Consider the following 144,179-nt stretch of genomic DNA (forward strand, 5'->3'; position numbering starts at 1 on the left):
CCGATCCCTGCGGTACCACACTAGTCACTGCCTGCCACTCAGAAAAAGACCCATTTATTCCAACTCTTTGCTTCCTGTCTGCCAACCAGTTCTTTATCCAAGTCAATACCTTACCCCCAATCCCATGTGCCTTAACTTTGCACGCTAGTCTCTTATGCGGGACTTTATTGAAAGCCTTCTGAAAGTCCAAATACACCACATCCACTGGTTCTCCCTTATCTATTTTACCAGTTACATCCTCAAAAAATTCCAGTAGATTAGTCAAGCACGATTTACCTTTTGTAAATCCATGTTGACTTTGTCCGATCCTGTCACTGTTTTCGAAGTGCTCTGCTATTACATCTTTTATAATGGACTCTAGCATTTTCCCCACTACCGATGTCAGGCTTACCGATCTATAATTCCCTGTTTTCTCTCTACCACATTTTTTGAATAGTGGGGTAACATTAGCTACCCTCCAATCCATGGGAACTGTTCCAGAGTCTATAGAATTTTGGAAGATGACCAGCAATGCACCTACTATTTCTAGGGCCACTTCCTTAAGCACCCTAGGATGTAGATTATCAGGCCCATGGGATTTATCGGCCTTCAATCCCATCAATTTCCCTATCACCATTTCCCTACAAATACTGATTTCTTTCAGTTCCTCCCTCTCATTAGACCCTATGCTCCCTGACATCTCTGGGAGGTTATTTGTGTCCTCCTTTTTGAAGACAGAACCAAAGTATGTATTTAATTGGTCTGCCTTTTCTTTGTTCCCCATTATAAATTCCCCTGATTCTGACTGCAAGGGGCCTACTCTTGACTTCACCAATCTTTTTCTCTTCACATATCTATAGAAGCTTTTACAGTCAGTTTGTATGTTCCCTGCAAGCTTACTCTCATACTCTATTTCCCTCCTCTCAATTAATCCCTTTGTCCTCCTTTGTTGAATCCTAAACTGCTCCCAATCCTCAGGTTTACTGCTTTTTCTGGCCAATTTATATGTCCTCTCCTTGGATCTTATGCTATCCCTAATTTCCCTTGTTAGCCATGGTTGATTCACCTTTTTTGTTTTATTTTTATGCCAAACTGGGATGAACAAATCCTGTTGTTCATCCATGCGATCTTTAAATGTTTGTCATTGCCTATCCACCGTCAACCCTTTGAGTAACATTCCACAATCAATCCTACCCAATTTGCATCTCATACCATCATAGTTTCCTTTATTTAAATTCAGGACCCTAGTCTCTGAGTCAAATACTTCACTCTCCATCTTAATGAAGAATTCTATCATATTATAATTGCTCTGCCCCAAGGGGCCTCGCACAAGATTGCTAATTAATCCTTTCTCATTACATAATACCCAGTCTAAGATGGCCTGATCTCTAGTTGGTTCCTCGACATATTGGTCCAGGAAACCATCCCATATACACTCCAGGAATTCCTCCTCCACAGTATTGTTACTAATTTGGTTAGCTCAATCTATATGTAGATTAAAGTCATCCATAACTGCTGTGCCCTTATTGCACGCATCTCTAATTTCCTGTTTAATGCCATCCCCAACCTCTGCATTACTGTTTGCGGGTCTGTATACAACTCCCACTAATGTTTTCTGTCCCTTGGTGTTTCTCAGCTCTACCCATACAGATTCCACATCATCAGAGCTAATATCCTTCCTTACAATTGTGTTAATCTCCTCTTTAACCAGCAATGCTACCCCACCTCCTTTTCCTTTTTGCCTGTCTTTCCTGAATATTGAATACCCCTGGATGTTGAGTACCCAGCCCTGGTCACCCTGGAGCCATGTTTCCATAATCCCAATCATATCATATCCGTTTACATCTACTTGCGCAGCTAATTCATCCACCTTATTATGAATGCTCCTCGCATTAAGACACAAAGCCTTCAGGCTTGTTTTTTAACACTCTTAGACCTTTTAGAATTATTATTTACTGTGGCCATGTTTGATTTAAACCCTTGATTACTCTGACTGCCACTTTTGCTTTTCTCCTTCCTGTCTTTTGCTTCTATCCTTGTTTCCCTTTCCTCTGTCTCCCTGCACAGGTTCCCAACCCCCTGCCATTTTAGTTTAAACCATCCCCCACAGCACTAGCAAACACTCCCCCTAGGACATCGGTCCCAGTCCTGCCCAGGTGCAAACCGTCCATTTTGTATTGGTCCCACCTCCCCCAGAACCAGTTCCAATGTCCCAGGAATTTGAATCCCTCCCCCTTGCACCATTCCTCCAGCCACGTATTCATCTGAAATATCCTTCTATTTCTACTCTGACTAGCACGTGGCACTGGTAGCAATCCTGAGATTACTACCTTTGAGGTCCTATTTTTTAAATTTACCTCCTAACACTCTATATTCAGCTTTTAGGACCTCATCCCGGTTTTTACCTATATCGTTGGTACCTATATGCACCACAACAACTGGCTGTTCACCCTCCCCTTCCAAAATGCTCTGTAGCCACACCGAGACATCCTTGACCCTTGCACCAGGGAGGCAACATACCATCCTGGAGTCTCATTTGCGGCCGCAGAAACGCCTATCTATTCCCCTTACAATAGAATCCCCTGTCACTATAGCTCTCCCACTCTTTTTCCTCCCATCCTGTGCAGCAGAACCACCAACGGTGCCAGGAAGTTGGCTGCTGCTGCCTTCCCCTGATAAGCCATCTCCCTCACCAATATCCAAAGCGGTATATTTGTTTGAGAGGGGGATGGTCACAGGGGACCCCTGCACTACCTACCTGCACCTACTACTCTGCCTGGTGGTCACCCATTCTCTTCCTGCCTGCGCAGCCTGTACCTGCGGTGTGAGCAACTCCCTAAACGTGTTATCCACGACGTCCTCAGCATCGTGACTGCTCCAGTATGTATCCACTCGCAGCTCCAGCACTGCAATGCTGAATGGCCTACTCCTGTTCCTATTTCTTATGTTCCAAGACACATATTGACATATGCTGACATCACCAAACATTAATAACACATGACATTAAGTTAGCATGCACAGCAGAGCACCTTGTTTGGGTGCACAGCTATGCCTGAAAATAGTCTGCACTAACAGAATGTAACATTAAAAAAAATTAAACGCGTAACATTTTTGCAGTCAGAAAAAATATTTAAAACGCAAATCAGAAGGTCAGAAGTAGGGATGTTTGCTGATGATTGCACAGTGTTCAGTTCCATTCACAACTCCCCAGATAATGAAGCAGTCTATGCCCACAAGCAGACCTGGACAACATTCAGGCTTGGGCTGATAAGTGGCGAGTAACATTCGTGTCACACAAGTGCCAGACAATGACTATCTCCAACAAGAGAGTCTAACCACCACCCCTTGACATTCAACGGCATTAGCATCGCTGAATCCCCCACCACCAACATCCTGGGGGGTCACCACTGACTAGAAATTTAACTGGACCAGCCACATATATACTGTGGCTATAAGAGCAGTTCAGAGACTGGGTATTCTGCGGCGAGTGTCTCACCTCCTGACCCCACTAAAGCCTTTCCACCATCTATAAGGCACAAGTAAGGAGTGTGATGGAATACTCTCCACTTGCCTGAATGAGTGCACCTCCAACAACACCCAAGAAGCTCGACACCATCCAGGACAAAGCAGCCCACTTGATTGGCACCCCATCCACCATCTTAAACATTCACTCCTTCCACCACTGGCGCACCATGGCTGCAGTGTGTACCACCTTCTCCAACATGCACTGCAGCAACTCGCCAAGGCTTCTTTGACAGCACCTCCTAAACCCGTGACCTGTACCACCTAGAAGGGCAAGGGCAGCAGCACATGGGAACACCATCACCTGCAATTTCCCCTCCAAGTTCCAAACCATCCTGATTTGGAAATATATCGCGTTTGTTCATCGTCGCTGAGTCAAAATCCTGGAACTCCCTACCTAACAGCACTCTGGGAGTACATTCACCAAACAGACTGCAGCGGTTCAAGAAGGAGGCTCACCACCACCTTCCATCTTCTCAAGGGCAATTAGGGATGGCCAATAAATGCTGGCCTTGCCAGCAACGCCCACATCCCAGGAACAAGTTAAAAAAAGTGATATCCTCATATTTTTATACAAGGTTCTGCCCATTAATTTTTTCTGTGTATTTCTTTTGTGTTCATCAATGTGAAGGGTGTTAGTGGTGGGGAATGGAGCACATTTTATTTCAAGTGCTCAGTGTTAGCATCAAGCACCTCTAGATCAGGTACAGCGTGGGTAGGTATAGAGTACGGTTCTCTCTATGCTGCGCTTCCTTAGAAGAGCAGTGAGACATTTTTTCCATTTCCCATACGAAGGCCTCTCTAAGTGAGTTTGTTAAATTAAGGATAGTTTTGTGCCAAGGATCCATGCCCACTGGTACCTTGAGATTGCCCATAGTCATTTCAAGTAGGACTTTTGGCTGGATTTGAAGTCAGATCAAAGAGGTAAAAGGTCAGCATCTAACTCACTCTGCTTCCAGTCCCTCGTAGTGCTCGTAATTCATATGTCTATATATTTTATTCACTTATCTCCAGCTATAATCTTTCACAATACAATTTATCATAACAGAGGACTTTATATTTTCTTCTTATACCTTTCATTTTTCTGATAAAATATTGCTCTTACTCATTAACATGCATTTATGTTCATTTATACTGAGAGATTTCCACTATTGCCATTTTGTATTTTAATGTCTGAGCCAAATACAGAAAAAATATTCTAACGTGTAGGTACATAAGTGCTTCTCCATGAGAATATTTCTCACAGATGGACTCCACAAGGTCATTTTCAATAAAGCAATTTCATGTGGCATCAGAAGTCAGCAGAAGCCTTCACAATAGAGTATAACATAGATGTCCAATCTCTGGCTATGTTTGACATAAATGCACTTGCTCATTGGTTGATTCAGTCCCAAAATATTTTAAATGAATTACAAATGTTATCCCAGAAAGGCCTCAAGTTCAATCCCTAGTCTGTGCTGATTTTAATGGATCTTTGTCAGGGTGGCAGATGATCTCGGTGCCCCGGGGTAGGGATTGGTAAAAGCAGCCAATCCTTTAGTTCCTGATCACGATGTGGGGAATTTTCAAGGAAAGTGCTTGCTCATATGTCAGGTGAAGCAGGATCAAGATCAGATCTAGATTTGTACAAGGGGAATGTCTGCTTGGGAGGGAGCTGTCAGCACCTATGGAGCAACAAACTAGCATAAGTCACTTCCTCAAATCAGGAAAGGAGAGTTCAGAGGAAGGAATTGGTGGAGGAGGATAGGGCAGAAATTTGAATTAATAAATATAAAATGAACAGAATAGCTACAGAGTAGAATGCAGAAGACTTCAGTTGTGAGATAAATCTCAGTATTACCACATGCCTATAACACCCAGGAGTAACTACACAGGAGACAGTCCGCAGACTTTTACTGCACCCTTTATCCTTAATTCATATACGTATTTCACAATTCACCTTCTCCCATGAACACTCAGTACAAATTTATTTACATAGTTTAGAGGTATCTTACACATATATTGCACGTCAATATTGGTAACATCACTATTTAATTATAATATATCATTATACATGTATGTATGTTTTTAACTAAAAGCTCACATAAGCTATAGCAAACAAGTAACCAGCTTTCCTTTACACACTTGGCCTGTGAAAGAGCATCTTGCAACATGTCTTTCCTGTTTCCTTGCATAATGTTCAGTAAAACAACATTCACTGCCAGTAAAGATTACATATCACTTATGCACCATGAATACGAACTTACTGTAAAACGTTAAGTGCATAAGACTGCTCCATTGTTGATCATAACAAAGGTAAGAGATGTTTATCTATTGATTTGTGCATATTGAAATCCTTTTGGAGAGCGATAGTGGATAGTCTGGTTAGTGGATTGACAATGCAGAGGAAAATTTGGTCCCTTAGATCTGGTGCACCACATTATCAGCACCAATTAATACATCTGATTTGATTTAATTGAATTGATTCATCCTTATCTGCTGTTTACACTACATATCATGCAGAGTGAGCTTTTAACTTAGTGGTAGTATTCCTGTCTCTAAGTCAGAAGGTTCCAGACCGTCCTGGTATGTGGAGATTGGAGCTCCGGCTCTGAGTTCTGGTTTGACATCCAGCGGGAATACTTGTGTCTGGTGGGTGTCGGTGTGCCCCCCCCACCCACTCCATCGTATGGGTTGTGGGAGCCCTTAAAACCTTCTCGTCGTATAGGACTAAGCCACCCTATTGGCTGGTATCATAGTGGCATATCTGTTAATCAGCCTGCAAATCCGTCCACTACTTCACATCAAGGGAAGAGTGTGAAGATACAAGAATGGCAACTATTGCATCTTATCTGGGAAGCCTAACGTGGGATCAAAGTTCGAATCTGTGGTGTCGTTCCAATTATATTGCATAATCTCAACAAGGCATCCCTACAACAATTTCTTTAGGTACAAGTGCAAACAATTAAAAAAGTACAATAGTTAAAATAACTCCCTTTTAGCTCAGTGGGAAAGTGCACTGAATGGTGCAATGCTGAACTACAGACCAGGAAATTCCCAGATTCAATCCCTGGTCTGTGCTGAGTTAGCTGATCTCAGCCAAGGTAGTTATAGGAGCACTGCAATTGGGTAGTATCTCATGACTAAAGAGGAACAAAACAAAAATCAGCCAGGCCTTCTGATCCCAATTGTTATTCACCTGTAGGAAGCATGTTTGAATTGGCATAGCATAAGCCCAGCCACTAGATGGACCTTGTTTGCCTACAAAGCAGTGACTGCATTTCAAAAAGCAATCCCTCATGTGAACTGCTTTGAGATATTTGATCCTGGTAAGATTTTATATAAATCTAAGCATTATTATTTTAAGTTTGCACTTGAGAACTTGAAATGCATAAATTAACCAAAATATACTATGGGCCAGTAATTCCGGTCCCAACGCGTGAGTATGGACGGGGTACTCACGCGTGGGCCCATTGGAAGTGCCAGATTTCAGCATGCACAGCGCATGCACGGGAAACCGGCATTTCCTGTCCTCTGAACCAAGGGGTTCAGAGGACGAACGCGTGCACGCAGGAGTCTGCGCGTGCGCGCTGAAATTCCTTTTTTTCCACAGGTTTGCGCGTGTGTAAGGGCCTCTCCTTTTTACAAATGTAAAAAGGAGACGTAAGGACTTCATTCTTTAAGGTAAGTGGTCTATTACTTAAAATTATAACATTTTTTCCACAGCTTTATTGTTTTTAAGGACTTTACAGTAAGGTAAGTGTAGTTTTAGACCCGATTTAAAAAAAATATATTTTTTTCAAAAATTTGATTAATTGTTTAAAATAGTTTTTAAAGTTATTTATAGTTTATTTAATTATTGGGATTTTTAAAAATTTTTATTTAAAGTTAAACTAGTCTTTTGGGCGCCCGTACTTTTCATGAGTTTGACAGTTCTTACTATCAAACTCATGAATGAAGTTTCCCCTCCCCGGATTGGCTGCACAGTGCTCACCTGATCCCAGTCGGCACATCGAACTAACTACGCCGCTGGATCAGGTAAGCACAGCGCGCCAACATCTGGACCGGGCCAGTGACAGGAATTCCAAGCAGGCCCAGGCTTCAGATGTCGGTGCGCCGGGTGAGTGCACATCGGGGGCTTGCACGCGCGGCAAGCCCCCGAACCTAATTTCTGGGCCTATGTTTCCAAACTGAAGCACAATATGTTCGTAGCACAAAGCATGTGTTAAGGGCATAGTTTAATCCATGTGCCAAGGTGCTCCAGGCTGGAAATGAGAAAGGATCTGAATCAGACAGCTTTTAATCTGAATGGACGTTGGCACATTTTAATTTGATTTATTTAGTTGGCACTTTTTAATTCAGAACTAACCCAAGTCTTCATGTGTAGTTTATATATAGCCCATAATAAGCTTACTAACCTGACTGTGAACTTGAAAACAAAATATCAACAGTATAATTTTATAACTGAGCCAAGCCATAAATAGTGAAGTGGTCTAGTCCTCTACACTGCTCAGTTTCTGGTTTATACCCAGTGTCTGAGATTCACTGGAATTCATGTTATAGAAAACATATATATTCCAAGAACTGAAATACAGCATTTATAGTGTTAGTGGCTGCATGGTATTTGAATATATCATCTTACAATCTTGGAGTTTTGTCTCCAAGCTAGCACTCTTAATTCTTGCTTATACAAACACTATAGGATCTCTTTTTAAATTTTGTACAGTGAACCTGACTCTATAATGCGACATTTCCTTTGGTTTTGTTATATTGCTAACTGAAGCATATGAAGTCCAAACCTGATGCATGAACTGTATCTTTAGTACATTTAAACAAGCTATAGTATGCTTTCTTTACTGAATGCTCAAATGTCCTTTAAATGGAAAGGCAATTAAAAATGTAGCTGTTGTCAGGGGTTTACTTTAGAAATTATGTTCATAATGGTATCCAAATGCTTGGGACACCTGTAAGCTACTAAGCCCCCCTTATTGGCCCATCTGTCTACCCCTGTGGCCCCATTTACTGGTGTATTATAGATCAGCTCAGGAAGTTCATCCAAATTACCATCTTTTCTTCTTTTCAAGCATTCTCTAAAGTCTACCATACCTCCTCCCAAGGACCTCAATATAGCATGAGGCGCACAGCAGTCCCATTTGAAAGTGGTGTCCTCAGACAAAAGATAGACACTGACAAAGCCTTGCACAGCACAGAGGCTCTTGTAGCCAGCGCCAGCTGCATAGTACAACCGCAGCATGGATAACGCCGTCTTGATGCTTTCATTTTCACTCGTACTAATGACAGCTGACAAATTGTCTCCAGGTTGCAGGTCTTCGTCCTGCCTTAGATCTTCACACTGATCATCAGCTGGTTGAGAAGTAGCATTTACATCCTGATTTTGCAGTGAACATATGTTGACATCTTTATAAGAAAGCCCCCAGAAATACTGTCCTCTCCATCTGAGAAGAAAAACAATAACATTAAATGAAGATTTGTTAATTTGACTCATTTATATGGAAAAAGTATATAGGAATAGGAGAAGTAGGACATTCAGCCCCCTGAGCCTGTTCCGCCATTCAATTATATCATGTCTGATCTGTATCTTAACTCAACTTACCTGCCTTGGTTCCACATCTTACCTAACAAAAATAGTCGTACAATTGTCCAAAATTACAAGATGAAGTAGTTGTTTTGAATTCATTAATGTTCTTTATATTTGTTTCTGCAACTACATACATTATATACATTTTCAAAAGAATTCCAGTCTGTATAACATGTTAAATTTTCTGTGGGGAAGAGACCAGACACCCATTATTTCCACTGCAATAACACACACTATTGATTTCACAACCTCATCTAATGATGCAGGTTCACACAAATTGCATCATCATCTCATAATATTTGGCAAACAAGAAGTGATATTTAGCACTTTTCAGTCGGGTGGGTGTTCCTTTACTGAGCTTACAACAACAACAATTTGCATTTATGTAACACTTTTAACGTAGGACAACATCCCAAGTTGCATAACAGAGGCATAATCAAAACAAGTTTGGGCAGTTTGCGAGAGGCCGGGAAGGAGATCATTGCAAAGTCGAGTCTGTACGTGACAAGGCATGGATGAGGCTTTCAGCTGCAGATGAGCTGAGGTAGGGCAGGGACGGGGTGACGTTAGAGAATGAGCTGCCGCTTCATTATCGGCTGTTTCATGCTACCATAAAAGACCAATTTCACCCCCTTTGATCGCATCCCACCTCAATCCTTTTTACACTAAAATTAAGTTTAATTCTGTGACTTTTTTTCATTATTTAAAACCCCAAGTCCCAAATTCTTGCCACCCGTCTCAGAACCCTCTACATTGTCCTCTTAAAAATAAGGTACTGTGGCGGAGCCACTAAAGGACTCAGATCGTTTGTATATAATTCCCTTTAACAACATGTTAGCTACAGCCTGAGTCTATCTTTATTTATACTGTTTACTTGTACAGAGCGTGATTATTTTAACAGCGCGGGTAAACGTGATGACATCATGACGTCAACCACGGGACCAGCCAGCAGTCCTCGTGGAGCCTCCGAACTGAATAGACCTACACTCGATGTTCTCCTGCAGTTACTTGTTTAAACCTGTTAGTTTCCATTAAACTTCATTTTGTTTAAGCGCCTGAGTGGACCTCAGTCTTTGGATAGGAACTAGACATTCCTACAGTACGAAGTATTCCACATTTGGCTTCACCAATGATCTGTACAAGATTGCAATAATTTGTTTTGAATTATATTCAATTGCTCCTGAGTTGTAGTTCCATACTTTGATTAGCTTGGTTAATGACAGCTTCACTTTGATTGGATACTTTCAATAAACTGCTAGTAATCACATCTAAGCCCTCTTCCTTTTCTACCTCTGCGAATTGAGGTCCCTTCATGTTATATATAGCTGTTTTGTGTTTCAATATGCATTACCACATTATCTGCATTAAATGATCCCTCAAATTTTTGTGGTTCTATAGAGGGAGTTACTTGAAGATTACCCCACCAGAACTGGGCTCACCACCTAACAGTCAGTGCAAATCAGTACATTTACATCTATGTTAAAATCCATCTACTATTTATTTAATTGTTCCAGACGCATTCGGATATGGGACGCTCCCTGTTGGCCATGTCACCATAACAGCCTAATAAAAGGAAAAAAGAAAGATTTGCATTTATATAGCACCTTTCACGACCTCTAGAGGTCCCAAAGCGCTTTACAGTCAATGAAGTACTTTTTGAAGTGTAGTCACTGTTGTAATGTAGGAAACACAGCAGCACAGCAAGCTCCCACAAACAGCAACGTGATTATAACCAGATAATCTGTTTTATTGAACTGATGATTGAGGGATAAGCAATGGCCAAGGCAACAGGGATAACTCCCCTGCTCTTCTTTGAAATAGTGCCATGGAATCTTTTACATCCACCTGAGAGAAAGGGCCTTGTTTTAATGTCTCATCCGAAAGATGACACTGCCGACAATGCAACACTGAAGTATCAGCCTAGATTTTTGTACTCGAGTCTCTGGAGTGGGACTTGAACCCACAACCTTCGTGACTCAGAGGCAAGGGTGCTACCAACTGAGCCACTGGCTGACACTAAGTAGGGAGACCAAATTTGAGTGTCTTCATGTGGGCAATCAAACTTACACAAAGCATCAAATAAGATTTTTGTGGATATGTTGTTTTTTTGTACAATGGGGGAATACCTTGAAGAACTAGTAACTCCTTCCTAGACTTTCATAACTCTTTAATAGTTTTAAGTCATAAAGTAAACAAATCTGGCTATTTACAACAGTATTGCATAAAGGACTTGAAAATAACAATGGTAAATTCAAATTTCAAATATGTTATGAAGCATAGAGCATTTTTATTTTGTATTTGTGCATATAAGATTTCACAATATAGTCCCTGCATTTAAGCACTCAGGAGCTCAGTACATGTGCTTTTGTTCTAGACTTGTGTTGACATGATCTAGATCATTTGGTACAAATGGTACATTAATGCCAAGGTAATTGTATTTATTTCCAGTGGTAAGACAAATGAAGCATTGGCTCTTTTCCTCTGATTTACCTATCCCTGGGTACAGAAGAGGAAGAGTGCCCTCAGAGGTGGAGGAGGAGTCAGAATTCAGTCATCCTATGACTCTCTCATGCAATAACTGGTATTGTCATTATACAGTAGCACTGACAGAGGCCAGAGTGCAGTCCTCCACCAATTATCATGGGTGGGCAGTTGCATCGGAGGAGGAAAAATCAAGAACATTAAAAAAATATTGTGATGTTACCTACCCAAAAACACCACTTGTTAAATATTAGTATTGGTTTTAGAAACACACTTGGGCCCATTATGAATAACATGAGTGAGTGTGTGGAGGGGGGGGGGGGTGTGGTGGGGGGGCGTGTATGTGTGGGTGTACATGTGTGTATTGTTGACAGCCTAACTTAAGGATGAGTCCCAACACTTCTTCTCATGTAGTTTAAGCTTTAGGAGCAGCAATGGAGTCAGATGTTCAACTTGCTAAAAATAACATGAAGGAAATGCAAACTGCTGTACCTAGCACTGACCTTCTAATGTAGGTGCCACTGTTGGAGTCAGTTATTATGACTGCTCAGTTCACCTATAAAGACGGGTTATGCAGTAGACAAAGCCTAATTATTTTACAAGAGCCCCATCTACAGTCCTTAGGTCCACAGAACAGGCTGGCATCATATCTTAAATTTGGATTTATTCTGTCACATACACCTCTTAAGTATTACACATTTCATGGAGTGCTCAACACTCCTTGTGAGAATTTCACTTTTTTCTCACAACTACACCTTGGCACTGAATATTCCACATTGTCTCCATTTGTCTACTTTTTAATTTTTTTTCTACTTCTAATGGAGCCAACATATTTAAGGAGGCTTTTAAAGGCAGAGTGAAAAGTAGAAAGAGGGAAGGATTTAGGGAGGACGTTCCAGAGTGTAGGACTGAGGCAGCGGAAGGTTCTCCAATGAATAGTGGTGTGAAGAGAGGGGGAGATGCATAAAAGCCAGAATCAGACGATTGGAGAGCACAGAAGAGGACATAAGGCTGAAAGAGGTGGTGGTAGGATGGAGCGAGGACTCGGAGGAATTTGTAGATAAGGATAAGGATCTTAAATTTAATAGGTCAGTGAGGGGGTTGATGAGAGAGTGGAACTTAGTGCAAAAAGGTGTGGGTGGTGGAGTTGTGGACAAGTTGGAGTTTATGGAGGGTGGAGGTCAGAATGCTGGTGAGGGAAGCATTTGAGAAATGTATCGGTTTTCCCAATCTTCATTTTGAGGAAATTCCACGACTGAATATCAGGCAGGCAGTCCAGTGTGGTCACGGGGATGAGGGCAATGGTGGAGAGGTAAATCTGGGTGCTGTCAGCACACACAGGAGTGCTGACCCTATGCAGAGGTCAGCATGTAAATAAGGAAGAGGAGGAAGGCAAGATCGGATCATTGTGGAAAATTGGCGGTGATGATGCATGGGTAGGGGAAGTCATTTTTGGAGATGTGCTGGCTGCGTTAGATTATAAAAGAGTGAGCAGGCCGAATTTTTGAAAAGTGGGGTGATGGTGGCAGTTTTGAAAGAGAGAAGGGCAGTGCCAAATGGAGCTGTTAATGATATCAGCAAACGTGAGGCCAGGAATGCTAATTTAGAGGTCCAAAGTTGGATAGGGAATGAATTACGGGAACAGGATTTGAGTTTCATGGAAGAGAGGAGCTTAGAGAAGGCAGAGGGAAAGATGGAAGAAAACGGTGGAGTGGCAGGGGGAGCAGGCTTGCGTGAGTGAGGGGCTGGAGGGTTGTCAGGGCAAGGGAAGGGCTGGTCACGGCTGAGGTAACCGCACTGACGATCTCAATCTTTGAGCTGAGATTCATCTCCTCACACTTGGTGTTGGAAGTGAGAGTGGAGGTGGTGAAAGAAGGGGGTTGAAGGAGGTATAAAGGAACAGTAGATTTTCCTTACCCTCTAGGATGATACTGGATTTAGCTGTGGAGAGGGAAACAGAGTAATGATTGATGTGGTCAAGCCCAGCACAGTACATTACACAGTTAATATATAATAGTATACACTCCATCTATTGTCTTTTTTACCTGAGACTATCTGGGTCGCGGGTTACAAATGGCTGGTTGATGACACCCATTATGGGTAGCCCAGAACTTCTGTTGTACACTCCAATCAGAATGGTTACACACTGAAGGCCTTTGGAGTAAATTCCATCTTTAGGCTTCTCGTCAGCATATCCTTTTATGTACTGGAATGTTGAGTCTGAAGAGACAAGAACATTTGTGTAAAAGAAACAAGAAACTTTCTCTCTCTTCATACATACTGGAAAGTAAAACTGACAGTGAAAGCTGGTCTACTGTATAAGGAAAATATGAGATACAGTACTTAACAACTAATGTATTGTTCTTAAAATTTGGTCTTTATGAGTAGTATTTACATAGAATTTTCCTTCAGGCAGGAGATGATTGTACTTGGACTGAATGGCCTTTTCTCATTCCATGCTTTCTTATGAAATTGAATGCCCCTTTGCACTTGGCCATGGAGTGGCAGGTTCACAATCATAATTTCCTACCTGGAAAATTCCTTTTTGTCAGGAGGATAAGACAACAGGTGGAGGTGAAGCACTTCTACACTGAAAGGGAGGAGAAGTCAAAGGCTGGTTAACTCCAGGCCCTTAATTGCAGCCCTGTACCACTGTATCACCCACAGAATATATATTAAAGGACGAGTGAAGGGGGGAGGGGGGGGAACACAGATAAAAACAGAAATTAAATTGCTAAAAATATGCACATTTTGTTTGATTTTTTGATTTATCGTTCTGTTTCCCTGTTTCTGTTGCTGTCAGGATGTGTACTGTCCTCCTTTAGATTTTGTCGCTGGGACTATTTAAGCCAAGGACTTTTCCATGATCAATGTCATCTGCACTTCAAATAATCTAAGCAGAGATGTGCACAGCAGGTTTCCTGTACTGAATTTTCCTTCCCGCAGGCTAAAATGCTCTCATGCTATGATACACTTTATCTGACAGCTCAGCTGAATGCAAGCAAATTTGCCCATTTGGGATTGCAGAGTTCAAATATCAACTGAGGCCAGAATTCAAACAGTCTGCCACAGACACGGTCGAGCCATTTACCACTTATACTGCTGGGCTAACAATTTTGCATATGAGGTTTTATTGTACATTCAGTTTCACAAGGTCCTAAGTATGGTGCTTAGAAGCATATGGTTACCTTTACAGGGTCAGTGATGATCAATATAATCAGCATTTTTATCTCAATTAAAGCGTTCACTGGTGCAAATCTACATTTAGGTTTGAACAAACTGCACTCCTGGAAGTATAAGGCTGGATTTGCTACTGTTAGCTTTCGTATTCGCTTTCCATTAGAACTTAATGATTAACTAGAACATTGAGGGTCCACTGAGAGCATCTACAACAGTGCTACCAGCTGAGGAAATGGTTATGCCAGAAGCATGTTTCTGCTTGCTTTTTGGCTCTCTTAATTTGCATATTTTGTGCCATTTAACAAAATTCTCCTAGTTAGCTTTCCCTGTGCCACATTACCTCCATATAAACTCTCTGACCCATATTCACAGCCACCTCTTAATCTTGTCATCTCATGCGGCATTGCTACACCCATTCTCTTGATCACAGACAGGGCCATCTCTGAACACTTCCGTGTACTCCTCACCACCCACATCTCCCTACACCTTCCAACCCCACTTGCTTTTTTAGTTGCTCCAGAAAAACTCTCCCAAATCACTTGCAGTGGCACTTTCAAACTCCCAACTGTCGAGCCTCTGGCCCTCTATTCCAATAGTTCTCAAACTGGGGTCCGTTGTATTCCACATTACAACAGCAACTCCACTTCAAAAGTACTTCATTGACTGTAAAGCGCTTTGAGACGTCTGGTGGTCATGAAAGGCACTATATAAATGCAAGTCTTTCTTTCTTTTTCTTTTTCCAGGGGGTCCGCAAAACATTGATCAATTGTTCTTCTATCTCCCTCCCTACTTTAAATGGTTAGTGCAAAGTGGCATGCCTGACATCGGTAGTATGGGAAAATGCTAGAGTCCATTATAAAAGATGTAATAGCAGAGCACTTGGAAAACAGTGACAGGATCGGACAGAGTCAACATGGATTTACAAAAGGTAAATCATGCTTGACTAATCTACTGGAATTTTTTGAGGATGTAACTGGTAGAATAGATAAGTGAGAACCAGTGGATCTGGTGTATTTGGACTTTCAGAAGACTTTCGATAAGGTCCCGCATAAGAGATTAGCGTGCAAAGTTAAAGCACATGGGATTGGGGGTAAGGTACTGTCTTGGATAGAGAACTGGTTGGCAGACAGAAAGCAAAGAGTTGGAATAAACGGCTCTTTTTCCGAGTGGCAGGCAGTGACTGGTGGGGTACTGCAGGGATTGATCGGTGCTAGGACCCCAGCTATTCACAATATATATTAATGATCTAGATGAGGGAACTAGATGTAATATCTCCAAATTTGCAGACGACACAAAGCTAGGTGGGTGTGTGTGCTGTGAGGAAGATGCAGAGAAACTCCAGTATGATTTGGACTGGTTGGGTGATTGGGCAGATGCAGTATAATGTGGATAAATGCGAGGTTATCCACTTTGGTGGCAAAAACAGGAAGGCAGATTATTATCTGAACGGCAATAGATTGGGAAAAGGGGAAGTGCAACGAGACCTGGGTGTCCTTGTGCACCAGTCGCTAAAGGTAAGCATGCAGGTGCAGCAGGCGGTTAAGAAGGCGAATGGTATGTTGGCCTTCATAGCGAGAGGATTCGAGTGCAGGAGCAAGGATGTCTTGCTGCAGTTGTACAGGGCCTTGGTGAGGCCACACCTTGAGTATTGTGTGCAGTTTTGGTCGCCTTATCTGAGGAAGGATGTTCTTGCCATGGAGGGAGTGCACCGAAGATTCACCAGACTGATACCTGGGATGGCAGGAATGACGTATGAAGAGAGATTGGGTCGATTAGGCTTATATTCGCTAGAGTTTAGAAGAATGAGAGGGGATCTCATTGAAACTTATAAAATTCTAACAGGACTAGACAGACTAAATGCAGGAAGGATGTTCCCGATGGCGGGGAAGTCCAGAATCAGGGGGTCACAGTCCAAGGATAAGGGGTAAGCCATTTAGGACTGAGATGAGGAGGAATTTCTTCACCCAGAGAGTGGTGAACCTGTGGATTTCTCTACCACAGAAGGCAGTAGAAGCCAATTCATTAAATATATTCAAGAAGGAGTTGGATATATTTCTTAAGGCTAAAGGGATCAAGGGATATGGGGAGAAAGCAGGGACAGGGTACTGAATTTGGATGATCAGCCATGATCTCATTAAATGGCAGAACAGGCTCGAGGGGCCGAATGGCCTACTCCTGCTCCTATCTTCTATGTTTCTATGTTAGAGACTGCATACCAGTTTGGCTTCTGAAAGCAAACACTCTGCTCTGTGGTTGGGTTTAAGTATTTTTACCCCTCCACTTACCGATTGAGGCATTTACTGTTGACGCCAACCTAACTTTATAAATGGAAATTCCCTGATGTCGGGGCTGATTGACGGTTCTGTTATCCAATCAGCATCTTTGTCGATAGTTTGTTTGGAATGTTACTAACGGATATCATCCAATCGGCGCATGGCGAAGGTGGGACTTTCTCCCGTGTGAAGGTAGGTTGAGGCAGAGTAGATTTGCGCAAGTGCGTAGATCATCTTATATACACACACAATACACTCGTACTGTGTAATGTGTGGTCTTAAACTCGGCTGGTAAATGAAGCATGGATCAGCCTTCAGATCGCATTAAATAAAATTTGGATCATCCTGAGCATCCAAACGTGAGTCTGAACCAACCCGCCTCACTGAGTCCTGGATGAAATTGACATAATTAATTTTAATCCATTGAGTAGCAGCCTGCTCAAATTGGCGAATCAGCTATTTCCATTTCAAGTTGTGCAAGCAGAAATAAACAAACCATTGAATGAAATTTTATGTATGTGAATTGATATTTCCAATTTGCTGGAATGGCTTTTTTCAGAAATTAAACTATTTTTGGGGGTTTGGGTGAATCCAATCATTTATAAATGAGTGTGGGGATCTAGCTAAAGAGGGACCAAGCTAAATCGAACCAAAAGGAATGATCATAGGGGTCTTAGGGAAAGGAGTCACAAATGAACAAATCTTTCTAATGCGACAGAGAGTCAAAAATGGGGGCCACTGAAATGAAACATGAAAGTTTTCACCTAATTTTCACCCTTCCTGACCTGAAGCTACCAAGTCTTGATATAGGTGCTGCCTGTCCTGTGGTACCTTGTTCATGTGTCCATAAGAACATAAGAAATAGGAGCAGGAGTAGGCCATTTGGCCCCTCGAGCCTTCTCCGCCATTCAGTAAGATCATGGCTGATCTTCTACCTCAACTCCACTTTCCTGCACTATCCCCATATCCTTCGATTCCCTTAATATCAAAAAACCTATCGATCTCTGTCTTGAATATACTCAATGACAGCCTCCACAGCCCTCTGGGGTAGAGACCAAAAATTCAACACCCTCTGAGTGAAGAAATTTCTCCTCATCTCAGTCCTAAATGGCCAACCCCTTATTCCATTTTTCGTGTGAACCTGGATACTAAGTATTGGCATGTTATGACAGCTGAGCTATTGTTGTTCTCATCAGTGCCCACACAAGTACACTTCCAGCAGGAGTCTTTGGATAATAATCACGATTGAGAAATTTGGCCCCTTTTAGTTTTCTCTTCTTAGGGTAGGGTGCTGTAGTGATCCTCTGCACTCTTTGACACCAGCCAAGTCATTGAAGACTAGGGATCTAATCTGAGACCTTCTATGAAGAGTGTCACACTTGTGAGTGTATTTAACCATGGAGTAATTGGAGGAGCTCAATGACATCTGGCATACTGGAGGGTTCGTGAAAGGAGGCATTACACCAAGGATAGACAGACTCTGCAGTGAGAAGCAGGCACACACATCTCACTGATGTCTGTAAGTAAATACCTGTTATCGTAAAAGCATTATTTAAATGCAGCACTGATATTATGAGTATTATAATTTAGATTGGAGATCAATGATTACTAATCGATTTGAAAAGGGGTCCATCAACCAGAAAAATTAGAGAACCACTGCTCTATTCACCCCCAAAACCTCTGCAGCTGTCGATCTGCTCAACCACTCCCTCAACTCCACCTATCGTGCTCTTGCGCCAGTAAAACCCCTACTCTCTCACACCCTGGTTGTTCCCTCTGGTATAGCCCCCATTTCTGCTCTCTCAAGTTCAAGATATGCAGACTTGAGAGCGTACCTGGTGCACAACTGCTTCAACCATCCATCACCAGATCTGACTGGACTACATCAAGTGCTATCAGGCCCATACCATACTCATCTAAAGCTTGTCCTCTGTTGTCCAGCTCAGTGGGACTGCTCTCACTTGATTCCAGTCTTACCTATCTGCTTGTAGCCAGAATATCTCCAGCAATGACTGGAGACCCCCAAAGATGTACGCTTGGCCTCCTCCTCTACCTCAACTACATGTTTGCCGACATCATTTGAAGATATGGGGCTGGATTTTCATTGAGGAGGCGGGACTACAACTTTCGGGGTTGTAGTCCCGCCTCCATTGAGTTCTAGCCAACCCATGCGATTTTGACTTGATTGACCTTGTTGAGCCCGCCCAGCGGGCTCAGCAGGCCAATTAAGGGCCACCCAGCAACAGGTGACGTCACAGATTGATATTTCATCTGTCAAGACCTTTTGACAGATGAAATATCAGCGTTTCACAGCTGTTTGAAGCTGTCAAACACTGAAAATCTGTACTCTAAGTTAATTCCTTCCTCTCAGGATGATTTAGAGATCTCCCCGGAACAGAAAGCTGAATGCTGCAATTTTTGACAGATCATGGCCATTCTGCTTTCTGTTCCGGTGAGATGAGGAACTCCCGAGACCTGAAGGAAGGCTGGCTGTAAAGGTAAGTAAAACTTCTTTAAACACTTTAAACACACCAAACACACTTACCTCTTCACTCATGCACCCATCACTCACCTGAACACCGGACATTTCGAACCCTCCAAGCCCTTCAGCCCGACAGCCCACCTCACTAACTTGGCGTGGTTTGGAGCCGTCAGGAATCCCACATTTCACCAATGAAAATAGGGATTAGGCTAAAAACTGCCTGTTAACTACCTGTTAACAGGCAGTTAATTGGCACTAATCCCCTTCCCGCCTCGGGGAGGCGGGTCCCAGTGCGGGTCAGGTACCCGCCTCCTTTGAAACTGGCATGGAGGCGGGTTGGGGTCGGGATGGGTTCGTGCCCCCCCGATTTCAGGATTTTAACTCCCCACACACCTCTAATCCCGCCTCCACGGCCCAATGAAAATCCTGCCCATTGTCTCCCGCCCCCAAACACAATTTTCATGTGCTTGCCACCGATTCCATCACCCTCCCTACTGTATCAGGTTGAACTAGGCCGTTCACAACGTTAGGGTCCTATTTGACCCCGAGCTGAGCTCTGAACCCATATCTACCCCTGACAAAGACTGCCTACTTCCGCCTCTGTAACATCACTCACCTCTGTCCCTGCCTCCACCCATCTGCTGCTGAAACCCTCAGCCAGTCCTGCATAAATCCTGTTTGATGTATAGATTGTTGGTGAGTGGTAGAAGAGTTCCAAGGAGTTGGCTTATGCTCAAGTCTGCAAAGTTCCCATTGCATCAGATTGTACAGAGGGTTAAGAATGGTGGGGGCAGGGGGGGGGGGGCGGTGGGGGCGGGTTTGGGGGAAGGAAATGCCTTTTGTACCTGGTTGTGCAGTTTCAGCGCAACATGTATACCAAGATATCTAAAGCCAGATGTTGACATGAGAGGTGTGGAGACATACTGCCCTTTGTTTTATAGTAGTTGAGTTTGTAACCGGAGACATCGCAAATTCTCTGATGGTTTGAAAGATGCAGGGGAGCAAGATGGTTGGATTTGTTATGCCAGAAGCCTAGAGGGACATTTAATGATCAATTTCTTCTGTCTTTACTCTGTGGATGCCTGGATTTTCTACAGTTAGGGCAAAGAGAAGGGGACATAAAGCACTTCCCTCAGTGGAGTGGGATTGTAGAAGAACTGAGGTGACACATTCAAGAAGTGGATTAAAATACTGCATCACATTCCACTCTGCAAGTGAGGTGTGAGTACAGTAATTTAATCCATTTCCTGAACGTGTCACCAAGGGCATGAGTATTGTGAGGTACATTTTCACTTCAGTTGGTTGAATGCTTTTTCTGCATCGAGTGATAGTACCAGGGCCACTGTGTTACTATATTGTACCTTGAGAGCCAATCCTGTATAAAGCATGTTTGGTCTCTATTGACCAGCACCAAAATGACTACATCTAATCTGTAAGCCAGGATCTTGGCCAATATTATACAGTCAGCATTGTGGAGGGGCAGGCTTGTTTCACACACACTGGGAGGAATCCTAGCCTTTTTTTTTTAATGCATTAACATGATTATGGAAACCTTGAAGATATCTAAGAGGGTCTTCATCTCCATGGTATATTGTAGGAATAGAACAAAGTCATCTCTGAGGATAGGGCCTTATAAAACTCAGCAGGGTAGCTATCAGACCCTGGTGCTTTTGCAGAGTGGAGGTTTACCACACCTGGAGCTCATTGGCTGAGATTGGGGCACTGAGCTTGCTCAGTATTGTGAAGTTTCGTTGTGTGTGGCCTGGAACTTCGGCGGAGTAGAATGAGACAGAGGAGTTTGAGAATTCTCTGTTTATCTCAGGAGGGTCAGACATGAGATTATCATTGGCATCTCCTTGTGAAACACAGCTTATAAAGACACAGTTCCTCAGACCAATCCAAGTAAGCGTGCCTCTGTCGATAGCTGCAAGTTGGAGGGTAGCGATGGATGCAGTAATTCTGGCTCTGGTACAGTCTCAGCTGCTGGGCATTCGCCCTTTGTTCTTCCTCTAGGTAACATAATTACAGAGGGAATCCCACTGGAGACCATGCTGTCAGTTTAAATAATGCCCATTTTATATGGGCTTGATGAAGGTGCATTGCATCCTGGTTTGAAACACAGGAAACTGCACGTGCCTCCATTATAGTGGAATTAAATTTAATTATAATATTTAAATGAAATTGCCACTTGGAAGTTGGTGGTCTAAACTAGTGGAAAATTCAACCCTAATAATTATAGATTTTAATGTAATAGACTAGAAGTCCCTATGAAAATAAGACTGTAACTTCAATGCCGATTCTCATTGTCTGAATGGAAACTGGAGGCACAATTCTCTGCTAATAGCTGCATATTATTATTTCTCAATAAAAGTTACAATAACAACGTGAGAACTTCAATGTTACTGTTATCAAGAATCAATGACAGTTATCAGCACCTAAGAGCAAAAGGCCCAAAATTGAACAAAGCCACCCCTTAAAAACTTTTAAGTAAAGCATTATAAAACAAATAACAGAAATTCTGGAGTTAAGTTAAGGCATTAAACTAATTTCTGGATTGTGATAATGGTTTTGAATTTTGCTGCCATGATTTATGATGTCTAAACTCAGAGATTAGATAGTAAAAATTTCTTCTACGATATTCATTATTTTCTACATATTGGAGAGTATTGGATTCTAAATTTGGAACAGTGTTTATCTGAGGCACTCAGTTGAATCTATTTTCAACACAAGACAATGGAGCAGCTGTGCCACATGATAATCATTGATGAGCCAGTCACATAGTCTGCACCAGAGCTATCTTAGTTTAAATCTAATGAGAAGAGAGAATTGCTTTGAACTACTGCAGTGGGCTGCCAAAAGCAGTCATAATGTTTAACATTCAAGGCTGAATATGTCAGGAAGTATGGACTAAACTACAGTGATAAGGGCCAGGAGGTATGGGCTGCTTCCTTACAGTGAGAAAGGATGAGCTTTTTAAAAAAAACTGGGGATAGAATTAACATTTGTTTCAGGTTAAGAAAATATGTAGAAAAGAAATATTAAATTACATTCTTGCCCTTGACTTGAACATAATTTCTCCAAATATAATTACAGTTAAATTTAGAGAAAATTCAGTAAAATTGTGGTGTTATAATATGGCATACATTTTTAAAATGAAGAGATTTATATATGTGTTCTTATATATAAACGCACAAATTACAAAGTAAAAGAAACACAATTTTGCAATTTTAAGCAATAAAAAACAAAAATTAGTTAATTATTTGTGTGATCAGATTCCAAGGCATTCAGTTTTATTGTAAGTAAAGCTTTTAATAAATTCACTGTCAGATACGACAGTAAGGCCAATCTTATTTTGAAGGAAGTGCTTGGTTAGTTGGTTTAGGTAGTGTTGCCGTTCACAGAATGCTCACAGGAAGAGGCTTTTAAATGTAAACATCTTTTTAAAAAATAGTACCTTTGCCCTAGATAAAATACTGTAATCATTTGTCCGATGAGATCAGTATTGAAACAACCATTGCTTATATGAGGTACTAGCTGGAGTGCCCGGCAGTGCCGAGGCTTTTTTGAGGGCATGTTGTTGTTGGAAGAGAGAGAGAGAGCGACCGGGGGGAAGAGAGAGAGCGACTGGGGGGGAGAGAGCGACTGGGGGGAAGAGAGAGAGCGACTGGGGGGGGGAAGAGAGAGAGCGACTGGGGGGGAAGAGAGAGAGCGACTGGGGGGAAGAGAGAGAGCGACTGGGGGGAAGGGGGGAGGGGAAGGGGGTGTGTGGGGGGGGGAAAGGGGGGGGTGGGAAGGGTGTGGGGGGGAAGGGTGGGGGAAGGAGGGGGGAGGGGGGAAGGGAGAAAGGGAGGGGGGAGAAAGGGAGGGGGGGGAGAAAGGGAGGAGGGGAGCCAGCAGACCCTCTCCCCTCTGCCGGCGATGGCTCCGCGGAGCTCCGTGCCGCCCCACGCACTGACATGGCCCAGCCGAGCGCAGCGCCCTGGTCAGCCCGAGCCCCGCCCTCCCGAGCCCCACCCCCCCGAGCCCCGGCTTCAAGACCGCCGATTCCGGCTGGGCCTGCGCTGGAGCCAAGCCCCGGAAACGGGCGTGAGCCGGCTTGAGGCTGTGAGGGAGGGCCGGGCCCGGTTGCCGGGATAACCCTTCCCCCCCCTTCCCGCTCTCCCGAGCACCGGCCTCCCGAGCCCCGCCCTCCCGAGCCCCGCCCTCCGAGCACCGGCCCCCCGCCCAAGCCGCGGGGGGGGAAGGAGAGAGAGAGCCGCCGCTCCTCCGGTCGATGTGTTGCGGGCCGACCCCTGATGAGCGCCCGATCAGCTGAGCCCGAGCCCCGCGGCGACCGCAACTCACCTCCCACTAGGCTCCCTCCCGCCCCGCCAGCCAAAATGGCAGCGATGGCTACGCTCGGCCCAGTTCCGCGCCGCCAGCCTTTACAAAGATGGCGGCGATCGCGGGGCGGGCCCAGCGGGAGGGGCGGTGCCTAGCTCGGGCGTGGCTGGGCAACAGAGGCCCAGGCTTCCAGGCCTGCAAAAACAGTGAAAGGTAGGAAAATTATAGAGGTTAGAGAAAAGATTTACAAATTAATTAACTTTGTTTAAAAACAATTTGTGTTTTAAAAGCAACTTTTTTATTGCTGGAAATCTAGATTTGAAAAGAAACACGCAGAAAGTGGGGAAAAAAAATAAACTTACGAATCAAGATGGCTGACACTCACCTCAGTTCAGAATGATAAGGCCCGCCCACACACGCACCGATTGGTCAACCGTCAGGTCACTGAACTGTAGGATTGGTCAATCGTCACGTCACTCAACTCTAGGGTGGCCCGCCCGCACACGCAATGAACCCGCCCCCACTCGATGCTAATGAGCGGATAATGAGCGGAATTTTGAAAGTTTTTTGGATACCGTCGGCACAATTTTGTCCGACCAAAAAGTAAATAAGCCTATGAGAGTCCCCTAATGATAAGCTTTCTTTTGATATAACTTATGTATAGGTACGCTCTATAACTTTTGATTGTATAGCCGGACAGACAGACAGACAGCTGTTTTATATATATAGATAGATAGGCTAGCTGGGGGGAGCCCGGCTTTGCCAGGGCTGTTTTGGGCCGGGCGGTTTAAATCGAGTGCCAGGCTTTGGGGTCTCTCTGTGTCCCTCTGTGAATCTGCTGCCGGGCAACATTTTAAATCGAGTACCAGGCTTTCAGGCCCTGTCTGTCTGTCCCTCTGTGAATCTGCTGCCGGGCAACATTTCTACCTTTTAATACCTTGAAAGATGAAAGTGAAAGTACTTATAAAACGTTTTTGGTAAATCTTATGTTATTTTTAAAAGAGATACTAACTTTTTCAAAGCTGGATGATCAAAGTAGTTTGAGCTGGAAGCTGAAGTAATGGCAGTGAAACAATGGCTGCCAGATCCCTGAGATGAAAACGATTAGTCCCGCCCACACACACACACACCGATTGGCCAACCATCAGGGGACCGTACTGTAGGACTGGCCAATCGTGACGGCACAGGATTGGTCGAACCTTGACGTCAGTCAATCAATGCTAAGTAGCAGATAATGAGTTTAATTTTGAAGGTTTTTTGCATAAGGCGCGAACAATTTTCGTCCGACCGAAAAGTAAATACGCTTACGACCGCCCCGGAAGCGTAAGCTTTCTTCGGAGGTAACGCGCGTATAGGTACGCTCTATAACTTTCAAGCGCATAGCCGGACAGGCGCACACCCGAGGACAGAAGGACAGACAGACAGATAGACAGAAGTATCCGTTTATATATATATAAGATATTTTACCTCAATATTTTACTTTCTGTTCAGTGCTGTTTCCTAGGCACCAGGATAAAACTGCTTGTGTATCACCAAGTTGATATAAAACTCATGTGTGCAAAATTAGAACTTGATGGCTAATATTTATTACAACATATCAGTCACTTACTAATTTAAACAGTCCTTGAATAATAAATAATCTCTCTATGTGAAGAAAAGCAGGAGAAATGCATATTTTTCTTTGTAATTTACAATCTGCTAATGAGACCACAGAGCCACACAGCATTGAAATATGGGCCTAGAGAGTAGACAGTGCAGTGCTCATTTTTTTGGCCACTAAAAGGCCTCCTAAACCTCTAATATGGCGGGCAGGAAATGCCCGCTCATTATGAGCTAGTAGTGCGCCACCTGCCATATTAAAGGCCAAAAAATTGGCGGACAAGGCACACGCAAATAAGGGGCCTAAAACCTGTTTCAGGCCCCCGTTACAAGATTGGCTTGCCATGAGGCAGCCAGTGCAGGCTGCACTCAGGAAAACCAGGGCTACATGCAGCCTAACAGTGATCCTACCGACTGCGTGTTGAAAGAACGTAGGCTGCTGCCGCTCCAGCTACCAATTTACCAATCTTTAACGTTGAAAAATGTCCAAAGATGCTTCACAGAAGTGTAATCAGAACAAATAGATGCTGAGCCAAAGAAGAAGCTGTTAGGAAGGATGGGTGGAATAAATGGAATACATGGAAGGCATGTTTCTTTTTCAAAGTTCAGCTGATTTCCAAGTTGCAAAAATTTAAGTTGCAAAACAAAAACAAAACAACCACAATGGTAAAAGTATGAGCTATACCAAGCTGGCAGTGTTTGACATTTACTTGTACGTACAGGTTCCTGTCGTGGTTAGAGAGGCGTAGAGGCTGTTATTGAAGATTCTTTAGTAAACTGCTGAAATTTGAAACCAAACCTACCAGTATCAACTGCACTGCAAATTTATCAGGAAATAATCTGCAGTTAATTACTGAAAACAGTCTATGGCCAGTATACTGGGTACTTTAAGTAAATATTATGCATTTCTCTTGAATAATTTAATGGTTCAACTTAGTGTCTCTCATACTTTTACCATTGCAGTTTTTTTTTGTGTTTTGCAACTTTAACTTTTGCAACTTGGAAATCAGCTGAACTTCGAAAGAACATACATGCATTCCATTTATTTGTCACTAGCTGAAGTGCCCGGCAGTGCCGAGGGTTTTTTGAGGGCATGTTGTTGTTGGAAGAGAGAGAGAGAGCGACTGGGGGGAAGAGAGAGCGCGACTGGGGGGAAGAGAGAGAGACTGGGGGAAAGAGAGAGACTGGGGGAAAGAGAGAGAGAGACTGGGGGAGAGAGAGAGAGACTGGGGGAGAGAGAGAGAGACTGGGGGAGAGAGAGAGAGTGACAGACTGGGGGAGAGAGAGAGTGACTGGGGGAGAGAGAGAGACTGGGGGAGAGAGTGAGAGAGACTGGGGAGAGAGAGAGAGACTGGGGGAGAGAGAGACTGGGGGAGAGAGAGACTGGGGGAGAGAGAGACTGGGGGAGAGTGAGAGAGAGACTGGGGGAGAGAGAGAGACTGGGGGAGAGAGAGAGGGAGACTGGGGGAGAGAGACTGGGGGAGAGAGAGACTGGGAGAGAGAGAGACTGGGGAGAGAGAGAGAGACTAGAGAGAGAGAGAGTGGGGGAGAGAGAGAGAGTGGGGGAGAGAGAGTGAGTGGGGGAGAGAGAGAGTGGGGGAGAGAGAGAGAGAGTGGGGGAGAGAGAGAGTGGGGGAGAGAGAGAGAGAGTGGGGGAGAGAGAGAGAGAGTGGGGGAGAGAGAGAGAGAGGGTGGGGGAGAGAGAGAGAAATCAGGGAAATCAGACCAATAATCAGGGAAACAATTACATATTCGGGAATAACCACTTCGATATCCCTTCCCATCCATACAGGCTTAACTGCGACAAACAGACAAATACTAACGGAAAACAGCTCCTGCAGCTCTGTCGAAGCCTGGGTCTGTACATTGTCAATGGTAGGTTCATGGGAGACCTCCTAGGAAGATCGACCTATTGCTCATCTCTTGGCTGTAGCACCGTAGACTATATGATTATGGATTTGGACCCATCCTCTTTCAGAGCATTCACAGTCAAACCACAAACAACACTGTCAGACCACAGTCAAATTACTATGTATCTTAAAAAGACAGAAACAACCAACACAGAAACACAACCCAGTAAGCTGTACAACACCAAAAAATCGTACAGATGGGCCAAAAACAGCACGGAAAAATACCAGAAAGCAATTAGCAATCAATCAACTCAAGCTCTCTTAGAGACCTTTCTGGATAACATATACACTCACAATAAAGAAGGCGTAAACCGGGCAGTGAATAACCTAAATAATATTTTTGATAATTTGGCAACAAGGTCAAACTTGAAAGCTCGCAAGAACAAACCCAAAACAAAAAACTATGAAAAATGGTTTGACCCAGATTGCCATAACATGAGGAAAAAACTTAGAAAAATATCAAACCAAAAACACAGACAGCCAGAAAACGAGGAATTACGCCTTACTTATTGTCAGACACTAACACAATACAGAAACACACTCAGAACCAAAAAAGAGCAGTATATTAAGAATACACTCAGCTCCATTGAGGAATCCATTGATTCCAATTGTTTCTGGGACAACTGGAATACATTACACAAAAAACAACACGACGAATTGGCCATTCAAAATGAAGACACGTGGGAAAACCACTTTGAAAAATTATACCAGAAAAACACACTAAGGCCAGAGCAACACCAAATATGCAAAAAACTGGAAAAGCTCGAAATGGCCATAAAAGATAACCAAAACCCGCTAGACTCCATAATAACAGAAAAAGAACTTTTTGAAAAACTCAAGGACCTGCGACCAGGAAAAGCTTGCGGTGCAGACGGCATACTAAGCGAGATGATTAAACACACAGACGATAAAATGAAACTGGCTATCCTAAAACTCTTCAACTTGGTTTTGAGTGTCGGTTACTTCCCTGATATCTGGAACAAAGGACTCATAACGCACATATACAAAAGTGGGGACAAAGTCGACCCAAATAACTATCGAGGCATCTGTGTAAACAGTAACCTGGGGAAGGTATTCTGTAGTATCATAAACAAAAGACTTATAAACTTCCTTGAGGAGCACAATGTCTTGAGTAAAAGCCAAATTGGATTCCTACCAAACTATAGAACATCAGATCATATCTTCACCCTACAGACCCTAATTGACAAACATGTTCATCAAAACAAAAGCAAAATCTACGCATGCTTTATAGATTTCCAGAAGGCTTTCGATTCCATCTGGCACGACGGTCTATTCCTGAAACTTATCGAAAGCGGGGTAGGGGGAAAAACATATGATGTAATTAAATCAATGTATACAAACAACAAATGTGCAGTTAAAATTGGAGACAAACAAACAAAATACTTCCCACAGGGGCGGGGGGTGACGCAGGGCTCGCCAATCTCACCGACACTCTTTAATATTTACATAAATGAATTGGCAAAACTACTTGAACAATCTACAGCACCCGGCCTCACCCTATATGAATCCAAGGTTAAATTCCTCCTCTATGCAGATGACCTGGTTCTGCTGTCACCAACTAAGGAGGGTCTACAGCAGAACCTGGATCTGCTGGAGTTGTTCTACCAGACCTGGGCCCTGACAATAAATCCCCAAAAAACCAAAGTCCTTGTGTTCCAGCAAAGATCCAGACATCAGGGACCCAAAATAAATTTCACACTAGGAACAACCAAAATTGAACAAACCACGAACTACACATACTTGGGCTTAAAAATCAGTTCTACGGGAAATTTTCATCTGGCTGTGAATGAACTGAAAGAGAAAGCAAGAAGGGCTTTCTATGCCATTAAAAAATCAATCCAAATAGAAATCCCAATTAGCATTTGGCTCAAAATTTTTAAATCAGTAATTGAACCAATTGCACTCTATGGCAGTGAGGTGTGGGGACCGCTAACACAACAAGAATTTGCAAAATGGGACAAACACCCAATTGAGATCCTACATGAAGAATTCTGTAAAAGTATCCTCCGGACTCAAAGGAAAACCGTAAACAATGCATGCAGGGCAGAACTAGGCCAATATCCATGAATAATCACTATCCAAAAAAGAGCCACCAAATTTTGGAAACACCTAAAAATGAGCAACCCCCACTGCTTTCATTACGAAGCCCTGAAATGCCAAGAGAGGACCATAAAGAAGAATACCCTCAGTCAACTAGTCCTGGGACTCAGTGAAGTAACTACTAACACTACTAACAATAACCAGCCTCAGGACAGTGACAGCGTAACACAAAGAATTCGACCCAACACAATCGTCACTAAGCAAAAGGAAAAATATGTCATATTGGGCAGAAACAACAAAAACCCAAAACAAACTCAATTGCTACTTGGCCCTAAACAGACAATACAGCATGGCTGATTACCTGACCATGGTAAAGGATAGCAAACTGAGAAAAACCTTGACAATGTACAGACTTAGTGAACATAGCCTGGCGATCGAAAAAGGTAGACACAGGCAGACCCGGCTACCAAGAGAGGACAGGATATGCTCTCACTGCAGTCAGGGAGTGGTGGAGACAGAGATGCACTTCCTCACAGCTTGTAGAAAATATCAGGGCATAAGAGAGAATTTCTACCCAAAATTCACAAAAATATGCCCGGAATTCAGAAATTTGAATGACGACCAAAAACTCCCATACCTACTAGGGGAAGAGAGAAATTGTGTAACCTTAGCGGCACACTATGTTACAGCTTGCCATAAACAGAGGGACAACCACTAAATATAAGAAAAGAGTATATACAAATTATATGAATGTATATTTATACACTCAGGGATATATCTGTTTATACACTGTATGGATAGATCTGTATTTTTTGTGTTCAACCATGAATGTTTTTCGATGTTTTGGCAACATAAGATGTACCTTGTCATGCCAATAAAGCGATTTGAATTGAATTGAATTGAAATTGAGAGAGTGGGGGAGAGAGAGAGAGAGTGGGGGAGAGAGACAACTACAATATCAGACCTGCAACACTCCTGTCCCACAGGGGAACAGGACCGCTCCCAGCCAGACAGAGGGAGAGATGCACAGGACGTACGCAATACCTCAGACAGAGACAATCCATTAAGAGACAATAAGCAGATGTGCAGCAGCATCTATTTCCGCCTTATGGATCAAAGACTAATTAATAGAAAGAACTGTAACCAAGTAGTATTAACATTTATAGACAACTGATATGACCTTTTTTCCCCACATTTAGACACGACAAACACATATCATTCTTTAACCTATCATAGTAAAAGATCAAACTTATCATGAAATCCTTATATATTTCGACCTGGAATATCCAAGGTCTACGCTCTTCGGTGCTCGACGTGAAGAGTAGGACCCCAGAGTTCATAGATGAAACTAAAGATCTAGATATTATCATTTTACAGGAAACTTGGTATAAAGGAAAAGGACACACTGGATGTCCCCAAGGGTACACTGAGCTGGTGGTCCCCTCCAATAAATTACCAAGAGTAACCCAAGGCAGAGACTCCGGAGGCATACTGATCTGGTTTAAAACAGAACTTAAGAATTACATCAAATTTATAAAAAAGGGCGAAAACCACATATGGCTCAAAATTGAGAGGGAGATTATCTCTAACACCCAAGACGTTTACATTTGCGCACTTTATATCCCCCCAATGGAATCCCCGTACTTTAAAGAGGACACCTTCTCCAACATAGAGGGGGAAATTATCCAATACCAGGCCCAGGGGAACGTGTTGATCTGTGGGGACCTCAATTCAAGAACTGGCGAAGAACCAGACTTCACCAATAATCAGGGAAACAATTACGTATTCGGGAATAACCACATCGATATCCCTTCCCTTCCATACAGGCATAACTGCGACAAGCAGACAAATACCAACAGAAAACAGCTCCTACAGCTCTGTCGAAGCCTGGGTCTGTACATTGTCAATGGTAGGTTCATAGGAGACCTCCTAGGAAGATCGACCTATTGCTCACCTCTTGGCTGCAGCACCGTAGACTATATGATTACAGATTTGGACCCATCCTCTTTCAGAGCATTCACAGTCAAACCACAAACAACACTGTCAGATCACAGTCAAATTACTATGTATCTTAAAAAGACAGAAACAAACAACATAGAAACACAACCCAGTAAACTGTACAACACCAAAAAATCGTACAGATGGGCCAAAAATTACACGGAAAAATACCAGAAAGCAATTAGCAATGAATCAACTCAAGCTCTCTTAGAGACCTTTCTGGATAACATATACACTCACAATAAAGAAGGCGTAAACCGGGCAGTGAATAACCTAAACAATATTTTTGATAATTTGGCAACAAGGTCAAACTTGAAAGCTCGCAAGAACAAACCCAAAACAAAAAACTATGAAAAATGGTTTGACCCAGATTGCCATAACATGAGGAAAAAACTTAGAAAAATATCAAACCAAAAACACAGACATCCAGAAAACGAGGAATTACGCCTTACTTATTGCCAGACACTAACACAATACAGAAACACACTCAGAACCAAAAAAGAGCAATATATTAAGAACACACTCAGCTCCATTGAGGAATCCATTGATTCCAATTGTTTCTGGGACAACTGGAATACATTACACAAAAAACAACATGACGAATTGGCCATTCAAAATGGGGACACATGGGAAAACCACTTTGAAAAATTATACCAGAAATACACACTAAGGCCAGAGCAACACCAAATATGCAAAAAACTGGAAAAGCTCGAAATGGCCATAAAAGATAACCAAAACCCGCTGGACTCCATAATAACAGAAAAAGAACTTTTTGAAAAACTCAAGGACCTGCGACCAGGAAAAGCTTGCGGGACAGATGGCATACTAAACGAGATGATTAAACACACAGACGATAAAATGAAACTGGCTATCCTAAAACTCTTCAACTTGGTTCTGAGTGTCGGTTACTTCCCTGATATCTGGAACAAAGGACTCATAACGCCCATATACAAAAGTGGGGACAAAGTCGACCCAAATAACTATCGAGGCATCTGTGTAAACAGTAACCTGGGGAAGGTATTCTGTAGCATCATAAACAAAAGACTTATAAACTTCCTTGAGGAGCACAATGTCTTGAATAAAAGCCAAATTGGATTCCTGCCAAACTACAGAACATCAGATCATATCTTCACCCTACAGACCCTAATTGACAAACACGTTCACCATAACAAAAGCAAAATCTACGCATGCTTTATAGATTTCCAGAAGGCTTTCGACTCCATCTGGCATGACGGTTTATTCCTGAAACTTATCGAAAGCGGGGTAGGGGGAAAAACATATGATGTAATTAAATCAATGTATACAAACAACAAATGTGCAGTTAAAATTGGAGACAAACAAACAAAATACTTCCCACAGGGGCGGGGGGTGATGCAGGGCTCGCCAATCTCACCGACACTCTTTAATATTTACATAAATGAATTGGCAAAACTACTTGAACAATCTACAGCACCCGGCCTCACCCTATATGAATCCAAGGTTAAATTCCTCCTCTATGCAGACGACCTGGTTCTGCTGTCACCAACTAAGGAGGGTCTACAGCAGAACCTGGATCTGCTGGAATCGTACTGTCAGACTTGGGCCCTGACAATAAATCCCCAAAAAACCAAAGTCCTTGTGTTCCAGCAAAGATCCAGACATCAGGGACCCAAAATAAATTTCACACTAGGAACAACCAAAATTGAACAAACCACCAACTACACATACTTGGGCTTAAAAATCAGTTCTACGGGAAACTTCAAACTGGCTGTGAATGAACTGAAAGAGAAAGCAAGAAGGGCTTTCTATGCCATTAAAAAATCAATCCAAATAGAAATCCCAATTAGCATTTGGCTCAAAATTTTCAAATCAGTAATTGAACCAATTGCACTCTATGGCAGTGAGGTGTGGGGACCGCTAACACAACAAGAATTTGCAAAATGGGGCAAACACCCAATTGAGATCCTACATGCAGAATTCTGTAAAAGTATCCTCCGGACTCAAAGGAAAACAGTAAACAATGCATGCAGGGCAGAACTAGGCCAATATCCATGAATAATCACTATCCAAAAAAGAGCCACCAAATTTTGGAAACACCTCGAAATGAGCAACCCCCAATGCTATCACTACGACGCCCTGAAATGCCAAGAGATGACCATAAAGAAGAATACCCTCAGTCAACTAGTCCTGGGACTCAGTGAAGTAACTACTAACACTACTAACAATAACCAGCCCCAGGACAGTGACAGTGTAACACAAAGAATTCGACCCAACACAATCGTCGCTAAGCAAAAGGAAAAATATCTGACATATTGGGCAGAAACAACAAAAACCCAAAGCAAACTCAATTGCTACTTGGCCCTAAACAGACAATACAACATAGCTGATTACCTGACCATGGTAAAGGACAGCAAACTGAGAAAAATCTTGACAATGTACAGACTTAGTGAACATAGCCTGGCGATCGAAAAAGGTAGACACAGGCAGACCCGGCTACCAAGAGAGGACAGGATATGCTCTCACTGCAGTCAGGGAATGGTGGAGACAGAGATGCACTTCCTCACAGCTTGTAGAAAATATCACGGCATAAGGGAGAATTTCGACCCAAAATTTACAAAAATATGCCCGGAATTCAGAAATTTGAATGACGACCAAAAACTCCCATACCTACTAGGGGAAGAGAGAAATTGCGTAACACTAGCGGCACACTATGTTACAGCTAGCCATAAACAGAGGGACAACCACTAAAGATAAGAAGAGTATATATAAATTATATGAAAGTATATTTATACACTCAGGGATATATCTGTTTATACACTGTATGGATAGATCTGTATTTTTGTGAACAAACATGAATGTTTTCCGGTGCTTTGGCAACATAAGATGTAACTTGTCATGCCAATAAAGCGATTTGAATTGAATTGAATTGAATTGAGTGGGGGAGAGAGAGAGAGAGTGGGGGAGAGAGAGAGAGTGGGGGAGAGAGAGAGAGTGAGTGGGGGAGAGAGAGAGAGAGTGGGGGGAGAGAGAGAGAGAGTGGGGGAGAGAGAGAGTGGGGGAGAGAGAGAGAGAGTGGGGGAGAGAGAGAGAGTGGTGGAGAGAGAGAGAGAGTGGGGGAGAGAGAGAGAGAGTGGGGGAGAGAGAGAGAGAGAGAGCGTGGGGGAGAGAGAGAGAGAGAGTGGAGGAGAGAGAGAGAGAGTGGGGGAGAGAGAGAGAGTGGGGGAGAGAGAGAGAGTGGGGGAGAGAGAGAGAGAGAGTGGGGGAGAGAGAGAGAGAGTGGGGGAGAGAGAGAGTGGGGGGAGAGAGAGAGAGAGAGTGGGGGAGAGAGAGAAAGTGGGGGAGAGAGAGAGAGAGGGAGAGAGAGAGAGTGGGAGTGTGAGAGAGAGAGTGGGAGTGTGAGAGAGAGACTGGGAGTGTGAGAGAGAGAGAGAGAGAGGAGAGAGAGAGAGAGAGGGAGAGAGAGACAAAGAGAGAGGGAGAGAGAGACAGAGAGAGAGAGGGAGAGAGAGACAGAGGGAAAGAGAGACAGAGAGGGAAGGAGAGAAAGGGGGGTGGGAGGGGGGGAAAGGGGGGTGGGAGGGGGGGAAAGGGGGGGGGGAGGGGGGGAAAGGGGGGGTGGGAGGGGGGGAAAGGGGGGGTGGGAGGGGGGAAAGGGGGTGGGGGGGGAAGGGGGGTGGGAGGGGGGAAAGGGGGGGGTGGGAGGGGGGGAAAGGGGGGTGTGTGGGGAGGTGGGAAGGGGGGGTGTGGGGGGGGAAGGGTGTGTGTGTGGGGGGGGAAGGGGGTGTGTGGGAGGGGGGGAAGGGGGTGTGTGGGAGGGGGGAAGGGTGTGTGTGGGGGTGGATGGGGGGGTGGGAAGGGGGGTTGTGGGAGGGGGGAAGGGGGGTGTGGGGAGGAAGGGTGTGTGTGTGGGGGGGGAAGGTGTGTGTGGGAGGGGGGAAGGGGTGTGTGGGAGGGGCGTAAGGGGGGTGTGGGAGGGGGAAGGGTGTGTGTGGGAAGGGGGGGAAGGGGGTGTGTGGGGGGGAAGGGAGTGTGTGGGGGGGAAGGGGTGTGTGGGAGGGGGGGAAGGGGGTGTGTGGGAGGGGGGGAAGGGGGTGTGTGGGAAGGGGAGGGAAGGGGGTGTGTGGGGGGGGAGGGGGTGTGTGGGAGGGAGGGGAAGGGGGTGTGTGGGAGGTGGGGGGAAGGGGGTGTGTGGGAGCACTGAAGCCCCACCCACTCCATTTTCCTGTACTAAGATGGCCACGCATGCACTCTGTTACACACTGAATCAAAATGGCGTCGCACTGAAACTTTTCGCCCTCCTTGACAAAGATGGCTGCCGTTAACCTGGGGCTGTCAGCAGAAGAAATCCCCTCAGCTGCAAACACGGGACCTTCAGATAATTATTCAGGGCTTGTGACCTACCCCAGTTGCTTATGAAGCCTCCCCACCTACCGACCCCGGGAATGGAGCGGAGGCAGCAGACCCTCTCCCCTCTGCCAGTGTTGGTCCCTGTCTAGGCCGGGAGCCTGGGACTGGAGTTGCACCGCTGGCAGTTGGAGTATAACATATGTGTAGGTACGCTCTATAACTTTTGATTGTATAGCCGGACAGAGAGACAGAGAGACAGACAGAGAGACATATCCTTTTATATATATAGATAATAATGTCAGCCACTGTCATGATTTCAACTTGAAACGCTTTTACTAGAAGGGTTAAAACTGGGCTCACTTTTTTTAGTGAGACAACAGCCAGCACAGGCACCCAGAGTTTTTGACATTTTATTATTACACTGCAATATCATATGCGCATTTTAGCAAATTGTTGTCCTTCCTCTTGTGCACATGCCAACCTTCCTAAACTCAGGACAAAAAAAAACAAGACAGGTGCCTGGGCTGCCTTAATGCAGGCGCTGCCTGTGACTTGCATGTAATTATGAAAGTTTCTCAGGTTAAGTTTAACTACTTCATTAGCAGGGGCTTTACCATAGCCCTTAGCCAATTGGAATCCTGATTTATGATCATATGTATCCTTATAAAAATGAAATGTCACATTGTTCCTTAATATTAAATGTAAATAAACCTCAATCCACAGCTGAACTTAAATAAATTAAATTGATTCTTTTACTTAAGGCTCTTATATTTTCTTTTTCTCACCAGTTCATCTTCATTATTTTTGTATTTGTAGACATACCTATTGGATCTACCCAAACTGCCATGGTATCCTGAGGAATATCTGCCTTCACCTTCTCCAATGCAGGATCCTTAACAGAGACATCAAGATGAACAATCCTGGCCAATAGTTTGGCTGCTGTCATATTACCATCTAGCACTTTGCTCAGCAGCTCTGCAGTATCTCTCTCTGTTGCACAGACTTCAACTTTAATCTTCTCTCCTATAACGGAAATAAAACTACAGTTGGTGTTCGGTACAGCAGGAATCTTCAGATAATTCTATTCTATTTTGAAGTTCTACAGTATTTGGGTTTACATGTGCTAAACATAGAGGCCACGTGATGCAGTGAAGGAATCAGCACTAGGGCAGAGGTCTTTCCATCCTGTGAATAAATGATAAAAATGGATGACAAATTAAAACTACCTTAGAAGGATCCTTAACTGGGAACAAAAGTGCTTATTAACTGAGGGTCTATCTCAACACAACGGAACAGCACATCAGAGCTTACCAACTCACAGGATGAAAAGCAATGGCAGTTTCTCAGCACAGAAGCGGCAATATTAGTAGCAAATCACATGCAATAATAAAAGCCATCAGCTCAAACACATGGCAGGTCTTTTACAACTGGTGTAAATCACAGGGTAGTCTTTTTTCTAAACTATGTATTCACTTGGTTCAAGGGCAACACTCTTGTCTCAAAGTCAGGAAGTTGTAGGTTCAAGCACCATTTTATGATTTGAGCTAGCTAACACTTCAGTGCAGTAATGAGGGAGTGCTGCATTGGATGAGGTGCCTATTCAGATGGATATAAAAGATCCAATGCACTTTTTCAAAGAACAGCAGGGAGTTCTTCTGCTACCCGGACCAACATGCATCCCTCACCACCAGCAAAACGGATTGAAAGGTCATTTATCTCATTTGGCGTTTGTGGGCCCTTGCTGTGCAAAACTGGCTGCCACGTTTGCCTACAAAACAATTGTGCATTTCAAAAGTAATTCAAAGTGAAGTGCTTTGGTTTGTCGCAAGTTTTATCTTTTCTTAAACCAGATTATCTTTATTTTGTAAATGGCCAAGTGCAAAGGTTACAGCACAATGGGGTGCATTGACTAAACTGCAATGTACGTATTATCTTGAAATAAAAGCATCCCACAATAACAAAATCTCCCACAAAAGGTTATTTAAATAATTTTAAAAGTATTCACACAGAAAGGCAGGTACACACAAAAATGCAAATGAAACTGCAAATTAAAAGGCTCGGATTTAACAATCCAACTGGACACCTTCTTTCCACTTTTTCTAATAAACATACAAGTCCTAATAAAAACAACATGCAAATTCAGGCTATTTATATGGTACCACTGTCCATCAATATTTCCAGAATGGACGTAAAAGTAAAATGCATCAAAGGAGTGTTGCAGTAAGGATAATTCGCTAATACTGTACTTCAACATGTCCTTTTGCAGAAGGTGAGATGTCAGGTGATGCAGATGTTGTTGACATCTGTCTTCCACCTTCTAAAGGCTGTGCTGTTTTAGGAAAGTCAATGTCAGCAGTGAATTCTTCAACATGCTTCCACATTCAGTAGAAATTACCAAAATTCTCCATCCCTCCTGTTTTGTAGATGTCAATTCCTGAAGATTCTGCAATTGTAAATCCATTGCTGTCCTAAATCCTAATCCTCCTATGACCAATGACTCTAATTTAAATTCAACTATGCATCTACCAAACAGCCTTATGGTTTGCTAATTTCTTCAACTGCCCACAAGAACAACATTTGAGATAAAGCATGACTCTTATTAAATTTAACTTCAAAAATGTGATGTTGATGGAGTATTTTCCTACTGATCATGACCACAGTAATCCAGGAAACACACCTTTTACTGGTGGAAGAAATAAGACCAGCCTCTATATGACATTATCTATCTTTTCTCCATTCATTGTTCTTTCTTTCCTCCTCTCTTCTCTTGGGGTATGGTTTCACAGGCACCAGTCACTCTCTGGTACCTGACCCAAGTGACCACTAGTCAAGTGTGAGCCTTTACAGTAAGCACTGAGAGGCTATCCAACTGCAGAGGGCTTCCCAGTCAACCCCAATCCTGCCTTCACCCAACAGTCACACACACGCAGGGTTGCAGGAAAGCATTCAGGAGCAGGAATCCTGATGATTCCTCTTGTCACTAACCCAGGGGTGCGGAGGCTAATTCTGAGAATCAACTAACTCAGCATAGTTAGTGTGGCTCAACTACTCAGTAGATAAACTCAAGCTATTGGGGTATATTATGACCTGAACTCTGCTGTCATGAGAACTGTCAGCGAGTATAACATCAAGCTTGCATCAGTGTTGTCCTTGACCTGCACCTAAGCTCTGGCAAAACACAATGCCCCAGCTACTGCCAACAGGGAACCCTTGTTAGAGAATTTGTTGTGACTGCAAAAAATAGCTGACAGCGCTGACATACACTGTTCAAAACACTGACACGTGTAAATGGAATAAAAGGCATAAAAGCTTTTACTCGAGGTTTACAACATCATCAATTAATTTGCAGCCTTATAGGACCCTCCCAAACAGCTCTTATTCTAAATTTTATACAGTGTATTATTTTACAACTATAATTAGGAAATTCCTTTTTCAATTTTGTACTCATATTGATGGCCTACTAATTCTAAACACCCAACTGTTTTGCATATACGAAGGTACACGAACCCATCACTAGCAAAGAATGTGCATCTTCTCAGATAAACCATGACCTTTGTATTGCAGTGATGCTGAAATCCTGATGGTGCTTTCACAAAGACAAACACCAGTCACATGTACTGCAATCAGGTCACACAGCTTACAACCTTCCTCTGTTTGCACAGCCGAATCTTGGGGTCAAGTAACAATATGCTTGATGAGAACGTCTTAATTATTAAGTACTGTTGAAAGAGACAAACTTGGCACTAGTGAAGGCCGTTAAAAAAAAAGTGATTCTCGTTGAATGTTTTTGAGAAGAAATTTTAGTTCAGGATTTATTGATTACGTTACTTGCTGCAACTGTTGTTTTACTTTACACTATGTAAACATTTATATAAGTTATAGGAAATAAATCTTGCTCACTTGGGCTTGTGAAAATAAATAATTGTGTTAGCTTTTATTGTATGTATAATTTAATTAACCGGAAACCATAGTTCTTTAAGTATGTCCTTTTTCACATTTTGTAGAATTGCTAAACATCCTGGCCTAGATCTTGCTGGAGTAGAGCATCTCACGGCGTGCCCTGTTAGTTAGTCAGCACAAAAAAAATTGGCCCAGAGTTTCTGGAAGTGCGAGCTGATAATGGGCGAGGGCAACAGGGCATCTGGGACTTTGGTGAACAATGGGACAAACAGTGTATCACCTTAACCAATGAGATTAAAGGATTGAGAAAGAAACAGAGGAAGGACTGAGAAGGAGGGTGAATTAGAATGGGTAAGTTCAATGTCAAATCAGGTACAGAAAGAGAAATAAGGAGTGGGAAAGAAAGATTGGATTAAGAAAGAAAAAATGACAGAAAGAAAAAAGACAAAGAAAAAGACTTAAAAAAAAAAAAAATTACCTTTTTAAAATCCCCAACAACAATTCAGTAGCTGAAGGACTGAGACTCCACACTTTTAATTGTTCACTTTTTGGGCAAGAGGTTGTTGGAAGTCATTAACAATTATCACCTTGTTAAAAGGGTACTTCCGCTATTAATTACTAGACTTAACTTTCTGTGGTGAGTTTAGTGAACGTGCAAATGTAAGAACTACATAGGGAGGTTAAGGGCACGATTCAGATTCCGCAAAGCTAACAGCGGAGCGGTACAAATCGGCCAGCAACTTGTGGCGAATCACAATTCATGGGGCATCTCTTCCTCACCACAAGTTGCTGGCCGATTTACACATTAATAAAGGATTGCGTCGTTTAAACGCTGTTATTTTTTCAGCAAATTCTATCCTAGATTTTTTTTTTGCAATTTCAAATGGTAGTGTAAAACTGTTGATGAGCGTACACATTAATCACACTGCACACAGCTGAATTCAGTAAGTTAGTGAAGTAATCCACCTAGCTTGGATACTGTCACTAAAGCTTCTGATTTTGTGTCTTTGAATTTTTTATTTTACTTACCCAGACTATTAGTGAATTGATTCGATTCTTCACCAAAGATGTGATCTTCCAGCCCTGGAAACTGAATAAGTGATTGTTAAAGGTGATTACTTTGGCAACATGTAAAGAGACACATTATTAGCATATAACTTTGGAGGGAAAAAAAGAAAACGACACATCTATATATAAAAAAAGTCTTGTACCTGACATGCATTCATCACACTTTCGACATCACAAAGTGTCAAAAGTACATAAAAAGAGAAAGCTGTTTTTTCTGATCTTAGGAAGCAGTCGGATTTTTACAAGCAACAATACCTTCTGATTGACCTCAGGACGTGCTTATTTATAGCAATCTGAGCTTGTAGCCATAAAGGGACAGGTCAGGGTTCATACAGGCCTAACTTGGCAGCAGAATAATACCTTATGCATTGCATGGTCTTTAGAAAGCAGCATATACTTTGGGGTAAAAATTTGTTTTGCCGCATTTTTAGGTGTGTACAGAAGGCCTTAGGCCTCATTTTTAAAACTCGAGGTGAGTTGCCTCTGGTGGCACGACAGGTGGCCCAATCCAATTTGAGCCACTTGCCTTGCTGGCAGCAGCCCTAAGCTAAGTCCTAGAAGTGGAAGACGAAGAAGGGGAAGAGGGCGATCGGGGGTCAGCAGTGTCCCTCAGGTGTGTTGTGGAGCCAGGAGGAGCAGGACTGCTCTTCATGGTTCCACAGGATGGTAAGTTAAAAAAGGTACTTAAATTTCAGTGGTGGCCACTAGATAGAGCGCAGCAATCCCACCAAAACCTACATGGACCTCACAGCCGACAGATTTTTGCTGATTGGTTCTTAAACAAGTGTTAGACTCCTTGCATATGCTAATGAGGGGCCTAAAACCTGTTTAAGGTAGCTGCCTGAAAATAGACCGAGGCCAATATGTCAGGTGGGCCAATATCGGATCCAGTCTAATTCCCAGTCATGTGTGGCACAGGCTTTATTCAGTACTTAAAGGGGAGGTGCATTGATGCTACAGCACCTCATTGTCAAACCACTCATAACATTAGCTGGAAGAAGATGTAAGAAATCACACAACACCAGGTTATAGTCCAACAGCTTTATTTGAAATCACAAGCTTTCGGAGCGCTGCTCCTTCTTCAGGTGAAGTGGAGAAATGCATAAAGACACAGCTTATATAGTCAGAGAATCATGTCAGATGTTTACAGGTAACCTTTCCAACTGCCATTTATCGCACCTCGGCAGAGAGATAATCACTTCACCTGAAGAAGGAGCAGCGCTCCGAAAGCTTGTGATTTCAAATAAAGCTGTTGGACTATAACCTGGTGTTGTGTGATTTCTTACATTTGTCCACCCCAGTCCAACTCCGGCATCTCCACACCCTGGAAGAAGATGACAGTGCAAACACATGCCGGAGCCTCCGCACAGGGAGAGAGCCTGCAGATTCTCCGACGGGGCTCTTGAGGTACTGGTCTTGGAGAGGAGGCGGAGTGTCCTCTTCCCACACACTAGAAGGAAACCCTTGTCACACACCTCTCGAAGGCTCTGGCAGGAGATTGCCACCTATATAATGGCGAGCATTGTGGTCCCCAGGTCGTCGATCCAGTGCCGAAAGAGGTTTATTCCACGCGGAAAGTCAAGGTGAGTGAAGGCTTCAGCAAATGCCATATCTCTCCATCTGCACCACAAGTCTCACACACTGCTCAATGCACCACACCCCCAGCACTCACCTCCCAACAATCCACACCTATCATCACACTCACTTCACAATCAGAGCTTCACTTCACCCTCACAACACTCTGCAACACTCACACCCACATCTTGCGCACACTGACAGCTATTCAACCATGGCAGGCACATCAACCAAACACGTTGCACCACACTCACTGACACACTTCTCTTTCTCTTGCAGGCCAAGGTCACGCATAATCAGTGGGAGCAGCGGCAGACAGGCGGGGGACAAGCTGCCATCCAGCAGCTCAGCCAGCTGGAGGAGAGAGTGCTGGAGATCAATGGGTGGCAGATAATAGAGGGCGTGGCAACCGGTGAGGTTAAACCCCTTGGGGACAACAACGGTACGGTCATTCCTTATCCTTCTTCTCACATCCTACTTCCCCCTCATTCCACAATCTCTTCTCATTTTAAAGCTGCTGATGTTGTATGCCTTGCTTCCCACCCCTCTCCCCTCACCATAACCCGACTCTTGTGCCATTATGCTTTCAGATAATAAAGAACAAGCACCAGATCAGCCTGTCCCTGAGGCGATGGAGGAGAGCGAGGGGGCAGAAGGAGAAGAAGACACAGCATCACTGCATCTGTCACTCGCAGACACCAGCTCAGAAACTGGCACTGCGCGTACTTTAGAGGCTAGTGTAGAAGCAGGATCTGCACAGGGTGAAGCACCGGGCATGAGTGGGCTGCAGCAAGGCCAGGGGGAAAGGGTAGCTCAGGGCCAGCTCCCCGGAGGACGAGTTTGCACGCGGGTTCTGCTGCACAGGACTCAGATGAGGACCTCGATGGGCAGCCTTCAGAAGAAGGGTGATGGGCATGCACACCGAATTCAGTCTCAGCTGGTTGCCGCCCATGCTCATGCCATTGTCATGCAGTCTCAGCTTGCTGCCACCCAAACTCAGACTGCTGCCATCGTGGCTGTGTTTACCAGTGTCGACTGGGGCTTGCAGGGTGTCGCAGCAGCCCAGCAATCTGTGCTCCAACAGATTGCTAGGAATAAAAACAGAAAATGCTGGAAATACTCAGCAGGTCAGGTAGCATCTGTGGAGAGAGAAACAGAGTTACGTTTCAGGTCGATGACCTTTCTCTGCCTACACACCCTCTCCCGAAGATACTCAAGCTCGAGGGGGGCAGTCAGGAGAGCACCCATAACTGTGAGCAAGTGTTGTGAGCAGAAGCCTTTAAATAAGAATGAAGGCGTTCTCCACTTGCAACAACACTCCATGTTACCTTAGAAGCTGGAAAGACGTTTATAAAGCTGCTGGAGTTGCAGAAAGTTGGACAGAGCCCATGAAACTGGACAAGCATGTCAGCTGCAAGTAGTTGCTGATGATCCCTTTAAATACTGCTGCTGGAGCCTCCTTCCTGCTTGTCAATGCTTGCTCAGCTCGTCGCAATTAAGGCATGCCGGTAAGTTGAGCGGCAAACTACAAACTCCCAGATCGGGCGTCAGGTGAGCATTGCACACTCACTGATGTCACGATCTGCATCATCTACATGATTTCAGCGATTGCTGACATCAACAGTGTTGCCGGCCATCCGAAAATGGCGGCCGCCGTGCGACCCGCCAGCAGCGGCCGTCATTTTGTCCCCTGAATCTGGCGGTAACGGGTGGCGCTAAACCCCTGAATTTCTAGGTCTATATTTTCTGACCGGTGCTGTTCTGACAGGGCATTAAAAAGACACACAGAGGAGCCTGGTACAAATAAATTATGCATCCATACAAGAACAACACTGGTGAGAAAGTAATGCTAACAGCCTCGCTTGTATGAGCACAAACATTAATCAAATAAATGTGCCCAGCTTAAAGAATGATCAATAACTGAATTCACACCTTTCAAATCATTAAAGGAACACACAAGTACAGGTTAGTGTCAAACTCTGCCCAATTTGGTACATTTTGCTTCTTTACCACCGTGCTAATTTTGCTTTGCTAACAGTTTAACCAGCAACTTGAAAAACAGTCATATTGAAGTTTCTAGCCTTTGTTTACTGACCCTGACAGGTAAGCCAAGAATGGAAGTTCACTGGGGCCGAGAATCCTCAGCCCCTCTGGCAACAAGAGCAGGTCAGAGGCTGGGTATTCTGCGGCGAGTGTCTCACCTCCTGACTCCCCAAAGCCTTTCCACCATCTACAAGGCACAAGTCAGGAGTGTGATGGAATACTCTGCACTTGCCTGGATGAGTGCAGCTCCAACAACACTCAAGAAGCTCGGCACCATCCAGGACAAAGCAGCCCGTTTGATTGGCACCCCTTCCACCACCTTAACATTCACTCCCTCCACGACCGGCGTACCATGGCTGCAGTGTGTACCATCTACAAGATGCACTGCAGCAACTCGCCAAGACTTCTTCGGCAGCACCTCCCAAACCCGCGACCTCTTCCACCTAGAAGGACAAGGGCAGCAGGCGCATGGGAACACCACCACCTCCAAGTTCCCCTCCAAGTCACACACCATCCTGACTTAGAAGTATATCGCCGATCCTTCATCGTCGCTGGGTCAAAATCCTGGAACTCCCTACCTAACAGTACTGTGGGAGTACCATCACCACACGGACTGCAGCAGTTCAAGAAGGCAGCTCACCACCACCTTCTCAAGGGCAACTAGCAATGGGCAATAAATGCTGGCATTGCCAGCGACGCCCTGATCCCATAAATGAATTTAAAAAAAAATTCTTCCCTGGATACTAGGTTGGGCCCTGGCTTATTGTCAAAATCCCTGCACTGGTTTGTTAGGGAAGGCGAATCCACTGACCCCAAACATAGTCACTGACTTAAAGAAGGGGTGGGACTGAGAGGCAGGAGCTACTAATGCTGGAATTCCCATGACCTCGGTCCCCAGAGGGACCTAACCTAGGGTGAGCACAGATACACCTGGTGAAACTAGCCGACCCAACTTGGGGAGCCTGGGCCACGACTGAGAACTGGACTGCTGACCAGAATGCAAAAGTAATTTTTCCCCTCACTAAGGGAGCTGCCGGTGGCAAAATCAGGAAGGTTCAGTGGGGGCAGGGAGGCTCTAAACCTCCCCCCCACCACTCGCCACCCAGGTAAGAACGCTGCAGTATGCAGCCTCTGCAAATGGCGGATGCGCCAGATGCAGCCCTAGTGGAATTGAAATTAATTGAAATCACCTGACCTCACATACTCTCTGCAGCAAAGTTCAGCGTCAGGTACAACTGCGGTATAAGTACTAGGAGTGCCAGGCCACAGGTTTTCAGGGCCACTGTATTTATAGGTGTGGACCTTCATCCCACGACCCCAGTGCACTCTGCAAAGGTACACCAACATGTTGCACTACTGATGCTTTGGGTCCAGTATTGTAATAATTGCCTCCTTCAGCATGTAAAGACCATTGCTGAAATGGCGAGAGTTCTAATACTTTGTCCAGTATAACCTTTAAGTTCTTTGCTGGAATAATATGATCATGCCTGAATGTAACTTTTCAGCTATTAGTGCAGAGTGTGTCTGCTGGCATATATTCACAGCACACTGGACTTCTAAGGGACTGTGCTATGGTACAGTAGGATGGGGTTCATATCACAAATTTCTAAATGCTGAGCTTTCAGCCATGCCACCATGGAGAGGTAATTTCCATAATAAAAGGAGAAAAAAAGGAAGTCATACCACATTGTTCTAGTATTCCTCTTGCCTGCCCATCCCCTCAAATAGCAATGCTGCCAATGGCACCAGATTTAATGGGAAGGGAAGGATGGACTTCAAATTGAACACCACCCTTAAAAACAGAAATCTAAAATGTGCCGTATTGTTCTAGTCTAAAATGGTATGAACAAAATTAATCCCAGTTAGTCCCAAAATTCCAGTGCTAATCACCATGGCTGCGAGAGACCTAGTGCGCTTATTTCAATGCTATGATGTTCTTAATGTCCTGTAGCAATTACGAAGTATAAAAGGCTTGAAGTCCAAACTTGTACTGGTTCTGTTATTATAACATATAAAATACAAATAGTCAGTGTACTAATCGAGTACCAGAACAGCTGCTACATCACAACTGCCCAGATTCAAACTAATTGTTTCCAGATAGGACAGACAGCATCATAAACAAATATATTTTAATTAACTTTCTTAGTTCATGGTACTTACTTTCTTTCCCATGTCATGTTTGATTACTTCTTGAACCAATACATCTGCTAGTGTTTTGAAATCACTAACAAATTTCTTATTTTTCTCGTCCCCCTTTTTTTCCTGTACCAAAAGGTGAAAGAGCGTCTCCTCTTGCTTGCAGGCACGAGCAATGTTTGCAGATTTTTCTGAGGCATGTACGAGTGCAGTCAAAAATTCAGACATCTTGAGAGCTGGATATCTATACGTGATCACCTAGAATGAAAAATAAAAGGGCAGCCTGATACACCATGCAAAAAACTACCATTATTTGCATAAAGGGCACAGCTTGTCTACATGTGCAAAATCATGCCCATATATACTCAATATACTCAGAAAGTACATAATTCATCCATTTTGAAGCAGTGCCATGTGACTGAATTGTTTGAAGGAGAAGGTTGCAACACAAGTCTGAATCCTGGGAAGCAACTGAATACTCTGGTGTAAACTATCAAAGCTTGTACGTCTTTGGATCCAGTGGCAACATCAATATTATATACACTTCCATTTGCATGGTACATTACAGTTGATTATGCAACAAATTGATCCCAAGCATTTTGTACTTACTTGCTCCAGGGGTGCTTTTACTATGGCTATCGCATTGCTGTGGAAATGGGCATTGCCCTTAAATTAGCAACACAGTTGGAAAAGACATGTTAAAATACCAAAATGAGCTTCGCTCAGAATCTAAAATGACAATGTTTACTTAAGGTAAATGTGATAAATCCATGTAGTGAGACAAGGACTTGAAGAGGCGATATCGTAGAATTAGCATGAGTACTTTATTAACAAACAGAGTAACAAACATCATGCCTGCATCCTGGCATTTCACCTTTGCTGACCTTGACAGGAAGCAAACCTCTGACCTTAACAGGAAGCAAACCTCTGACCTTAGCAGCAGCATTGGCTACAGCACCACCTGGTGGATAACCTTAATCATAACATCCCAGATTACTATATCCCTCCCCCCTTAAGATTTCAGTATGAATTTCTTAACAAACAACCATTCCTGAGGGTCACATAAGGAGTCTCCATTCATCATGTTCCATACTTGATGAATCTAACAGTTCAGTATCAATCTCTCTGGTGGCTTGCGAGTCCTTTGTGAACGTCTAACAGTAAAGTCCCTGCTTGTTTGTGGTGACGCCATCAGCTGCTCCTGAGCAGTGCTTAGAGTATCTGACTCTGCAACGATGGTTTCCTCTTGACGAATAGGTTCCGGTGGAATTGTCTCTGTCCCTGGTGGTGGCACCACAGATGCACTTGGATAACTGGGGGCAACCCTGTCTTCAGTCATTGCATCTGGAACCTTCATTTCAATTTCCCCTTGTCTGGGAAGTATCTGATCTACATGTCTGCGTACTACCCTACCATCTCCCAACATGACCTTGTATGATACTGGACCTGTCATTGAGTCTATGAAGCCAGGAATCCACTTTGGTCCATAACTGAAATTCCTGGTAAGGACCGCATCTCCTTCTCCAAAACTTTGGCTCTTTGTTCTTTTGTCATGGTTCTCTTTTTGTTTGTTTTGTCTGTTTTCCATTTTCCTTTTTAGGTTTGGGTGGACAAGGTCAAGAGTGGAGCGTAGTCTATGACCTAATAACATCTCAGCAGGAGAGAGTCCTGTGGTGGATTGAGGTGTTATTCTGTAGCTGAACAGAACCCGTGACACTTTGGCTGCTAAACTCCCTTCTGCACTTTTTTTCATCATCTCCTTAAATGTTTGTACGGCTCTCTCCGCAAGTCCATTCAATGACGGATGATATGGAGCCGAGGTCACCTGCACTATGCCATTTTCCTCAAGAACTCTTGTCTTTGTACTCACAAAACAAGTGGCATTGTCACTCACCACGATCTCCGGTAGCCCTTGATTACTGAAGCTCCGACGCAGGCAGTCTATAGTAGTAGTGGCGGAAGCAGAATTTACAGGATAAACATCCATCCATTTGGAATGTGCACCAATGATTATGAGGAACATCTTCCCCATGAATGGACCCGCATAATCTAAGTGCAATCTTCTCCATGGTTTATCCGGCCACTCCCAGGGGTGGAGAGGAGCCGCTGCTGGTGCCTTCCGGTGTTTCTGACAAGTGCTGCATGTCTTGACTACATTTTCTATCTCCTCATCTAGCTTTGGCCACCACAAGTAACTCCTAGCCAAGGCTTTCATACGCGAGACCCCAGGATGACACTGGTGTAGTTGCTCTAGGATAGACTGTCGTGCTGGCTGTGGAATAATCACTCGTGCTCCCCACAACACGCAACCATCCTGCACACTCAGCTCTGTTTTCCTGACACTGTAGGGTGTGAAGTCAGCCCCTTCCGGATGCTGTGGCCATTCCCTCACCACATATTCTCGAACTCTAGACAGTACTGGATCTTTACCTGTCCATGTTCTTACTTGCTCTGCAGTCACAAGTGCCATGTCAGTGTCCTCCAATATCAAAACTCTGTCCTCTGGAGCTGCACGGATAGGTGTGCCTGGCAGTGGAAGACGGCTCAAGGCATCTGCGTTCCCATGGTACTTGCCCGCCTTGTAGACGATGACATACTCATATGCCCTCAACGTCACTGCCCACCTCTGGATCCGGGGTGACACCATCTGTGGAACTGCTTTCATTTCATTGAAAAGAGAGAGGAGGTTTATGATCGGTGCATATGGTGAACTTCCTGCCATATATGTACTTGTGGAACCTCTGTAACCCAAACATTACTGCTAACCCCTCTTTGTCTAACTGGGAATAGTTTTTTCCGCTGGTGTTAGAATTCGGGACATAAACCCTATTGGTCTTTCAGTTCCATCTTCCACGCAGTGTGAAAAAACTGCCCCCACCCCGTAAGGTGAAGTGTCACAAGAGAGAATGATGTCTTTCTCTGCATTGTAGTGAACCAGCACATCCGACGACAGCATCAGTTTCTTGGACTGTTCAAATGAAACCCCCTGCTCCTCTCCCCACTGCCACTGTGTCTCCTTGTGCAGTAGTTTGTGAAGAGGTGCTAACACAGTTGACAAGTTTGGTAAAAACCTGTTATATTAGTTCAGCAGTCCCAGGTAAGCTTTTAAGTCAGCCACATTTGTAGGAGCAGGGGCGTCCTGCAGTGCTTGTACCTTCTCCTTGAGTGGATGGAGCCCGGTGGCGTCCACTCTGTGTCCCAGGAACACTGCCTCATTCCCCAGGAAAGTGCACTTACTCCTCTTGAGCCGGAACCCTGCCCTCTCCAATCTCTGTAGTACCTCTCTCAGAGTGCTCAGATGCTCCTGGTCGGTTCTTCCCATCACCAGAATGTCATCCAGATAGATGGAAACATGTGGAATCCCTTGCAGTACACCTTTGATTGTCCTCTGGAAGATAGCTGGACTAGATGAGACACCAAACGGTAAGCGGTTATATGTAAACAAGCCCTTGTGTGTATTTATGGTGACGTACTTCTTTGATTCGTCATCCAGTGTAATCTGCAAGTAGGCATGACTCATATCCAACTTTGTGAATTTCTTTCCTCCAGCCAGGTTTGCAAAGAGATCCTCTGTTTTGGGAATCGGATACTGCTCTAGTTTGGACACCCGATTGACTGTCAATTTATAGTCTCCACAGAGTCTTACCGAATTGTCCGGTTTTAAAACAGGTACTATGGGAGCTGCCCATTCTGAACATTTCACTGGCTCCAGTATGTTCTCTCTCAATAGACGGTCAAGCTAAGCCTCTACCTTTGGCTTCATGGCATAAGGCACAGGTCGTTGTTTAAAAAACCTTGGCGGTTCCTCCTTGTCTACATAAATCTTAGCTGGGGGGCCATTAAATGTGCCAAGTTCCTCCTTGAACACATTCTCATGTTCACTCAACACTTTTTGCAAAGTCAACTGGTTGCCCGCATCTATTTGATGTACTGCGCCCCAGTCTAATTTAAGTTCTTTTATCCAGCCCCGACCTAACAGGTTTGGCCCGGTACCCGATACTATAACTACAGGTAGCTGTTCCACTGTGTCCCTGTGTTGCACAGTTATCTTAGCTGTACCTAATGTCGCTACTCGTTCATCTGTATATGTTTTAAGATGCAGGGAGCAAGGCTTTAACTGTGGAACTTTTGCACGGTTCCACAATTTTGAGTACTCTGCCTTGTTCATTATGGTCACGCCACACCCTGTATGCACTTCAAAGTTCACCTTAGAGTCATTTACTGTCAGTTGCAATGTGATAGGAGCCACTTTTGGAATGTTCTCTAACATGCTATACATTATGAACATGTCCTCTTCTTCCTCAGCTTCCCCGCTGATGTGGTGTGCTCCATGTTTTTCAGTTCTCTCCCTTGGTTTTGCTGTCCTCCCCCTTTTGGTTTGGATTCCTCCACAGGTGATTTCGCCCTGCAAGCTCGTTTTATGTGTCCTTGTTTCCCACACTTGTAGCACTTTTCCTCCAGAAACCGGCATTCACTCGCCAGGTGATCACCCTTGCATCTATAACATGCCTTCAAATGCTCACGTTGTGGTTTCTGATGCATGTTCAACTTGTGCACAACAACCTGACCTGCAACTTGCGTAGCATTAGCTCTGTCTGAACCCTGTATTTCGTTTACATCTCGGTTCGCTGTCTCTATGGCTTGAGCAATTTCCAATGCTTTTTCATAAGTAAGCCCATTCTCGGATAATAATCTACATTGCATTTGGTCGTCCATAATTCCGCAAACTAGCCTATCTCTCAGCATTTCCTTCAGGTTGTTCCCATAATTGCAATCTTGTGCTAATTTATGCAACACCGCTACATAGTCCATTACGCTCTCTTCCTCTTTCCTGTTCCCTGAATTAAACTTGAACCGCTGTACAATCTCACTAGGCTTAGGGTTGAAATGTTCTTTTAGCAAAGCCACGAATTCAACAAATGATTTGTCTCCAGGCTTTTCAGGACTGAGCAGATTCTTCATCAAACTGTAGGTTTGGCTTCCCACTGAACTAAGCAGAATGGCTTTCCTTCTTCTGGCATCATTTATTTCATTTGCTTTGAAAAAATAACCCAACACTTCACAGTATTCCTCCCAGGTTTGTGCTTGACTATCAAAAGCGGAAACCGTTCCTACCGTGGCAGCCATGCTCTCTTCCAACTGGTAGCTAACTGCAGCTCGTGATTTTGTTGTTTAAATGTCCTGGCAGACTTCTCTTCTTTATCCAGGGTCCTGTTTTACCTCATCACCAAATGTGATAAATCCATGTAGTGAGACAAGGACTCGAAGAGGCGATATCGTAGAATTAGCATGAGTACTTTATTAACAAACAGAGTAACAAACATCATGCCTGCATCCTGGCATTTCACCTTTGCTGACCTTGACAGGAAGCAAACCTCTGACCTTAACAGGAAGCAAACCTCTGACCTTAGCAGCAGCATTGGCTACAGCACCACCAGGTGGATAACCTTAATCATAACATCCCAGATTACTATAGTAAATAAATCAGAAATCGTATTGCCGTGTTGTCATTGTCTAATCTTCTTGTTAGGCAGTCCCTCGGAACCGAGGATGACTTGCTTCCACATTAAAAATGAGTTCGCAGGTGACTGATGAGTCACGAGCAATGTTTGCAGAACCTACAGTCTCTGTCACAGGTGGGGCAGACGGTGGTTGAAGGGGCGGGTGGGTGGGGTGCTTGGGTTGACGTGCGCTCCTTGCGCTGCCTGTGCTTGGCTTTTGCTTGCTCCCGGCGAAGTGACTCGAGGTGTTCGGCGCCTTCCTGGATGCTTCTCCTCCACTTTGTGCGGTCTTGGGCCAGGGATTCCCAGGTGTCGATGGGGATGTTACACTTTTTCAAGGATTGTCTAATGTGCAACGGTTGGCAGCTTCATTTATACCGTTTATCTTCAGTCATTCTGTTACTCGAATCTCTAATACTGATTAAAAATACAGTTTGGAAGTTTTAAGCTCCTTCAGAAAGGAGCTGCGTAACACAGATGTTGCCTGCTGCTGTATGAGGAGATAATGGTAGCTGTTTACATAAAAACTGGATATTTCTCTCATTCGAGGCTGGTTAAGTTAATTATAGACTGAGTTCTGATCGTTGATAAAGGGCTCCTTAAATATAATTGCTCATGTAATGCTCATGTGTTTGCATATGTTACTGAATGAACTAGCTATCCCTTCCCTAATTATACAAACTCTTGTAAATCAACGAGTAGGGAGATTTTAGAAAAGTATTAGTGATGAAGTCCTTATGGATTTGAACTGGCAATTATACAATAAAGGAGACTAGAGTCTAGTTTACTCATGGTCTAAATCATATAAAAATGGTACAGTTTGTAAACTGTCAAGAAAGGTTTTTTACAAATTCTTTTACTGCATTATTTAAAGGTGATTTTCTCATGGTCGCAAAGTGCTGATTATATACGTAGTAAAAGTACAGAGAAAAAATACCTTATTCACTGTTATTAAAACAGGGAATATGCTTGTTGAACATTTTTGCACAGAAACAGTTGGTGTTTTCCTCAGTTTAGAAACAATTCGAAGAGAGTGACATTGTTTTCTATCAGACCTGATGTTAATTTACAAACAGAGGTTAAGCTATCCAAGGAGTGTATTTTTCCCCGTGTGTCAAGTGAAAGTGCGTTTTATTAAAACACCATCATAAATCAATGACAGTTGAAACAATTTGTATTTATCCATACACACACAGGAAAATATACCCCAAGATATAGCAGGTCATATTATCTGAAGCAAGGTGTCTATTTTCCAAGGAATGACCATCTCCCTGTCATTTCCAAACTGATCCCTGCGCTCACAGAGACACCACCAAATGCTTGACAGGAATTAACTGCTATGTAGTGAATTCTGCATTCATGTGACAGAAACGCTCTACCAGAAGGCACACCAATTCATTTCAGAATGGATCCCAGACAGCAGAAGCCAAGGGAGCTTGGATTTACCACACTTTCCCAAATGCTGGGGGCACTGTCAACTGGATCCCTCTGGTCATCCATGCATTTCCTCATAATCCAGGGCTGTATATGAATAGGGAAGACTTCCAACCCCTGAACATGCAGGTGGTTTGCCACCAGCAGCTCAAAGCCCTGCATGTCAATGCACACTACCCAGGACTGAGGCATGATTCATTAACTTCTAGATTGTCTTATGTGACTGAATTGTTTGGAGGTAAAAATCACATTGAAAACTGGCTCCTGACAGGCAAGGGATCTGCACTGTAACTGTGGCTCATATCCCTTCTGATGAACCCCCCATATTCAACTTCAGCAAATATATAAATATGCACAAGCCAATATTTGGATGCTTATCAAGCAAGCTTTTCAAGTGCTCAATTGTTACTTCTGATGCTTGAACTGGACCACTGCCATACTTCCCTGTGAAAGTTGGAAAAACTGTTGGTGTTCTCCATATCGCATAACACTGACATCAACAGAGGCCTGGGACTGGAGGATCAAGTGCATACACTTCAAAAGTACTTCATTAGCTGTAAAGCGCTTTGGCATGTCCTGAGGTTGTGAAAGGCGCTATATAAATGCAAGTTATTTTCTTTCTTTAACAGGATAAGGAATACGATGTTAAAGAGCCAATTGCAAAGCAGGCTGGGGGTGAGTTATGGGAGGCCATTATAGCCCGTTTGCTTCCAAGAGAAGCCCGACAAAGTTTTTCCCTCCTCATTTTTAATCAGGCCAACAACTTTTCACCCTGTTTCTTAAGGGGAATATGTTTTCATCCTTTTGAAGTAGCCAAGTTTGACTCCTCTTTCTTTGTAATAAAACAACAGTTTTTAACGATAGAATATATCTTTAGTGATCTTTTCTGTGTATGGTAGTGTCGATGTGCAAGTGGCCTATAACTGCCGAAGAATTTCCTCTTCAACATGTCTTCCTAGCCATCCATGAACCATTTACTTCTGTGCATCAGTGGGCATGGTACTGCTTACCCTGATGTTCTTGCTCCCTTAGGTGAGGGGCTAGAAGTCAGGGAAGACTGCTGCAGCTGAAACTCTGGATACTCTCTAAATGGAGTGCAGACTACCCCAATGCCCCAGCTGCTGTGCTTATATCCTTGCTTTTGGAAGCATCCTTCGAAGCCCTGATGGTATGCATCCCAAAATGGAAGTCAAAGAGGGAATAGCAAATGCTCTGATCACAATCTATCAAACATCCTTGGATATAGAAATTGTGCCAGAGGACTGGAAAGTTGCCAATGTAACACCTCTGTTTAAAAAGGGAGAAACCACAGAACTATAGACCAGTCAGCAAAACATTGGATAGTTTATAGAGGCCATAATACAGGATAAAATTAACACTCACTTAGTAAAATATGGATTTGTAAAAGGCATATCACATCTGACAAATAGGAATTGAAGTGGATGTTGTGCATATGCAGTTCCGTTTCTGCATCACCTAGGTGGCTCGCTTCAAATTGTGGTACTTTTTTCCATAAGCTTCTATACCCTTTGGGTTTCAGAGCCAGTGTTAATACACGCTTGTCATTCAGATCCAGACAGCCTGGACCCGTACTTGGTTAGTGTACCACAGACTGGGCAAAAGAAGATCATCTTGGTTTTCATGCATGACATAAAATAAATATGTTTTGGACGCCGACTGAGGTGGTAATGAGTGGGGGAGGAGGGGAGGCAATCAGGAGTGGGGCAAGTGGTAGCCAGCAGTGGCCTGCAAATTCAATGTGGAACTGGGGGAAGCACTCCTGCTCCTGCCGGCTCCATGCTAAGTTAAGTAAAAAATAAAAATGTACCTTTTGGGAGGCAGCCTCCAGCCATCCCTTTAAGGTTTGGCTGCCAAGTGCCTGAGAATACCGACTGCAATGGGCAAGCCACGTGCTGCGGTCATTCGTTAAACAATTTTGTAAAAGGGGGTCTGAATCAATCATCAAGCTTCCTATTTGTATATGCCTGTTTCAGGCGTGGTCCCTGGACACCTAGGCAGGAGACTTTACCAATATGGTGGACGGAGCACCTCTGGCCCGCCATGCTGGATGCCAAGGCTCCCGTTTTACGGCTGTAACTGATACATAGGCGCCAACAGAATACTAGGCCTATGCTTTTAATATTGAAGTGTCACATTTTATTTCCTTTTAAGAAGGTAAGGGGTCGATTTTACCGAAGCTGTCGGGAAGAAGGCGGGACTACAACTTTCGGGTTTTAGTCCCGCCCACATCGACGTCTGGCCAAGCCACACGATTTTCCCTTGATTGGCCTTTTTGAGCTCGCCCAGCGGGCTCAGCAGGCCAATTAAGGGCCACTCGGCAACAGGTGACATCACAGACTGATGTCTTGTTCTTGACAGATGAAATATCAGTGTTTCACAGCTGTTTGAAGCTGTGAAACACTGACAGTCTGAGTTCTGACATGAGTCCTTCTGCACAGACTCAGTTAGAGCTCACATTGGCACTCAAAGCTGAAGGCTGTCACTTTTCACAGATCGCAGCTGTTCAGCTTTAAGTTCCGGCTGAGTGATGGACTCCCTACGGCTACAGGAAGAAAGGCTGTGAAGGTAAGTACAGGTAATTTAAACTTCTTTACACACTTTAGACACACCAAACACACTTACCTTTGCACTCATGCACCCATCACTCACCTGAGCGCCGACATCGCAACCCCTCCAACTCATTCAACCCGACGGCCCGCCTGCTCTAACGTGGCGTGGTTTGGAGCCGTCGGGAATCCCACACGAAACCCCTCAAAATAGGGATTAGGCTAAAAACTACCTGTTAACTACCTGTTAACAGGCAGTTAATTGGCACTAATCCCTTCCTGCCTGGGGTCGGCGGGTCCCAGTGCGGGGCGGGTACCCGCCGCCCCTGAAAGTTGCGTGGAGCGGGGTTTTGGACGGGATGGTGTCGGGACCCCCGAAATTGGGATTTCGCCCCCCCCCCCCGCACGCCTTAAACCCCGCCTGACGGCTCCACAAAAATCGGCCCTAAGTGTGTGTCAGAAATAGAACTATTTAGAGTAGGTAACCATAACCCTAGGTGAAATTAGGGGAAATGTCTGGACTACAGAGTGTTCAGCCTCAAAAAATTATACAAATGTTCAGTGAGTTAATCAACAAACACTATAGAGAAGACAATTAAAGAGCAAGAATTTATTGAAGTTTTTAGCTTGTAATTATGGTTGTTCAGAACAAAGTTTTACAATGGTCGCACTGTTCATAAAGCAAAGTGCTGCAATCTTGGGCCTTTTTATTTTGAGGTCCTTCTGAATCAAACCTCAGTGTTGCAGCACTAAAGCCCAGGTTGAATTATTTAAGACACAACTATCTGAGCATCATTTTCTTGTCATGCCGAGCCAAGAGGATAATTTTCGAGAATTTGTACTTCCTCCCTAAAGCATGAGGGAAAAGTTACACCCACGGCCAGTTTAGATTGGCATTTAAGATAAAGCAAAACACTATTATTCAGTTCTAACAGCTGCAGTACAATTTACCATAAATAAAAGAAAACCCAGCATTCAGATCACAAGCTGAAAGCCATTTCAAATAAACTGCAACTTTTGCATCTCTTTTTGACAAGGTGCAGCAATTGAACTACTTGACCCATCTTCTCAATCCAGTCAACGTATATAACTTCATAACTCGATACACCTTCAAAGTACACAAAAATCTTTCTCTTTTCCTTCAACAATTGGTTGAATCACCACTTACGTAACATAATTGAAGATCAATTGCAACATAGACTTTGACATAAAAGTGAACTCCATTTTAATCTTAATAGCAATAACTTCCATTGAAAAGGCTGTTTGCTACTTTAGACTGCAGGATTTTGCGACATTGCCAATGTATTGATCTTGATATCATTAAAGGAGCACTGCTGTCACAAAAAAAGTTTTTTTGGCATGCTTCTGTCATTTGAGAAAAAAAGCGACAAGAACTGCATCATTTGTGTCATGGTGTCACATGCAAGTGACATCATAACACATTTTGGTATGACGTAAATCATGTGTTTGTGGACAAGGAAATAAAGGCTTTATAACACCTTTTTAAAGGAAGACAATTCCCCTTTAACACAGTGAAAGCTATGCAGAACAATGATGGCATAATAGCTACAAATTAATCTTTAACTAACCTCAGCGCAGTCTGGATACAGGTAATAAAAGGCCCACAGTAGAATGAATTTCAGCAGCGCATTGCACTGATATCTATCAGTCTACCCAACTGTAGTCTGGTTTGTACTGCAGTAAGTGACTGTTAATCAAGCAAAGATTTTATTCTTACGAAAAGTATTTAATAGAAGGGCTTCATCTCAATATACTTTGGCAGAATCTCAACCAATTGCAGGTGTTTAATCTGTCAATAAATGTTGAGTACTATATTTGCATTCGGCCAAGTAAAAGTGAATCCAAGGGCATTCTTAAAGGGCACTGTTCTAAGAGTCACTGTCCAATTATTCCAGCTTCAGTGATTTGTATGAGATCTTAGCTGTTTCCTTCAAATCGACCGACTCCATTTATAAATGTTGCCAGTCTTTAAAAATCAACATAAAACTATTCCAAATGGAAAGACATTTCATCCAATCCTTCATTATATTGAAAATGCCATAATTACTAAGGCCACCCACATGATTTGAACCTAATATTTTTAATCTGCCTCAGACCATTTTGGATGAAGATTTTTAAACTGCAATTACCATTTTTGGTTTCTCCTTTTTGTTCCATCCCCCGCTCACAATTGTCAGCTCTGGCGGTGAGAAAATGGAGAACACACTCCTTTGGACCTTTTGACTACAATGTCACCCCGTAGTTCAGTCAGCAGGAGGTATATTTACAATCTACAGACAGACGCAGTTGCAATATTTCCTTAAGTGGTAACCCTTAGAGATTTGCTGTGGAATTACTGACGCTCATATATCGGCAAGTGGCCACCACATGCACTCGGCACTGTGCGTTCAGCTGCTTGAGACAAAGCGCCTTTACCTCTACATTACCACAACTTTTGCAAGGGTGTTGTCAGCAGATTTTTTTTTAATGAGCATCCTCAATCTTAGATCAGCCAGAAAAAAAACATTTTGTACAACACCAGCAGCTACTTTCCTCAGCGGTTGTCGCAAGAAACCTTTGATTGCTTTGCAATTCATAGTGTGTGTGAAACTATGCAATGATATAATTATTCAGTGGATAACGTGTATCCTTCAAAGTTTATGTTACTTTTACAGTACAAAATACACAGAAAAAATAAAATACAAACCAACACACAATGCATAGCAGCAACATCAATAACATTGTATAAAAAAGACCAATTGTGAAAACATCTAGATACAGAACTTGTAAAACAAGTAAAGGTAGTAATATCATACAGAACAATCCCAAACATGGACAAGTTATATGAGAGAGTTAGAGGGAAAAAGACAGAAAAGATTCAAGAATCATCACTTTATAGCCTGAATCAGGTGATGAAGTCAGATTCTATTACCGAAGTTTTGCAGTCCAGTAGCACATTCCTCTGGAATTCTTGGCGATGTTCAAAGTTTCTAGACTTATGGAAAGTTTTGCTTTTATCTCAACAGGCACTCACTGACTCAGTTCTCTTTCAGCAGATGCCAATTTTTATAAATTCATTCTCGGGATATGGGCGTTGCTAGCAAGACCAGCATTTGTTGTCCATCCCTAGTTGCCCCTGAGAAGGTGCTGGCAAGCCTTCTTCTTGAACTTCTGCAATCCAACACGTGTCCAACTGAGTATCAGATTGACGTTTCCAGGATATTAGATTAATTTTGTTATCAGGGCCGCCAAATTCAAAACAATCTTATGCTGCAATCTAATAAGCACCAATGGATCTCTATAGATGATCAAGACAAGTAGACGGTAATGTGAACTGGGTAACTAATCTTTTTTTAGGTGCAAAAAGTGACTCCAAATGAACACTGGACTGTACATTGTGTTCTACAATCGATCTTCCGAGGAGTTCTGACAGGTTTGGACTCCATACCTGCTGTAGACCACCAATGTAAACAAAGTGGCTCTCCCCCCTACTTTTAATGTAAAAATATTCCAAACTGATATCAGCCGTGGGATTTTGTTTTAAAGAACTGTTCATGCACCAGGCACTGCCCATATCTGCACATGCACAGATTTTTCAGTACACTGGCCTGGAGTTTCTGTTAGGTTGCACTGTTTTTTTCAGCACAATTCGCCCGAAATCAGCCAAACCAATGCAAAAGATCGCGGACTTTCAAGTGCAAATTACATCCAGCGCAAATTGAGTTTCCGTGATCCTTTGCACTAATTTACAAAACATCGTGCTAGAAGCTGGCCCCGCCCATAAAACTAGCCCCGCCCCCCTGATCGAATTAATCACCATGGCGAGTTTCCGCTGATTGCACCCATTTGCAGGCCTCGAGGAGGTTCTTAAAATCACAAGTGGTGCACTAATCTTTTTCTTCTTAGACAGTCCCTTGGAACCGAGGATGACTTGCTTCCACATTAAAAATGAGTTTGCAGGTGACTGATTAGTCCAATGCTACAGTCTCTGTCACAGGTGGGGCAGATGGTGGTTGAAGGGGCGGGTGGGTGGGGTGCTTGGGTTGATGTGCGCTCCTTGCACTGCCTGCGCTTGGCTTCCGCTTGCTCCCGGCGAAGAGATTTGAGGGGCTGGATTTTAATTCAGCAGTCGGGAAGGAGGCGGGACTACAACTTTCGGGTTGTAGTCCCGCCTCCATCGAGATGCGGCCAATCCACGCGATTTTCCCTTGATTGACCTTGTTGAGCCCGCCCAGCGGGCTCAGCAGGCCAATTAAGGGCCACGTGGCAACAGTTGACGTCACAGACTGAAATTTCATCTGTCAAGACGTGTTGGCAGATGAAATATCAGTGTTTCACAGCTGTTTGAAGCTGTCAAACACTGACAGTCTTACTTCTAACCTGAGTCCTTCTACGCAGACTCAGTTAGAACTCTCGCCGGCACTGAAAGCTGCAGGCTGTCACTTTTGACAGCTCGCAGCCATTCAGCTTTCAGTGCCGGCTGAATGATGGACTCCCGAAGCCTAGAGGAAGAAAGGCTGTAAAGCTAAGTACAGGTAATCTAAACTTCTTTACACATTTTAGACACACCAAACACACTTACCTTTGCACTCATGCACCCATCACTCACCTGAACACCGACATCTCGACCCCTCCAAGTCCTTCAGCCCGACGGCCCGCCTGCTCTAACCTGGCGTGGTTTGGAGCCGTCGGGAATCCCACACGACACCCTTCAAAATAGAGATTAGGCTAAAAACTGCCTGTTAACTACCTGTTAACAGGCAGTTAATTGGCACTAATCCCTTCCCGCCTCGGGTCGGCGGGTCCCAGTGCGGGGTGGGTACCCGCCTCCTTTGAAACTTACGTGGAGGCGGGTTTTGGGCGGGATGGTGTCGGGACCCCCGAATTTGGGCTTTCTGCCCCCCGCACGCCTAAAAGCCTGCCTCACGGCACACTGAAAATCAACCCCGAGGTGTTCGGCGCCTTCCCGGATGCTTCTCCTCCACTTTGTGTGGTCTTGGGCCAGGGATTCCCAGGTGTCGGTGGGGATGTTACACTTTTTCAAGGAGGCTTTGAGGGTGTCCTTTGAGGGTTCCTCTGCCCACCTGGGGCTCTCTTGCCATGCCGGAGCTCCAAGTAGAGCGCTTGTTTTGGGAGTCTCGTATCGGGCATGCGGACAATGTGACCCGTCCATCGGAGCTGATCGAGTGTGGTCAAAGCTTCGATGCTGGGGATGTTGGCTTGAGCAAGAACACTGACGTTGGTGCGCCTATCCTGCCAATGGATTTGCAGGATCTTGCGGAGGCAGCGTTGGTGGTACCTCTCCAGTGCTTTGAGGTGCCTGCTGTACATGGTCCATGTCTCTGAGGCGCACTAAACACTCTGATTAAAATGCTTATTTTTTGTGATAAACCCATTTTCAGCTGTATGAATCAAACTGCACCAAGTTACCACTCTTAAATATATCACAGAATATTTCTTAAAGCAAATTTTTAAAAAATTACATTCTCAAACAGTGCCCGATTGCGCTGGTTCATAGCAGATTTTATGTTCGGCAATATGCAAATTTATTTGAGCAGAAACTTGCAAAAAAAAACACTTCTCAAAACAAGTGCAATTTTGAGCGCAATTTGTGCCGGAATCACCGATTGTGACCAAAGCGGAAATGCCAAGCCATTTTCCATCACATAAATTTGAATGCTTACAGCAGAGGCACTGTAATAAAATCATTGCATAACAGGTACAAGAAGATCAGGGAGACTTGGGGTAGAAACAGAAAATGCTGGAAATACTCAGTAGGTCAGGCAGCATCTGTGGAAACATTAACTCTGTTTCTCTCTCCACAGATGCTGCCTGGCCTGCTGAGTATTTCCAGCATTTTCTGTTTTTAGTTCAGATTTCCAGCATCTGCAGTATTTTGCTTTTGTAAGACTTGGGGTAGACTGCTTTGTGGCAGCCTTTACTGCCCCTGCTGTTTATGGTGATGGGAAATCAAAGTCAGGTGTCACATCTGTCACTTCCAACTTTCAGAAACCCAGTAAAAGGTACATTGCCTTTAAGTTTTCTCACTTGCATTAATTTACATTGGCAAATAGAAACTGAATCTTACCAATCAGCTCAAATTTGTTGCTATATCTTTGGTATAATTCCCACTGCAGGCAGCAATTCAAAATAAATAACTTCCTACTGCAAGCCCATTATTTTTAACAAAAACAGGAATAATTTTGAATGTGAAGTCATTGAGACAATGATTGAAGGTTGCTAAGAAGCAAAATATGCAGGAAATATGCCACAAATGACATAGACTGTACATTTAACTTGTTGTAAGTTCAGATTCTCTGTTTCATCTCAATTAGGACTCTTGACTAGTCTAGCACAATTTAAACATATTGTTTATATTAAATAATTAAAAAATAGCACTATCACTACAAACTACCAATGTGTCAACACAAGTCGTTTAACTTTATGCAAGCATGTCAGGCAAATCTTTTTTTTGCTGGCCAAATATTCAGCAAGATTATGTCAATGTTTATTTTTAATTCATTCTCAGGATGTGGGGGTCTTTGTGGCATGGCCTGCATTTATTGCTCATCCCTAGTTGCCCTTGAGAAGGTGGTGGTGGGTCTTCTTCTTGAACTGCTGCAGTCCGTGTGGTGAAGGTGCTCCCACAATGCTGTTAGGTAGGGGAGTTCCAAGATATTGACCCACCAATGATGAAGTACGGTGCTTTATATGTTTGAGTCATGATGGTGTAACTTGAAGGTGACCTTGGAGGTGGTGGTGTTCCCATTCACCTGCTGCCCTTGTCCTTCTAGGTGGTAGAGGTCGCAGGTTTGGGAGGTGCTGCCGAAGAATTGCTGCAGTGCATCCGGTGGATACTACACACTGCAGACATGGTACGCCAGTGGTGGAGGGGGTAGATGTTTAGGCTAGTGGATAAGGCACCAATCAAGCAGACTGCTTTGTCCTGGATGGTGTCGAGCTTCTTGAGTGTTGTTGCAGCTGCACTCATCCAGGCAAGTGGGGAGCATTCCATCACATTCCTGACTTGTGTCTTGTAGGTGTTAGAGAGGCTTTGAAGTGTTAGGAGGTGACCTACTCGCCACAGAATACCTGCTCTAGTTGCCATGGAATTTATGTGGCTGGTCCAGTGGAGTTTCTTGTCAATGGTGACCTCCCGGGATGTTGATGGTTGGGAGCTTGGCAATGGTAATGCCATTGAAAGTCATGAGGAGGGGGTTAAGCTCTCTCTTGTTGGAGAGCATCACTGCCTGATAGGCTGTAATTAAGTCTGGAGGCATGTGGTCCTAGCAGAACCCAAACTGAGCATCGGTGAGCGGGTTATTGGTGAGTAAGTGCCGCTTAATAGCACTGTTGATGACACCTTCCACTAGTTTGCTGAATATTGGGAATAGGTTGATAGGGCAATAAATAGAAACGTAGAAACATAGAAGATAAGAGCAGGAGTAGGCCATTCGGCCCCTCGAGCCTGCTCCGCCATTCAATGAGATCATGGCTGATCATCCAAATTCAGTAACCTGTCCCTGCCTTCTCCCCATATCCCTTGATCCCTTTAGCCTTAAGAAATATATCTAACTCCTTCTTGAATATATTTAATGAATTGGCCTCCACTGCCTTCTGTGGGAGAGAATTCCACAGGCTCACCACTCTCTGAGTGAAGAAATTCCTCCTAATCTCTGTCCTAAATGGCTTACCCCTTATCCTTAGACTGTGACCCCTGGTTCTGGACTTTCCAGCCATCGGGAACATCCTTCCTGCATCTAGTCTGGCTAGTCCTGTTAGAATTTTATAAGTTTCAATGAGAGCCCTCTCATTCTTCTAAACTCCAGCGAGTATAAGCCCAATCGACCCAATCTCTCCTCATACGTCATTCCTGCCATCCCAGGTATCAGTCTGGTGAATCTTCGCTGCACTCCCTCCATGGCAAGAACATTCTTCCTCAGATAAGGCGACCAAAACTGCACAGAATACTTAAGGTGTGGTCTCACCAAGGCCCTGTATAACTGCAGCAAGACATCCTTGTTCCTGTACTCGAACACTTTCACTATGAAGGCCAACATACCATTTGCCTTCTTAACCGCCTGCTGCACCTGCATGCTTACCTTCACCAACTGGTGCACAAGGACACCCAGGTCTCATTACATTTCCCTTCTCCCAATCTATTGCCATTCAGATAATAATCTGCCTTCTTGTTTTTGCCACCAAAGTGGATAACCTCGCATTTATCCACATTATACAGCATCTGCCATGCTTCTGCCCAATCACCCAACCTGTCCAAATCATACTGGAGTTTCTCGGCATCCTCCTCACAGCACACACGCCCACCCAGCTTTGTGTCGCCTGCAAACTTGGAGATATTACATCTAGTTCCCTCGTCTAGATCATTCATATATATTGTGAATAGCTGGGGTCCCAGGACCGATCCTTGCGGTACCCAACTAATCACTGCCTGCCACTTGGAAAAAGAGCCGTTTATTCCAACTCTTTGCTTCCTGTCTGCCAACCAGTTCTTTATCCAAGTCAGTATCTTGCCCCCAATCCCATGTGCCTTAATTTTACATGCTAATCTCTTATGCGAGACCTTATCGAAAGCCTTCTGAAAGTCCAAATACACCACACCCACTGGTTCTCCCGTATCTATTTTACCAGTTACATCCTCAAAAAATTCCAGTAGATTAGTCAAGCACGATTTAGCTTATGTAAATCCATGTTGACTTTGTCCGATCCTGTCAATGTTTTCCAAGTGCACTGCTATTACATCTTTTATAATGGACTCTAGCATTTTCCCCACTACCAATGTCAGGCTTACCGGTCTATAATTCCCTGTTTTCTCTCTACCACCTTTTTTGAATAGTGGGGTAACATTAGCTACCCTCCAATCCATGGGAACTGTTCCAGAGTCTATAGAATTTTGGAAGATGACCAGCAATGCATCTACTATTTCTAGGGCCACTTCCTTAAGTACCCTAGGATGTAGAATATCAGGCCCTGGGGATTTATCGGCCTTCAGTCCCATCAATTTCCCTAACACCATTTCCCTACAAATACTGATTTCTTTCAGTTCCTCCCTCTCATTAGACCCTATGTTCCCCGACATCTCTGGGAGGTTATTTGTGTCCTCCTTTGTGAAGACAGAACCAAAGTATGTGTTTGATTGGTCTGCCATTTCTTTGTTCCCCATTATAAATTCCCCTGATTCTGACTGCAAGGGACCTACGCTTTTTCTCTTCACATATCTATAAAAGCTTTTACAGCCAGTTTTTATGTTCTCTGCAAGCTTATTCTCATACTCTATTTTCCCCCTCTTAATTAATCCTTTTGTCCTCCTTTGCTGAATCCTAAACTGCTCCCAATCCTCAGGTTTACTGCTTTTTCTGGCCAATTTATATGCCCTCTCCTTGGATCTTATGCTATCCCTAATTTTCCTTGTTAGCCACGGTTGAGCCACCTTTTTTGTTTTATTTTTATGCCAAACAGGGATGAACAAATTCTGTAGTTTATCCATGCGATCTTTGAATGTTTGCCATTGCCTATCCACCATCAACCCTTTGAGTAACATTCCCCAATCAATCCTACCCAGCTCGCGCCTCATACCATTGTAGTTTCCTTTATTTAAATTCAGGACCCTAGTCTCTGAGTCAACTACTTCACTCTCCATCTTAATGAAGAATTCTATCATATTATGATCACTCCGACCCAAGGGGCCTCGCACAACAAGATTGCTAATTAATCCTTTCTCATTACATAATACCCAGTCTAAGATGGCCTGATCGCTAGTTGGTTCCGCGACATATTGGTCCAGGAAACCATCCCGTATACACTCCAGGAATTCCTCCTCCACAGTATTGTTACTAAATTGGTTAGCCCAATCTATATGTAGATTAAAGTCACCCATGATAACTGCTTGTGCCCTTATTGCACGCCTCTCTAATTTCCCATTTAATGCCATCCCCAACCTCCGCATTAATGTTTGGAGGTCTGTATACCACTCCCACTAACGTTTTCTGACCCATGGTATTTCTCAGTTCTACCCATACAGATTCCACATCATCAGAGCTAATATCCTTCCCTTCAATTGTGTTAATCCCCTCTTTAACCAGCAATGCTACCCCACCTCCTTTTCCTTTTTGCCTATCTTTCCTGAATATTGAATACCCCTGGATGTTGAGTTCCCAGCTTTGGTCACCCTGGAGCCATGTTTCCGTAATCCCAATCATATCATATCTGTTTACCTCTATTTGCGCAGCTAATTCATCCACCTTATTACAAATGCTCCTCGCATTAAGACAGAAGGCCTTCAGGCTTGTTTTTTTAACACTCTTACACCTTTTAGAATTATTATTTACTGTGGCCATGTTTGATTTAAACCCTTGATTTCTCTGACTGCCACTTTTGCTTTTCTCCTTCCTGTCTTTTGCTTCTATTCTTGTTTCCCTTTCCTCTGTCTCCCTGCTCAGGTTCACAACCCCCTGCCATTTTAGTTTAAACCCTCCCCAGAGTACTAGCAAACACTCCCCCTAGGACATCGGTTCCGGTCCTGCCCAGGTGCAAACCGTCCAGTTTGTACTGGTCCCACCTCCCCCAGAACCAGTTCCAATATCCCAGGAATTTGAATCCCTCCCCCTTGCACCATTCCTCTAGCCATGTATTCAGCTGAAATATCCTTCTATTTCTACTCTGACTAGCACGTTGGGTGGATTTGTCTTGCTTTTGATGGACAGGACATACTTGGGCAATTTTCCACATTGTTGAGTAGATGCCAGTAATGTAGTTTTACTGGAACAGCTTAGTTAAGGCCGCAGCTTGTTCTGGAGCACAGGTCTTCAGTAATACAGCCGGGATGTTGTCAGGGCCTGTAGTGTGTCCAGTGCACTCAGTCATTGCTTGATGTCACATGGAGTGCACTGAATTGGCTGAAGTCTGTGATGGTGGGGACCTCAGGAGAAGGAAGAGATAGACCATCCACTCAGCTCTTCTGGCTGAAGATGGTTGCAAACACTTCAGCCTTGTCTTTTCTACTCACCTGCTGAGCGCCACCATCATTCATGGAGCCTCCTCCTCCTGTTAGTTGCTTAATTGTGTACCAACATTCATGACTGAATGTGGCAGGGTTGCAGAGCATTGACCTGATCCATTGGATGTGGGATCACTTAGCTCTGACTATAGCATGCTGCTTTCGCTGTTTAGCATGCATGTAGTCCTGTGTTGTAGCTTCACCAGTTTGGCACCTCATTTTCAGGTATGCCTGAGACAGTTCCCGGCATGCTCTTCTATATTCCTCATTGAACCAGGCTTGGTCATTTGGCTGGATGGTGAGGGAGAAGTGAGGGATATGCCAGGCCACGAGGATACAGATTGTGGTCATGTACAGTTCTGCTGCTGCCTCATGTCTGCCCAGTTTTTAACTGCTAAATCTGTTCTTAATCTATCCTACTTAGCACGGTGGTAGTGCCATACAACACGATGGAGGGTATCCTCAGTGTGAAAATGGGACTTGGTCTCCACAAGGACTGTGAAGTGATCACTCCTATCAATGTTATCATGGATCGGTGACAGGTAGATTGGTGAGGATAACGTCAATGAGGTTATTCCCTCGTATTGGTTCTCTTACCACCTGCCACAAACCCAGTCTGGCAGCTACATACTCGTCCTGCTCAGTGAGTGGTGGTACGAACAAGCCACTCATGGTGATAGACACTGAGGTCCTCCACCCAGAGTACATTGATATCCTCAGTGCTTTCTCCAAGTGGTGTTCAACATGGACGTGTACAGATTTATCGGCTGAGGGAGGGCACTAGGTAGTAATCAGCAAGAGGTTTCCTTGCCCATGTTTGACCTGAAGCCATGAGGCTTCATGGGGTCCAGAGTCAATGTAAAGAACCTCCAGGGCTATTATGTCCGTGTATAATTGAGACACGGACAGCAGGAGTTGATTATAACAAGTCTTTACTGAATGGAGACAAACGGGAAACTGAAACTACAGAAGGCTGTTAGTGCCTTTTATACAGGGGTGGTCACTGCCGGTACTGCAGTCTGAGACCAGTTATTCCCTTAAAGGTACATACACAACAATTCCTCCCCTTTTAGATAAACAGTACATAACATTCATTTAACAACTAAATAATAACTAATTACAATTACAATTACGGTTGCTAGATACATTGGTTGAGGTTAAGCAATTATAAGTTCAGTCTTTGAGGAGGCTTCCTGATTCTGTCTGGATAACGCCTCTTTGGGGTATCAGGTTCTTCTGGTGAGGTTGAGTCGGGATCAATGTCGTTGTTTGGTTCATCTGCTTCCAATATCACCGATTCTGCGGTAGATGCAATTGGTACTTCGGTTTCATCGCCAGGTGTATCAGATCGTGGTGTGGAGTTGACGTTTTCCAGTGACTCCAGAATCTGGTCAGCATGGCGTCGTACAATACTCTCTCCAACGTCCACGGTATACATTAGAGGTCCTTGCCGTGTACAGATCGTTCCTGGCTGCCATTTCTCTGTGCGGTAGTCCCGGGCCAAAACTGGTTGGCCTATCTTAAAGCTCCTGGTCGGCCTTTCATTCATATTCTGAAACTGCCTGTTCTCCACATCTCTTCGGACGTTTGGCTTAACCAAATCCAAGCGGCATCGTAGTCTTCGATTGAAGAACATCATGGCTGGAGTTTGGTTGATAACCGCATGTGTCGCATTCCGGTAGGCAAACAAGAAGTTATCCACCTTGTGTTGTAGGGGTATATCTTCATTACACATTGTCTTGATAGCCTTCTTGAATGTTTGAACAAACCTCTCGGCCAATCCATTAGTGGCTGGATGATATGGGGCGGATGTGTAATGCTTAACACCATTGTTCTTTAAGAACCTCCGGAACTCTTCAGACTCAAACTGTGTCCATTGTCAGAGCAAATCTGTTCAGGCAGCCCATTTCTGGCGAATATGGTTCGTAAGACTGTGATAGTTTTTTCTGTGGTGGTTGAGGACATTTTTATTACATCTGGCCACTTTGAATGTGCATTCACCGCAATTAAAAACATCGAGTCCATAAAGGGACCAGCAAAATCAATGTGCACCCTTTGCCATGGAGATGAGGGCCACTCCCATGGATGTAGAGGAGCTTGTGGTGGGGCATTTTGGACCTTCTGGCATCCTGTACAGCTCTTGGTCATCTCTTCAATTTCTCTATCGATTCCCGGCCACCACACAAACGCTCTGGCTAAGTTCTTCATTTTTACCCCACCCAGATGACCCTCATGAAGCTCATTGAGCACTCTATCCGTCAATTTAGGTGGAATTACTACTCTGGATCCACACGTCAAGGTCCCCCTGCACACTGACAGCTGTTCTCTTCTCGGCGAGAATGCTGGCAGCAGTGGTTCGCCATGTGCTGGCCATCCCTTCACCGTTAAATCATAGACCCAGGAGAGTGTCGCGTCATTTCGTGTTTCCTTTTCTATGTTTGCATTCGTCACAGGGAGACATTCGACTATAGTCGAGTGGAATAACTCCACTGGATCCACTGCCAGTTCTTCTTCCACCGTCGGTAACGGTAGGCGCGACAATCCATCAGCATTCCCATGCTGTTTAGTTCCCTTGTACTCGATGTCAAAGTGGTGTGCCCCTAGGAAAAGTGACCACTTCTGCAGCCGTTGTGCCGTCATTATCGGTACGCCCTTCTGAGGGTTGAAAATGGAGACGAGAGGTTGATGATCCGTTAGTAGAGTAAATTTCTGACTGTGCAGGTAGTGATTGAACTTCTTCACCCCCCACACCAGGCTGAGGGCCTCTCTGTCAATCTGAGCGTAGTTATGCTCGGCTGAAGTTAACGAGCGTGACGCAAAAGCTATCGGCCTCTCTGAACCATCAAGGAATTTATGTGACAGTACCGCCCCAATGCCGTAGGGAGACGCATCACACGCCAGCCTTATCGGTAGTGATGGGTTGTAGTGAGCCAATACTTTTCTTGAAGTGATTAGGTCCTTACTCTCCTGAAAGGCCCGCTTACATTCATCGCTCCATTTCCATGCTACTCCCGTTCATAGTAGGGCGTTCAGTGGATGCAGAATTGTGGACAAATTCGGCAAAAACTTATGGTAGTAATTCACCAAGCCGAGGAATGACCTCAGTTGTGACACATTTTCAGGCGCCGGAGACATAACTACCGCTTCAATTTTGTCAGGGGACTTATGCAACCCCTCTTCATCAATCACGTGGCCACAATACGATATCTGTTTCTTAAAAAACTCGCACTTGGGGCGATTGGCTCGCAGACCATGTTCACGTAGTCTAGTGAGCACCTGCTCTAGGTTGGCAAGGTGCTCACTGTCATCTTCACCTGTCACTAGGATGTCGTCTAAGTAACACTGAGTCCCCGGAATCCCTTGCAGGACTTGTTCCATCGCTCTTTGCCAGATCGCCGGAGCTGATGGTACTCCGAATACCAGTCGATTATACTGGTAAAGACCTTTGTGAGTGTTTATCGTGAGATACTTCCTAGAGGATTCTTCAACCTCCATCTGCAAATATGCTTGTGCTAGGTCAATTTTTGTAAAATGCTTCCCTCCAGATAGTGAGGCGAAGATATCTTCTATCCTTGGATGAGGATATTGTACTGTGTGAAGGACTGGGTTCACCGTCACCTTGAAGTCCCCACAGATGCGAACCTTCCTTGGCTCCTCAGACTTATTGCTTAACATTTTCTTCATGACAGGAACGATGGGTGTTGCCCACTTGCTCCAGTCTACCTTAGATAACACGCCTGCATTCTCCAGCTCTGCCTCGACGGCTGGGCGAATTGCATATGGTACCGGTCTTGCTTTGAAAAACTTGGGAATTGCATTCTCCTCTATTTTTATCGAGGCGGTTACGCCTTTAAGAGTGCCCAGTTCTTGTTGAAATACCTCTTTGGCATCAGCTAAGATTGTTGACAATCGTCCAGGAGTGACGTTGTTATCCTTTTTACCCACCACCGTCAGTGCCTGAATGGAGTGCCAGTCTAAATTTATCTTTCTGATCCATTCACGCCCCAATAACGGTGGTCCACCATCTTGCAGAATGTAGAGATACAATTTCCGTATTTTCTTGCCGTTGTATTCGACAGGCACCCTTATTTTTCCTCTGGGGTATACTTTTTGCCCCGTATACGTCCTCAAGACAATGGATGTCTCTCTCAAGGGTATGTGTGAGAATAGCCGCTCGTAGTCTTGTCGATTCATGACGGTTAGAGCTGATCCTGTATCCAACTTCATTTTGACTTGGGACCCTGCTATCGTGAGGGTGACCCAAATGGTTCGGTGATCCTCTTTTGCGATTGCGTTGTGAAGTTTGAGACAGCTTAGTCTCTTGTTCCCGGATTCACTATCGCTCATCTGGTCTTCGGAACTACTGTCCGTCATCTTTTGTACTTTCCTATACGGTTCCTTAGTAGCCTTTTTGTTGTCATTGGTCTTCTTCCCAGACCTGCAAACTCGTGCAATGTGTCCCATCTTTCCGCATTGCCTGCATATTTTGTCCTTGGACCAGCAGTCCTTCTGGTCATGGTTAGTTCTGCCACAGCGATAACATTTTGCAAATCCCTGTGTCATTTCGTGGGTGCCGTATTCCTGTGGCTTTTGTTGTATTTCCGCAGCTCCCCTGGCTGCTGCTTCGTACGATACTGCCACGCTGAAAGCCTTATCTAGCGTCAGCTCTTTCTCTGAGAGTAACCTCTTCTGGGTTCCTTCACTCAGGAGTCCACAGACAAATTTGTCCCGTAGGGTATCTGCCAGTCCTGCTCCGAACTGGCAGTGCTTTGATAGCTTGCGTAGTTCCGTAAGGTACTCAGCATTGCTCTCATCTTTATGCTGAGTTCTCCTGTGGAATTTACATCTTTCTGCTATCAGCAGCGGTGCAGGGTTTAGGTGTTCCTGTAGGATAGCAACAATTTCGTTAAAACTCTTCGCCTTCGGTTTGGCTGGAGCAATCAGGTCCCGCAATAGGCTGTACGTTCTTGCGCCCATTAAGTTTAGCAGTAGCGATGCCTTTTTCTCTTCGGCTATTTCGTTTGCCTCGCAATATACCTCGACTCTTTCCACATACGTGGTCCAGTCCTCTATTGCATTATCAAAGGCAGTGATACAGCCAGTCTTCGGCATCTTGGAAATCTAAAATGGCGCCTCCCGCGTTTTGCCTTCTTCCCCGATTTAACAAAATGGCGCCTCCCGCGCTTTTCCTTCTTCCCCGCTGGATTAAGATGGCGCCTCCCGCGCTTTGCCTTCTTCCCCGCTGTTGCTAGCGCTGCTTTCCGCGGTTTCCGTTGCAACGTGCAGCTCCTCGCGGCTTTCTGCGCGTTTAATATATATATATATTTTTTGTTATTTTATTATTTTCCCATTGTGGAACAACCCTGTGGGACTCTTGCCTCCCTCTTCGCAGGTCTGTACGCTGCCCGGCTTCGTAGCACCGGTCGCGCCGTGTGCTCCACCCTCTCTCTCTCTCCTCTTCCCGACAACGCTGCTCGGCCCCGTTGCAAGCCACCCGCTCGAGTTCTAGACCGCCGCAGCTCAGGAAGGATCAGTGTACTACCTGCCACCAGCCCGATTAGCTGAAGCACCGTCAACAGGAACCAAGCCCAGCTCTCGACAGCCTCTCCTGCAATCTTCAACTCCGCTGACTCAGGGGCGGATGCCCACGGTCGACGCCCGTTTCTACTGCTTCTTTGTTCCTTCTGGTCTCGACCTCTGCTCACTTCGCTTCAGGAATGGATCCCATGAGGTGGTGCAGACTGTAGGTAAGTTCGTATCTGCTCGTCACCAATATTATGTCCGTGTATAATTGAGACACGGACAGCAGGAGTTGATTATAACAAGTCTTTACTGAATGGAGACAAACGGGAAACTGAAACTACAGAAGGCTGTTAGTGCCTTTTATACAGGGGTGGTCACTACCGGTACTGCAGTCTGAGACCAGTTATTCCCTTAAAGGTACATACACAACAAGGGCCACTTCCGCTGACTGTATACCCATCTCTGTTGGTGAGACAGGACATAGCCAGGGATGGTGATGGAGGAATCTGGAATGTTGGTTGATAGGTATGATTCTGTGCTTATGACTATGTCAGCCGATTGCTTGACTGCTCTCCCAACTTTGACACCAATTCCCAGATGTTAGTGATGAAGACTTTGCAAGGTTGACTGGGCTGGGTCTGCCTTTATCAGGGAGCACTGACGAAGGGTTTCGACCTGAAACGTTGACTCTATTTCTCTCTCCACGGATGTTGCCTGGCCTGCTGAGTTTTTCCAGCATTTTCTGTTGTTATTTCTGCCTTTATCATGTCCTGATTCAATGCCTACATTGGTGTGAGAATGGAGTCACATATAAAAGCATAGTGACTCGGAGCTCTGGCACGGCAAGAGAGCCCCAGGTGGGCAGAGGAAACACTTCAAGGACACTCTCAAAGCCTCCTTGAAAAAGTGTAATATCCCCATCGACACCTGGGAATTCCTGGCCCAAGTCCGCACAAAGTGGAGGAGAAGCATCCGGGAAGGCGCCAAACACCTCGAGTCTCTTCACCGGGAGCAAGCGGAAGCCAAGCGCAGGCAGCGCAAGGAGCGCATGTCAACCCAAGCACCCCACCCACCCGCCCCTTCAACCACCGTCTGCCCCACCTGTGACAGAGACTGTAGGTCCCGAATTGGACTTATCAGTCATCTGTGAACTCATTTTTAATGTGGAAGCAAGTCATCCTCGGTTCCGAGGGACTGTCTAAGAAGAAGAAGAGATATGAAAGCATAGCAGGTTTCCTTCCCTAAAGGATGGGAGAGTTTGAGTTTTGAGAGGACCAGTTGAGTTTTTTACAACAATCCAACAGCTTCATCATTACTTTACTGGTATCATATTTAAAAAAAAACTGAATTCAAATTCTCAAACTGCCATAATGAGATTTGAACTCGCATTCTTGGGATTAGTAGTCTGAGCCACTGGAATACTAGTCCAGTAACATAAGCAATATGCTACTGTACCCCCTAAAATGCCACTAAAAACATGATAGTGCAGTAAATAATAAAGTAATAATAATAGTACAGTAGGTAGTAAAAACATGACAGTGCTCCCTGATGGCTCAGTGAGTTTATCCAGTTAATGGCTGAGCATTAGAAAGCAGGAAGATCCCAGGTTCACTTCTTGGGAATGTGGAAAATGGCTGCTGTGTTTGCCTACAAACCAACAATGACCACAATTTAAAAATTGTTTATTTGCTGTAAAGCACTTTGGGATAGCCTGAGGATGGGTAAGGCACTATCTAAATGCAGTCAAAAAGCTGTGGGTTTACCTAAAAACAGATGATCTGGTCATTGTTGTTTGTAGAACCTTGCGGTGTGCAAACATAAGAACATAAGAAGTAGGAGCAGGAGTAGGCCATACGGCCCCTCGGGCCTGCTCCGCCATTCAATAGGATCATGGCTGATCCGAATCTAGACTCACGTCCACTTCCCTGCCCTCTCCCCGTAACCCCTAATTCCCTTATCTGCTAGGAAACTGTCTATCTCCATTTTAAATTTATTTAATGTTGCAGCTTCCACAGCTCTCTGGAGTAGCAAATTCCATAGATTTACTACCCTCTGAGTGAAGAAGTTTCTCCTCATCTCAGTTTTGAAAGCGCAGCCCCTTATTCTTAGATTATGCCCCCTAGTTCTAGTCTCACCCATCAGTGGAAACATCCTCCCCGCATCCACCCGATCAAGCCCCCTCACAATCTTATATGTTTCGATAAGATTGCCTCTCATTCTTCTGAACTCCAATGAGTAGAGTCCCAACCTACTCAACCTTTCCTCATACGTCAACCCCCTCATCTCTGGAATCAACCGAGTGAACCTTCTCTGAACCGCCTCGAGAGCAAGTATATCTTTTCTTAAATATGGAAACCAAAACTGCACGCAGTATTCCAGGTGTGGCCTCACCAATACCCTGTATAACTGCAACAAGACTTCCCTGTTTTTATACTCCATCCCCCTTGCAATAAAAGCCAAGATTCCATTGGCCTTCCTGATCACCTGCTGCACCTGCATACTAACTTTTTGTGTTTCATGCACCAGGACCCCCAGATACCTTTGTACTGTAGCACTTTGCAGTTTCTCTCCATTTAGATAATAACTTGCTCTTTGATTTTTTCTGCCAAAGTGCATAACCTCACACTTTCCAACATTATATTGCATCTGCCAAATCTCTGCCCACTCACTTAGCCTGTCTATGTCCTTTTGCAGGTTTTTTATGTCCTCCTCACTCATTGCTTTCCCTCCCATCTTTGTATCGTCGGCAAACTTGGATACGTTGCACTCGGTCCCTTCCTCCAAATCGTTAATATAGATTGTAAAGAGTTGGGGTCCCAGCACTGACCCCTGCGGAACACCACTAGTTACTGATTGCCAGCCCGAGAACGAACCATTTATCCCAACTCTTTGTTTTCTGTTAGATAGCCAATCTTCCACCCACGCCAGTATATTACCCCCAATCCCGTGATTTCTTATCTTGATCAGTAATCTTTTGTGTGGAACCTTGTCAAATGCCTTTTGGAAGTCCAAATACACTACATCCACTGGTTCCCCTTTATCCACCCTGTATGTTACATCCTCAAAGAATTCGAGCAAATTTGTCAAACATGACTTCCCCTTCATAAAACCATGCTGACTCTGTCCTATTAAATTATGTTTATCCAAATGCTCTGTTACTGTTTCCTTAATAATGGACTCCAACATTTTGCCAACCACAGATGTTAGGCTAACTGGTCTATATTTTCCAGCTTTTTGTCTACTTCCCTTCTGTCAGTCACATTTCCTACATTACAACTGTGACTACACTTCATAAGTATTTAATTGGCTGTAAAGCATTTTGGGACATCTTGATATCATGAAAGGTATTATCTAAATTCAAGTCTTTCTTTAAAACAAAAACAGTAAAAGCTGGATATACTCAGCAGGTCAGGCAGAATCTGTGGAGAAATAGAAGTCAGTCAGTCGACGTTTCAGATCTAAGGCTTATAGAAGGGTCTTTAGACCTGAAACATCAACTGACTGAATTGTGTGTCTCCACAGATGCTGACTGACCCGCTGAGTGCAGTATCTCTAGCTTTTTTTGTCTTTGTTTTTAGATTTTTAGCATCTGCAGTATTTTGTCTTTTACATAGAATTATATAGAATTTATACAGCACAGAAACAGGCCATTATGCCCAATAGGTCCATGTCGGTGTATATGCTCCACATGAAGCTCTTCCAATCCTAGTTCATTTAACCCATCAGCACACCCGTGTATTCCTTTCTGCCTCATGTATTTATCCAGCTTCCCCTTAATCGCATCTGTACTATTCGCCTCAACTACTCCTTGTGGTAGCGAGTTCCATATTCTAACCAATCTCTGAGTAGTTTCTCTTGGATTTATTGGCGAGTATCTTATATTTATGGCCCCTAGTTTTGGTCTCCTCCACAAGTGGAAACATTCTCTCTGTATCCACCCTATCAAACCCTTTCATAATTGTAAAGACCTCTGTCAGGTCACCCCTCAACCTTCTCTTTTCTACAGAAAAGAGCCCCAGCCTGTTCAGTTTTTCCTGATCGTTACAAACTTTCAGTTCTGGTATCATCCTTGTAAATCTATTTTTGGACCGTCTCCAGTGCCTGTATATCCTTTTTGTAATAGAGACCAGAACGGTGCACAGTACTCATTTAATTGATCCCAGCTTATTTTCATGGAATCAGCCTGGCTACATAGGCAGTTACTTGGCTGCCCTGAGGCACTGCACACGATACAACATAATGAAGGAGTGAAGTAGATTGTAAAACGGTTTTGTTTAAGTTTGTTGCTTTCCTGACCTGTACTGTACAGTCCAGGCATTACAATTGGCCTCAGCGACTCTGTGTTCAGGAGGAGAAATCAGCCAGGATTCCACGCTTCTGATCACTGTCTAGTAATCCCTGCTGGAGATGTGCATGTCAAGCAGCAGGAGTGGGCTCACTTGTGATAACCCTTGAAGTTGAATATCTTGCAAGCACTCACTACCAAGCTCACACATAAATAACTGCCACTTAGGCAAAGGACATAACTGTGCCCCAAGGAATCAGCGCCTACAGGAGAGGAGAGCAGCAGAGAAAATTTACAGTGGGAATAAGGGCGTTGGTTGGTCAATTGCGTGTGCTGTTCTTACGAAAAAAATTTTAAAATGTATCTTCTGGCTATTCTCCCACATCGAAGAAGATAAGCACGTTTAACATATGTATCGAATAAAATTATAATTTGAGGGTATGTGCAGCACATTCTTACCACCCAATGTGAATGGTGGGGCACAGCAGCTTTCCATGTGCAGTGGAGGCGGTTACTGAGCCCTCCTTGCTTCCCTGCACTGCAGCAGGGAGGATGTGGAATCTGTGCTGGGGTATACTTACCAATAGCCAGCCGGGAGTGCGGGGGAGAGGGGCTTAGCTGAGAATACTTTCTCTATTGTAGGAAAGCAGAAACTCGGATAACACTGAACCAGTCCTGATCACAATCTCTGCCTTCGAGGCTCACTTCCCCCCCCTCGTCTGGTGTGACTTTTGAGGTTTTTGCCTCCAGTTCGGACCCCACCCTCACCAATCCCCAACACGGAACACCCCAAAATGTACAGTTGGAAAAAAAAAAGCTGGTGAAAAGCAAGCGCGCAATAAAGCAGGCGAATGTTCTCAGCGCTATTTTTCCAGAAGATCGCCTTTTACAATGGCAGTTTTCTGCATGCTATTACGTCTGGATCTCCAAAATGTTCATTCTGGCACATTAGGCCAAGCGCAATCTGCCCTCGTTTCCTCCTCTCCTAGCGAACAACACCAGTACCCACATTCAAGCTGTCGGATCACATTACCTTGACTGGTCGGTGGTGGTCCGTCCAACACGACAACGCTCAGATCCCCGGTGGGACAGTAGCTCAGGAGGCCATTCTCTGACCCGGGGGTGGCTGCACAGTCAGTGGGAGCATGCAAAAGGCCAGCGGTTGAAATGGCGTGCTCTGCGGAAAGGGGGAAGAGAAAAGGCGATAGATCTCGCTGACAAGCACAGTCACACTCACGTCTATTGCTTGTGATGGATGGGTTCTGTGGCTGTATGAAAGCCACAGGCTGCTCTCGTGCAAGTTTCGAGGATCCAGCACAGCAAAGCTGCCACCCAGAGGGCGAGGTGTGAACACCACCCTCAGTACATTGCGCAGAACAATCCACGAATAATCCCCACAAAAATAGCAGTTTCCAATTTTACTCAACCCATTTCTAAGTGCACTTTTACTAATTAGTTTAAAAGTACACTCAAAAACATAGATATAGTAACGTAAGTGATATAGAATTCTTCCCACTCAATAGTTTTTTAATTCATTCTGGGGATGTGGATTTATTGCCCATCCCTAGTTGCCCTTGAGAAGGTGGTGGCGAGCCTTCTTATTGAACCCCTGCAGTCGGGTGGTGGAGATGCTCCCACAGTGCTATTAGGTAAGGAGTTCTAGGATTTTGACCCAGCGACAATGAGGATCTATGTCCATTCAGGATGGTGTGTGATTGGAGGGGAACTTGGAGGTGATGGTGTTCCTATACACCTTTTGCCCATATCCTTCTAGGTATGGGAGGTTTTGGATTTGGGAGGTGCTACTGGAGAAGCCTTGGCGAGTTGCTGCAGTGCATTTTGTTGATAGTACACTAAAACAAAAGCAAAATACTGCGGATGCTGTAAACTTGAAATAAAAACAGAAAATGCTGGAAAGATTCAGCAGGTCAAGCAGCAAATGTGGAAAGAGAAATAGAGTTAACGTTTCAGGTCAATGACCTCTCATCAGAACTTTCAACAGTACGTCTGAGATCGCAGCAAATCATTTATGTTATATTATACAAATAATTCAATTCTGTTTTAAATGCTGCTCTCTTCCAATCATCCCAATTTATGCAATATTGGAAGTTAGGGGACAGATACACAGGATGGTACATTCACAGGTTCACTCTATGTCGGTTCATGTTATCCATCTTTTACCATTTTACCAATCACCTTTTCTGGTAGCCAATCTCCCTTGTAGTGAGTGTTTTAAAGCAGGACTTCGCTGCTCTACTCATATCTGACTGCTAACTTAGGGGAATCGGCGTTACAGTCCTCTGCCACTGCTGCATTTTGCCTGAGTGGCATTTACATAGGCTCAGATATGGGCATGTCTGGGTGCTAGTTGGGTAGGCTGTGTCCCACACAGGCTCACCCATGGCTATGACCCTTTAACAAGTTCACAATATGGAAATGTTAAATCTGGAAAATTATATCAAATTAAATAGCGAGAATAGGAGAAAGGGATACAAATTTAAACTAGTGAAAGGGTTCCTAGTCTCTCGCCATTATCTTAATGGAACTCACTGCCACAGGGGGGCTAGATAAGGGGAGGCGCGATAAGCATATGAGGGAGAAGGGAATAGAGGGTTATGCTGATAGAGTTAGATGAGGAAAAGTACTAAGCAAACTAATGGGACTAAAGGCTGATAAGTCCCCTGGACCTGTTGGCCTGCATCCTAGGGTCTTAAAAGAAGTGACTGGAGAGACAGTGGATGCATTGGTTGTAATCTTCCAAAATTCCCTAGATTCTGGAAAGGTCCCAGTAGATTGGAAAACCGCAAATGTAACACCCCTATTCAAGAAAGGAGGGAGACAGAAAGCAGGCCAGTTAGCCTAACATCTGTCATTGGGAAAATGCTGGAATCCATTATTAAGGGAGCAGTAGCAGGACATTTGGAAAATCATAAAACAATCAAGCAGAGTCAATGTGGTTTTATGAAAGGGAAATTGTGTTTGACAAATTTATTCGAGTTCTTTGAGGATGTAATGAGCAGGGTGGATAAAGGGCAACCAGTAGATGTACTGTATTTGGATTTCCAAAAGGTATTCGATAAGGTGCCACATAAAAGTTACTGCACAAGATAAGAGCTCACGGTGTTGGGGGTAATATATTAGCATGATTAGGGAATTGGCTAACTAACAGAAAACAGTGAGTTGGGATAAATGGGTCATTTTCAGGTTGGCAAACTGTAACTAGTGGGGTGCTACAGGGATCAGTGCTGGGGCCTCAACTATTTGCAATCTAGATTAATGACTTGGATGAAGGGACCGAGTGTACTGTAGCCAAATATGCTGATGATACAAAGATAGATGGGAAAGCAAGTTGTTAAGAGGACACAAAAAGTCTGCATAGGGATATAGATAGGTTAAGTGAGTGGGAAAAAATTTTACAGATGGAGAATCATGTGGGAAAATGTGAGGTTATCCACTTCGGTAGAAAGAATAAAAAAGTAAATTATTATTTAAATGGAGAGAGACTACAGAATGCTGCGGTATAGAGGGATCTGGGTGTCCTCGTACTTGAAACACAAAAAGCTAGCATGCTGGTACAGCAAGTAATTAGGAAGGCAAATGGAATGTTGGCCTTTATTGCAAGGGAGATGGAGTATAAAAGTAGGGAAGTCTTGCTACAACTGCACCGGGCGTTTGTGAGACCACACCTAGAGTACTGCGTGCAGTTTTGGTCTCCTTATTTAAGGAGGAATATACTTGCATTGGAGGCAGTTCAGAGAAGGTTCACTAGGTTGATTCCTGGGATGAAAGGGTTGTCTTATGAAGAAAGGTTGAGCAGCTTGGGATTATACTCATTGGAGTTGAGAAGAATGAGAGGTGACCTTATTGAAACATGTAAGATTCTGCGGGGGCTTGACAGGGTAGATGCTGATTGTTTTATGATTGTGTCCCCCCGTGGGGGAATCTAGAACTAGGGGGCATAGTTTCAGGATAAGGAGTTGCCCATTTAAGACAGAGATGAGGAAGAATTTCTTCTCTCAGAGAGTTAAGAATCTTTGGAATTCTCTACCCCAGAGAGCAGTGGAGGTTGAGTCAGTGAACATATTCAAGGCGGAGATAGACAGAATTGAACTACAGGGGAGTCGAGGGTTATGGGGAACAGGCAGGAAAGTGGAGTTGAGGCCAAGATCAGAATAGCCATGATCTTATTGAATGGTGGAGCAGGCTCGAGGGGCCAAATGGCCTACTCCTGCTCCTATTTCTTATGTTCTTATGTTCTAATGAAAGACGGGAGGAGGCTCGAGTGGAGCATAAACACCACATGGAGTTGTTGGGCCGAATGGCCTGTTTCTGTGCTGTATATCCTATGTAATCCTATGCTATGGATCAAAGGTGGGCAAATTAAGTTGTGGCACAGATCAACCATGATCTAATTGAATGGTGGAACAGGCTCAAGGGGTTGAGTGGTCTACTCATGTCCGTATGTTCAGATGTAAAGAAAGAACTTCTGGGTAACATAGTGGCGATGAAAATCCTCCAATTACTCAAGGAACAATTGGATGCCACAATGGACGGACAATAAAGAAAGACTTGCATTTATATAGCACCTTTCACAACCTCAGGACGTCCCAAAGCACTTTACAGCCAATTCATTACATCAGTGACTACACTTAAAAAAAAAAGTAATGTAGGAAATGCGGCAGCCAATTGTGCACAGCAAGCTCTCACAAACAGCAATGTGATAATGATCAGATAATTTTTTTTTTCAAAAGCAAAATACTGCGGATGCTGGAAGTATGAAATAAAAACAGAAAATGCTGGAAATACTCAGCATGTCAGGCAGCATCTGTGGGGAGAGAAACAAAGTTAACGTTTCAGGTCGATTACCTTTTTTTGTTATGTTGATTGAGGGATAAATGTTGGCTAGGACACCGGAGATAGCTCCCCTACTCTTCTTCTAAATAGTGCCATGGGATATTTTGGCCTTGATTTTAACTGACCCGTGGAGTCGGGATTGGAGGCGTGCGGGGGGTTAAAGTCCCGAATTCGGGGGTCCTGACACCACCCCGCCCCCATGTAAGTTTCAAAGGAGGCGGGTACCCATCCCGCACTGGGACCCACCTACCCGAGGCAGGAAGGGATTAGTGACAATTAACTGCCTGTTAACAGGTAGGTAACAGGCAGTTTTTAGCCTAATCCCTATTTTAAAGCTTGAAGTGTGGGATTCCCGACGGCTCCAAACCACGCCAAGTTAGAGGAGTCGGGCCGTCGGGTTGAAGGACTTGGAGGGGTCGAGATGTCGGTGTTCAGGTGAGTGATGGGTGCATGAGTGCAAAGGTAAGTGTGTTTGATGTGTCTAAAGTGTGTAAAGAAGTTTAAATTATCTGTACTTATCTTTTTAGCCTTCCTTCCTCTAGGTTTCGGGAGTCCATCATTTAACCGGCACAGAAAGCAGAACGGCTGCGAACTGTCAAAAGTGACAGCCTGCAGCTTTCTGTGCCGGAGAGATTTCTAACTGAGTCTGTGTAGAAGGACTCAGGTTAGACTGTCAGCTTCAAACAGCTGTGAAACACTGATATTTCATCTGTCAAAACGTCTTGACAGATGAAATTTCAGTCTGTGACATCACCTGTTGCCGGGTGGCCCTTAATTGGCCTACTGAGCCCGCTGGGCGGGTTCAACAAGGTCAATCAAGTTAAAATCGCGTGGATTGGCCGCATCTCAATGGAGGCGGGATGACAACCCGAAAGTTGTAGTCCTGCCTCCTTCCCGACTTCTGAGAGAAAATCACCCCCTTTGTGTCCACCTGAGAGAGCAGACAGGGCCTTGGTTTAACATCTCATCTGAACGACAGCACCTCAACTAGTGCAGCACTCACTCAGCACTACACTGGAGTGTCAGCCTAGATTTTTGTGCTTAAGTCTCTGGAGTGGGACTCTGAACCCACAACCTTCTGACTCAGAGGCAAGAGTGCTACCAACTGAGCTACGGTTGATAGGGTTTGTCTGACTGGATGACCTAAGATGGGTTTGAATGCCCTTCCTGATTCTTATTTATGCTGAATATTAAGTTAATAGGCTACTAGAAATAGAAGGATATTTCAGATGAATACGTGGCTAGAGAAATGGTGCAAGGGGGAGGGATTCAAATTCCTGGGACATTGGAGCCGGTTCTGGGGGAGCTGGGACCAGTACAAACTGGACGGTTTGCACTTGGGCAGGACCGGGACCAATGTCCTAGGGGGAGTGTTTGCTAGTGCTGTGGGGGAGGGTTTAAACTAAAATGGCAGGGGGTTGGGAACCTCTGTAGGGAGACAGAGGAAAGGGAAACAAGGATAGAAGCAAAAGACAGGAAGGAGAAAAGCAAAAGTGGCAGTCAGAGAAATCAAGGGTTTAAATCAAACATGACCACAGTAAATAATAATTCTAAAAGGTCTAAGAGTGTTAAAAAAACAAGCCTGAAGGCTTTGTGTCTTAATGCAAGGAGCATTCGTAATAAAGTGGATGAATTAGCTGCGCAAGTAGATGTAAACGGATATATGATTGGGATTACGGAAACATGGCTCCAGGGTGACCAAGGCTGGGAACTCAACATCCAGGGGTATTCAATATTCAGGAAAGACAGGCAAAAAGGAAAAGGCGGTGGGGTAGCATTGCTGGTTAAAGAGGAGATTAACACAATTATGAGGAAGGATATTAGGTCTGATGATGTGGAATCTGTATGGGTAGAGCTGAGTAATACCAAGGGGCAGAAAACGTTAGTGGGAGTTGTATACAGACCCCCAAACAGTAATGCAGAGGTTGGGGATGGCATTAAAAGGGAAATTAGAGATGTGTGCAATAAGGGCACAAGCAGTTATCATGGGTGACTTTAATCTACATATAGATTAGGCTAACCAAATTAGTAACAATACTGTGGAGGAGGAATTCCTGGAGTGTATACGGGATGGTTTCCTGGACCAATATGTCGAGGAACCAACTAGAGTTCAGGCCATCTTAGACTGGGTATTATGTAATGAGAAAGGAATAATTAGCAATCTTGTTGTGCGAGGCCCCTTGGGGCGGAGCGATCATAATATGATAGAATTCTTCATTAAGATGGAGAGTGAAGTATTTGACTCAGAGACTAGGGTCCTGAATTTAAATAAAGGAAACTACGATGGTATGAGGTGTGAGTTGGGTAGGATTGATTGGGGAATGTTACTCAAAGGGTTGACGGTGGATAGGCAATGGCAAACATTTAAAGATCGAATGGATGAACTACAGAATTTGTTCATCCCCGTTTGGCATAAAAATAAAACAAAAAAGGTGACTCAACCGTGGCTAACAGTTGAAATTAGGGATAGCATAAGATCCAAGGAGAGGACATATAAATTGGCTAGAAAAAGCAGCAAACCTGAGGATTGGGAGCAGTTTAGGATTTAGCAAAGGAGGACAAAGGGATTAATAAACAGGGGGAAAATAGAGTATGAGAGTAAGCTTGCAGAGAACATAAAAACTGACTGTAAAAGCTTTTATAGATATGTGAAGAGAAAAAGATTGGTGAAGTCAAGCATAGGTCCCTTGCTGTCAGAATCAGGGGAATTTATAATGGGGAACAAAGACATGGCAGACCAATCAAATACATACTTTAGTTCTGTCTTCACAAAGTTGGACACAAATAACCTCCCAGAGATGTCGGGGAACATAGGGTCTAATGAGAAGGAAGAATTGAATGAAATCAGTATTTGTAGGGAAATGGTGTTAGGGAAATTGACGGGCTTGAAGGCCGATAAATCCCCAGGGCCTGATAATCTACATCCTAGGGTACTTAAGGAAGTGGCCCTAGAAATAGTAGATGCATTGCTGGTCATCTTCCAAAATTCTATAGACTCTGGAACAGTTCCCATGGATTGGAGGGTAGCTAATTTTACCCCACTATTCAAAATAGGTGCTAGAAAGAAAATGGGGAATTATAGACCGGTAAGCCTGACATCGGTAGTGGGGAAAATGTTAGAGTCTATTATAAAAGATGTAATAGCAAAGCACTTGGAAAACGGTGACAGGATCGGACAAAGTCAACATGGATTTACAAAAGGTAAATCGTGCTTGACTAATCTACTGGAATTTTTTGAGGATGTAACTGGTAAAATACATAAGGGAGAATCAGTGGATGTGGTGTATTTGGACTTTCAGAAGGCTTTCGATAAGGTCCCGCATAAGAGATTAGCGTGTAAAGTTAAGGCACATGGGATTGGGGGCAAGGTACTGACTTGGATAGAGAACTGGTTGGCAGACAGGAAGCAAAGAGTTGGAATAAACGGCTCTTTTTCCGAGTGGCAGGCAGTGACTAGTGGGGTACTGCAGGGATCGGTCCTAGGACCCCAGCTATTCACAATATATATTAATGATCTAGACGAGGGAACTAGATGTAATATCTCCAAGTTTGCAGACGACACAAAGCTGGGTGGGCGTGTGTGCTGTGAGGAGGATGCCGAGAAACTCCAGTATGATTTGGACAGGTTGGGTGCTTGGGCAGATGCAGTATAATGTGGATAAATGCGAGGTTATCCACTTTGGTGGCAAAAACAGGAAGGCAGATTATTATCTGAACGGCAATAGATTGGGAGAAGGGGAAGTGCAATGAGACCTGGGTGTCCTTGTGCACCAGTTGCTGAAGGTAAGTATGCAGGTGCAGCAGTCGGTTAAGAAGACAAATGGTATGTTGGCTTTCGTAGCGAGAGGGTTCGAGTACAGGAACAAGGATGTCTTGCTGCAGTTATACAGGGCCTTGGTGAGACCACACCTTGAGTATTGTGTGCAGTTTTGGTCGCCCTATTTGAGGAAGGATGTTCTTGCCATGTAGGGAGTGCAGCGAAGATTCACCAGACTGATACCTGGGATGGCAGGAATGACATATGAGGAGAGATTGGGTCGATTGGGCTTATACTCGCTGGAGTTTAGAAGAATGAGAAGGGATCTCATTGAAACTTATAAAATTCTAACAGGACTAGACAGACTAGATGCATGAAGGATGTTCCCGATGGCGGGGGAGTCCAGAACCAGGGGTCACAGTCTAAGGATAAAGGGTAAGCCATTTAGGACAGAGGTGAGGAGGAATTTCTTCACCCAGAGAGTGGTGAACCTGTGGAATTCTCTACCACAGAAGGCAGTTGAGGCTAATTCATTAAATATATTCAAGAAGGAGTTCGATATATTTCTTAAGGCTAAAGGGATCAAGGGATATGGGGAGAAGGCAGGGACAGGGTACTGAGTTTGGATGATCAGCCATGATCTCATTGAATGGCGGAGCAGGCTCGAGGGGCCGAATGGCCTACTCCTGCTCCTATCTTCTATGTTACTACTCCCAACATGCACAGATCTTACTCTTTGTATGTTTTATCCTCTCCTCCACTTTGGTTAAACTATTGGATACATTTTCCACGGGAAGGATCTAAAAATTCTCGGAACGGTGCCAGGGATGATGAGTTACAGTTATGAAGAGACTTGGGAAGTTAAGATTTTTTTTTAACAGATAATGAATGTTAAGGGGTGAGCTGATCAAGGTTTTCAAGATTCTGAAGAGCTATAAGGTATTAAGCGATAGATTGTTTCCATAAATAAGCAAGATGGTAACAAGAGGGCACAGCAAAAATTTAAGGTAATTACAGAAAGAATTAAAGTGAGGTTGGAAATAAAATTCTTTGCACAGCGGTTAGTTAGAATGTGGAATTCTTTGTCATAAACCAATTGAACCACAGTTCATAAGAACTTTGAAAGAGATATTGCTTGAAAAAGAGTAATATAAAAAATAATAAAGAGGGAGAAAATAGATTGAGAGTAAACTAGCAAAAAATATAAAAACAGACAGTAAGAGCTTCTACAAGTATATAAAAAAGAAGAAAGTAGCTAAAGTAAACATTGGTCAATTAGAGGATGAGACTGGGGAATTAATAATGGGAAACAAGGAAATGGCAGAGACTTTGAACTAATATTTTGTATCTGTCTTCACGGTAGAAGACACTAAAAGCATCCCAATTATAGTGGAAAATCAAGGGGCAAAGGGAGGGAGGAACTTAAAACAATCACTATCACTAGAGAAAAAGTACTAGGCAAACTAATGGGACTGAAGGCCGACAAGTCCCCTGGGCCTGATGGCCTGCATCCTAGGGTCTTAAAAGTGACTACAGAGATAGTGGATGTGTTGGTTGTAATCTTCAAAAATTCCCTGGACTTTGGAAAGGTCCCAGTGGACTGGAAAATGGAAAATGTAACGTCCATATTCAAGAAAGGAGGGAGACAGAAAGCAGGAAACTACAGGCCACTTAGCCTAACATCTGTTATTGGGAAAATGCTGGAATCCATTAATAAGGAAGTATTAGCAGGACATTTAGAAAATCATAATAAAACCATGTTGACTCTGCTTGATTTTATGAAAGGGAAATTGTGTTTGACAAATTTATTCGAGTTCTTTGAGGATGTAACAAGCAGGGTGGATAAAGGGGAACCAGTAGGTGTAGTATATTTGGATTTCCAAAAGGCATTTGATAAGGTGCCACATAAAAGGTTGCTGCACAAGATAAGAGCTCATGGTGTTGGGAGTAATATATTAGCATAGATGGATAGAGGATTGGCTAACTAACAGAAAACAGAGAGTTGGGATAAATGGGTCATTTTCAGGTTGGCAAACTGTAACTAGTGGGGTGCCACAGGGATCAGTTCTGGGGCCTCAACTATTTACAATCTATATTAATGACTTGGATGAAGGGACCGAGTGTACTGTAACCAAATTTGCCGACAATACAAAGATAGGTGGGAAAGCAAGTTGTAAAGAGGACACAAAAAGTCTGCATAGGGATATAGATGTAGGTTAAGTGAGTGGGCAAAAATTTGGCAGGTGGAGTATAATGTGAGAAAATGTGAGGAGGTTATCCACTTTGGTAGGAAGTATAGAAAGGCAAAATATTATTTAAATGGAGAGAGACTACAGAATGCTGCAGTACAGAGTGATCTGGGTGTCCTCATACATGAAACACAAATAGCTAGCATGCTGGTACAGCAAGTAATTAGGAAGACAAATGGAATGTTGGCCTTTATTGCAAGGGGGATGGAGTATAAAAGTAGGGAAGTCTTGCTACAACTGTACAGGGCATTTGTGAGACCACACCTAGAGTACTGCGTGCAGTTTTGGTCTCCTTATTTAAGGAGGGATATACTTGCATTGGAGGCAGTTCAGAGAAGGTTCACTAGGTTCATTCCTGGGATGAAGGGGTTGTCTTATGAGGCAAGGTTGAGTCTATACTCATTGGCGTTTAGAAGAATGAGAGATGATCTTATTGAAACATATAAGATTCTGAGGGGGCTTGATAGGGTAGATGCTGAGAGGATGTTTTCCCTCGTGGAGGAATCTAGAACTAGGGGTCATAGCTTCAGAATAAGGGGGTCACCCATTTAAGACGGTGATGAGGAGGAATTTCTTCTCTCAGAGGGCCGTGAATCTTTGGAATTCTCTACCCCAGAGAGCTGTGGAGGCGGAGTCATTGAATATATTCAAGGCTGAGATAGACAGATTTTTGAACTACAGGGGAGTCAAGGGTTATGGGGAACAGGCTGAAAAGTGGAGTTGAGGCCAAGATCAGATCAACCATGATCTTATTGAATGGCGGGGCAGGCTCGAGGGGCCGAATGGCCTACTCCTGCTCCCATTTCTTATGTTGTTATTAAAGGGAATGGGAAGCAAGTAGGAAAGTGGGATTAGGCTATGAGGCTCATATAGAGAAAAACATAGGTACAGACTTGATGGGTCAAATGGTCTGTTTCTGTGCTGTAACGTTCGATAGCTCTTAAATTATTTAATTGGACCTAGATTATGCTATTACTGGTATATCTAACAGCATTTTCCAAAATTAATTATTTTTGCACTCTGGTAAGTGTATAAAAATTCTGGAAAATCAGTTATCCACTGCATCAGCACTGCTCTGATCTACAATCCACCGTACTTTTTATGGTTATTGCAAAACTGTATGACCAGGGATGAGTATTCTCCTATTTTTTTCATCAACGTGAAGCACTAATAATTCTGCAGTACCCTAGGACCTATACGAGTTCTAAAGGTCTTTCTCACAGATGAGAGATAGTGGCTCTCTCATGGGTGGTGGGTGTGATCTATTTATACGATGAGTCAAATTAACCATACATGAAGTCACGAGCATGTTAAACCCAGTGGCCTACGAGTTGTTTAAATATTGTACCATGCAAGGGTATACTGCTTGTATAATGAAAGAGATGGCAAACTCCATCACTTTTATTGTATAAAACAAAGGCCTAGAAATTCAGTTGTTAGCGCCAGCCGCTAGCACCTTAGGAGGAGGAGAAGTGGGGCGCTAAGCGGCTAGCGCCCGGGCGCGGCGCAATCTGCGCCTCTTGCAAACTTCACTCAAGATTTAGCGGCGGCGCAAAACCACAGCGCCCGCTCAGCTGCGCGCGCAGATCCTGATGTCATTTCATGGTGCAACGCCCTTGGTGCGCCCTGAACCGGAACTTCAGTGGTGCTGCCTTCTGTGCGCCTGGCGCCCCAGCGACTGGTAGAGGGGAACGGTTCCCAGTCGCTGCGGGGCGCGCTATTTAAAGGGGAATCCTGCATTTTAAGTGGCAGCCATTTTGTGGCAGTCCTTCTTTGTGAGAGACGGATATTTGGAGAGAGACAAAGGGAGAGAGCTTTCTGGTTTGACTCAGCGCTCGCACAGGTACTTCTGGCTTCAGGCCAGAGCTTTGCACTTGGATTTAACTTTCAGTGCCATAGCCTTGAGTCGCCACATATAATGGGGGCTGCAATGGGTGGAAACGTTGGCTTACTGCATTGCATTCAAAGGGCTCAGAGACGCCGTGAGAGAGTGCCAGTCATGGCCAGATGGAGAAGGGCCAACAGGCGTCGGCACAGGAGGCCTTACCCACCCAGGGTATACCGCCAGCAGTTCTCATATCTTAACATGTCTGAGGAGCAGTGTGTTCGGAGGCTGCGATTCAGAAGGGAGGTGGTCACTGAGATCTGCCACCTGCTTCGCAGAGATCTGCAGCCACAACTGAGGAGCAGGACGTCTCTGTCGGTGGCAGTGAAGGTGACGGTGGCTCTCAACTTCTATGCCACCGGCTCCTTCCAATCTGCTACTGGGGACATTGCCAACATCCCCCAGTTCACGGTACATTGCTGCATCCGCCAGGTGACCAATGCCCTTTTCAGAAGGAGACATCAGTACATCTCCTTCCCCATGACCCTGGACAAGCAGCAAGACCGTGCAATGGGATTTGGAGGAATAGCGGGCTTCCCCATGGTCCAGGGCGCCATTGACTGCATGCATGTGGCTTTACGGGCACCTCTACAGAATGCCGAGGATTACCGCAACCGGAAGGGCTACCATTCGCTCAACGTCCAGTTGGTGTGTGACCACAGGCAGCTCATACTAGCTGCCAATGCCCGCTTTCCAGGCAGCAGCCACGATGCCTTCATCCTGTGCCAGACTTCTGTGGCAGACATTTTCGAAGCCCAGGCTCACCCAGGAGGCTGGCTTCTCGGGGACAAAGGCTATCCTTTGTGCACCTGGCTGATGACCCCGCTCCGTGCGCCCAGCACCCCTGCTGAAGAGCGATACAATGACAGCCATCAAGCTACCAGGAACATAATTGAGCACACAATTGGTGTGCTCAAGCAACGGTTCCGCTGTCTGGATCGTTCTGGAGGAGCCCTACAGTACTCGCTGAGCGAGTCTCCCATTTTGTTGTAGTGTGCTGCATGCTGCACAACCTGGCTATCCTCAGGACTCAGCCACTGCCAGCAGACATTGGAGGACCACCAGAGGAGGAGGAGGAGGAGCACCAAGACGGGAGGGAGGCACAAAGTGCAAGGGCCGTCCGTCGGCGGCTTATTGCAACTCGGTTCTAGGCCCCTCTCAGGGAATGGCTTGTGCCAATGAAAGAACATGAATGGAGCCACTCCGCAAGCTCTCAGCCGATCAAGGCAACAAATAGTTCAAAGTGCAAACATGGACAATGTGATTAAAGACAATTTTTTACTGTGCAAACTCTGTGCCCTCCCCGCATGACAAACTAATTCAGATAAACCCCCCAAAAAACAGTCAGAGACATAACTGGCTCTCACAACCTTCAGAAAATGAAAAAAACAGTTAAACAAAAATGACCATGATCCTCGGCCTTCATATAAAAAACAAACACAACAGTCTCGGCCTTCATAAAAAACAAACACAACAGTCTCGGCCTTCATAAAAAACAAACACAACAGTCTCGGCCTTCATATATAAAAAAACCTTCTCAGCCTTCATATATAAAAAAACATTTGGCCACACCTTCTACTTTTTCCCCTGCGAGGGTGATCCGCCTCGCTTCCACGAGTGGCCCCTTCCCGCCCTGCAACTCCTCCTCAATGGGCCCCCAGTGGCTGCAGCAAGGCTGGGGGAAGGCTGCTGAGGGTCAGATGGTGAGATGGCAGATGCCCTTGGGGGACGGCCTGGACCAGCTCTGGGCCTGGAGGGCCCGGCTGCTGACTGCTCCAACTCTGCTTGGGCGGCAGTAGTCTGTCCTACGGGTGGTGGCAGCTGCAGTGGAGGAGTGACAGTGTTGGCTGCAGGAATGCTGCCAACCTGACAGAGCACAGGCACTCCCTGGTCGGCTGATACACTGGCACTCGCACGGGCCAGCACTGCAGCATGCGCAGCAATCTGCTTAAGCACAGACTGCTGGGCTGCTGCAGCGCGGCAAGGGCCCCGGCGATGCCTGGCCGATCCAGCGAGGGTGGCAGCAGTTAGTGCCCGTGTGGCCCTGATCTGTGTCTACATCAGACCAGCCAGTGAATGCACGGCATGACTGAGCACTTGGCTGGAAGCCGCCTGTGCTGCCGCGAAGTCCTGCAGACTCCTTGCTTGTGCTGCACTGAATTCTTGCAGACTCCTGGCCTGTGCTGCCCTGAATTCCTGAGCACTCCTTGCCAGTGACTCTATGGAGTCAGGCATCCTTGCCACTGCAGCCATGAGCTCAGTGTGCCTGCGCTCAGCCTGGGCGCCCATTTCACCAAGGAGCCGCACCTCCTCTGCGCTCACCGTAGCAGGACTGGAGGCCGCACTCACCCTCCGGGGAGAAGGCTGCCGAGCTTCCCCACCCCTCCTGCATTGCTGCAGCTTGCTGGGCCCCAGAGCTTCACTCTCCTCAGACCCTTCCCCCCCTGCTCCCCTCCAGGGAAGACGTGTCCCCATCATGGCCATGGGCTGCCTCGGCTGAGGGTGGGACTGATGGGCCGGCTTCCTCTTTCTCCTCCTCCTCCTCGAATTCAGAATCACTGACAGTGGCAGCTTGAGGGCCTGCCTCCTCACCTGGCGATTCAGCATCTGAAAGCAGGGAGGCACAAGAGTTGCTTTAGAGTGAGGACAGGGTGGCAGCGAGGGAGGCATGAGTGCTGCTATGCACTGCATTGGTTCAATAGTGGCAAAGGATGCTGGTGTGAGGCACAAGTGGAACGAGAGAGGTCAAAAAGGTGATGACCTTACCATTGCTGTCCAGAACAGGGTCGGCATCTCCACTGGCGATGGGGCCAATCAGCTGGCCTGCCATAATGCGCTCCACACGCTGGTCCAGGTCGCTGAGCTCTTTGAGGTCAGGATGGTCTCCCCCGGTCCGTCGCTGCTGCCTGCGATTTTTGGCCAGGTTGCCCTGCAAGAGAAAGGATGGCCTCTAAGTACAGTGTCAAGCCCTGATCTTGCCTGCACTGCCTCCCATGGTGGAATAGCCCTGACAGTGTCAAGCCCTGATCTTGCCTGCACTACCCCCCATGGTGGAATAGCCCTGACAGTGTCAAGCCCTGATCTTGCCTGCACTGCCTCCCATGGTGGAATAGCCCTGACAGTGTGTAAAGTGCTAAATGTGCAAGTGATTTTCATGAGAATCCCATAGCTGTTGGATGAGGGCTGGGCATTGGGGCTTTCAGGTCCCTTTGGCCATAAAGTGAGGTGCACATGCAGGGATGAGGAGGATACTGGAAAGGGTACTTACCCTGACAACCCGAGTGAGGTCGTTGAACTTTTTTCTGCATTGCACAGGAGTCCTCGCAACCATGCTGTTGGAGGTCACCCTGTTTGCCACCTCCCTCCAGGCTTTTCTATACTCGCTGGGCAGCGGCCTCCTGCCACTATCAGGGAAGAGGACAAGTCCCCTGCACTCCACTGCGCCAACCAGGGCACCCTCGCTGAAGTGCTGCGCTCACTCCCTAGCCTTCTCCATAGTCGTGGGCATTGAACTGTTGAAGCAGCTATGTTCAGGCCTTGATTCAAGGCTGCAGTGTGCAGGGCGTGGCAGCCAAACAAGTCCACCCTCCCCCTTTAAGAGCTGACCGGTGCCAGCGTGTCTGCCTTCAATCAACAACTCACCGCACCTGCGCTGCGCCCGCCCTCGGTGTTAGCGCCTCGGCACGCCGGCTTAGCGCCTTATGATAGTCGTGCATTGCCTGCTTTAGCGCAGCAGCAACCTCTTGGGGCGATGCAACTGAATATCGGCGAAGGTGGCGCTAAGTTGCGCCGGGCGCTAAATTTAGTGAACGCCCGGCTGTAGCGCCCCAAACATGGCTATACTGAATTTCTAGGCCAAAGTCTTTATTCTAGATATCCATATCCACAGTTCAATATCTGTGATTCAATTGGATACATGCCATTATTAAGGAGGATTGTTAAGATTCTTTGTGGCTACCATGAGAAATGCGCTTTTACTGGTTAACGGTCAATTTTCATTATGTAGCAGTTAAAACATCTTTTCTGGTGTACTGTTCTCTTAGTTCTCGGGGAACTGGTTTTGAATTTTCCAATCAATCTAAAAAGCAACATACAGACTTATGATTTAAACACCACGGCCTAGAAATTCAGTTGCGTCCGCCAGCCATTAGCGCCATAAGAGGGGTAGATTTCCAGCGCTAGGCACTTAGCGCCCGGGCGCAGGCCGATCTGCGCCTACGCCCAACTTCAGTTGACATTTAGCGCCGGCGCAAAGTGTTTGCACCCGCTCAGCTGCGCGCGCAGCTTATGACGTCATTTCGTCGTGCAACGCTGTTTGTGCGCCCCAAACCGGAAATTCAGTGGCGCCCGCCCAATGTGGGCGTGGCGCTGTTAAGAACTGTGAAGTGGAACGCAGCAGAGGCCCTGCGGGCCTCGGGGAGCGCTAATTAAAGGGCACTTAGACTGAACTATAAAGGCCAGCCATTTTGCTGCAATGACTTTAGTGCTTTGGATTTCTGGACAGAGACCAAGGAACAGACCTTCCTGATTTGGGACAACATAGGAGAGGTATTTTTGGCTTCTGGCCAGAGCTTGGAAATTTCACTCATTGTGATTTCACTGTTTGCAAGTTTATTATGGGGGCTGCATGGGGTTCCAACCCTCAGTTCCAGCATTATGTGCGAAGGGCTCGCAGACGCTGTGTGAGAGGGCCAGCCATGCCTAGACGCAGAGGGGCCATCAGGCGTCGGCAACGTAGGCCTTACCCACTCAGGGAATACCGGCAGCAGGTGTCCTATCTCACCATGACTGCCGCGCATTGTGTTAAGAGGCTGCGCTTCAGAAGGGAGGTGGTTGCAGAGATCTGCCAGCTGCTTCACAGAGATCTGCGTCCACAGCTGATGTGCAGGACGTCTCTGTCGGTGGAAGTGAAGGTCACGGTGGCTCTGAACTTTTATGCAAGCGGCTCATTCCAAGCCGCTGCTGGGGACATAGCGAACATTTCCCAGTTTGCCGTGCATCGCTGCATCCGGCAGGTCACCGATGCCCTTTTCGCAAGGAGACACCAATTCATCTCCTTCCCCATGACCCTAGAGAGGCAGGAGCAGCGTGCAGTCGGATTTGCCAGGATCGCCGACTTCCCCATGGTGCAGGACGCCATTGACTGCACGCATGTGGCTATGCGGGCACCTATCGACAATGCCAAGGATTACCGCAACCGGAAGGGCTACCATTCCCTCAATGTACAGCTGGTGTGTGAACACAGGCAGCGCATCCTAGCTGTCAATGCCCGCTTTCCAGGAAGCAGCCACGATGCATTTATCCTGCGCCAGACTACTGTGGCTGACATGTTCGAGGCACAGCCTCCACCAAGGGGATGGCTTATTGGGGACAAGGGCTACCCTTTGTGTACATGGCTCATGACCCCGCTCCGCGCGCCCAGGACCCCTGCGGAGGAGGCATACAACGAAAGCCATCAAGCCACAAGGAACATCATAGAGCAAACGATTGGCGTCCTCAAGCAACGGTTCCGCTGCCTGGATCGATCCGGCGGATCTCTACAGTATTCGCCGGATAGAGTCTCCCAGTTCATCGTCGTTTGCTGCATGCTGCACAACCTGGCTATCCGCAGGACTCAGGCACTGCCACCTCACGTTGGACCACCACCTCAGGAGGATGAGCAGGAGGACCATGAGGAGGAGGAGGAGGAGGAGGAGGAGTACCAGCCCAGGAGGGAGCCACAAGGTCCAAGGGCCGTCCGCCGGCGGCTTATTGAACGACACTTCTAGGCCCCCTGTCAGGGAATGGCTTGTGGCAATGAACGCACCTGAATGCAGCCGCTCCGCAAGCCCTCAGCCGTTTAACGCAACAACCACTTGAAACATGACACCTGGACAAGCTGAATAAATAAAAAGCTTTATTTAACAAACTCAGGGCCCTTCCCACATGAAACAGAAAAACAGACAACATCCCCAAAAAACAGTCAAAAACATATCTCACTCCCACAACCTGGGGAGGAATAACAAAACTTGTCCGTCCAATTGGCCTTCATCCTCGGCCTAACCAAGACAAACCCCCCCATACAGAACACAAACACCCCCATATAAAAAAACAGTTGCCTTCATCTTCGGCGTTAGCAAAATAAGCCCCCCCCCATACAGAACACAAACACCCCCATATAAAAAAACAGTTGGCAACACACTCTACTTGGTGTGCCGACAGGGCGAGTCCTTGTGCAGGCTTCTCCGGCCCCTGCCCGACCTGTTGCTCCGCCTCAACCTGGGCCCTGTGGGTGTTGCAAGGCTGGGGGAAGGCTCCTGAGGGGCACAATGCGTGACGGCAGATGCCCTTGGGGGTCGGCCTAGACGAGGTCCGGCCCTGGAGGGGCCGGCTGCTGACTGCTGCAGCTGTGGCAGGGCAGCATCAGTCTCTCCAGCAGCTCGTCGCAGCTTGGCTGGGGGAGTGGCAGTGGCGGCTGCATCAATGGGGGCAAGCTGGCTGATGCCAGGCGCTCGCTGGTCGCCAGAGACACTGGCACTCGGCCGGGCTGGCACTGCAGCAAGCGCAGCAATCTGGTGAAGGCCAGACCGCTGTGCTGCAGCAGGGCGGCGGGTGCCCTGGCGATGCTTCCGTGACACAGCGAGTGTGGCAGAAGTGAGTGCCCGAACTGCCCTGGTCTGTGCCCGCATCAGATCAGCCAGTGTCTGCACGGCACCACTCATGAACTCTCGACTCGCGTCCTGTGCTGCCGCGAGTTGGTCGACACCCCTGGCCTGTGAGTCCCCGAAATCGGCCACACTATGAGCCAGGGACTCAATGGCCTGAGGCAACTGTCCCACAACCCCCATGAACTCGTTGTGGCGCCGCTCCGAGGCCGCGGACATTTCATCAAGGAGGCGCACCTCCTGGGCGAGGACCGTCTCCGGACTGGAGGCCGGACTCTCCCTCTGGGGAGAAGGCCGCCGAGCTGCCCGACCCTTCCCGCGTGCCTGGACGCCACTGGGCCCAGCAACTGCCCTCCCCTGCAACACTTCCCCCCTCTGGGGAGAAGGCCGCCGTGCTGCCCGACCCTTCCCGCGTGCCTGGACACCACTGGGCCCAGCAACTACAACCCCCCTGCAACACTTCCCCCCTCTGGGGAGAAGGCAGCCGTGCTGCCCGACCCTTCCCGCGTGCCTGGACGCCACTGGGCCCAGGAGCTACACCCCCCTGCAACACTTCCCCCTGGCTCTCCTCCAGGCAAGACGTGTCCCCTCCATTGCCATCCCCTGGCGCGGATGAGGGTTCCCCCGATGTGTCGCCTTCCTCTTGGTCCTCGTCGTCCTCCTCTTCCGAGGGACTGGCACTCTCAGCTTCAGGGACCTCCTCCTCACCAGCTGAAAGCAGGAAGGCACAAGAGTAGCTTTAGAGTGAGGACAGGGCGTCAGCGAGGGAGGCATGATTGGTGGCATTATGCGCATTGGTCGGACAGTGGCAAAGGATGTAGATCTGAAGCGCAAGGGGAACGAGAGAGGTGCAAACGGTCATGTCCTTACCATTGGGGCCCAGCACAGGGTCGGCATCTCCAATAGCAACGGGGCCAACCACCCGGGCACGCATGAGTCGAGCCACGCGCTCCTTCAGGTCACTGAGCTCCTGGAACTGGGCACGGCCTCCCCCGGTGACAGTCCGGCTCCTCAGATTCTGCGCCAGCTTGGCCTGCAAGAGAAAGGATGGCCTCTAAGTACAGTGTGGTGCCCTGTTGTTGTGTGCACTGCCTCCCATGGTCGAATAGCTTGGCCAGTGTGGTGCCCTGTTGTTGTGTGCACTGCCTCCCATGGTCGAATAGCTTGGCCAGTGTGGTGCCCTGTTGTTGTGTGCACTGCCTCCCATGGTCGAATAGCTTGGCCAGTGTGTGAAGTGCAGAAAGTGCTATTGATGATCATGCCAGTGCCATAGCTGCGGGAGGAGGGCTGGCCATTAGGCCTTTGAGGTCCCTTTGCCCATAATGTGAGGTGCACATGCAAGGATGAGGAGGACACTGGAAAGGGTACTCACCCTGACCATCCGAGTGAGGTCGTTGTACTTCTTGCGGCATTGGTCACCAGTCCTGGGGACATCGCTGTTAGCTGACACCCTCAGGGCGATTTCCCTCCAGGCTCTCCTGTACTGCCTCCTGGGAGCCTTCTTGCCACTGTCCGGGCACAAGATCTCTCTGTTCTTTTCCAACCCCCTAAGCAGCACCCTCAAAGCATGCTCTGAGAAGCGCTGCGCTCGTTCACGGGCCTTCTGCATGGCATCAGGCGCTATTTGGGTCCACCAGCAGTGTTCAGGCCTAGCTGCAGGGCTCCACTATCCAGGGCGTGGCAGCAGACAAAGTCGACCCTTCCCCCTTTAAGAGCTGGCCGGCGTCAGGGTGTCTGCTGTCAATCAAAACATGACCGCACCTGCGCTGCGCCCGGCCTCGGCGTTATCAGTCCGCACCGCCGGCTTAGCGCCTAAAGATAGGAGTGCAACGCCAGTTTCAGCGCTCGCCCAAACTCCTTGGCCAAAGCTACTGAATTTCGGCGAAGTGGCCTCCACTTTCCGGCGGGCGCTAACTTTACCGCCCGCCCGACTTTACCGCCCCAAAAGTGGCTAGACTGAATTTCTAGGCCCACCAGTCTAGCTGGTAATTCAGATTTTTGGGGAACTTTTATAAACAAATTTAAACTCTGGATTGTGAGTTGTGCCTGTGTAGATTCCTAACATAACTGGTGTGATATAAAAGAATAATGATGTATCTTCACACATATGAAAAAAAACTTCTCAGATTCGTGACTGAGGTATTTTGTTTATTCTACAGTCTTGTGTTTTTCCTTAATAGACTTCTGGCAGATCAACAAATTGCAGAGAGCATGTATATGCAGTCAATCATCATTCGGTAATAATTCAAAAATGTTTTGATCAGTGTAAGCTATCTACCATTTCATCAATTACGTCAATAAAACTGAGGTAAATATATAACTAATGTCCAAGAGATGCTGTTAGTTATGTATATATGAACCTATTTTAATACTTGGCAGAAAAATGGTATGGAAATAAAAGTCCGAGGGGGGTGAAATTGGGTGCCGTTGCACCTACCGTAAGCGCCGCCGGGGGCGCGCTAATGGGGTGCTAATGTCTTTGCGAACGGGCACAGCACTGACATTGACTCGTTTTTATTCGTTCCTGGGATGTGGGCGTTGCTGGCAAGGCCAGCATTTATTGCCCATCCCTAATTGCCCTCGAGAAGGTGGTGGTGAGCTGCCTTCTTGAACCGCTGCAGTCCGTGTGGTGAAGGTACTCCCACAGTGCTGTTAGGGAGGGAGTTCCAGGATTTTGAGCCAGTGACGATGAAGGATCAGCGATATATTTCTAAGTCAGGATGGTGTGTGACTTGGAGGGGAACTTGCAGGTGATGGTGTTCCCATGCACCTGCTGCCCTTGTCCTTCTACGTGGAAGAGGTCACGGGTTTGGGAGGTGCTGCCGAAGAAGCCTTAGTGAGTTGTTGCAGTGCATCTTGTAGATGGTATACACTGCAGCCACGGTACACCGGTGGTGGAGGGAGTGAATGTTTAAGGTGGTGGATGGGGTGCTAATCAAACTTTGTCCTGGATGGTGTCGAGTTTCTTGAGTGTTATTGGAGCTGCACTCATCCAGGCAAGTGGAGGGTATTCCATCATACTCCTGACTTGTGCCTTGTAGATGGTGGAAAGGCTTTGGGGAGACAGGAGGTGAGACACTCGCCGCAGAATACCTAGCCTCTGACCTGCTCTTGTTGCCACAGTATTTATGTGGCTGGTCCAGTTAAGTTTCCGGTCAATGGTGGCCCCCAGGATGTTGATGGTGGGGGATTCGGCGATGGTAATGCCGTTGAATGTCAAGGGGAGGTGGTTAGACTCTTGCTTGTTGGAGATAGCCATTGCCTGGCACTTCTGTGGCGTGAATGTTACCTGCCACTTATCAGCCCAAGCCTGAACGTCATCCAGGTCTTGCTGCATGTGGGCATGGACTGCTTCATTATCTGTGGAGTTGTGAATGGCACTGAACACTGTGCAGTCATCAGCGAACATCCCCATTTCTAACCTTATGTTGGAGGGAAGGTCATTGACGAAGCAGCTGAAGATGGTTGGGCCGAGGACACTATCCTGAGGAACTCCTGCAGCGATGTCCTGGGGCTGTGATGATTGGCCTTCAACCACCACAAGCATCTTCCTTTGTGCTAGGTATGACTCCAGCCAGTGAAGCGTTTTCCCCCCGATTCCCATTGACTTCAGTTTTACTAGGGCTCCTTGATGCCACACTCGGTCAAATGCTGCCTTGCTGTCAAGGGCAGTCACTCTCACCTCACCTCCGGAATTCAGCTCCTTTGTCCATGTTTGGACCAAGGCTGTAATAAGGTCGGGAGCCGAGTGGTCTTGGCGGAACCCAAACTGGGCATCAGTGAGCAGGTTATTGGTAAGAGCCGCTTAATAGCACTGTCAATGACACCTTTCATCAATTTGCTGATGATTGAGAGTGGACTGAGGGGACGGTAATTGGCCGGGTTGGATTTGTCCTGCTTTTTGTGGATAGGACATACCTGGGCAATTTTCCACATTATCGGATAGATGCCAATGTTGTAGCTATACTGGAACAGCTTGGCTAGAGGTACGGCTAGTTCTGGAGCACAGGTCTTCAGCACGATAGCTGGGATATTATCGGGGCCCATAGCCTTTGCTGTATCCAGTGCGCTCAGCCATTTCTTGATATCACGTGGAGTGAATCGAATTGGCTGAAGACTGGCTTCTGTGATGGTGGGGTCCTCAGGAGTAGGCCGATATGGATCATCCACTCGGAACTTACATAAGAACATAAGAAATTGGAGCAGGAATAGACCACTTGGCCCCTCGAGCCTGCTCCGCCATTCAATAAGATCATGACTGATCTTGGGCTCAATGCTACTTCCCAGCTAGCTGCCCATAACCCTTCACTCCCTTATCTTGCAAAAATATGTCTATCACCACCTTAAATGTATTTAATGACCCAGCCTCCACAGCACTCTGCAGCAGAGAATTCCAGAGATTTATGACCCTGAGAGAAGAAATTCCTCTTCATCTCAGTTCTAAAAGGGCGACCCTTTATTCTGAAACTATGCCCCCTATTATGTCCGTGTATAATTGAGACACAGACTGCAGGAGTTGATTATAACAAGTCTTTGCTGAATGGAGACAACCTGGCACTGAAACTACAGAAGCCTGCTAGGGCCTTTTATACAGGGGTGGTCACTGCCGGTACTGCAGTCTAAGACCAGTTATTCCCTTAAAGGTACATACACAACAATTCCTCCCCTTTTAGATAAACAGTACATAACATTCATTTAACAACTAAATAATAACGAATTACAATTACAATTACGGTTGCTAGATACATTGGTTGAAGTTAAGCAATTATAAGTTCAGTCTTTGAGGAGGCTTCCTGATTCTGTCTGGATAACGCCTCTTTGGGGTATCAGGTTCTTCTGGCAAAGTTGAGTCGGGATCAATGTCGTTGTTTGGTTCGTCTGCTTCCAATATCACCGATTCTGCGGTAGATGCAATTGGTACTTCGGTTTCATCGCCAGGTGTATCAGATCGTGGTGTGGAGTTGACGTTTTCCAGTGACTCTAGAATCTGGTCAGCATGGAGTCTTACAATGCTCTCTCCAACGTCCACGGTATACATTAGAGGTCCTTGCCATGTACAGATCGTTCCTGGCTGCCACTTCTCTGTGCGGTAGTCCCGGGCCAAAACTGGTTGACCTATCTTAAAACTCCTGGTCGGCCTTTCATTCATATTCTGAAACAGTCTGTTCTCCACATCTCTTCTGATGTTTGGCTTAACCAAATCCAAGCGGCATTGTAGTCTTCGATTGAAGAACATCATGGCTGGAGTTTGGTTGGTAACCGCATGTGTCGCATTCCGGTAGGCAAACAAGAAGTTATCCACCTTGTGTTGTAGGGGTATATCTTCATTACACATTGCCTTAATAGCCTTCTTGAATGTTTGAATGAACCTCTCGGCTAATCCATTAGTGGCTGGATGATATGGGGCGGATGTGTAATGCTTAACACCATTGTTCTTTAAGAACCTCCGGAACTCTTCAGACACAAACTGTGGTCCATTGTCGGAGCAAATCTGTTCAGGCAGCCCATTCCTGGCGAATATGGTTCATAAGACTGTGATAGTTTTTTCTGTGGTGGTTGAGGACATTTTTATTACCTCTGGCCACTTTGAATGTGCATCCACCGCAATTAAAAACATCGAGTCCATAAATGGACCAGCAAAATCAATGTGCACCCTTTGCCATGGAGATGAGGGCCACTCCCATGGATGTAGAGGGGCTTGTGGTGGGGCGTTTTGGACCTTCTGGCATCCTGTACAGCTCTTGGTCATCTCTTCGATTTCTCTATCGATTCCCGGCCACCACACAAACGCTCTGGCTAAGTTCTTCATTTTTACTCCTCCCAGATGACCCTCATGAAGCTCATTGAGCACTCTATCCTTCAATTTGGGTGGAATTACTACTCTGGATCCACACATCAAGGTTCCTCTGCACACTGACAGCTGTTCTCTTCTGGTCATGGTTTGTTCTGCCGCAGCGATAACATTTTGCAAATCCCCGTGTCATTTCGTGGGTGCTGTATTCCTGTGGCTTTTGTTGTATTTCCGCAGCTCCCCTTGCTGCTGCTTCGTACGATACTGCCACGCTGAAAGCCTTATCTAGCGTCAGCTCTTTCTCTGAGAGTAACCTCTTCTGGGTTCCTTCACTCAGGAGTCCACAGACAAATTTGTCCTGTAAGGTATCTGCCAGTCCTGCTCCAAACTGGCAGTGCTTTGATAGCTTGCGTAGTTCCGTAAGGTAATCAGCATTGCTCTCATCTTTATGCTGATTTCTCCTGTGGAATTTAAATCTTTCTGCTATCAGCAGCGGTGTAGGATTTAGGTGTTCCTGTAGGATAGCAACAATTTCGTTAAAACTCTTCGCCTTCGGTTTGGCTGGAGTAATCAGGTCCCGCAATAGGCCGTACGTTCTTGCGCCCATTAAGTTTAGCAGTACCGATGCCTTTTTCTCATCGGCTACTTCGTTTGCCTCGCAATATACCTCGACTCTTTCCACATACGTGGTCCTGTCTTCTATTGCATTATCGAAGGCAGTGATATAGCCAGTCTTCGGCATCTTGGAAATCTAAAATGGCACCTCCCGCGCTTTGCCTTCTTCCCCGATTCAACAAAATGGCGCCTCCCGCGCTTTGCCTTCTTCCCCGCTGGATTAAGATGGCGCCTCCCGCGCTTTCTGTCTTCTCCGCTGTTGCTAGTGCTGTTGCTGGCGTTTTATGCCTCGATGGCGACGCCCTATGGTCTTCGCACACTTCCCCCCCCGCTCTGCTACTAACGCCGCTCTCCGCGGTTTCCGTGGCAAACTGCAGCTCCTCGCGGCTTTCTGCGCGTTTAATTTTTTTAATTATTTCCCCGTCATCGGAAAAACCCTGCGGGACTCTTGCCTCCCTCTTCTCGGGTCTGTACGCTGCCCGGCTTCGTAGCACCGGCCGCGCCCTGTGTGCTCCACCCTCTCTCTCTCTCCTCTTCCCGACAACACTGCTCGGCCCCGTTGCAAGGCACCCGCTCGAGCTCTAGACCGCCGCAGCCCAGGAAGGATCAGTGTACTACCCGCCACCAGCCCGATTAGCTGAAGCACCATCGACAGGATAACCAAGCCGCGCTCTCGACAGCCTCTCCTGCAAATCTTCAACTCCGCTGACTCAGAGGTGGATGCCCACGGTCGACGCCCGTTTCTACTGTTTCTTTCTTCCTTCTGGCCTCGACCTCTGATAACTTCGCTTCAGGGATGGATCCCCATGAGGTGGTGCAGACTGTAGGTAAGTTCGTATCTGCTCATCGCCAGTATTATGTCCGTGTATAATTGAGACACGGACTGCAGGAGTTGATTACAACAAGTCTTTACTGAATGGAGACAACCTGGAACTGAAACTACAGAAGCCTGCTAGGCCCTTTTATACAGGGGTGGTCACTGCCGGTACTGCCGTCTAAGACCAGTTATTCCCTTAAAGGTACATACACAACACCCCCGAGTTCTAGATTTCCCCACAAGGGGAAACACCCTCTCTGCATCTACCTTGTCGAGCCCCCTCAGTATCTTATATGTTTCAACTAGCTGGGGAGCCCCGCGTTGCGAGGGCAATTTTGGGGTGCTTGGTCTCCCTGCCCCTGTGTGTCCCCCCTCTCCCTGTCATGTCCTCTCCCTGTCCTATCCCCTCCTCTCCCTCCCCTCCTCTCCCCCACTCCCCTCTGTCCCTCTCTCCGGCCCCTCCCCCTGCCTAGTGCCTGAGGTCTGGAGCTGAGGTCCCCCGCGTATCGCGCGGCTGATGGACGGCCGCTGTGGGCGGGCGGGCGGCGCATGCGCGGTCAGTGCAGGCGGTGCATGCGCGGTCAGTGCGGGCGGCGCATGCGCGGTCAGTGCGGGCGGTGCGAGCCCACCGTGATTTCCCGAGGCTCGCCCCCCCCCGCGATTTCCCGAGGCTCTCCCCACCCCCCCCGCGATTTCCCGAGGCTCTCCCCCCCCGCGATTTCCCGAGGCTCTCCCCCCCCGCGATTTCCCGAGGCTCTCCCCCCCCGCAATTTCCCGAGGCTCTCCCCCCCCGTGATTTCCCGAGGCTCTCCCCCCCCCGCGATTTCCCGAGGCTCTCCCCCCCCGTGATTTCCCGAGGCTCTCCCCCCCCCGCGATTTCCCGAGGCTCTCCCCCCCGCGATTTCCCGAGGCTCTCCCCCCCCCGCGATTTCCCGAGGCTCTCCCCCCCCATTAAATTGTTATTTAATTCCCTAACACATCATTAAAATACTTACCTTAGTTCCCTAACACACAGAAAGTGTGGGGGAAAAAATTGTGAAAAATCAAGATGGCGGCCACTCACCTCGGTTCAGAAGGATAAGGCCCGCCCACACACGCACCGATTGGTCGACCGGTCAGGTCACCGAAGCGTAGGATTGGTCAATCGTCGAGTCACTCGACACTCAACTGTAGGATGGCACGCGCCCGTCCGATTGGTCGACCTCGACGTCACACGGTCGCTAATGAGATGCTAATGAGCGGAACGCTGAACGTTTTTCGGATACCGCGGGCGGGATTTTTGTCCGGCCGAAACGTAAATACGCCTATGACCGGTCCGGAATCGCAAGCTTTCTTTTGAGGTGACGCGCGCGTCGGTACGCTCTCTAACTTTCAAACGTATAGAGAACAGGCGGACAGACAGACATCCGGACAGACAGAAGAGCCGCTTTACATATATAGATAAGATCACCTCTCATTATTCTAAATTCCAATGAGTATAGGCCCAACCTGCTCAACCTTTCCTCATAAGTCAATCCCCTCGGCCTAGAAATTCAGTCTGGACACTTTTGGGGCGCTAAAGTCGGGCGCTCGCTAAAGTTAGCGCCCGCCGGAAAGTGCAGGCCACCTCACCGAAATTCAGTAGAGTTGGCCAAGAGTTTGGCCGAGCGCTGAAACTGGCGTTGCAATGCTCTGTTCAGGCGCTAATCCGGCGATGGGGCCTGATAACGACGAGGCCGGGCGCAGCGCAGGTGCGGTCATGTTTTGATTGACAGCAGACACCCTGACGCCGGCCTGCTCTTAAAGGGGGAAGGGTCGACTTTGACTGCTGCCACGCCCTGCATACTGGAGCCCTGCAGCTAGGCCTCAACACTGCTGGTGGGCCAAAATAGCGCCAGGAGACATGGAGAGGGCCCGTGAACGAGCGCAGCGCTTCTCCGAGCATGCTCCGAGGGTGCTCATTAATGGTGTGGAGGACAAAAGACAGATCTTGTGCCCGGACAGTGGCAACAAGGCTCCCAGGAGCGAGTACAGGAAAGCCTGGAGGAGAATCGCCCGCAGGGTGTCATCCACCTGCGATGTCCCCAGGAGTGCGGACCAATGCCGCAAGAAGTTCAACGACCTCACTCGGTTGGTGAAGGTGGGTACCCTTTCCAGTGTCCTCCTCATCCTTGCATGTGAACCTCACATTATGGGCAAAGGGACCTCAAAGGCCTAATGGGCAGCCCTCCTCCCGCAGCAATGGCACTGGCATGATCAATAGCACTTTCTGCACTTACCACACTGGCCAAGCTATTCCACCATGGGGGGCAGTGCACACAGCAACAGGGCACCACACTGGCCAAGCTATTCCACCATGGGAGGCAGTGCACACAGCAACAGGGCACCACACTGTACTTAGAGTCCATCCTTTCTCTTGCAGGCCAAGCTGGCAAGGAATTTGAGGAGCCAGACTGTCACCGGTGGAGGCCGTCCCCAGTACCAGGCGCTCACTGATCTGGAGGAGAGTGTGGCTGGACTCATGCGTTCCCGGGTGACTGGCCCTGTTGCGATCGGAGATGCGGACCCTGTACTGGAACCCACTGGTAAGGACATGACCGGTTGGACCTCTCTCGTTGCCCTAGCGCTTCAGATCTAGATCCTTTCCCACTGACCGACAAATGCGCATAATGCCACCACTCAGGCCTCCCTCGCTGACGCCGTGTCCTCACTCTAAAGCTACTCTTATGCCTTCCTGCTTTCAGCTGCTGAGGAGGAGGTGGTCCCTGAAGCTCCGAGTGCCAGGCCCTTGGAGGAGGAGGACGACGAGGACCAGGAGGAAGGCGGCACATCGGGGGAACCCTCAGCCGCGCCAGGGGATGGCAATGGAGGGGGGACATCTGGCCTGCAGGAGAGCCAGGGGGAAGTGTTGCAGGGGAGGGCAGATCCTATGGCCAGTGGGGTTGAGGCACGCGGGAAGGGTCCGGCAGCACGCCGGCCTGCTCCCCAGAGGGGGGAGGTGTTGCAGGGGAGGGCAGTGATGTGCCTCAATTATTCTGAGACTCGAAGTTAGCAGAACAAAAGTAAGGCTTTTATTAACTTAGAACATAACACACGTAAACTAGAGAGATGCCTTCCTTCAGGAGGCTGATGCCCGACTGACTTAGATTACAAAGGAGCCAGGTATGGGCGGAGCCCTGCACACAACCAATTCCAGCACATTCCAATACATAATACATGAGGACTGGGGGAAGGGAAAAGACACAGAAAGCAGGCAGTTACAAGACACAGAAAACAGGCAGTGATGAATGGAATATATTTCATCACATTCACCCCTTCTATAGATTTAGTTTGTTCGGGGGTTTGATAGTCCTCTGCGACCGACGTGGCTGTTGTGGTGCCGCGGGTGTCGGCTGGGTGTCCCCGGTAGCCTCCTGGGTCTCTGCCGGGGGTGCCGCCGGGGTTGTTGAAGGGGTAGTTGGTGGGGGTGCCGTTGGTCGATGTTCTTCTGGGGGTGATGAAAGAGTAGTGGGTGGGTAAGGGTTGCTGTGATCGTCGTCGCTGCTATTGCCGTGGTTGTTGTCGATGCCAGCTGGGGCGACGTCTTTTATGGACACGGTGTCCTCCCTTCCGTCGGCGTGCCGGACATATGCGTATTGGGGGTTGGCGTGGAGTAGGTGTACTGGCTCCACGAGAGGGTCCGTCTTGTGGCCCCTCACATGCCTTCGCACGAGTACCGGACCTGGGGTGGAGAGCCATGACGGCATGGATACGCCTGAGGTGGATTTCCGAGGAAAGACAAACATTCGTTCATGAGGCGTGGCATTAGTGGCCGTACACAATAGCGACCGTATCGAGTGGAGCACATCCGAGAGGACTTCCTGCCAGCGGGAGATAGGGAGGCCCTTGGTCCTTAGAGCTAGAGTGACTGCTTTCCACACTGTCCCGTTCTCTTGCTCCACCTGGCCGTTACCCCGGGGGTTGTAGCTGGTGGTACGGCTCGTGGCGATCCCCTTGGACAGCATGTACTGGCGTAGCTCCTTACTCATGAAGGACGCCCCCCTATCCGTGTGGATATAGCTCGGCATACCGAACAGGCAGAACAGGCTGTTGAGGCATTTAATGACCGTGGCGCTGGTCATGTCTGGGCAGGGGAAGGCGAATGGGAAACGGGAGTATTCGTCCACAATGTTCAGGAAGTAAACGTTGCGGTCGACGGACGGGAGGGGGCCCTTGAAATCTAAGCTGAGCCGCTCGAAGGGCCGTGTAGCTTTGATTAAGTGGGCTCTATCTGGGCGGTAGAACCGAGGCTTGCACTCAGCGCAAGTGCGGCAGTTCCTGGTCAGAGACCGAACTTCCTCAATCGAGTAGGGTAAGTTACGGGACTTTATGAAGTGGAACAGCCGCGTGACCCCTGGGTGGCAGAGGTCGTTGTGGAGGGTCTGTAGCCGATCCTCGGTGGCGCTGGCACACATCCCTCGTGAGAGGGCGTCAGGGGATTCGTGAAGGGCCCCTGGCCGGTAAATGATGTCGTACTCGAAAGTGGAGAGCTCGATCCGCCATCTAAGAATCTTATCATTTTTAATCTTCCCCCTCTGTTTATTGTTGAACATAAACGCTACCGACCGCTGGTCGGTAAGTAGGGTGAAGCGTTTGCCGGCTAGGTAGTGGCGCCAGTGGCGCACTGCCTCCACGATGGCTTGGGCCTCCTTTTCCACGGAGGAGTGTCTGATCTCGGGCCCTTGGAGGGTCCTCGAGAAGAAAGCTACGGGCCGCCCTGCCTGGTTGAGGGTGGCCGCCAAGGCAAAGTCGGACGCATCACTTTCCACTTGAAATGGAGTGTTCTCGTCCACTGCCTGTAGCGTGGCCCGCTCAATATCCTGCTTAATGCTTTTGAAGGCGGCGTGGGCCTCAGCAGAGAGCGGAAAAGAGGATGCTTTCAAGAGGGGGCGGGCTTTGTCGGAGTAGTTGGGGACCCATTGGGAATAGTAAGAAAATAACCCCAGGCACCTTTTCAGGGCTTTGGGAGTGTTGGGCAGGGGCAGCTCCCGTAGGGGGCACAATCGGTCGGGGTCTGGTCCGATTTCCCCATTCTCCACCACGCTGCCCAGTATGCAGAGGCGCGTGGTGTTGAAAACGCACTTGTCCTCGTTATAGGTGAGGTTGAGTTTTTGTGCGGTTTTCAGGAACCTCTCGAGGTTCGAGTCGTGATCCTGCTGGTTGTGACCGCAGATGGTGACGTTGTCAAGGTAGGGGAAGGTTGCCTGCAAGTGGTGGTCATCGACCATGCGATCCATCTCCCTCTGAAAGACCGAGACCCCGTTCGTCACCCCAAAGGGGACTCTGAGGAATTGGTGGAGGCGTCCGTTCGCCTCGAAGGCGGTGTACGGGCGGTCCTCTGGTCTGATAGGGAGCTGGTGGTACGCTGACTTGAGGTCGATGGTGGAGAACACCCGGTATTGGGCGATTTGGTTCACCATTTCTGATATGCGGGGTAGCGGGTAGGCGTCTAGTAGGGTGTACCTGTTGATCGTTTGACTATAGTCGATCACCATCCGTTTCTTCTCGCTACCCCTTACCACTACCACTTGGGCGCGCCACGGGCTGTTGCTGCGTTCAATAATGCGCTCTTTCAGGAGCCTGTCCACCTCGGTCGCGATAAACCGCCTGTCCTCCCAGCTGTACCTCCTGCTTTTGGTCGCTATTGGCCGGCAGTTAGGGGTAAGGTTCGCGAATAGCGAAGGCGGCTTTACCTTCAGGGTAGCCAGACCGCACACTGTGAGGGGCGGCTGGGACCCACCGTACTTGAGCGTGATGCTTTGGTGGTTGCATTGGAAATCCAAACCCAAGATCACGCTCGCACATAGATTCTTCATGATTAATACTTTAAAATTATCATACACAGTTCCGTTAACGCACAATTGTACCATGCAGTAACCCAGAATGGTCGATGTCTGGGTTTTATCGGCCATAGAGATGGTACCCTGAGCAGGGACCACCTTTAGGGAGAGTTGTTGTGCCAGTTCAGGGTGGATAAAACTCTCCGTGTTTCCACTGTCAATTAAGCATTTAACCCGGCACCCGTTTACCTCGATGTCCACCATTGATTTGGATAGCGGGTGCGGCCTGGTCTGGTCCACTGTGACCGATGCCACTGTAGGGCCCTGATCGAGACAAGATGGTGTCCACGCTGTCTGCTCATAAGATGGCGGACCCCACGAGGTCGGGCGAGATGGCGTCCAAGATGGCCGCTCCCACGGCGCACACGCGGCGGTGGCGGGTTTTCCGGCGGTTGGTTTTCCGGCGGTTGGTTTTCCGGCGGGGTTCCCTCTGCACACCTTCCCGAAGTGCCCCTTCTTACCGCACTTAAAGCAGGCGGTGCCTTTCGCCGGGCACAGGTTTCTGGTGTGCTTTGGCTGCCCGCAGAAGTAGCAGTTGGGTCCTTGACGCGTTGCGGCTGTCGTAGGGCTTCTGGGGGGAGAGCTGGGCCCCGCTGGTGTCGGGCTGCCGGGCGGGGAAGATGCCTTCCAAGATGGCGGCGCCCTCGGCGCACACGTGGCGGCGTGGGCGGCGCGGGCTGAAGAGTAGGCGTCCGAGTTTCTCTGGGCCATCTCCAGGGACCGCGCGGTGTCCGCAGCCTGTTTCAGGTCCAACTCCGTTTTTTCCAGCAGTCTTTGCCGGATGTGAGTGGAGCTGAGGCCTGTGATAAAGGCATCGCGAACAAGCTCGTCGGTGTACACTGCGGCTTTTACATCTCGGCACTTACAGTCCTTGCCAAGCTTTTTCAGGATGCTTAGGAACTCCTCCACCGATTCCCCAGGTCGCTGTGCACGAGTAGCGAGTAGATGCCTAGCATACACCTCATTCGTAGGCTGCTGGTAATGCGCCTTTAAGATGTTGCAGGCGGCCAGGTACGTATCGGCGTCTTGGATGAGGGGGTAAACCCGGTGGCTTACCCAATTCCGTAGCATTCCGAGTCTCATCTTCGCAGTGTCCGTAGCGTCTTTGACGGCTGCGGAATTGTCCAGGAAGAATTCCATACAGTCAAACCAGTGTCCGAAGCGTGCTGATGCGTCCGGAGCATGTTGATCCCAATCCAAACGTTCGGGTTTCAGGAGTTGATCCATAGTGTTGAAAATTTAAGTTAATAAAATTGATGTGCCTCAATTATTCCGAGACTCGAAGTTAGCAGAACAAAAGTAAGGCTTTTATTAACTTAGAACATAACACACGTAAACTAGAGAGATGCCTTCCTTCTGGAGGCTGATGCCCGACTGACTTAGATTACAAAGGAGCCAGGTATGGGCGGAGCCCTGCACACAACCAATTCCAGCACATTCCAATACATAATACATGAGGACTGGGGGAAGGGAAAAGACACAGAAAGCAGGCAGTTACAAGACACAGAAAACAGGCAGTGATGAATGGAATATATTTCATCACAGGCAGATCCTGGGCGCAGTGGGGTTGAGGCACGCGGGAAGGGTCCGGCAGCACGCCGGCCTGCTCCCCAGAGGGGGGAGGTGTTGCAGGGGAGGGCAGATCCTGGGCCCAGTGGGGTTGAGGCAGGCAGGAGGGTTCGGCCAGCTCGGCCGCCTTCTCCCCAGAGGGAGAGTCCTCCCTCCAGTCCGGAGAGGGTCCTCGCCCAGGAGGTGCGCCTCCTCGAAGAGATCTCGGCGGCCTCTGAGCGGCGCCACCAGGAGTTCATGGGGGTTGTGGACCACATGCCTCAGGCCATTCAGTCCCTGGCTCAGAGTGTGGTCGCATTCGGGGAATCACAGGCCAGGGGGGTGGAACAACTCGCGGCAGCCCATGACAGGGGTGTCCAGCATCTCGCGGCAGTGCAGGACGCGACTCGCGAGATGAGTGGTGCCGTCCAGACACTGGCACAGCTGATGCGGCCACATACCAGGGCAGTTCGGGCACTCACTTCTGCCACACTCGCTGTGGCGCAGAGGCTTCGCCACGGCACCCGCCGCCCTGCTGCAGCACAGCGGTCTGGCCTCCACCAGATAGCTGCGCCTGCTGCACTGCCAGGCCGGCCGAGTGCCAGTGTCTCTGGCGAACATCGCGCGCCTGCCATCAGCCAGCTTGCCCCCCTTGGTGCAGCTGACACTGCCACTCCGCCAGCCAAGGTGCGACGAGCTGCTGCTGGCACTGATGCTGGCCAGCGACAGCTGCAGCAGTCAGCAGCCGGCCCCTCCCGGGACGTGCGTCGTCTAGGCCGACCCCCAAGGGCATCTGCCGACATGCCTCAGGGCCCTCATGAGCCTTCCCCCAGCCTTGTCCCAGCCACAGGGCCCAGGTTGAGGTGGAGCAGCAGATCGGGCAGGGGCCGGGGAAGGCTGTCTAAGGACTCGCCCTCTCAGCACACCCACTAGAGTGTGGTGAGAGCGTTTTTTTATATATGGGGGGGCTTGTGTTTTGGGGGGGATTATTTTGGGAAGGCCGAAGATCAAGGCCTTGTTTGTTTTTATGGGGGTGTTTGTGTTGTGGAGGGGGGCCCTTATTTTTGTAAGGCCGATGTTGAAGGCCATTTGGATGGCCAAGTTTTGTAAGTCCTCCCCAGGTTTTGGGAGCAACAGATGTTTTTGACTGTTTTTTGGGGCTCTTGTCTGTTTTTCTGTTTCATGTGGGAAGGGCCCTGAGTTTGTGAAATAAAGCGTTTTATTTATTCAGCATGTCCAGGTGTCATGTTTCAAGTGGTTGTTGCGTTAACCGGCTGAGGGCTTGCGGAGCAGCTGCCTTCAGGTGCGTACATTTCCACAGCCCATTCCCTGACAGGGGGCCTAGAAGTGTCGAGCAATAAGCCCCCGGCGGACGGCCCTTGGACCTTGTGGCTCCCTCCTGGGCTGGTACTCCTCCTCCTCCTCCTCCTCCTCCTCCTCATGGTCCTCCTGCTCATCCTCCTGAGGTGGTGGTGCAATGTCAGGTGGCAGTGCCTGAGTCCTGCGGATAGCCAGGTTGTGCAGCATGCAGCACACGACGACGAACTGGGAGACTCTATCCGGCGAGTACTGTAGAGAGCCGCCGGAACGATCCAGGCAGCGGAACCGTTGCTTGAGGACGCCTATCGTTTGCTCTATGATGTTCCTTGTGGCTTGATGGCTTTCGTTGTATGCCTCCTCCGCTGGGGTCCTGGGCGCGCGGAGCGGGGTCATGAGCCATGTACACAAAGGGTAGCCCTTGTCCCCAATAAGCCATCCCCTTGGTGGAGGCTGTGCCTCGAACATGTCAGCCACAGTAGTCTGGCGCAGGATGAATGCATCGTGGCTGCTTCCTGGGAAGCGGGCATTGACAGCTAGGATGCGCTGCCTGTGGTCACACACCAGCTGTACATTGAGGGAATGGTAGCCCTTCCGGTTGCGGTAATCCTCGGCATTGTGGATAGGTGCCCGCATAGCCACATGCGTGCAGTCAATGGCGCCCTGCACCATGGGGAAGCCCGCGAACCTGCCAAATCCGACTGCACGCTGCTCCTGCCTCTGTCGGGTCATGGGGAAGGAGATGAATTGGTGTCTCCTCACGAAAAGTGCATCGGTGACCTGCCGGATGCAGCGATGCGCGGCAAACTGGGAGATGTTCGCTATGTCCCCAGCAGCGGCTTGGAAGGAGCCGCTTGCATAAAAGCTCAGAGCCACCGTGACCTTCACTTCCACCGAGAGATACGTCCTGCACATCAGCTGTGGACGCAGATCTCTGTGAAGCAGCTGGCAGATCTCTGCAACCACCTCCCTTCTGAAGCGCAGCCTCTTAACACAATGCGCCGCAGTCATGGTGAGATAGGACACCTGCTGCCGGTATTGCCTGAGTGTGTAAGGCCTACGTTGCCGACGCCTGATGGCCCCTCTGCGTCTAGGCATGGCTGGCCCTCTCTCACAGCGTCTGCGAGCCCTTCGCACATAATGCTGCAACTCAGGGTTGCACCCCCATACAGCCCCCATAATGAAGTTGAAAACAGTGAAATCACAATGAGTCAAATGTCAAAGCACTGGCCAGAAGCCAAAAATACCTCTCCTATGTTGTCCCAAATCAGTTAGCTCTGTCCCTTGGTCTCTGTCCAGAAATCCAAAGCAGTAAAGTCATTGCAGCAAAATGGCTGGGCTTTATAGGTCAGTGTAAGTGCCCTTTAATTAGCGCTCCCCGAGGCCCACAGGGCCTCTGTTGCGTTCCACTTCACAGTTCTTAGCAGCGCCACGCCCACATTGGGCGGGCGCCACTGAATTTCCGGTTTGGGGTGCACAAACAGCGTTGCGCGACAATATGACGTCATAAGCTGCGCGCGCACCTGAGCGGGCGCAAACACTTTGTGCCGGCGCTAAATGTCAACTGAATTTGGGCGTCGGCGCGGATCGCGCTGCGCCCGGGCGCAAAGTGCCTAGCGCTGGAAGTAGACCCCTCTTATGGCGTTAACGGCTGGCGCTATCCACTGAATTTCTAGGCCCCCATCTCTGGAATTAACCTAGTGAATTGTCTCTGAACTGCCTCCAATGCAAGTATATCCTTCCTTAAATAAGGAGAACAAAACTGTATGCAGTATTCAAGGTGTGGTCTCACCAATACCCTGTACAGTTGTAGCAGGACTTCTCTGCTTTTATAGTCCACCCCCTTGAAATAAAGGCCAACATTCCATTTGCCTTTTTCATTACTTGCTGTACCTGCATGCTAACTTTTTGTGTTTCATACACAAGGACCCCCAGGTCCCTCTGAGCTGTAGCATTTTGTAATCTCTCTCCATTTAAATTATAATTTGCTTTTTTATTTTTCCTGCCAAAGTAGATAACCTTGCACTTTCCCACATTATACTCCATCTGCCAAATGTTTGCCCACTCACTTAGTCTGTCTATATCCCTTTGCACATTCTTTGAGTCCTCTGCACAATTTGCTTTCCCACCCATCTTTGTATCATCCACAAATTTGGCTACATTACCCTTGGTCCCTTCATCCAAGTCATTAATGTAGATTGTAAATAGTTGGGGCCCCAGCACCGATCCCTGTGGCACCCCACCAGTTACCATTTGCCAACCGGAAAATGACCCATTTATCCCGACTCACTGCTTTCTGTTGGTTAGCCAATTCTCTATCCATGCTAATATATTACCCCCAACTCCATGAGCTCTTATCTTAGGCAGTAACCTTTTATGTGGCACCTTATCGAATGTCTTCTGGAAATCCAAATACACCACATCCACTGGCTCACCTTTGTTCACACTGCTCATTACATCCTCAAAGAACTCCAGCAAATTTGTTAAACATGATTTCCCTTTCATAAAAGCATGCTGACGCTGCTTGACTGCATTATGATTTTCTAAATGCCCTGCTACTGCTTCCTTAATGAAGGACTCCAGCATTTTCCCAACGACAGATGTTAGGCTAACTGGTCTATAGTTTCCTGCTTTCTGTCTCCCTCCTTTCTTAGATAGGGGTGTCACATTTGCAGTTTTCCAATCTGCTGGGAGCTCTCCTGGCTGAAGAATGCTGCAAACGTTTCAGCCTTGTCTTTTGCACTCACGTGCTGGGCTCCATCATCATTGAGGATGGGGATATTCATGGAGCCTCCTCCTCCCATTAGTTGTTTAATGGTCCACCAACATTCACGACTGGATGTGGCAGGACTGCAGAACTTTGATCTGATCCGTTGATTGTAGGATCGCTTAGCCCTGTCTATAGCATGCTGCTTCCACTTTTTAGCATGCATGTAGTCCTGTGTTGCAGCTTCCCCAGGTTGGCACCTAATTTTTAGGTATGCCTGGTGCTGCTCCTGGCATGTTCTTCTACACTCCTTCTTGAACCAGGGTTGGCCACCTGGCTTGGTGGTAATGGTAGAGTGAGGGATATGCCGGGCCATGAGGTTACAGATTATGGTGGAATACAATTCTGCTGCTGCTGATGGCCCACAGCACTTCATGGATGCCCAGTTTTGAGCTGCTAGATCTGTTCTGAATCTATCCCATTTAGCACAGTGGTAGTGCCAAACAACACGATGGAGAGTGTCCTCAGTGTGAAGGTGGGACTTCGTCTCCACAATGACTGTGCGGTGGTCACTGCTACTAATACTGTCATGGACAGATGCATCTGTGACAGTTAGATTGGTGAGGATGAGGTCAACTAGGTTTTTCCCTCGTGTTGGTTCTCTCACCACCTGTCGCAGGCCCAAACAGGCAGTTATGTCCTTCAGGACTCGGCCAGCTCGGTCAGTAGTGGTGCTACCGAACCACTCTTGGTGATGGACATTGAAGTCCCCCACCCAGAGCACATTCTGTGCCCTTGCTACTCTCAGTGCTTCTTCTAAATGGTGTTACAACATGGAGGAGCACTGATTCATCAGCTGAGGGAGGGCGGTAGGTAGTAATCAGCAGGAGGTTTCCTTGCCCATGTTTGACCTGAAGTCATGAGTCTTCATGGGGTCCGAAGTCAATGTTGAGGACTCCCAGAGGCATTCCTTCCTGACTGTATACCACTGTGCCACCACCCCTGGTGGGTCTGTCCTGGTGGTGGGACAGGACATACCCAGGGATGGTGATGGAGGAGTTTGGGACATTGGCTGAAAGGTATGATTCTGTGAGTATGACTATGTCAGGCTGTTGCTTGACTAGTCTGTGCGACAGCTCTCCCAATTTTGGCACAAGTCCCCAGATGTTGGTGAGGAGGACTTTGCAGGGTCAACTGGGCTGGGTGTGCTGTTGCCATGTCTGTAGCCTGTGCCAAGGTCGATGCCGGGTGGTTTGTCTGGTTTCATTCTTATTATGTTTCATAGCGGTTAGTTACAACTGAGTGGCTTGCTAGGGCATTTCAGAGGGCAGTTAAGAGTCAACCACATTGCTGTGGGTCTGGAGTCACATATAAGCCAGACCAGGTATGGAGGGCAGATTTCCTTTCCTAAAGGACATTAGTGAACCAGATGGGTTTTTACAACATTCCGATAGTTTCATGGTTCCCATTACTGATACTAGCTTTTTATTCTAGATTTATTTAATTAACTGAATTTAAATTCCCCAGCTGCCATGCTGGGATTTGAACTCACATCTCTGGATCATTAGTCCAGGCCTCTGGATTACTAACCCAGTGACATTACCAGTACACTACCATTCCCTTATTCAGTGGGAATTTTGGTACGATGTTGCGCCCTGATCTCCTTCGCCCAGAGATCGTGATGTCATGCCCATGCGCATCGCCCCGGTAGCACCCCGGACCTGAAATTGACTTCCGACCCCTGCAGCAGCGCCGGTTGAAAACACCGACAGCTGCAGGAGGCATGCATCGGGCGGCCAGCCGCTTCGGGCGCAATGATTAAAGGCGAGGTGGCCGAGGTAAGTAGAAAAAAAACTTAGCTTTCCTGTTCTCGTTTTTTTCGCGGGTTATTGCCTGTGATCGATCAGCCCGACACTCTGCTTCAATGTCGGGCTTATTGCGCGGGATCGCGGCTGCCTTGGTGGTCCAGGTAGGTACTTTTTAAATTGCAGCACCTGCAGCGATGGTCCTTCCCTTTAAGGGAGGGAAGGAGCCTTTGAACGCGGCAGCGCTGCACTGCCCAGTGTGCAGTGCTGCTGAAGTCTCCGCCCTGTTTTTCGACGTTAATGCCCTAAGAAGGAAGTAGAGTGCTTGATTTAACACTCCACTTCCCTCTTGGGGCGCTAAAACTCAATTTTGCGGCGCCAGGTGCTAAAGTTAGCAACCAGGCGATGTTAGCGCCCCAAAATGGTCAATACCGAATTTTTCCCTCCTATTTCCGTACTTAAAACATTACAATGAATGAGTAACTTATTTTGATTTTCCAGCTCTAAAAAACATAGGGAAATTAAAATCATTGGAAATTATTTTGTTTTAGTGAAACAAATAAGTTTATTAAACAGTATACTAAATGGTCTGTGTGATATGACTTGTATTGGCACCTGTGAAGATGGCCAAAACTTACCCGTCATCTCTTTTTTGGGATTGAGGTCATGTCGCACGTTTCTGCATGAAGTATCTATTAAAACTTATAGAATTTTTTTGTTAAAAACACAGTGATACATTACACTGTTTTGCTAGCTTAGCTGTAAGTAATTATTAATGAAAATCAACAATTACAGTACAACTTCCATTTTGGTGTTTGAATTTTAAAATGTCAACAAAATTGTAGATTAAATACTGAACAATGAGTGACTATTCGGCTATAATCCTATTGATGATTTAGAAGATATCATAGACTAAATTAGTGAAGTTTGAGCAGTTTATTATCTTCATTTGAAGTCTCAAATTACATTATTGCCCGTTTATTACTCCTGTCTATCTGGGTGATGGCTTAATGCATGGATGGAGTCGATGCACGAGGACACCTTCATTAGAGGGTTAAAATTATATTTAATCACTACAAGTTTACTGAAATATAATGTGCAGCTGATTACCAGGAAATCAACAAAAGTGGTATATTATAAAATGAATGTACCAACAGTGCTGTTTTATATCCTCGAGAGCGGAGCCTGAGGATATAAAAAGCGTGGCAGAGCGAGGCCCGAGAGCGGAGGCAGCGGACCTGAGAGGGAGCGAGAGTGGAGCCTGAGGATATAAAGAGCGCGGCAGAGCGAGGCCCGAGAGTGGAGGCAGTGGACCTGAGAGGGAGCGAGAGTGGAGCCTGAGGAAATAAAGAGTGCGGCAGAGCGAGGCCCGAGAGTGGAGGCAGCGGACCTGACAACAAAAACAAGGAAGTGATTGGTCGGTCAGTATTTCTCCCTTTATCTTGGGCATTGGTTTAAATTAAGAGCCGTGATTAAAAACTAAACGTTCAAAAAGAGGGAGCTGATTGGTGAGTATCTGGTAAGTGTTTTTACTTGGCTTTCTTAAAGTTTTAAAGTTTATTCCAGTTAGGTTAGTAAATAGTCTGTTAATTAGAGGTATGGCAGGGCAGCTCACACCCGTGGAATGCACATTCTGTGCCATGTGGGAAGTCCTGGACACCTCCCATGGTCTGGACGACCACATGTGTAACAATTGCATACTGAATTATCATTGGCCCGCAGGCATCTGTAAGGAATACCTATTATATTCACATGTGATCACATGCTGAGTTGTCATTGGCCTGCAGGCATCTGTAAGGGGTCCTGACTCCATCTTGTCGCCACTGTGCTGTATGATTGAGATCACAGACCTGATGCCTCATAAAAGAGTTTAAACTGTAATACTCCATTGTCCTGCAATTTATTATTTTTGTACAAAGTGTACAAAACAAGGCATGGTGTCAGAACAGGGATTTGAAATGGACATCATTGGAGCTCCCTTACCTCGAATGAATTGGGAATCTTTGAACTTACATAGAGAATGGCGCAAGTCCAAGCAACACGTGCAGTTGATATTCTCGGGTCCGTTGAAAAGCAAAGGGGAGGAAGAAAGATGCAGCTACCTACTCCTGTGGATCGGAGAAAAAGGGAGAGACATTTTTAACACATGGTCTCTCACCGCGGATGAAGCAAAGGTACTGAAAAGTTATTTTGACCGTTTTGAAGCATATGTGATGCCCAAGACAAATACGATATTCGCTAGGTACAAGTTTCAGGAGAAAGTACAAGGAGCTAGTGAGTCATTTGAACAGTTCGTGACTGAGTTAAAACTGCTGGTAAATGACTGAATATTCAGATAAAGATGAGATGGTCAGAGACCGCATTGTGTTTGGAATACATTCAGCTAAAGTGAGAGAGAAACTTTTGAATGTTGGGTCCGGGCTAACGCTGGACAAAGCTATGGACATAGCTAGATCGCACGAGATAGCCCAAGCACAGTTGAAAACCATAACCGGCGCCACGAGCAGCTCACGTGAACAGACAGTGCACGCAGTTAATAGACACACACCAAAGAACACCACCCAGAGAGCGTGTTTCAGAACAGAAAGAACAGAGAGAGTTCTAAAAATGAGCGACACAGACATAAAACGCTTCGAAAATTGTGGATATTGTGGAAACAAGATGCATGGAGAAAAGGAGCAATGCCCCGCTAAAGTTTGCAGGACTGTTTTCGGAAGAGCAGTACACACAGTGGGTGATAGCTAAATGCCAGATAGAGAGCCAAATGCAGAGGAACTGTTTATTGATTCTGTGTCACAGAAAAAACAGATTTCAGAGACTGAGCAAGCCTATGCCGATATTGAGATAGGAAAACAGGGCACAGAGCTTAGGTTTAAACTAGACACTGGAGCTCAGGTTAATGTAATTCCTCTGAGTGAGTATCACAGCTTGAAGGATGAGTGTGAGCTACAGCCCACCTCATGCAGACTGACCAGCTATGGGGGTGAGCAGCTCATTGTAAAAGGCACATCAGTGATGAAATGCGACATGATGTTGGACTTTTACATATTTGACACTCAAGCACCTCCAGTGCTAGGTCTAAAGGCATGTTTAGACATGGACCTCATCAAGCTAGTGCTATCATTGACAGCACCAGTTGACAAGCAGACAGTCATGGAGGAGTTTGCTGACGTTTTCAAAGGAATCGGACTATTCCCAGGTGAATGCACTATTCACCTTGACCCAGTAGCAACCCCTGTGGTTTGCCCACCAAGAAGGATACCCCTTGCTCTACATAGTCACCTGAAGGAGGAGCTGCAGAGCATGGTGAATACAGAAATCATTGTCCGGGAAACAGAACCGACAGAGTGGGTCAACGCGTTAGTAGTGGTTGAGAAACCACGTACAGGCAAGCTCAGAGTCTGTCTCGACCCCAGAGATTTGAACAAGGCTATCAAACGCCCTCACTACCCTCTACCAACGCTAGATGACATCACACCCAAGCTAGTGGGAGCACGTTACTTCAGTATAATGGACGCATGATCAGGATACTGGACTATCAAGCTCACGGAAGAGTCACCTAAGTTAACAACGTTCAACACAACATTTGGACGCTACCGATTTCTACGTTTACCATTTGGTCTTATCTCAGCTCAGGATGAATTCCAGCGGAAGATCGACAAAACCTATGAAGGCCTCGACGGAGTAGTCGCAATCGTAGACGACATCCTCATCTATGGCAGGTATAGAGAGGAACATGACAGGAACCTCCGTGCGATGCTACAAAGATCACGGGAGAAAGGTATCCGGCTCAACCCCGAGAAAAGCATAATCGGATCCACCGAGATCAGTTATTTCGGGCATCGCCTCTCAACTGATGGCATTAAGCCGGATCCAGAGAAAATCTCCACCATCAAGAAGATGGCGCCACCGATGAACTGTGCAGAGCTAGAGACAGTACTAGGCATGGCTAACTACTTAGCCAAGTTTGCCCCGAGCCTCTCCGAAATCAACGCACCTATGCGTCAGTTGCTCAAACAATCCAATGAGTTCCTGTGGAACAAACAACATGACACTGCATTTCAGAAAATGAAAGACCTAATCACCAGAGAACCAGGACCAGTTCTTGCCTACTTCGACCCCAACAAAGAGCTCAGACTACAAGTGGACGCGTCAAAGTACGGACTAGGTGCAGTATTACTGCAAGAAGGAAAGCCCATCGGCTATGCTTCCAGATCTCTCACAGACAGTGAAATCAACTATGCTCAAATTGAGAAAGAGCTATATGGAATTCTGTTTGGATGTAAGCGTTTCCACCAGTACGTTTATGGCCGACAAGTCATTGTGGAATCCAACCACAAGCCCCTCGAGTCAATCATGAGGAAACCACTAGCCGCAGCCCCACCAAGGCTACAGAGAATGATCCTTCAGCTACAGAAGTACGACTTCACAATCATTCACCGTCCAGGCAAAGAAATTCCTGTCGCAGACACGCTCTCCAGAAAGTCTCTTAGCTACCAGGACAGCAGCCTCAGTGAAGGCATGGATGTGCAGGTGCACATGGTGTACCACAGCTTACCTGTGAGTGACTCAAAACTGAAGGAGATCCGAGCAGGAACATGTAATGATCAGTAACATTGAAAAGGAATGTCTAGGCTTGGTAGTTGGACTAGAAAAGTTCCATGGCTACATATATGGACTTCCCACCTTCACAGTTGAGACAGACCACAGCCCACTGGTTGCCATCATTAAAAAAAATCTGACTGAAATGTCTCCAAGGATTCAACGACTCATGATGAAGCTGCAAAGATATGACTTTGAACTGATCTACATACCAGGCAAACACATAGTGTTAGCAGATGCACTATCCCGAGCATCCACAATGAGTCATGTGAGCTCTACTGAGGAAGACGTGGATGTTCATGTGAGTATGGTCACTGCTGCGCTGCCCGTGTCAGACACAAAATCAAAGCAAATAGCAGAAGAAACAGTAAAAGATACAGTGTTACAAACAGTAATAGAGAACATTCATCATGGTTGGCCAAAAGGTTCCTATCCAAAGTACTATCACATCAGGTCAGAGTTGAGTGTCGCAAGTGGACTATTACTAAAACAGAACAGAATAGTCATTCCACAGGCTTTACGTCAAGACATGCTCAAAAGGATTCATGAGGGATACCTCGGAATTGAAAAATGCAAAAGGAGAGCAAGAGACACTGTTTATTGGCCTGGCATAAATAAGGACAGTGAGAACATGATAGGCATATGTGAGACATGTCAGAAACACCAAAACAAACAAGCAAAGGAACCAATGATAGTAGCTGACTTACCAACAGCACCATGGCAAAAGGTTGGTATGGACCTCTTTCATTTGAATGGTAAAGACTATCAAATAGTGATCATGTTAAATCCATCTTCGCCAGACATGGAATTCCCAGGATTGCCATTAGCGACAATGGTCCGTGCTTCAACTGTAAGGAGTGGCAACAGTTTGCAGCACATTATGACTTTCAACACATCACATCCAGTCCTCTGTATGCTCAGTCAAATGGTAAGGCAGAGAAAGGTGTTCAAGTTCTCAAACAGCTACTGAAGAAAACAACAGAAAGCAAGCCTGGTCCTTATCTCGCCCTGCTGAGCTACCGAGCCTCCCCTTTAGACTGTGGTTCTTCACCTGCTGAACTCCTAATGGGTCACAAGTTGCGCACCACGCTACCCTGCTGTGCAAAAGAAAAGCAGAGTAAGGAACTGAGACAGAGACTTCAACTGTTAAAGCTGAAACAGAAATCACACTATGACAAGTCATCCAAAACTCTGAAACCATTGACAAGGGATGATGTTGTCAGGATTGAGGATCCAGATGCATGGAACAGGAAAGCTACAGTTCTTGAGGAAGTAGGACCAAGGTCATACACTGTTAGAACTGAGGAAGGACAGATTCTCAGGAGGAACCGCCGTTCCCTCCTGAAAACACAAGAAACTATCCAAGAGCAAATCGATGACAATGCCGCAACTGAATCTTGTCACTCACCACCAGAACAATCTAACACAAACACACATACAGGCTCTCATGAAAACACATCAGACCTACCTGTGCTGAGAAGATCCACACGTGAAGTAAAAAAGCCTGATAGACTTAATCTTTGAGCACAAAGAAAACTATAATAAAAGAATGAAAAGCTTAGAGTTCACAAAGTAAAGCTTTGAAAATGTGTTGACTGTTGTGAAGATGTTTATGTCGTTATGATTGATTGATACTGATTTTGTTTAACCTCTAAGGAAGGGGGATGTAATGATCAGTAACATGTCATTCTAGAATGGTACACTAGGTGGAGCTGTATGTTTAGTAGGGGGCTAGCCACAAGGCAGTAGTCAAGATGGATGCCTGTACACTAGTCCACATGGCTGAATAAATGACTAGCTGAAGCTAGCTGTTCATAATGAAAACGTCTATTTATTTATGAACATAATAACAGAACAGAGAAAGGTGCACAACTCACACTGCTGAGCAAAGTCATACATGAAGGATGGCCTGAGGAAAGGAGGAAATGCCCTCAGAGCATATCTGAATTCTGGAACCACAGAGATGAACAGTCACAAATCAACGGAATCATCTTCAAAGGGGAGAAAATCATCATTCCTACCAGTCTCAGAGAAGAGATGTTGACAAAAATTCATGCTGGACATATGGGCATGGAAAAATGCAAGCAAAGAGCACGTGACATTATGTTTTGGCCCGGAATGTGCAAACACATTGAGGACATTGTCGGAAAATGTTCCATTTGTCTAGAACGCCGCCCATCAAATGTCAAAGAGCCCATGATACCTCACCGTATCCCAGACAGGCCCTGGCAGGTCGCGGCAACGGATCTGTTCACATGGAACAGCGAGGACTACATATTGACTGTTGATTACTACAGCAGATTTTTTGAACTGGACAAGCTTCACAGCACCACATCTGCAGCTGTGATCCACAAGCTAAAGGCAGCCTTTGCCAGGCATGGCATGGTAAAGACTTTAGTCTCAGACAATGGCCCCCAATTCAAATCAAAAGCGTTCGAGTCGTTTGCCAAGGCATGGGATTTCACACATGTCACATCAAGCCCACATTACCCTCAAAGTAATGGCCTTGCTGAAAAAACTGTCCAGATTGCAAAAACACTCATGGACAAAGCCAAAGCGGACAAAAGAGACCCCTACATCAGTGTCCTTGAGTACCGCAACACTCCTGTTGACAACTTCAAGTCACCAGCACAGCTGTTATTGAGCCGCAGACTTCCAAGCACCAACCAGCAGCTGCAGCCAGAGGTCGTCAGCTGCAAGCAAGTGCATGCAAAACGTGTACAGAGACAGCAACACCAAAAGAGATATTATGACAGGTCAGCTAGACTACTGCCGCCGCTGCACAATGGAGAATCTGTCAGAATCCAGGAGCATGACTACTGGAAGCCAGCAGTCGTCATCCAGCCAACTGACACTGAGCAATCGTATCACATCCGCGCCCGAGAACCGCCGCAATCGCAGGCACCTCCTGAACACCAAGGAACAACACCGTCATTCCAACGAGAGGATCAGTTCAACAGAGTGTGATGAACAGAGCAATACACAAAACACATCATACTTACCTGAACCGAAACCTGAACCTGAATTGTTGACCGATTCAGGAGCATGCTCAGTTCCATACCACACAAGGTCGGGACGAGTGGTCAAGCCTAGAGTTATCCTTGACTTGTGAACTGTCAAAGGGTGTAGGCGGATCGCTGCCCTAAAAAAAAACTGTACTTCGTTATTGAAACATTGAGATGTTTTCAGCGCTAGTTAAATGCTGAGTTTACTTATATGTTTATGCTACCGAGAACATTAGGTAGAAGAAAGGTTTAAAAGTAAGGCATAACATTTTACTTTTAAAAGGGGATGTAACATTTGCATACTGAATTATCATTGGCCCGCAGGCATCTGTAAGGAATACCTATTATATTCACATGTGATCACATGCTGAGTTGTCATTGGCCTGCAGGCATTTGTAAGGGGTCCTGACTCCATCTTGTCCCCACTGTGCTGTATGATTGAGATCACAGACCTGATGCTTCATAAAAGAGTTTAAACTGTAATACACCGTTGTCCTGCAATTTATTATTTTTGTACAAAGTGTGCAAAACAAGACAACATGTGCGGGAAGTGTCGCCAGCTACAGCAGCTCGAGCACTGGGTTATGGAGCTTGAGCAGCGACTGCAGTCACTGCTATGCATCCGCGAGGCTGAGAGCACGTTTTGGGAGGTGGTCACCTCACAGCTTAAGAGTGTGCAGGCACAGAGGGAATGAGTGACCATCAGACAGAAGAGGGGGACCAGGCAGATAGTGCAGGAGTCCACTGAGCCCATCTTGCTCACCAACCAGCATTCGGTGCTGAGTACTGGTGAGGGCAATGGTTCCTCTGCGGAGTGCAGCCAGAGCCAAGTCCACAGCACCATGGAAGGCTCAGCTGCACAGGCGGGGGGGAAGAGGAGAGGGAGAGCAATAGTGATATGGGATTCAATAGTTAGGGGAGCAGACAGACGTTTCTGCGGCCGCAGACGTGACTCCAGGATGGTATGTTGCCTCCCTGGCTCCAGGGTCAAGGATGTCACTGAATGGCTGCAGGGCATTCTGAGGGGGGAGAGTGAACAGCCAGAGGTCGTGGTCCATATTGGTACCAACAACATAGGTAGGAAGAGGGATGAGGTCCTGCAGGCAGAGTTTAGGGAGCTAGGAAAGAGGTTAAAAAGCAGGACTTCAAAGGTAGTAATCTCCGGATTACTACCAGTGCCACGTGCTAGTGAGTACAGAAATAGGAAGGTAGAGCAGATGAGTGCGTGGCTGGAGAGATGGTGTAGGAGGGAGGGCTTTAGATTCCTGAGAAATTGGAACCGTTTCTGGGAGAGGTGGGACCTCTACAAGCCAGACGGGTTGCACCTCAACGGGAACGGGACCAATATCCTCATGGGAGAGTTTGCTAGTGCTGATGGGGAGGGTTTAAACTAGCTTGGCAGGGAGGGGGAACCTCATATAGAGTCATTTGGGAGGGAAGAAAAACTGGAATTGGAAAACAAAAATGTAGAAAGTAAATTGGAAGGACAGAGGAATCAAGGGCTAGATAGTAGTCAACAAGGAGGTTTGCCTGTACTAAATGGTATATACTTCAATACAAGGAGTATCGTGAACAAGGCAGATGAGCTGAGGGCACAGGTAGATACTTGGGACTATGATATTATAGCTATTACAGAGACGTGGCTGGAAGAGGGGCAGCTCAACATTCCTCGTTACAGGATTTTCAGACGGGATAGAGAGAGAGGTAAAAAGGGAGGGGGGTCGCGGTATTGATTAAAGAAACTATTACAGCTGTGAAGAGGGATGATATGTTGGAGGGAACATCAAACGAGGCCATATGGGTGGAACTGAAAAAAAAAGGGGCGATCACACTGCTGGGAGTGTACTACAGACCCCCAAACAGTGATAGGGAGATAGAAGAATAAATATGAAGACAAATTTCTCAGAAGTGCAAAAACTATAGGGCAGTAATAGTAGGGGATTTCAACTACCCCAATATTAACTGGGATAAAATTAGTGTGAAGGGTATAGAGGTTGCGGAATTCCTAAAATGCATCCAGGAGAACTTTTTTAGCCAGTATGTAGCAAGCCCAAAAAGGGGGGCGGTTCTGGACTTAGTTTTAAGGAATGAATCTGGGCAGGTCGAAGGCGTTATCAGTGGGGGAGCAATTTGGTGCTAGTGACCATAATTCTGTTAGATTTAAGATAGTTATGGAAAAGGACAAGGATAGATCAGGAATAAAAATTCTAAATTGGGGAAAAGCAAATTTTGCTAAGCTCAGAGGGGATTTAGCCATAGTGGAATGGAAACAGCTACTTGAAGGTAAATCACTGTCAGAGCAGTGGGAGGCATTCAAGGAGGAGATTCGGAGAGTTCAGACCAAATTTGCGCCCTTAAAGAAAAAAGGTGGGACTAACAAATCTAGAGCCCCCTGGATGTCTAGAGACATACAGGGTAGGATAAAGAAAAAAAGGGAGGCGTATGACCGATACCGAGGGCTAAATACTGCAGAATCTTTAGAGGAGTACAGAAAGTGTTGGGGTGCAATTAAAAGGGATATTAGGAAAGCAAAGAGAGAGCATGGAAAATTCTTGGCAAGTAAAATCAAGGAAAACCCAAAGATGTTTTATAAATATATTAAGAGTAATAGGATAACTAAAGAAAGGGTAGGGCCTATTAGAGATCATGAGGGTAATCTGTGTGTGGAGGCGGGAGATGTCGGTAGGGTTCTTAATGAATACTTTGTGTCTGTTTTCACAAAGGAGAGGGGCGAAGCAGACATTGCTATCAGGGGGGAGGAGTGTGAAATATTAGATGAAATAAACATAGTGAGAGTGGAAGTATTAAGGGGTTTAGCAGCTTTAAAAGTGGATAAGTCTCCAGGCCCGGATGAAATGTATCCCAGGTTGTTAAGCGAAGCAAAAGAGGAAATAGCAGAGGCCCTGACCATCATTTTTCAATCCTCTCTGGCTTCAGGTGTGGTGCCGGAGGACTGGAGGACTGCTAATGTGGTACCTTGTTTAAAAAGGGAGAAAAGGATAGACCGAGTAATTACAGGCCAGTCAGCCTAACCTCAGTGGTGGGAAAATTATTAGAAAGAATTCTGAAGGACAGGATAAATCTTCATTTAGAAAGACACGATTAATCAAGGATAGTCAGCACGGATTTGTTAAGGGAAGGTCGTGTCTGACAAACTTGATTGAATTTTTTGAGGAGGTAACAAGGAGGGTAGTGCGTTTGATGTAGTTTATTTGGACTTTAGCAAGGCTTTTGATAAGGTTCCACATGGCAGACTGGTCACGAAGTTAAAAGCCCATGGGGTCCAGGGCAAAGTGTCAAGTTGGATTCAAAACTGGCTCGGAGACAGGAAGCAGATGGTAATGGTTGGTGGGTGTTTTTGTGACCGAAAGGCTGTTTCCAGTGGGGTTCCGCAGGGCTCAGTACCAGGTCCCTTGCTTTTTGTGGTATATATCAATGACCTAGACTTGAATATAGGGGGTATGATTAAGAAATTTGCAGATGATACTAAAATCAGCTGTGTGGTTGATACTGAAGAAGGAAGCTGTAGACTGCAGGAAGATATCAATAAATTGGTCAGGTGGGCAGAACAGTGGCAAATGGAATTCAATCCGGAGAAGTGTGAGATAATGCATTTAGGGAGAGCTAACAAGGAAAGGGAATACACATTAAATGGTAGGACATTGAGTAGTGTAGAGGAACAAAGGGACCTTGGAGTGCATGTCCACAGACCCCTGAAGGTAGCAAGCCAGGTCGATAAGGTGGTTAAGAAGGCATACGGAATGCTTGCCTTTATTAGCCGTAGCATAGAATACAAGAGCAGAGGGGTTATGCTTCAACTGTATAAAACACTAGTTAGGCCTCAGCTAGAGTACTGCGTGCAGTTCTGGTCACCACATTACAGGAAAGATGTGATTGCACTAGAGAGGGTACAGAGGAGATTTACAAGGATGTTGCCGGGAGTAGAGAATCTTAGCTATGAGGAAATACTGGATAGGCTGGGTCTGTTTTCCTTGGAACAGAGGAGGCTGATGGGGGACCTTATTGGGGTGTATAAAATTATGAGGGGCATAGATAAAGTGGATAGAAAGGACCTATTTCCCTTAGCAGAGGGGTCAAAAACCAGGGGGCACAGATTTAAAGTAATTGGTGGAGGGTTTAGAGGGGATTTGAGGGAAAATGTCTTCACCCAGAGGGTTGTGGGGGTCTGGAACTCACTGCCTGAAGGGGTGGTAGAAGCAGGAACCCTAACCACATTTAAAAAGTACTTGGATGTGCTCTTGGGATGCTGTAACCTGCAGGGCTACAGACCAAGAGCTGGGAAGCGGGATTAGGCTGGATAGCTCTTTGTTGGCCGGCACGGACACGATGGGTCGAACTGGCCTCCTTCCGTGCTGTAACTTTCTATGATTCTATTCTATGCAGATTATCACGCAATAAACTATTTCTACCATGGTCTTTAATCTATCAAAGTGAACTTGTTGATGCTTCGACCACATACAGTGCACAGGATGTTGACATCTGCCTCACGATAGCTGTAATTGGTAAAACAAAAGGCTGAGGACAAAACAAAACCAGCACCATTACATGCACAGTATATCGATAAGAATTATGATACACTTAAGCATTGGTACTTATTGATGGCTTTATATGAAACCTTCTATTAGATTATGTATTATTATCTGCATCTTTTCCAGTATATTTACTCACTATACATCTTTTCCAGGCAAAGAAAAAGACGTGGTGGTAGTGTATGCTTTTTAAAATCTGGGATGTCAATGCTACTCCCTAGAAAGAGGTTTGTAGTGTGAAGGAGGTAGAGGGCATTCATTATCATCTCCTCCCTCACCAAAAAGATTGTCTAAGGCAGACACGTGTAAGTGCTGAGGCTGATGGTGAGGCAGTGCTCTAAAATTGTTGCCCTACTCATTAATGTTTGAATTTACAAAATTAGCTTTGTTTACTTACAAAGTCATCAGCATCCAGTAAACCTGCAAAGTGTCATGTGGCGGAGACCACATAGGGACAGTAACACAATTCACTATGTATCGCCAATGTTGTTATCGCTCCACGTTATGTACGGAACTTGGTTGGGTTATCGGGGCAGGGTCCCTTTAAGAGTCGTCGATTGTGTGATGACGTCATAGCCCTGCGACGAGGCCGAGTCCCTCAGTCCATGCGGAGAGTTAATAAAGCTAACACGCGTTTTTCTTTGCTGCTATGAAAGTCTCACAGTCTGTTTATTTCCAGCGACTCCTACATTGGTGACCCCGACGTACCTCAGCCAGCATGGCCTAATCGTCAATCCGGCCAAGTGCCAGTTCGGGCTGTCCTCGATTGACTTTCTCGGGCACCGCATCACGAAGGACGGGGCGGTGCCACTGCCGTCGAAAGTGGAGCCCGTGAAGGATTTTCCGCGACCCCTCACCGTGAGAGCCCTGCAGGAGTTTTTGGGCATGGTGGACTTTTATCATTGCTTCGTTCTCCAGGCAGCCCAGCTTATGCGGCCCCTTTACGAGGCCCTCAAAGGCAAGCCCGCCAAGCTCGCCGTCAACTGGTCCGAGGAGATGGCCAATTCTTTCACGGACATGAAAAGGGCCCTGGCTAACGCGACCACGCTGGTGCATCCGTTGCCCGATGCGCCGATCGCTCTCACCACTGACGCTTCGGACTATGCTGTCGGCGCCGTCCATGAACAGTGGGTTAACGGCACCTGGCAGCTACTCGCCTTCTTCAGCCGGCAGCTCCGCCCCAACGAATGGAAGTACAGCACCTTCGATCGTGAGCTTCTCGGCCTCTACCTCGCCATCCGACACTTCCGTTTCCTGCTGGAGGCCCGCCCGTTCACGGCGTTCGTGGACCACAAGCCGTTGACCTTCGCCATGGCCAAAGTTTCCGAGCCGTGGTTGGCCCGTCAGCAGCGCCAGCTTTCCTTCGTCTCCGAGTTCATGACGGACATCCAGCGTGTGGCTGGGAAAAACAACTCTGTCGCCGACTGTCTCTCCCGGGCCGTCGCCAGCGCCGTACACCTCGGCATCGACTACACCCGCATGGCGGCCGACCAGACCTCCGACCCGGACGTCCAGGCCTACAGGACGGCTGTCATGGGCCTTCAGTTAGCGAACGTCGCTTTTGACGATGCCGGCACCACGCTCCTGTGCGACGTCTCTGCTGGGCAGCCACGTCCCGTCGTGCCCGACGGGTGGAGACGGCAGGTTTACGACGCCGTCCATAGCCTTTCCCACCCAGGCAGGAAGCCGTCACAAAAGCTGGTGGCGGTTAAGTTCGTCTGGCACGGGCTCAAGAAGGACGTTCGTGACTGGGCCAATACCTGCGTGGTATGCCAGCGCTCGAAAGTGCATCGCCATGCTAAGGCCCCATTGGCGCCTTTCGCGGTGCCCGATAGGCGGTTCGACCATGTTAACGTGGACCTGGTGGGGCCCCTGCCGCCCTCCCGCGGGTTCACCCACCTCCTCACGATGGTCGACAGAACCACCCGATGGCCGGAAGCCATCCCGCTGTCGTCAACAACGTCCGCCGATGTGGTTCGGGCGTTCATCAGCACTTGGGTCGCCCGGTTCGGTGCCCCATCTGACGTCTCCTCCGACCGAGGGCCCCAGTTCACGTCGGAGCTCTGGAACACTTGTCGTACAAGGCCTCGGGTTGAGACTCCACCGCACCACCGCATATCACCCTCAGGCTAACGGGCTGTGCGAACGGTTTCATCGCTCCATGAAGGCCGCGCTCTGGGCCAGCCTCCGGGACGACAATTGGATTGACAGACTCCCGTGGGTCATGCTGGGACTCAGGACCGCCCCCAAGGAGGACCTCCAGTCCTCATCCGCCGAGCTCGTCTACGGGCAACCGCTGCGGGTTCCCGGGGATTTTGTCCCCAACGCCATGGACCCTTGGTCCGCAGACCGTCAGCGGTCCACCCTCCTGGACAACGCCAAGGTTTTCGAGCCGGTGCCCACGTCTCCCGCAGTCCCACGTTCCGCTCGACCTTCATGCAGCGGAGTACGTTTTCGTCCGCCACGACGCCCACCGGGGACCTCTTCAGCCACCCTACGATGGACCATTCCACGTCCTGGAAGCCGGGGACAAGGCCTTCGTGGTGGATGTTGGCGGTAAGCCGGACTACATTTCCGTGGACCGTCTTAAGCTGGCCCACCTGGACCTGGACCGACCTGTTGGGTTGGCTCAGTCCCCGCGGCGGGGCCAACCTCCGGCTTCTGCACCCTCAGTCCACCACCGAGCGCCCGGGGACCCATCTGCGACCCTCCCGGTCCCCGCCCCGGACTTAAGGAGCCGTTTCGGCTGTGTGATCCGGGCCCCTCAACGACTGACATTGCCACTTCTAGTGAATTCTGGGGGGCCGTATGTGGTGGAGACCACATAGGGACAGTAACACAATTCACTATGTATAGCCAATGTTGTTATCGCTCCACGTTATGTACGGAACTTAGTTGGGTTATCGGGGCAGGGTCCCTTTAAGAGTCGTCGATTGTGTGATGACGTCATAGCCCTTCAACGAGGCCGAGTCCCTCAGGCCATGCGGAGAGTTAATAAAGCTAACACGCATTTTTCTTTGCTGCTGAAAGTCTCGCAGTCTGTTTATTTCCAGCGACTCCTACACTCACTTACTTCCAGTGCCAATGACTATTACTATGTTTCGTGTGGGGGAAAAAAACTTACCTGTTGTATTTAAAAAATACTTCAGTAATTTCCATAGTTTTACAAATAACGTCACTGCTTTTCCTCAATCTCATCGTTTCCAGTTATTTGACCTGGGTAATACTATATATTTAAAAAAAAATCGTAACTCCGGTTGTGGTTCATCCCTCCCCTAGGCTTCGCTGCAGCAGGCAACGGCGAGGGAGAGGGGCCAGGGGAGGCTCTTGGAAGCGCTGGCGGTCGGGTAGCGTGATGAGGTCAGCACGTTCTGACAGCTGCGAGTGGAATCTCTGGGTAGAATTTGGAACCTGGTGTAACTGTTTCGGGATGAGTCTCTGTGCTCAGCTCAGGTGGGTTGCTGGTTTCCGAAAGACATGGAGGTGTGTGAGTGTTGCAAAAAGCTGCTCACCCGCGGTGGTCCGCTGCAACTTGTCCCAAGTGCACTGAGGTCACCTTTCGGGCTGCATTAACATTCAAACAGTGCCTCTAATGCAGTGACAACTTTTCACTGTAACATTGGGTCTGTGTAAGTAATAATAATATTGATTAGGGATCACTTGATCAAAAACGTATTTTTAATGTATAATCTATTCATAATCTTTTTTCGACTTAAAACCCATCTTCTCCAGCGCTCCCATAGTCCAAGATTTCTCCGCCATTGCCCCACTCCAACAACCCCTTTTACAATTTCTGAACACAATATTTCCATTACTCCCAGAACCCTTTCTCGGTACTCCTGGATCCAAAGACGCCAATCACAAGACTCCCAGACCCCAACACCTCTCTGCACATCTTGCACTCCACTACCCTGCTCCCAGATCCCTGGACGATTCTCCCAACTTCCTTCCCGAGTACTTCTACATACTTCCTATCTACCTGTATTAGAATATATCTTCATATATATAAAAAATGAATTGAGTTCACAGGTAAACAAAAATAATAAGACACTGATACTGCTCCCATAATGCTCTGAGTAAGTGAAATTACAATCACTATAAATTAATGGCCTATGTATTGTATACATCGCGCAAAGCAGCATGACTTTCTGAGAAAAACATTGCAGAACAAAATGAGAAATGCCTTATTTCTAAATATTTGGACGATTTCCCGACTGAAAACAAGAGCATATAAAGTAGCCAAATCTAGTGGGAGGATAGAAGATTGGGAAGCATTTAAAAGCCAGCAAACAATAACTAAAAGATTAATTAAGAAAGGGAAGATAGATTATGAAAGTAAACTAGCAAAAAATATAAAAACAGATAGCAAGAGTTTCTACTGCTATATAAAAAGAATAAGGGTGGCTAAAGTGAACGTTGGTCCCTTAGAGGATGGGACCGGGAAACTGGTGGTGGGGAACATGGAGATGGCAAAGATGCTGAACAAATATTTTGTATCAGTCTTTACAGTAGAGGACACTAAAAATATCCCAACACTGGACAAACAGGGGGCAATGGGGGGGAGGAGCTAAACACGATTAAAATCACTAAGGAGATGGTACTCAGTAAAATAATGGGACTTAAGGCGGATAAATCCCCCGGACCTGATGGCCTACATCCTAGGGTCTTGAGAGAAGTGGCGGTAGGGATTGTGGATGTATTGGTGATCATTTTCCAGAACTCCCTGGACTCAGGAAAGGTCCCGGCAGATTGGAAAACTGCTAATGTAACACCCTTATTTAAGAAGGGAAGTAGACAAAAAGCTGGAAACTATAGACCAGTTAGCCTAACATCTGTGGTTGGCAAAATGTTGGAGTCCATTATTAAGGAAACAGTAACAGAGCATTTGGATAAACATAATTTAATAGGACAGAGTCAGCATGGTTTTACGAAGGGGAAATCATGTTTGACAAATTTGCTCGAATTCTTTGAGGATGTAACATACAGGGTGGATAAAGGGGAACCAGTGGATGTAGTGTATTTGGACTTCCAAAAGGCATTTGACAAGGTTCCACACAAAAGATTACTGATCAAGATAAAAAATCACAGGATTGGGGGTAATATACTGGCATGGGTGGAAGATTGGCTATCTAACAGAAAACAAAGAGTTGGGATAAATGGTTCGTTCTCGGGCTGGCAATCAGTAACTAGTGGTGTTCCGCAGGGGTCAGTGCTGGGTCCCCAACTCTTTAGAATCTATATTAACGATTTGGAGGAAGGGACCGAGTGCAACATATCCAAGTTTGCCGATGATACAAAGATGGGAGGGAAAGCAGTGAGTGAGGAGGACATAAAAAACCTGCAAAATGACATAGACAGGCTAAGTGAGTGGGCAGAGATTTGGCAGATGCAATATAATGTTGGAAAGTGTGAGGTTATGCACTTTGGCGGAAAAAATCAAAGAGCAAGTTATTATCTAAATGGAGAGAAACTGCAAAGTGCTACAGTACAAAGGGATCTGGTGCATGAAACACAAAAAGTTAGTATGCAGGTGCAGCAGGTGATCAGGAAGGCCAATGGAATCTTGGCTTTTATTGCAAGGGGGATGGAGTATAAAAACAGGGAAGTCTTGCTGCAGTTATGTAGGGTATTGGTGAGGCCACACCTGGAATACTGCGTGCAGTTTTGGTTTCCATATTTAAGAAAAGATATACTTGCTCTCGAGGCGGTTCAGAGAAGGTTCACTCGGTTGATTCCAGAGATGAGGGGGTTGACGTATGAGGAAAGGTTGAGTAGGTTGGGACTCTACTCATTGGAGTTCAGAAGAATGAGAGGCGATCTTATCGAAACATATAAGATTGTGAGGGGGCTTGATCGGGTGGATGCGGGGAGGATGTTTCCACTGATGGGTGAGACTAGAACTAGGGGGCATAATCTAAGAATAAGGGGCTGCCCTTTCAAAACTGAGATGAGGAGAAACTGCTTCACTCAGAGGGTAGTAAATCTATGGAATTTGCTACCCCAGAGAGCTGTGGAAGCTGCAACATTAAATAAATTTAAAATGGAGATAGACATTTTCCTAGCAGATAAGGGAATTAGGGGTTACGGGGAGAGGGCAGGGAAGTGGACGTGAGTCTAGATTCAGATCAGCCATGATTCTATTGAATGGCAGAGCAGGCCCGAGGGGCCGTATGGCCTACTCCTGCTCCTATTTCTTATGTTCTTATGTTCTAATTTCATATATGATTAATGTAAGAAGTCACACGACACCAGGTTATAGTCCAACAGCTTTATTTGAAATCACAAGCTTTCGGAGCGCTGCTCCTTCTTCAGGTGAAGTGGAGAAATGCATAAAGACACAGCTTATATAGTCAGAGAATCATGTCAGATGTTTACAGGTAACCTTTCCAACTGCCATTTATCACACCTCGGCAGAGAGATAATCACAGCAGTCAAAGGTGTGAATGGTGTCCAAACAGGTCAGTCAGGGAAACATTACATCAAAGAACAATGAGGTGGGGTCACAAGGGGTCAAATATTGCAGATGCTGGGGTCTGTATGAAAAACACTCTCCACTTCACCTGAAGAAGGAGCAGCGCTCCGAAAGCTTGTGATTTCAAATAAAGCTGTTGGACTATAACCTGGTGTCGTGTGACTTCTTACATTTGTCCACCCCAGTCCAACTCCGGCATCTCCACACCATATATGATTAATGGGGGGAAGATTATTGTGATTAACAGCAAAAGCAACTTGCACCTGTGCAGTGTCGTTAACATCGAAAATGCCCCAAAGCACTTGAGAGGGAGAAGGAAATGAAGAAATGGAGCAGATGTGCCATGGTACGAGAGTTAGGAGAGGTGACTGAAAGCATGGTTGGAAAAATGGGTTTTCAGAATATTTTCAAGTTGGAGGGAGAAGTGGAGGGGTTTACGGGAGTAATTCCAGAGAGTAGGGACACAATAGTTGAAGGTTCACTGTGTTGGGAGACAGTGATCCAATGTAAGTAAGCGAGAATGAGATTGATGGGCAAACCAGACTTAGTGCAGGACAGAATCCAAGCAGATGACATATAAATTGGCCAGAAAAAGCAGCAAACTTGAGGATTGGGAGCAGTTTAGGATTCAGCAAAGGAGGATAAAGGGATTAATTAAGAGGGGGAAAATAGAGTATGAGAGTAAGCTTGCAGGGAACATAAAAACTGACTGTAAAAGCTTCTATAGATATGTGAAGAGAAAACGATTGGTGAAGTCAAGCGTAGGTCCCTTGCAATCAGAATCAGGGGAATTTATAATGGGGAACAAAGACATGGCGGACCAATTAAATATATACTTTGGTTCTGTCTTCACAAAGAAGGACACAAATAAACTCCCAGAGATGTCGGGGAACATAGGGTCTAATGAAAGGGAGGAACTGAATGAAATCAGTATTTGTAGGGAAATGGTGTTTGGGAAATTGACGTGATTGAAGGCCGATAAATCCCCAGGGCCTGATAATCTACATCCTAGGGTACTTAAGGAAGTGGGTCTAGAAATAGTAGATGCATTGCTGGTCATCTTCCAAAATTCGATAGTCTCTGGAACAGTTCCCATGGATTGGCGGGTAGCTAATATAAACCCACTATTTAAAAAAGGTGGTAGAGAAAAAATGGGGAATTATAGACCGGTAAGCCTGACATTGGTAGTGGGGAAAATGCTAGAGTCCATTATAAAAGATGTAATAGCAGAGCACTTGGAAAACAGTGACAGGATCGGACAAAGTCAGCATGGATTTACAAAAGGTAAATCATGCTTGACTAATCTACTGGAATTTTTTGAGGATGTAACTGGTAGAATAGATAAGGGAGAACCAGTGGATGTGGTGTATTTGGACTTTCAGAAGGCTTTCGATAAGGTCCCGCATAAGAGACTAGCGTGCAAAGTTAAAGCACATGGGATTGGGAGTAAGGTACTGATTGGATAGAAAACTGGTTGGCAGACAGGAAGCAAAGAGTTGGAATAAACGGGCCTTTTTCTGAGTGGCAGGCAGTGACTAGTGGGGTACTGCAGTGATCGGTGCTAGGACCCCAGTTATTCACAATATATATTAATGATCTAGACGAGGGAACTAGCTGTAATATCTCCAAGTTTGCAGATGACACAAAGCTGGGTGGGCGTGTGTGCTGTGAGGAGGATGCAGAGAAACTCCAGTATGATTTGGGCAGGTTGGGCGATTGGGCAGATGCAGTATAATGTGGATAAATGCGAGGTTATCCACTTTGGTGGCAAAAACAGGAAGGCAGATTATTATCTGAATGGCAATAGATTGGGAAAAGGGGAAGTGCAACGAGGCCTGGGTGTCCTTGTGCACCAGTTGCTGAAGGTAAGCATGCAGGTGCAGCAGGCAGTTAAGAAGGCAAATGGTATGCTGGCATTCATAGCGAGAGGATTCGAGCATAGGAGCAAGGATGTCTTGCTGCAGTTGTACAGGGCCTTGGTGAGACCACACCTTGAGTATTGTGTGCAGTTTTGGTCACCTTATCTGAGGAAGGATGTTCTTGCCATGGAGGGAGTGCAGCGAAGATTCACCAGACTGATACCTGGGATGGCAGGAATGACGTATGAAGAAAGATTGGGTCGATTAGGCTTATATTCGCTAGAGTTTAGAAGAATGAAACTTATAAAATTCTAACAGGACTAGACAGACTAGATGCAGGAAGGCTGTTCCTGATGGCGGGGGAGTCCAGAACCAGGGGTCACAGTCTAAGGATAAGGGGTAAGCCATTTAGGACTGAGATGAGGAGGAATTTCTTCACCCAGTGAGTGGTGAACCTGTGGAATTCTCTACCACAGAAGACAGTTGAGGCCAATTCATTAAATATATTCAAGAAGGAGTTGGATATATTTCTTAAGGCTAAAGGGATCAAGGGATAAAGCAGGGACCGGGTACTGAATTTGGATGATCAGCCATGATCGCATTGAATGGCGGAGCAGGCTCGAGGGGCCGAATGGCCTACTCCTGCTCCTATCTTCTATGTTCTATGTTTCTATGAATATGGGGAACTGAGTTTTAAATAAGATACTTATGGTGGATGAAGGATGGGAGGTTAGCAAAAGGACGTTGGAGAATTTGAGTCTAGAGGCAACAAAAATGTTGATAAAGGTTTCAGCAGTAGTAGGGATGACGGGCGGAGGCAGGTCATGTTGTGGAGGTGGAAGTAGGTAATGGATGGGATGTGGGTTTGAAGCTCAGCTCTATTTCAGAGGATGCTAAAGATTCAGCCTGTGCAAGCAGCTGGGCTGGGGCTTGAAGTTGGTGTGAGGGAGCAGGAAACAATTGTCTTGTTTGTCCTGCTATCTGGTTGAAGGAAATTCTGGCTCCTTGATGTCAGACAGGCACATGTTTTTAAACTGTATGTAGCGCTACAGAGCTCTAGTGTTCGTTCTTCAGTGCTAGCTATATGAAACAGAATAATGGGGATTAAACCTATTTGCGTTCATTTGAAAAATTCAGATTTCATTTTGCAGGATATTCATCTGGAACCCCTTTTATGATAAAATATTACCCACATTGACATTTCATTATAAGCGTAGTTTCACTGTAACGCAAGTTGTTTGAATGACTTGAGGCTTTGGAGCTCTGAAACTTAATTGTTTTATTTAATTTTGGGGAATTGTGGTGTATTAGTGAGATTTAATTTTAAAGGAAGTTTTATAATGACACCTTCTTGTGCGAGAATTAACTTTATGTTTTACGATAGTAAATGCAAGTTTGTTCTTTCTTAAATAACCAGTGTTTATAGGCAGAGACCTATACATGTGCCAAAAGAAAAAATCAGTAGTTAGATTTAATTGAGGCAGAGCACTGTATCATATTAGCAAGGTAAATGGGGTGAAAACTTTGCTGGTTTAAGGTAATCAGAGAACAATAATCTAGGCTGACACTTCGGTGCAGTGCTGAGGGAGCGCTGCACTGTCAGAGGTGCTGTCTTTTGGATGAGATATTAAACCGAGGCCGTGACTGCCCTCCTGTGGACATAAACGTTCCATTGCATTATTCGAAGAAGAGTAAGGGAGATCTCCTGCTGTCCTGACCACTATTTATCCCTCAATCAACATCACTAAAACAGATTATCTGGTCGTTTATCTAATTGCTGTTTGTGAGACTTTGCAATGCCCATATTGGCTACTGCATTTCCCTATATTACCACAATGACTACACTTCAAAAGTACTTCATTAGTTATAAAGCGCTTTGGGACATCCTGAGGTCATGGAAGGTGCTATATAAATGCAATCTTTCCTTTTCTTATTTCTTTTGTCAGCTTATAGTTGCAGTGACAAGAATAAACACAGTATAGAACAAGATGGACATTTTAGTTTATGGTTACTTATAAGTGATTTAAATTCAGGAAGTAAACACAGCATTAGATCTAGCTATATATATATTTTTTAAATCTTACATCTGTGTGCACTTCCTGTCTGCAACAGTTAACTTACTGTTGTCACGTTTTTGTCACACTTTTTGTCAACCTTTTCCAATTATAATTTTCTATGTCTGCATTTATAATGCGTTTGCCTAAGTAAACTTGCTTTTTATTTGTTTTTGGGGTGTGAGCAACACTGGCATTGCTGCATTTATGCCCACCCTAGTCGCGCTGAAAAGATCGGACCTGGGAGCAGTGAGGCCGAGTATAAAACCGGCAGTAAGGTAAGGCCCGACCAGATCGGACCTGGGAGCAGCGAGGCCGAGTATAAAACAGGCAGTGAGGTAAGGCCCGACCAGATCGGACCAGGGAGCAGCGAGGCCGAGTATAAAACCGGCAGTGAGGTAAGGCCCGACCAGATCGGACCAGGGAGCAGCGAGGCCGAGTATAAAACCGGCAGTGAGGTAAGGCCCGACCAGATCGGACCAGGGAGCAGCGAGGCCGAGTATAAAACCGGCAGTGAGGTAAGGCCCGACCAGATCGGACCAGGGAGTAGCGAGGCCGAGTATAAAACCGGCAGTGAGGTAAGGCCTGACCAGATCGGACCAGGGAGCAGCGAGGCCGAGTATAAAACCGGCAGTGAGGTAAGGCTTACCAACTCAGCAGCGGGGAGAGAGGTAAAAAGTAATCAGAGTGTGACATCACCAGAGAGCAGGTAAGTGATTGGTTGGTGAGTATTTCTCTTTTTTAAACTTTAACTCTGGTTTATAGTTGCTAAGGTCTTTCTGGTGTAGCGGGGACTGTTAGTAAACCATACAAGCGCCCTAGTGTATATCTTTAATTGGTGGTATTGAATTAATTTAAATTAATTAAAGGGTAAGTCATGCCAGGACAGCCCAGCCCTGTGTTATGCTCCTCTTGCTCTATGTGGGAATTCAGGGACGCTGCCTGTGTCCCTGACGACCATGTGTGCCAGAAATGTATCCAGCTGCAGCTACTAGTAGACCGCATCGCGGCGCTGGAGCTGCGGATGGATGAGTTTTGGAGCATTCACGATGCTGAGCGGGTCGGGAGTAACACTTTTAGTGAGTTGGTCACACCGCAGGTAAGGGCTGCACAGGCAGAAGGGAAATGGGTGACCATCAGGCGGAGCAGTAGAAGCAGGCAGGTAATGCAGGGGTCCCCTGTGGACATCCCCCTCTCAAACAGGTACACCAATTTGGATACTGTTGAGGGGGATGACTTACCAGAGGAAGGCAGCAGCAGCCAACTTCCTGGCACCAGGGGTGCTTCTGCTGCTCAGGAAGGGAGGAAAAAGAGTGGGAGAGCAATAGTGGTAGGGGATTCTATCGTAAGGGGAACAGATAGGCGTTTCTGTGGCCGTAGACGTGACTCCAGGATGGTTTGTTGCCTCCCTGGTGCCAGGGTCAAGGATGTCACTGAACGGCTGCAGGGCATTCTGAAGGGGGAGGGTGAACAGTCAGAGGTCGTGGTTCACATTGGGACCAATGACATGGGTAGGAAGAGGGATGAGGACCTGCAGCAAGAATTTAGGGAGCTAGGTAGCAGACTAAAGAGCAGGACCTCAAAGGTTGTAATCTCTGGATTACTCCCGGTGCCACGTGCTAGTGAGTATAGGAATAGGAGGATAGAGCAGATGAATGCATGGCTAAAGAGTTGGTGCAGGAGAGAGGGCTTTAGTTTCCTGGATCACTGGGCCTGCTTCTGGGGAAGGTGGGACTTGTACAAGTCAGACGGGTTGCACCTGAACCAGAATGGGACAAATATCCTTGCGGGGAGGTTTGCTAGCAGTGTTCGGGGGGATTTAAACTAACTTGGCAGGGGGGTGGGATACAGAGTGGAGCTATAATAATAGGGGGTGATGTACAGCCAAATATAGAGGAAAAAATAAGTCAGCCTGGAAGGCAGAGCAAATATGTAACGGCACAAGGGAGTAGGGCAAGGCTAAATGGCATTTATTTTAATGCAAGGAGTCTTACGAATAAGGTGGATGAACTGAAGTTGTTGATGAACACATGGGAGTATGATATTGTTGCTATCACGGAGACATGGTTGAGGGAGGGGCAGGACTGGCAGCTCATTATTCCGGGGTATGGAATCTTCAGGCGAGACAGGGGGGGGGTGGGGGTTAAAAGAGGAGGGGGTTGATGCGCTCTCAATTACTCATAAAAGACTGAGAGTTAGAAGAGTAACCAAAGGCTTTTATTAACAACAGAATGGAGGTCTGCCTCGAGTGGTCGACCGGTCCAGGATACCAAGGGCTGGGGAGCAGTCACCTTTATACTAGGACCTGTGGGAGGAGTCAGCCGAGGCATGTCCAGGCATGTACACAGTGGAATACAAACAGGACAAACAGGAATACAAACAGTGGTTTACCACAGGGGTGTTGCAATATTAATTAAGGAGACAATTACTGCTGTAAGGAGGGATGATATATTAACAGGTTCCTCTAATGAGGCCATATGGGTTGAACTTAAAAACAAAAAGGGGGCTAGCACTTTGCTGGGAGTGTACTATAGGCCCCCAGACAGCCAGGGGGAGATAGAGGAACAGATATGTAGGCAAATCTCAGAGAAGTGTGCAAATAATAGGGTAATTATAGTGGGGGATTTCAACTTCCCCAATATTAACTGGGATAGTCAGAGTGTGAAAGGCTTAGAGGGTACAGAATTCTTAAAGTGCATCCAGGAGAGCTTTCTGAGCCAGCATGTAGAAAGTCCTACAAGAGAGGGGGCGGTACTGGACCTAATTCTAGGGAATGTGGCCGGGCAAGTGGTAGAAGTGTTAGTAGGTGAGCACTTTGGTGACAGTGACCATAATTCGGTGAGATTTAAGGTAGTCATGGAAAAGGACAAGGATGGACCGGAAATAAAGGTTCTAAATTGGGGGAAGGCTGATTTTAATATGATAAGGCAGGATCTGGCCAATGTGGACTGGGATCAGCTACTTGAAGGAAAATCCACATCGGAGCAATGGGAGTCTTTCAGAAAGGAAATTGAGAGAGTACAATGGCAACATGTTCCCGCAAAGGTCAAGGGTGGGACCAACAAGCCCAGGGAACCTTGGATGTCAAGGGATATACGAGAATGGATTAGGAAAAAAAGGGTGGCTTTTGGCAGATACAAAGGACTAAAGACAGAGGAAGCCCTAGAGGAGTATAAAAAGTGCAGGGGGATACTTAAAAAAGAAATTAGGAGAGCGAGGAGGGGCCATGAAATAACACTGGCGAGCAAAATAAAGGAAAATCCTAAGTTGTTTTTTAAGTATATTAAGGGCAAGAGGATAACTAGGGAAAGAGTAGGGCCCATTAGGGACCAAAGTGGCAAACTGTGTGTAGAGCCAGTGGATGTAGGTGGGGTTTTAAATGAATTTTTTGCGTCTGTGTTCACTATGGAGAAGGACGATGTGGACATAGAAATCGGGCAGGGGGACTGTGATATACTTTAACATATTAGCATCGAGAGGGAGGAGGTACTAGCGGTTTTAGCAGGCTTAAAAGTGGATAAATCCCCAGGCCAGGACAAGATGTATCCCAGGCTACTATGTGAGGCAAAGGAGGAGATTGCAGGGGCTCTGACACAAATTTTCAGAACCTCTCTGGCCACAGGGGATGTGCCAGAGGACTGGAGAACAGCTAATGTAGTACCATTATTCAAGAAGGGTAGTAGGGATAAACCAGGGAATTACAGGCCAGTGAGCCTAACATCAGTGGTAGGGAAATTATTGGAAAAAATTCTGAGGGACAGAATTGGTCTCCACTTGGAGAGGCAGGGATTAATTAGGGATAGCCAGCATGGCTTTGTCAAGGGACGATCATGTCTGACCAATTTGATGGAATTTTTTGAGGGGGTGACTAGGTGTGTGGATGAGGGTAGTGCAGTGGATGTGGTTTACATGGATTTCAGTAAGGCTTTTGATAAAGTCCCGCATAGGAGACTGGTCAGGAAGGTAAGAGCCCATGGGATCCAGGGTGCCTTGGCACATTGGATCCAAAACTGGCTTAGTGGCAGAAGGCAGAGGGTGATGGTGGAAGGTTGTTTCTGTGACTGGAAGCCTGTGTCCAGTGGGGTACCGCAGGGATCGGTGCTGGGTCCCTTGCTGTTTGTGGTCTACATTAATGATTTGGATGTGAATGTAAAAGGTATGATCAGTAAGTTCGCAGATGACACAAAAATTGGTGGGGTAAATAGTGAGGCGGGAAGCCTCAGGCTACAGGACGATATAGATGGGTTGGTCAGATGGGCGGAACAGTGGCAAATGGAATTTAACCCTGAAAAGTGTGAGGTGATGCATTTTGAAGGGACTAACAAGGCAATGGAATACACAATGAATGGTAAGACCCTAGGAAAGACAGAGGATCAGAGGGACCTTGGTGTGCATGTACATAGATCCCTGAAGACAGCAGAACAGGTGGATAAGGTGGTTAAAAAGGCATATGGGATACTTGCCTTCATTAGCCGAGGCATAGAATATAAGAGCAGGGAGGTTATGATGGAGCTGTACAAAACGCTGGTAAGGCCACAGCTGGAGTACTGTGTGCAGTTCTGGTCGCCACACTATAGGAAGGATGTGATTGCCTTGGAGAGGGTGCAGAGGAGATTTACCAGGATGTTACCTGGGCTGGAGCGCTTCAGCTATGAAGAAAGACTGGACAGGCTGGGGTTGTTTTCCTTGGAGCAGAGAAGGCTGAGGGGGGACCTGATTGAGGTATACAAAATTATGAGGGGCATAGATAGGGTGGATAGAAAGGAACTTTTCCCCTTAGTAGAGGGGTCAATAACAAGGGGGCATAGATTCAAGGTAAGGGGCAGGAGGTTTAGAGGGGATTTGAGGAAAAACGTTTTCACCCAGAGGGTGGTTGGAATCTGGAACTCACTGCCTGAAAGGGTGGTAGAGGCAGGAACCCTCAATATTCAAGAAGCATTTGGATGAGCACTTGAAATGCCATAGCATACAAGGCTATGGACCAAGTGCTGGAAAATGGGATTAGATTAGACAGAGATTGATGGCCGGCGCG

General features: G+C 46.4%; 2 protein-coding genes across 4 annotated transcripts in view; one reads left to right on the top strand and one right to left on the bottom strand.

Moving 5' to 3' along the window:
- Positions 1 to 5,388: 5,388 nt before the first annotated feature.
- On the bottom strand, positions 5,389 to 78,043 carry LOC147120236 (inositol polyphosphate 1-phosphatase-like). The gene is made up of 6 exons (XM_085985866.1): positions 77,792 to 78,043; positions 46,459 to 46,692; positions 40,642 to 40,702; positions 36,535 to 36,735; positions 13,606 to 13,780; positions 5,389 to 8,936 (listed from the first exon to the last, which is right to left on the bottom strand). Exons 2-6 carry the CDS (start codon positions 46,660 to 46,662, stop codon positions 8,390 to 8,392), a joined length of 1,188 nt encoding a protein of 395 aa, XP_085841992.1. The 5' UTR covers positions 46,663 to 46,692; positions 77,792 to 78,043; the 3' UTR covers positions 5,389 to 8,389.
- Positions 78,044 to 132,076: 54,033 nt separating this feature from the next.
- hibch (3-hydroxyisobutyryl-CoA hydrolase) overlaps positions 132,077 to 144,179 on the top strand; it is a 164,300-nt gene continuing 152,197 nt past the window's right edge. The window contains exon 1 of one of the 3 annotated variants that reach the window (XR_015078145.1): positions 132,077 to 132,215. Coding sequence is in view for 1 of the 3 variants with exons in the window: in XM_085985867.1 (XP_085841993.1) it covers positions 132,118 to 132,215 (98 nt within the window). In the remaining 2 variants the exon portion in view is untranslated. Of the gene's footprint in view, positions 132,216 to 132,252; positions 132,392 to 144,179 lie in introns of those variants that run through there. The other 2 variants (XM_085985867.1, XM_085985868.1) reach the window with 2 other exon arrangements.

The sequence above is a fragment of the Somniosus microcephalus genome, chromosome 4 (genome assembly GCF_052327205.1).
Source record: "Somniosus microcephalus isolate GS21.2 chromosome 4, FLI_Smic_1.0, whole genome shotgun sequence".
NCBI classification, from domain to species: domain Eukaryota; kingdom Metazoa; phylum Chordata; class Chondrichthyes; order Squaliformes; family Somniosidae; genus Somniosus; species Somniosus microcephalus.

Excerpts from the sequence above, each read along its gene's own strand:
- LOC147120236 (XM_085985866.1), bottom strand. The coding sequence starts at position 46,662 with ATGTCTGAATTTTTGACTGCACTCGTACATGCCTCAGAAAAATCTGCA. Across the intron at positions 40,703-46,458 it reads AACATGACATGGGAAAGAAA|TTTCCAGGGCTGGAAGATCA; the intron begins GTAAGTACCATG and ends TCACTTATTCAG. Across the intron at positions 36,736-40,641 it reads TCAATTCACTAATAGTCTGG|GAGAGAAGATTAAAGTTGAA; the intron begins GTAAGTAAAATA and ends TTTCCGTTATAG.